The sequence below is a fragment of the Anolis sagrei genome, chromosome 2 (genome assembly GCF_037176765.1).
Source record: "Anolis sagrei isolate rAnoSag1 chromosome 2, rAnoSag1.mat, whole genome shotgun sequence".
Taxonomy (NCBI): domain Eukaryota; kingdom Metazoa; phylum Chordata; class Lepidosauria; order Squamata; family Dactyloidae; genus Anolis; species Anolis sagrei.
In genome coordinates this window covers 23,894,824-24,039,002 of record NC_090022.1, presented here as the reverse complement: position 1 = coordinate 24,039,002, position 144,179 = coordinate 23,894,824, and the positions used below count along the sequence as shown (strand labels likewise).

General features: G+C 41.7%; 3 protein-coding genes across 5 annotated transcripts; 2 read left to right on the top strand and 1 right to left on the bottom strand.

The window, feature by feature from the left end:
- Nucleotides 1-23,751: 23,751 nt before the first annotated feature.
- On the top strand, nt 23,752-34,155 carry NRM (nurim). The gene is made up of 4 exons (XM_060759380.2): nt 23,752-23,946; nt 27,122-27,324; nt 28,737-28,913; nt 31,128-34,155. Exons 1-4 carry the CDS (start codon nt 23,808-23,810, stop codon nt 31,446-31,448), a joined length of 840 nt encoding a protein of 279 aa, XP_060615363.2. The 5' UTR covers nt 23,752-23,807; the 3' UTR covers nt 31,449-34,155.
- A 2,702-nt stretch (nt 34,156-36,857) lies between these two features.
- Nucleotides 36,858-90,364, bottom strand: GNL1 (G protein nucleolar 1 (putative)). Its single transcript, XM_060759359.2, has 12 exons — nt 90,185-90,364; nt 70,865-71,033; nt 63,431-63,567; nt 61,022-61,173; nt 59,087-59,158; nt 53,078-53,276; nt 46,081-46,176; nt 44,690-44,887; nt 40,741-40,919; nt 39,430-39,592; nt 39,172-39,312; nt 36,858-37,290 (listed from the first exon to the last, which is right to left on the bottom strand). Exons 1-12 carry the CDS (start codon nt 90,258-90,260, stop codon nt 36,986-36,988), a joined length of 1,887 nt encoding a protein of 628 aa, XP_060615342.1. The 5' UTR covers nt 90,261-90,364; the 3' UTR covers nt 36,858-36,985.
- A 4,372-nt stretch (nt 90,365-94,736) lies between these two features.
- Nucleotides 94,737-143,564, top strand: ABCF1 (ATP binding cassette subfamily F member 1). 3 transcript variants are annotated; one of them, XM_060759350.2, is made up of 29 exons: nt 94,738-94,919; nt 101,006-101,052; nt 102,283-102,372; nt 102,744-102,876; nt 103,451-103,468; nt 104,305-104,342; nt 106,348-106,479; nt 110,124-110,186; nt 110,812-110,874; nt 112,623-112,709; nt 113,603-113,677; nt 115,528-115,647; nt 116,615-116,707; nt 118,229-118,351; nt 119,593-119,693; nt 120,394-120,479; nt 122,248-122,387; nt 123,225-123,373; nt 124,411-124,494; nt 126,339-126,463; nt 127,490-127,602; nt 129,543-129,714; nt 130,267-130,341; nt 134,745-134,815; nt 136,195-136,227; nt 137,649-137,817; nt 138,696-138,760; nt 141,005-141,077; nt 143,022-143,564. In XM_060759350.2, exons 1-29 carry the CDS (start codon nt 94,778-94,780, stop codon nt 143,186-143,188), a joined length of 2,847 nt encoding a protein of 948 aa, XP_060615333.2. In that variant the 5' UTR covers nt 94,738-94,777; the 3' UTR covers nt 143,189-143,564. The 3 variants fall into 3 exon arrangements, with proteins under 3 accessions (XP_060615336.2, XP_060615333.2, XP_060615335.2); XM_060759353.2 differs by lacking the exon at nt 110,124-110,186 and having other exon boundaries at nt 94,737-94,919; XM_060759352.2 differs by lacking the exon at nt 103,451-103,468.
- Nucleotides 143,565-144,179: the final 615 nt, after the last annotated feature.

The window sequence follows — 144,179 nt, the reverse complement described above, 5'->3', positions numbered from 1 at the left end:
TCATGAAGAGTTGAAAGCAACTGAACAAATAAACAAGAAGAAGAAGAAGAAAAGACAAGGCGAGGCTGATCAATGACAATGTCATATGTGCATTGTGGCACAAATTCAAAACAACCAACTGTATCTGTTTTTTATACCCTTCTGTGATAAAAAAAATATGGCACTACAATCTGTGGATGCTGAAGGTCCCTTACATAAAGTGATGAAGAACTCAAACAAGTGCCAAACAAATTCGGAGGATCTGTGAAATGATGGGAAGCTACAGTAAGGTACTCCTCAGCATAAGCTAGGTGTGTGGCAAAATCAAGTTTTGCATTTTGGATTTTTTTTTATTAGTACCATCACCTCTCCACATTTGAGGTTCTGGCTTCTGCAGATTTGGTTAAAATGTTCTCTACAAATCTCTAGGTTCTCCAGTGTGACTACATGATCAACTTCTTCTGGTCATGCTGGAAGACTAAGATATTTCTAGAGAGAACACCTCTCTAAGACTCTATAGGTCTTCCAATGCAATTCTGTGGTCAGCCTCCTTTGAAAGTCAGCCATAGAGTCATGTTGAAAGACCTAGAACTTCACAGAAAGTGTTATCTTGGGTTTCACTGTGCCCCTGACTGTATTCTCAGGTATTTGTATAGTTGAATCCATGGATGCAGAACCTGTGGATACCAAGAGCCAAACAAAGCAGCATCAGACCAAGCCTAAAACACTGGACTCCTGCTGTGACACAATTGCTGATAACCTCCTTTCTTCTTCCTGCTTCTGGCACACACCCCTGAGCCTGATACTCGATACTGCTTCTCATTCCCAAGCTCTGAGTGTGCTTGGAACTTGGCCTAGGAATTCAACATCCCGGCGACAACATGTTCTCCAGGTAGCAAAAAATAAAACAAAACAAGCTGCCGCCAGCAGGGCCTTGGCAATGGTCAGGCAAGGAGTGTCAGTGTGCACATGTCTGGGTGGAGAGCAGAAACTGTGGCAAAGGCAAATGAAGGAGAAGACAAGAGGGAGGAAACTATCTCTGTTGGAAGCCTGCCAGTCTCTACATAAACTCCCAATTTCTATTTCTCTCCACGCTATCTGTACCAGTGCTTCCACTTCTTGTTCTCTCTCCTCTAGAACACAAACTGAGTGTTGTTTGTTATTATAGCACTATATTTATATTGTAAAATCACACAACATTGACAGATTTTGTCTTTTGCTCCCATTGTATCATCTTATGCCCTTTCCCATACTGTAAACTGCAGATTCCACTGTAAACTGCACAGAAGACCCTTGTAAATGGCTAAAGTAACCACTGGGTGACGTTCGGAAAACAGTTGTCAAAATTTTTGGGACCCCAACATTGACCAAAGGGAATCCATTTGGGGTCAGGACCTAATAATATAGTTCTACCATGTCTCCTGGTTCATCAGTTGGAAGCCCCCCCCCCCCCAACAATATAGTAATATATAATACTAATATTGTGCTGTGCTAATAATATAATATATTGCACACATACACACATATATATAATATTGATGATAAATATTATATTATATTATAATATTTATATTACATTATATTATATTACAAATATTATATTGTAATATAATACTAATAATACAATATAATAATTGTATATTATATATTACATGTAATATTAGCGATAATATTGCATTATAGTGCAATATAGATAATTAAATACAGTTTTAGAAATAGTATTTTAGGCTACAGTTGCAACAGCATTTGGGAAATGCAGTCCAAAACATCTGGAGAGCCAAAGTCTTCCTCTCCATCTAGATGAGTTCCCATGTTTCAATTATAAGGGTCTGCAATGCATCCAAGTTCAGTTCCTTAGTAGCCATTGCTTCAACAAACCTAGGTTCACCTTTAAAGTGTAGCCAGGCTTGTAGCCGGGGGGGGGGGGGGGGGCTTGAGGGGCTTCATTGAGGGGCCTGAAATTCTCATGGTGGTTCGCGAAAAGGACTTACTGGTGCATTATTTAAACTGTTATGTTTATTCATATCATGATCTGATCACCATACTCAATATATCCCATATGCATGGGGGTATTGGGGCAACGATACAAAAGGTTTGCTAAGGTAGACCCTCTTTCACTCAGACTCACCCCCCCCCCCCCCCCCGAATCGAAATCCTGGCTACGGGCCTGAGCGTAGTCATGGATTGGGATTGAAAAGTATCAAAGAACTGCCCCCAAAATAGGAATTCTGCCCCCAAAGAAACTTTTCCACAGTCTCCCAATTTCTAGCATTATAGCACCGTAAAAATTCAGTTGAGTATTTAGAAATATAGTTTAGACATTGCAAGAAAAAGGATGGGCAAAGTGTTCTAAGAAATGTGCACACAGCTAACAGAGATGTCAAGGGTTGGTTGATTGTCAGTGTCTCTGGTGCTAGAAAACTGGGAACTGAAGGAAAACTTAATGGTGTGTGTGTGTGTGAATTTTGATATGGAGGAATAATGTCTTGATTCCTGCCCCACCCCATGTAGCTACACCTTGGCTCACTTTGAATGTGTTTTCTTCACAACCAGCTAATGAATCTCTACTTCACCTCCCACAATTCAATTTGTGTGACAACCTCATATTACACTAAACATAACAACATACCTAATAGGTTGGAGATTAATAATAGGGAAGTGACACATAATGTTTTCTATTTATGTGTTCATAGTTATTTTTCTGTGTTAATAGTTATATTTGCTTTGTAAAGTACTTTATTGAATTGGGGGAAAGGGCAGCAAGTTGTGCCTTCAAGTTGCTTGTTGATTCATGGTGATCCCGTGAATTCGATAGGGTTTTGTTACAGAAGGAAGGTGTAGCACTTGTATTCATTGATGACATCTTATTTAAGGGCAAAGAAGGGCTGATCCTGCCTAGGTTCCAAGATCCAACAGGATCTGGTGCCTTTAGGATATTTAAGCCTCTCATTAGGGGCATGTCTGTCAACATGACATTTAGGACACATGGTGGAGGGCCATCAGAGTGTGGTCAAAAGGCAAAAATTATTAAAAAGTAAGAAGAGGCTACAAACTACAGGAAAGGCCCTTTCCAATAGCTTCAGGCAAACTTGTATTTTCTTCCTCTTGAATAACTTTTGTCATCTTGACTACACCCTGAACATGTCCGGCCACAGGTCACCTGATTTTGAACTGCACAGTGTTGGAGGGTAGGCCAGTTGTGATGGCACCAGAGAAGGAATAGTTACCATAAAATCACAAAGAAACCACATAGACCAGGAAATGGAATCATGAAGTCCTTCAGATGTTGCTAAACTACAAATCCCACTGGTCCTTAAGAGCATTGCCAGTGGTGAAGGATTCCGACAGTTATATAGTCCAACATCTGGAGGGCTGCATCATAACATATGCAGTGGCAGCATTCATCATTTATGATGCCATATTTAGCTATAATATTTCTTTTTCGTGTCAGGAGTGACTTGAGAAACTGCAAGTTGCTTCTGGTGTGAGAGAATTGGCCGTCTGCAAGAACGTTGCACAGGGGAAGCCTGGATGTTTGATGTTTTACCATCCTTGTGAGAGGTTTCTCTCATGTCCCAACATGGGGAGCTGAAGCTGACAGAGGGAGCTCAACCTGCTTTCTCTGGATTTGAACCATTGACCTATTGTTCAGCAGTCTTGCTGGCACAAGGTTTTAACCCACTGAACCACCAGGCGCTCCATAACTATTATTAACCATCAGTGATGACACCACAGACATAGATATTTCTGAAAGTCAAATCTTTTGACCTCATTGCAAAAAAATGTATTAACTGATGCAGTATAATTGTTAAAATGTAAATGAATTCATTGCTATAATGGTTAAATTTGAATGTAACCACCTTGGAGGCCTTTCTGAGGCCCAAACCTGGGCTGAAATGGTTTTATGAATATATAATAGTATTCAGAATAAGTTATTTTCAGGTCTTCTGAGATTCTGGCAATTCTAGTCCAATAGATACTTTCCCAATTACTCCAAAAAGGAACTTTTCCAAATTTTGGTAATTTTCCCCCCAAGTTCAAATAATTCATATTACACAGAGCTCCCTAGCTTCTCCTCTATCCTTCTCTCCTTCCTACTCACCTTGCAAATGGAGGCACAGCACTAAAAGAAGGGCCACTGGAGTTATGTCGAGGAAGGGCCGTTTCCTTCGGCACACAGTGTTCATCCTGGAGCCTGATGTGGAGCAGCCTCCTTGCTCTCCTTCTTTAACTCTGCCTTGGGATGAAGGAATGATGTGGCTCCCTCCTCCATGCCGTGGGGTTTATATCACCTGGGCCCAGCCTTGCCCGGAGCACAAAAAGGCGGGAGCATCCCAAGGCAGGACTGGGATGCTGCATTCCTTGTTTGTTGTCACCACTGGCCAGCCGGCACACCCATCAGCCCTGCCATTAAGCTTGTGATGGAAATAAGATAGTTTAAGGTGGGTCTGGTGCTTTGGCTGAGAAACAGGGAAAGCAATGGCTTAAGGAATGGCTTCATGATGGGTTATTTATAGCAGGGGTAGGAAACTGTAACAAGGCAGAGGCTAATGTTTTTCCCTTGTGGGTCACACCACCATATTGCAGTACATCAGAAGTACAGTAGAGTCTCACTTATCCAACCTTCACTCACCCAATGTTCTGTATTATCCAATGCAGTCTGCCTCCCGCTCAGATCCACGGCTGTTTCAATACATTGCAATGTTTTGGTGCTACATTCATAAATACAGTAATTACTATATAGCGTTACCATGTATTGAACTGCTTTCTCTCTCGCTTTGTTGTAAACCATGATGTTTAGGTGCTTAATTTGTAAAATCCTAACACAATTTGATGTTTAGTAGGCTTTTCCTTAATCTCTCATTATCCAACATTTTCGCTTAGCCAACATTTTGCCAACTTGCCTGTGTTGGATAAGTGAGACTCTACTGTAACACAATGTCATTTTAAAATATTTTATCATTTTTAATTGAGAAGCTTCAAGTTGCTTCTGGTGTGAGAGAATTGGCCGTTTGCAAGGACGTTGCCCAAGGGACGCCCAGATGTTTGTGTTTTACCATCCTTCTCTCATGTCTCCGCATGGGGAGCTGGAGCTGGCAGAGGGAGCTCATCCATGCTCTCCCCAGATTCGAACCTCTGACCTGTTGGTCATCAGTCCTGCTGGCACAAGGATTTAACCCATTGCACCACTGGGGCCTCCTATTACATAGCATTGAGCCATGATAGATAAAGTGCTGTCATACTGCATTAATTCTATAGTGTAGGTACATCTTTTGTTAACTGAGGGATGGCTGTATATTCCTTTTGGCACTGAATGTTTGCCATACATGTTGGAAATTACCTTGAGTCCCTTTGGGGAGACAGAATGATCTACAAATAAATTATTATTATTATTATTATTATTATTATTATTCATTGTAAGTAGCACAGGGCATGGAGTTCACCACTTTTTGAAAGATTATGTTTCTCTATCCATAAAGCACCACAGCACAGCTGACTAAAGTCAAGCAATAAAATAATAGGTGAGTTCTGCAGTGTTTATATAGGCTCCCTAGATACCTAGGTGCCCAACCATTAAAACTGGTGCCGGCGTTACAAGATCAGCAAGGAATCACCTTGGCACAGAGTTGTGCGTTGTCTCATCCTTCTTTGTTAAGCAAGAATCCGTCCAGAGTTCCACCTGTAAGAACTTGGCAAACAAAGCAGGGAGCTAGTATCTATTTCATAACTTTAGCACAGCAGTGAAAGTGTTTAAATACATCATGAAAAATGTGGAGGTGGGGAGTCAGGATTGACTTCTGATTCTCAGGATGAGATTGAATTGATGGGGTGAGAGTTGTACGTTCATCCCACATAACATTGCAGAGAGAGGAAAACAGGGACATGTAAGGCAAAGCAACGTCACAATATGGAGAAGATTGCAAAATGTATTGAATGAGGAAGAACAGATAGACCAGCTAGAGAAGTGATTCCTGACCTGTGGTCCGTAGACCACCAGTGGTCCGCAAGAACTAAAATATGGTCCGTGGCCTAATAATTACTACACTGTTGTAACAAGAGCTACCAGTCTCGCAAACCCTCTTATAGTGCCAAGGCTTATTAAATATGGTTTTCTGTGGGCAAGCAGATGGCAACTACTGTATGGCATATGCTCTGTATCAGAAACTAGAGCTGATATGGTTTATCCAATACATCAGCACCTCAAATAACCAAAGCCAAATCTAAAGTTGACCAAAAACTGATTCATAACCCTTTTGGTACTAATGTTGGAGAGTGATCCCTGGTCAAAGTGGTTCCTGGTCAAGTGGTCCCTAGTCAAAAAAAGGTTGGGAACCACTGAGCTAGAGGCTTCAATAGTTTGCTTTTGCCCAAGCCAGTTGGGATGGGCAAAATTTTGCTCGCTTCTCTTCCTATAGCTGACTTCATTGACAGCAAACCACTTTGAATTCAATTTGCAGCACTGGAAGTAAGCTGAGGACAAATGGAGAAGGTGGATGAAAATGATGAAAACTCTGGGGCAATATAAACAGAGGTGAACAGTGGGATCAGAGATAATTGATCAGGACAATCTCTGTGAATTCAAGACAATTGAAGGGCATACTAAACGGACTCCTGGTTTCAATGCATTTCTTCTTTGGGGGAATGTTTTGTTTCGTGTCAGGAGCAACTTGAAAAACTGCAGGTTGCTTCTGGTGTGAGAGAATTAGCCGTCTGCAAGGATGTTGCCCAGGGGATGCCCGGATGTTTTGCTGTTTTATCAACTTTGTGGGAGGCTTCTCTCATGTCCCTGCATGGGGAGCTGGAGCTGACAGAGGGAGCTTATCCATGCTCTCCCTGGATTCGAACCTGTGACCTTTCAGTCTTCAGTCCTGCCAGCACAAGGGTTTAACCCACTGCGCCACTGGGGACTCCTTTGGGGAAAAATACTGAGATGAGTTTCCAAGAACCTAAAAGAATTGGGATGGGAATCTGAAATTGCTATAGTAAGTTGTGATGCAGATGTTTAGACTGTTGAGGTGTCAACCACCTCATTCCATACTATGGGGCAAAGAGACCTGCTTTGTCACCCAACAAGGTTTTGTCTCAATCGCATGGCACCCACACACATACTTTGTGGTTACCATGGGGAATGAGGAAGATATGCAACAGCACTGTACAACTTGTTACCCAACCAAAAAAAAATTGAACTGGAACTTTTGTGATCCTTCCCATTGCTATGCTGGCTTTGGCTGCTAGGATCTGAAGTCCAACATCTGAAGAACCAAAAGTTTCTTACCTCTAATATATAACATCCAGAGCATCCAGATGAGACACATGTCTAAGGGCAGTTCAACGCATCTTTGGAAGAGAACATGGAGAGAACAAGTAAAAGTCCATAAAGCAGACCAAAGTGAAGACCAGGAAAAGCTATTATTGGATTTCTAAAATATTTTGGGAAAGATGTGCCTCTTTTATTTATTTATTTTTTAAAAGATGATATTAAAAGCTTGACCTCCATTGTCCATCTACCATAAATACCCAGATATTTTGCTTGAGCAAGTTAACAATCAAGTATGATCTGGTATAGCTTAAGTTAAAAATACTACTTGAGAAATAGGTCAGCAATAACTTTGGAACAGAGAGCAATACTTTCCAAAGTATGGTGTGATCCTTCCAGTGAATGACCTTAACAGAAAAAAAGTTTACTCAGATGGTTCATGTGTGAGTAGAAGTATTTCAAATACTTCACAGCCTATTGTTGTTTCCTTTCATTTCAGCATAACTAAAATCAGATCAGCTGTGGCAGTTCTGTTGCTATTTATTTATTGTATCAAAAACAAACTGACGCTACTGTTTACAAACACAAACAACATTTGAAAATTTGGCATTATATCAAGTGTCCTTTGACCAATAGCTGGCCACTTGGAGTGCCTCTGGTATTGCTATAAGAAAGTCCTCCATTGTGCATGTGGCAGGGCTCAGCTTGCATTGTAATAGGTGGCCTGTAGTTTGCTCTTCTCCGCGCTCGTATGTCATGGATTCCACTTAGTGGCCCCATTTCTTAAGATTGGCTCTGCATCTGGTGGTGCCAGAGTGCAGTCTGTTTAGTGCCTTCCAAATCGCCCAGTCCTCTGTGTGACTAGGGGGGAATCTCTCATTTGGTATCAGCCATGGCTTGAGGTTCTGGGTTTTAGCCTCCCACTTTTGGACTCTCACTTGCTGAGGTGTTCCAGCGAGTGTCTCTGTAGATCTTTGAAAACTATTTCTTGATTTAAGGCGTTGGCATACTGGTTCTCTTGCTGTCTGGTGCCAATATTCCATGACTGGACAAAGCTCAAAAATGTTCTATTTTAGGCAACAACTTCCAGAATTTTTCAACAAATAGCCAAGAGCCATGCTGGTTGAGAAATTTGGGGACTGTCACCCAAAAAGATTACTGCAGACACAGATTACAGCCAGGAAATCAGGAGACGCTTACTTCTTGGGAAGAGAGCAATGTCCAGTCTCGATAAAATAGTGAAGAGTAGAGACATCAGACTGGCAAAAAAGATCTGCCTAGTCAAAGCCATGGTATTCCCTGTAGTAACCTACGGATGTGAGAGCTGGACCTTAGGGAAGGCCGAGCGAAGGAAGATAGATGCTTTTGAACTGTGGTGTTGGAGGAAAGTTCTGAGAGTGCCTTGGACCGCCAGAAAATCCAACCAGTCCATACTTCAAGAAATAAAGCCCGACTGCTCAGTGGAGGGAAGGATAGTAGAGGCCAAGATGAAGTACTTTGGCCACATCATGAGAAGAAAGGAAAGCTTAGAGAAGACAATGATGCTGGGGAAAATGGAAGGAAAAAGGAAGAGGGGCCGACCAAGGGCAAGATGGATGGATGGTATCCTTGAAGTGACTGGATTGACCTTGAAGAAGCTGGGGGTGGTGATGACCAACAGGGAGCTCTGGCGTGGACTGGTCCATGAAGTCACGAAGAGTTGGAAACGACTGAACGAATGAACAACAACAACACTCAAATGTGACACAACTCTGCTCTCACAGCAAGTGGGGTACACATATGGAAATTCCCGAGACTCTGCCATTTGGCCATTGGATTGGAACAAAATTTGTTCCTTATAATGGAGGGATTAACTGCAGAAATCCATCCTTGCCTTGCCATCCTATGTCTTCTTCCCCATTTTGGTTCAAAGTTTGCCCACATACAGACACACTGGCCTGCTAATAGAGGTTTCTTTTTTTAAAAAATGCTGCTGGATAAACTAGACATACTTTTATAATCAACTGATTAATTAGTAAAATATAAATTAGACAAGTTCCGAGTATCTATTGTACGGTCACTCTAATAGAATAATTGAATCATAGAGTTTGAAGAGACCTCATGGGCCATCCAGTCCAATCCCCTGCCAAGAAGCAGGAATATTGCATTCAAAGCACCCCTGACAGATGGCCATCCAGCCTCTATTTAAAAGCCTCCAAAGAAGGAGCCTCCACTACACTCCAGGGCAGACAGTTCCACTGCTGAACAGCTCTCACAGTCAGGAAGTTCTTCCTAATGTTCAGGTGGAATCTCCTTTCCTGTAGTTTGAAGCCATTGTTCCATGTCCTCGTCTCCAGGGCAGCAGAAAACAAGCTTGCATAATAATAATATTGTAGAGAGATACTTGTAAGATGAATCTGCAAACATACTTATTATTTCTGGTGGCTATATATAAAATATTCATTTTTTTTCTGGATGTCTGGAAATTTCCCTGGCTTTAGGAGGTGACCTCATTGAAGCAGATTCTTTATGCCTCTTAATCTTCGGAGTTCATTTACTGACAAACCTGCACACCTCTCCAGAAGAGGCTCTGGAACTTGTGACTAAGGATCTGGCTTCCTGATTCTTCCATCTTAAGTTACTTCCTTTTAACTCATGAATCCTAATTAAGGATTATTTTTAATTGGCCTACTATTGGGCAATCTGCTCCGAGTCCCTCACGTTTAAAAACATTACAAACCCAACAGAATAAGGTGGTAATTAGGGTTAACAATAGGATCAGGGTGACTAATTAATAGTTGGTTAGGTTTCCATTGCTTTGATCCTCAGCTATGGTCAGGATGGAGATCACAGCTTTGTGAAATGAGGCACTGATGTTTGCCTCCTGCCATGAACAACACTCAAGCTTGGAAACATCCCCATTGACATGGCCCAAAGACCTCTTGGCAATAAGGAAAAAAGGAAAGCTAACCTCAGAATACAATTAGATTTCTGACAAGAATAAACCCAACACACGTTGCTGCCTGGAGTAAAGGAGTTCATTTTCCAAGCCAGAACACAAAGCCAGACGGGTTTTTTGGGTTCTCCCCCTTCCTGGTAGTAAACATGTAGCAATAACAAGTGCAATTAAACAAAATGAATTAAACAAATTAAATCAAACAATTACAGTTGCCTCCCTTTAATGATATTTAAAATCTGCTGCCAAGGGCCATTTTCTCAGTCCCCTTAAAGGTAGGGCTGGCCATGTTCATCTCTATTAATTCGTATGAAACAGGATCACTGTGCAGTGGCTTCAGTGCCCGGTAGGTCATCATAAACCCAAGCTCAAAAAAGAGATTTTGTCTACACAATTACGAATCAGCCCTTGATTGTAAGAACTCTCCAACTATCCAAGATAAGGAAGGAAGGGAAGGAGGAAAGAAAGAGAGAAGGGAGGGAAGGAGGAAGAGAAGGGTGGAAGGAAGGTGAATGACTCTCCTTCTTTGGAGGCCCTTAGATAGAGCAGTGGTTCTCAACCTGTGGGTCCCCAGATGTTTTGGCCTTTAATTCCCATAAATATTAACAGCTGGTAAACTGGCTGGGATTTCTGGGAGTTGTAGGCCAAAACATCCGAGGATCCACAGGTTGAGAACCACCGAGACAGAGGCTGGATGGCTTTTTTGGGGAGTCTTCAGTTGTATGTTGTATGCATGGCAAGGAATTGGATTAGATCAGATGTGGCAAACTTTCTAACTTGGGGGCCACATGGTGGGCTGGAGTGGGGTGGGTGGGCCAGGAGGGAAGGGGTTCTCCCCAAGTCCCCTCCCTGCCATTTCCTCCTCTTCCTCTTCTCTTTCAGAGGCAGAAAGTGAAAGGAAGACTGGAAACCTTTGCATCCCAAAAGGGTTAGCCTTAGTCAGGATGAGATGGTGGACGGGAGAGAAAAGGTATATCAATTTAGACCCCATGTTGTGTATTCCTGATATAGAATCTTAGAATCCTAGTGCTGGAAGAGACCACCAAGGGCCATCCAGTCCAACCCCCTGCTACCCAAGAAGGCACAATCAAAGCACTCCTAATAGACAGCCTCTGCAGAAAAGCCTCGAGAGAAGGAGGCTCCACCACAGCCTATGCCACTCTCCAACAGCTCTTACTCTCAGGAAGTTCTTCCTAATCTTTTCAGTTGAATCTCTTTCCCCGCCATTTGAAACAATTGCTGCCTTGTGTTCCCTCTCTACCTTCTCTTCCCTCAGCTAAAGATCCCCCAGGAGAAAAGGGGGAAGGAAAAAGAGAAGGGAGGGAGGGAGGGAGGAAGAGAAGGATGGGGGGGAGGAATGAGAGAAGGAAGGAGAGACAAAAGGGAAGGAAGGCAGGAAGGAGAAAGAGAGAGGGGAAAGGAGGGAGGAAAAAGGGAAGGAAGGATGACACGGTTGAAGGAGGGAGGAAAAGAGAAAGGGAGAGATAAGGAAGGAAGGGAAGGAGGAAGGAAAGAGAGAAGGGAGGGAGGAAGAGAAGGATGGAATGAAGGGTGGAAGGGAATGGGGGAGGGAGGAAAGAGAGAGGAAGTGAAGACAAAAGGGAAGAAAGAAGGGAAATAAGGAAGGAAGGAGAAAGGGGGGAAGGGGGGAGGAAAGCCAGAAGGAAGGAAGGAAGAATGAAAGGGCGGAGGGAGGGAAGGAAGAGAGGGAGGGAAGGAGGAAGGAAGGAGAAAAGGAAGCAAGGATAGGATGATGGAAGAGAGGAAGGCCTGAGAAAAGAGCCCAAGGGGTTACATCTGGCCCTTGGGCCAAGGTTTACCCATATCTGGACTAGATGGTCTTTACAGTCCCTTTCAGATCTATTACTCTATGCCAGGGGTCCACAAACTTTTTAAACAGAGGGCCAGGTCACAGTTCCTCAAACTGTTGGAGGGCCGGGTTATAATTTGAAAAAAACATGAATGAATTCCTATGCACACTACACATATCTTATTTGTAGTGCAAAAATCACTTAAAAACAATACAACAATTAAAATGAAGAACAATTTAACAAATATAAACTTATTAGTATCTCAGTGGGAAGTATGGGCCTGCTTTTTGCTCATGAGATAGGATTGTTGTCATTGTTGTGTACTTTCAAGTCATTTCAGACTTAGGTTGCGAGGGCCGGGTAAATGACCTTGGAGGGCCGCATCCGGCCCCCAGGCCTTAGTTTGAGGACCCCCGCTCTATGCTATTACGGGACTAAGCTTGGCCAAATCACAGTAATCTCTCTGTCTAGCCTATTTGACAAGTTAGGTTTCAGACAAAATTATTTTCTTGAAAAAAGTTGATGGGGCTCAAATGTAAGATAAAATAATGTTGTGACATATTCCTGAAAGTGGAGCACACCTAAAGGAACACTTACCTTGCCTAAAACACTTAGCACTGAAGCAGTAAGACAGTGTGCCAAATTGTACATCTAAAAAACTTAGCACATATACTTGGGTGTAGATTGCAGTGACATCACTGAGGACCCTTCCACACAGCCCTATATCCCAGAATATCAAGGCAGAAAATCCCATCCAGTTCAAAGCAGATATTGTGGGAATTTCTACCTTGATATTCTGGGATATAGGCTGTGTGGAAAGGCCCTGAGACTTACAGTTATCCAATTGTCTTTGGAGTTTGCTGGGAAGGCTGTCTGTATTCTACACCTCAAATGTATTGTTTCATTGTCTTCATGTAGAAGACAGCAAGAAAGCAGAAAGATTAGTCTTGCATATTTTTAAAGCAAATCATTTCAGATAAGGCAAGCTTGAGTGAATTTCCACAGTGCCTCAAGGTACTCCCAAAATGTCACAAAAATAGTGTTCTAAAGTAGTTGATGCTCTCAGTTTTCACAGTTGACCAAATGCCGCAAACTGGGCAAACTTTCAAAATTCTCCAGAATTCTTTGCTGGGGTCAGTTAGTTTTGTTTTTTGTTTTGTTTTTTTAAGGAGGGAAGAAGAGACAAATGGCCCTTCTACACTGACATATAATCCAGATTATTCAAGGAAGATAATCCACATTATCTGTTTTGAACTGGATCATCTGAGTCCAGGCTGCCATATAATCCAGTTCAAAGCAGATAATCTAGATTTTATACAGCTACTAGTTTGGGGACCCGGCGATGCCCGGGTTATTTAAGAAAAGTATTGTGTGCCAAGGTTGGTCTTTATCAGTTTTTATGTGGCTCGCAGTGGTCTCAGGAAATTAGTGAAGGTATTGCGAGTCCCATCATCTGTGGTCCATCCTCCAAACAGCACCAGGATGTAGAGTGGGTCATGGGAGCTCTGTGTACAAAGTTTGGTCTTGATCAGTCATTGGAGGATGGTCGCAGTGGTTTCAGAAAGTGAGTGAAGGTACTGCAAGTCCCATCATTCATAGTCCATCCTCCCCATACCTCACCAGGATGTAGAGTGGGTAATGGGGGTTATGGGTGCCAAGTTTGGTCCAGGTCCGTAATTCGTGCACGTCACAGTGGCCTGTGAAAGTGGCAGCCAATCAGAAAGCTGCCATATACATACACACTGAAGGGTCCCAAAATAGTCCAAAAATTAGGCCAGATATGTGACCATAAGTCTGCAATTAAACACCATTCCAGGATGAAGATTGCATACTGAATGATTCATAGGTGGTTGTGTAGTATCAGTCACACCTTACACTGCAGTACTTACTGGAATCAAGGACCATGGCCAGTTTCCATTTTTGGAAACATAAAGGGCCACTGCACCTCAGACATACCATATCTCATGTCTTTGGGTAGTGCTGAGTTGAAATGAGACTAGAAAAGGCCTCGAAATCCGGTGCCTTTTCACACAATCCTACATACCAGAATATCAAGGCAGAAAATCCCACAATGTCTGAGTGTGGATTCAGATAAACCAGTTCAAAGCAGATATTGTGGGGTTTTCTACCTTAATATTCCGGGATATAGGGCTGTGTGGAAGGGCCCCAAGCCTTATGAGGAATGACTTAGTGAATTAGGTGTGCTTAACATGGAAAAGAGAAGAATGGCATCACAATCATCTTTAAATATCTGAAGGAACGTCATTTAGAAGAGGAAGCAAGTTTGCTCCTGCTGCTTCAGAGATTAGAACATGAATCAGCTGATTCAAATTAGAAGATATTCCATCTAAACATCAGGCAGAACTTACTACTCTAAGAATTGTTCATTGGTGGAATGGACTGCCTCAAAAGGTAGTGGACTCTCCTCCTTTGGAACTCCTCAAACAATGGTTGTATTTTTTTTAGGATGGTTTTAGTTGTGCATTTCTGCATGGCAAGGGTTTGGTCTAGGTCAGTGGTTCTCAACCTGGGGTCCCCAGATGTTTTTGGCCTACAACTCCCAGAAATCCCAGCCAGTTTAACAGCTGTTAGGATTTCTGGGAGTTGAAGGCCAAAAACATCTGGGGACCCCAGGTTGAGAACCACTGGTCTAGGTGGTCATAATGAAGTGGGTAACTAGGACCACGGATAAAAGGAACCGTGCTCGGCAAGCACAAGCTAAACCAAATGGGCCAGGTTAGAGGCACACTCATCAGGCTAAAGACAAACCACAGAGGTTTATTCAATTCGGCCAAAAGGGATTCAAGCACAAGCAGATGCTTCAAAGTGTGCAAGCATAAAACATACAAAGAAAGCAAGATGTCTTATACAGTTACATAGCTATTCAAACTCCTGTTCCCTTGATTGGCTGAGAGAGGGCCCAGTCTGGACTCAGATTGGCTGAGAGCACCGCTGACATTGCTGCCTCCAGACAGGGATTCCTTTTCACGGGGAAATGACAGCTCAGGATTGGCGGTCTGAAGAACCAATCAGCTGGTGGAACGCTCCCCCCCCCCCGGGAGGGAGTCATTATTTGTAAATACAATATTAAAGAAATTATGATGAGCTTTTGATTAGCTCAATGTTTGACAAAGATAGAAGCTTCTGCAGACAAGGGTGCAAAGCTCCTAAAACAAAAGTCCCATCATCCATAGGCAATTGAGGGTTGGGCTGTCAATAAGGAGGTTTCACAAATGTACATACTCTGAGCTCCTGATTCTGTAGTCAGCAATCTCTCAGCCTCAAGTGCACCATTTAACTAGACAAATAACTATGGGCTTATCAGGGTTGACACAGGAAACTACCTATGCATACATGAACAATGGATTTTTGATGATTGCCTGGTTGGGAAACAGTCAGAGGGATTTGCCCAACCTTCTTGTTTTAGTATCAAATGAAGTTATTTAAAAAGCCAGCTGGGGACAAATTGTGGAAGTTATTTGGTGGTTGAAGGGGAGGGACTTTTTTGTACTGATCTTTTTGATATAGCCAAGCATGTGATCCCTTTGTAGAAAATTATGTCCTGGGAATGTGGAATTCCCTCCAGCATAGAGTTTATTATGGTTTTCCATGAAAGAAAAAGAAAAATCCCACAGAATTCACAGTAGGCCAATGCTTTAAAAAAACATTACTCTTTACAACCTATCACATTCAGAGAGGTTAGATGTATATGCTAATTTAGTGTGAGGTTAATATGCTTTAACTAGCTCAATTAGTCAAGGAAACATTTTCAGCATATTTAAATACAATATTCATGAGACAGATTTGTTTGTTGAATAAGGAATGACATCCCTCATCCCAAAGGAATGTGAACTGTCAAACACTATATTGGGAATACTGGGAAAGGGGAACTTATGACTCCAACTCCTTCCATCTTGCTTACTCCAGTTGAAGGCCTTTAAGTGCTTTCTAGCATGAGTAAGCACTATTATTTTGATCAGTGGTTCTCAACCTGTGGGTCCCCAGATGTTTCGGTCTTCAACTCCTAGAAATCCCAACAGCTGGTAAACTGCCTGGGATTTCTGTGAGCTGTAAGCCAAAACACTGGTTTAGACACTGACTTTTCAAGATTCCTTCAATCCACATTAAATGGTCAGTTTAGTTTTCCCTTAGTTTTCCCTTGATTTTGGTAGATATTCTTTGGCTATTTGTTTATTTATTATTTATTTATTTACAGCTTTTATATTCCGCCCTTCTCACCCCGCAGGGGACTCAGGGCGGATTACAGTGTACACATATATGGCAAACATTAAATGCCAATTTTAACATACAACATATATAGACATACACAGAGGCTATTTAAGTTTTTCTGGCCACCAGAGGAGCTGTCGCTTTAATCGTCCATCTGCGACGCTGATTAAGCACTTCCACATTCCCGCATGCTTCCTCACTGGAATGCTTTGCTGGAGTCTTCTTTATGGCCTCATAAATCAGTTAATTTAGCCTCCCCACACTTTAAGTTGGTACCTTATTTTCCTACTTGACAGATGCAACTGTCTTTCGGGTTGCAAAGGCCGACAACAGGCTACACACAATTGGTTGGAAACCCACTCCAACCCGGGCTGGCTTTGAACTCATTACCTTTTTGGTCAGAGTGATCTTAATGCAGCTGACACTTAATGCAACCAGCTGCGCCACAATCCCAGTGCTTGGATTGCTATAACTATGTCTAGTACTAACATATACTTGGTCTGTCCAAAAAGTAATGAGAATTACTTTTTTGTGTAGCACAGAAGGAAAGTGAAACTACTGTTTCCCTAGAGAAAAGTCAGGATTGGTGAAGAGTTCCCAAGGGAATGTAGATTAGATCTCAGAATGCAGGGCATGAACAGTAGACAGACTAGGTCTTCCTAGCACCTCCAAGATAAGGCCTTGAAATCCAGGTGCTTTCGACATGATTTCATGGGAGCCTTCACTGGCTTAAATCAGAGGTTTTGGTTCCAAGCACTTCAAAGGAGACAACATTGCTAAAGGGAAAACAGTTTCCTGTTCATGCTACCAAGTTTCCAGGTCCATGGTTCTTGGAATGCCAAGATTGTTGTTTCATGTTCCTGCCTTTGCATATGTACCTTTGAAGAGTTTTGCCTAGAAGACTTTGCTGTGTTCTTGTTCCTTGAATTACCTTGGGTTATTGCTATGTTTTTGCATTTCTAGCTTCTGAGACATTACCTTGGCATTCTTGAAAGACTTTTATTGAACTCTGGCTTATTTTGTATATTGCAAGTTATAGTATGTTTGCTACTTTTGGATATAACCTTCTGTCATCCCCCCCCCCCCCCCACCACCACTTTATTATTGGATTATTGGCCTCTGGTGTGGTGCTGGGTGTATAGGTGCCTCAGGGCTAGGGTGCAACTGGAGGAGACAGACAGTTTGATTTTCCTTAGTTGAGTTCACACTTCTGTAGCAGTCAGAACATTGGCAAAGTGTGTAATAATAGTGTTTGTATCTTGGGTGAAAATGCAGAGGTGTCTGAAGCAGCGTCCTTCAACTTGAACAACTGAGAACACTGTGGCTTGTGAAAAAACTATTCTGAATGCTTTGCCACTCACCCTACCGCCCTGATTTAGTTCTGTGTGATTTGGTTCACGAGCCTCCCATAAGGATGGTAAAACATAAAACATTTGGGCGTCCTTGCAGACAGCCAATTTTTTCACCCCAGAAGCAACTTGCAGTTTCTCAAGTCGCTCCTGACACACACACACAAAAGCAGGGCTTGGATGCGGGTTTATGGTGGTGAGTGTCTTCAGACAAAGGGCCTTCAATGTGATATTCAAAGTATCACTGTATTGTATTGTCGAAGGCTTTCATGGCCAGAATCACTGGGTAGTTGTAGGTTTTTCCGGGCTATATGGCCGTGTTCTAGAGGCATTTTCTCCTGACATTTCACCTGCATCTATGGCAAGCATCCTCACTGTATTGTCATTTGCCCTTTTACTCTAGGGACTAATCCACACAATTCTCAGGAATAAAAAGTTCCCATCTTCACTGCCATTATAATGCAGATTGAACAGGATTACTGTATTACTGTATGCAGGATTACTGCATTACTGTATGCAGTGCAGATTCATATAATTCAGTCCAATGCAGTTCAATCTGTATTATATGAGTCTACACCAGGCATGGACAAACTTTGGACTTCAACTCCCACAATTCCTAACAGCCTGGTCTACACTAACCATATAATGTAGTTCAAATGCAGTCTAGATGGTGCCCTCGAGGCTGTTGTTCCATGTCCTCATTCTTGTCATTGTGTTCATGTTAACAGAAGCCAGTTTGTCCATTTCAATCCCTAAATTAGAAAGGAGGCCTTTTTTCTGATTACTGTACTTGTAAGTTGACCTGATTGAATGAATGAATCCCAAATACTGGTAAATACATTTGGGTGCTGTCATGGCATTTGGTTAGGATGGGCACTTTATAAATAGTTTAAAAGAAGATATAAAATCACTCACAGACCTCCATGAGCAATGCAGACCACAACGTGGCCAACCAGGGAGTGGACACTCTATTGGGATCAGAAGCGTTTACAGAGCAAGTGGATGAAGCGTGGGAAAAGTGATTCACATGAATGTGGCACAAACAAAGGCAGCGACTATTCCAGGCTGACCTGCAGGGAATTTTTCCCTGACCACAAAGTGTCAAGTAGTGATACTTCAAAAGTTGTTAGAACTAATTCAGCCATGCATCAGAAGAGCTTTAATTGGACGTATGGGTCATGCAACATCCTGTCCCTGATGCAAAAGAACTGCAGTCTTAAACTGTAAAACAACATCTTTCTTCCAACAGAGAGAGAGAGTAAAGGTAAAGGTTTCCCCTTTACATTAAGTCTAGTCATGTCTGACTCTGGGGGGTGGTGCTCATCTTACCTGTCCAAATGTATCTCTCCCTATGAACCACCTAGGAGCTTAAAATCGTATGGGGAGGCCCTTTGCAGATGCGATTGGCAGGAATGAGACAGGGCCTTCTCATCGGTGGCTCCTCTGCTATGGAACGCCCTCCCTAGGTATATCAGATTGGCCCCCTCCCTCCTAACATTTCGAAAAAGAGTTAAAACCTGGCTTTTTGATCAAGAATTTGCAAATGCAGTGTAACAGGCTAATTTAGATTGAGGGAATGATTGGATGAAGTGACTGGAAAATTATTTTAGTAATGAGACGCTTAGGACTTGTGTTTTTATGGTTTCTAATGTTTTTATATGGCTTATATTAAATGTTTATGTTTTTAATTATATGTTATATTGTTGGGGGCATTGATTGCTGACTAAACCATCTTGAGTCACCTTTGGGCTGACAAAGGCGGGCTATAAATATGGTAAATAAATAAATAATACATCTCCATTTCTAAGCTGAAGAGCCGACGTTGTCCGTAGGTATCTTCAAGGTCATGTGGCTGGCATGACTGCATGGAGTGCCATTACCATCCTGGAAAAGCGGTACCTATTGATCTACTCACATTTGCATGTTTTCAAACTGATAGGCTTGCAGAAGCTGGACCTAACAGCAGGAGCTCACCCCACTCCCTGGATTTCAACCACCGACCTTTCCGTCAGCAAGTTCAGCAGCTCAGAGGTTTAACCCGCTACGCCACCAGGGGCTCCATACACACACACATACAAATACATACACACATGCGTATTAAATATACTTTAAATGCTGGGACTTGCTGTCTAATGACGCCATTTAGATTGGCCAAAACATAAATAAACTCTAATGTAAAAAGCAGGATATGGACACTTTGAAAATGTGCGTTTTATTTGAAATTCTAAATATTTAATTATTTAGAGACAGAATTGTTTTGTAACAATTGCAAATGGTTCATATCTACCTAAAGGCCCTTCCAGACAGACCCTATATGCTAGGTTTTCTTCTTTAAACTGGATTATATGAGTCCGCACTGCCAGATAATCTGGGATAAACAGAAAACCTGGAATCAGATCCTGGGATATAGGGCCTGTCTGGAAGGACCCTAAGAGTATCAAAGAGGCAAATAAATTGACTTCCATTTGATGTCAGTTTATTATATACACAAAATTTGAAACCACGTCATTTGAACTTGTCTGGAACAAAATTTGAATAATAGGCATAGAAATAAATGTTTGCACCTGCTCAGGTTAAACTGACATTTAGATCTTGAAATTAAGTTGGATTTAAATTGTTGTTTTATTTTGAATGTTGTTCTCCTTTCCCCCCCTAACTGCATTCAATTTGTTTATTCCTAAAACTTGAAACTTGAAGAAAAAAAGAGTACACCTGTATTAAGCAAGATATTAATTCTAGGCTATATGGTGAGTGCATTCTTAATTTTCAGACATGATGAATCACATACCTCACTAATCCTCAAGGCTTGCCCTTTTGCTTCTTCAATTGATCATAATGACACTCTTTTGCAACATAAACCAAATGCGCCTGCTTCATTCTGTAAACTTATGTGATGATATCTGATCCATAATTGGTTGCAAAACAATGCCAAAAGAGTCATCATCAAAGTGTTCAAATTTGGTCATACTGAATTTCCGTGCCAAGTTTGGTCCGGATCCATCATTGTGTGAATCCACAGATCTCTCTGGATGTAGGTGAACTACAACTCCCAAACTCAAGGTTAATGCCCACCAAACCCTTCCAGTATTTTCTGTTGGTCAAGAGAATTCTGTGTGCCAAGTTTGGTTCAATACCATCGTTGGTGGAGCTCAAAATGTTCTTTCATTGTAGGTGAACTATAAATCCCAGCAACTACAGCTCCCAAATGACAAAATCAATCCCCCGCAACCCCACCAAATTTGGGTGTATCGGGTACTTGTACCAAATTAGGTCCAGTGAATGAAAATACATCCTGCATATCGAATATTTGCATTATGAGTCATAACTGTAGCAAAATTACAGTTATGAAGTAGCAACGAAAATAATGTTATGGTTGGGGAGGGGGGTCACCACAACATGAGGAACTGTACTAAGGGGTCGCGGCATTAGGAAGGCTGAGAAACACTGGTTTAGAGGGCATGCTTATCAAGTTTGCAGATGACACCAAATTAGGAGGAATATAGACTCATAGAGTTGGAAAAGATCTCGTGGGACATCCAGTTCAACCCCCTGCCAAGAAGCAGGAAAATCGCGTTCAAAGCACCCCCGACAGATAGCCATCCAGCCTCTGCTTAAAAGCCTCCAAAGACAAAGCCTTCACCACACTCCGGGGCAGAGAGTTCCACTGCTGAACAGCTCTCACAGTCAGGAAGTTCTTCCTAATGTTCATAGAATCATAGAATCAAAGAGTTGGAAGAGACCTCATGGGCCATCCAGTCCAACCCCCTGCCAAGAAGCAGGAATACAGTTATGAAGTAGGAATCTCCTTTCTTCTTTCAGATGGAATCTCCTTTCTTGTAGTTTGAAGCCATTTTTCTGCATTCTATATGACAGTGTAGAAGTGTTATGGCTGATAGGATAGATAATACCAAGAGCGACCCTTTGTGTGAGGCAGAAAAGTACAGGTTTTTTTTCCAGCTGAGACCCTGGTGTGGAATCTTCTCCAAAAGCAGCCAGAGCGAGGATAAAGGCGTTGACTTTCCCTTTTATACATCTTCAAATGCTCGCAAACAAAGGAACATGCTTCCACATATGTTAATTTCACCACTGTGTCACTTTTGCATCATAGAAATATCAAATTATATCTTCCTGCATGCAAGCGGCAAGTCTCTATATTTTTTCTAAAGCAGTTTACAGCAATAGAGATAACTAGGATTGAGCTTATTCATCAAGAGGCCTACTTTTGATCTGTCAGGAGGGAGGGAGATTCCTTACTTTTTACCTCTATCTGTTCATACCAGGTCATTCTTATCTCCCCCCAGCTGGAATGTTTACTCCTCTCTTGCCTGTGCCTTGGACACAGATCCTTCAGCATCCCTTTCGTCCTGTCAGCTTGGCTTCCTAATACAGAGAGAACCTGGGTTTTCTACATTTCAGTGCTTGTAATGTACATACAATCTATATAAATAAAAATGTAATGTTCATTTGTGGGATTAACATAACTCAAAAACCACTGGATGAATTGACACCAAATTTGGCCACAAGACACCTGTCAGACCAACGAGTGAGCATCACTCATAAAAACATTGAAAAACACAGCAGAAGTTACTTAAAAAGGCAAAAAGAAACAAAAAATACATTACAACGCGTGCACAAAACCACACACACATATATATACACAAACACACATATACACAAATATGTACATTTGTGGGATTAACATAACTCAAAAACCACTGGATGAATTGACACCAAATTTGGACACAAGACACCTGTCAAGCCAACGAGTGACCATCAGAAGAAACTTAAAAAGAAAAAGAAAAAACAAAACACATCACAATGTATGCACAAAACCACATCTATATAAATAAAAATATAATGTTCGTTTGTGGGATTAACATAACTCAAAAACTACTGGATGAATTGACACCAAATTTGGACACAATACACCTATCAGGCCAACAAGTGACCATCGCTCATAGAAATACTGGAAAACACAGTTGAAGGGACTTAAAAAGCCAAAATTTAAAAATGCATTTCAACACATGCACAAAACCACATATACACAAATATCTATACGCACATATATATATACACACACACCACATATATACAGACTGGGCCACAGCAACACATGGCAGGGGATGGCTAGTACACACAATATCTATACACACAAACACACATATACACAAATATGTTCATTTGTGGAATTAACGTAACTCAAAAACCACTGGATGAATTGACACCAAATTTGGACACAAGACACCTGTCAGGCCAACAAGTGACCATCACTCATAAAAACACAACAGAAGAGACTTAAAAAGCCCAAACACAAAAAAATACATTACAACGCATGCACAAAACCATAATACACACAAACACATATATACACACATATATACACACACAAAACACATATACACAGACTGGGCCACACAACGTGTGGCAGGGGATGGCTAGAATATGTATAAATATCTATATATCCAATATCTCCAACTCAGAAGGGTTCTGGGTATATAGGCTAGTAAAATAATATAATATGATAATATAATAAACTTTATTTCTACCCCGCCACCATCTCCCCGATGGGGACTCGGAGGGGCTTTGATGGGGCCAAGCTGGGACAACATAATACAGCAATAAAATCAAAACATATACAGCAAACAACAACAACATTATCAAAATAACATTAAAAGAGAAAAAAAATCATAAGATAAAACATTCCAATAAACACAATCACAGTAAGGATGTCAATGGGCGGGCCACATATTCAGGATAAAAACAGTTAACAAACTACAGGGTTAGTCAAAATGCATAGGCCAATAAGCCATTCAATTGAATGGCTTATTGGCCTATGCATTTTGACTAACCCTGTATAATGAGATAAAATAGGAGCAGAGCATTTATATGGAACTCATAAAACACACAGAGTTGTAAGGCTAAACAACAAACTCCCTGGAGAATGCCTTGATATGACGTCAGAGAGATGTGCACTAAATGGCTCCTGACGTCAGAGTGGACTGAGTGGGGATTCCTAAAGGAGGGGCCCGCTGCCTTCACCCCGCGTGACGTCACTCCCACTGGAGGCAGGCAGGCGGGGAAAGCCCCCTCTGGAGGCTTCAACCAGGAAGGAATGCCCTCTCGCGGGGGTGGATCTGTGTGACGTCAGGGGAGAGAGGGTGGGGATCCCGGGGAAGCCCCTCCCCCGGCGGGGCGGGGCCTGCAGGCGGCGGGAGAAACGCCTCACCCCTCCCCACTCCCCTACCATGGCCGCGCTTTCCCTCCTGCTGATGGTCCCGGCCTTGGGCGGCTTCCTCTTCGCCTTCGGGACCGGCGTGGAGCTGATCCGCTTCGTTTCCCTTCGGGGGCTTCTCCTGCCTGAAGCCACTTCTCCAGCTAGAACCGGTGCGAGTCCGTGGGAGTGGGAAAAAGGGAGGGGGAGGGAGGGGGCATTAGGAATTGTGGGAGTTGAAGTCCAAAACACCTGGAGGGCCCAAGTTGGCCCATACCTCCTTAGAAGTGGATTCAGAGCCACTTGCAGCCTAGAATCATAGAATCCTAGAGTTGGAAGAGACCTCATGGGCCATCCAGTCCAACCCCCTGGCAAGAAGCAGGAATATTGCATTCAAAGCACCCCCGACAGATGGCCATCCAGCCTCTGTTTAAAAGCGTCCAACGACAAAGCCTCCACCACACTCCGGGGCAGAGAGTTCCACTGCTGAACAGCTCTCACAGCCAGGAAGTTCTTCCTAATGTTCAGATGGAATCTCCTTTCCTGTAGTTTGAAGCCATTCAAATCACCCCTGACAGATGGCCATCCAGCCTCTGATTAAAAGCCTCCAAAGAAGGAGCCTCCACCACACTCCAGGGCAGAGAGTTCCACTGCTGAACGACTCTCACAGTTAGGAAGTTCTTCCTCATGTTCAGATGGAATCTCCTTTCTTGTAGTTTGAAGCTATTGTTCCGCGTCCTAGTCTCCAGGGAAGCAGAAAACAAGCTTGCTCCCCCCTCCCTATGACTTCCCTTCACATATTTATACACAGCCCTCATGTCTCCTCTCAGCGTTCTCTTCTGCAGGCTAAACATGCCCAGCTCTTTAAGCCACTCCTCATAGGGTTTGTTTTCCAGACTCTTGATCATTTTAGTCGCCCTCTTTCTGTGGAGACATTCCAGCTTGTCAATATCTCTCTTCAGTTGTGGTGCCCAGAATTGGACACAATTTATTATTATTATTATTATTATTATTATTATTATTATTATTCCAGGTGTGGTCTGACCAAGGCAGAATAGAGGGGGGGGGGGGCATGACTTCCCTGGATTAAGACACTAGACTCCTATTGATGCAGGTTATATTATTTTACAACCATAACCTCCCCATCACAATTGCATGCAAAGGATGGATCACATCCAAATTGTAATTTTCCTGTTGTGCAACACTGTGTACATGTTGCCCACAATGTTTCGTATTGGTTTCGCTTCTCTGTTGATTCTCATTCAAACAGAAATAATTATTAAGACTCATAAGCATCAACACTGTCAAATTAAATGCAGTTTGGTGCCACTTTAACTGCCCTGGCTAGGAGCCCCAGTGGCGCAGTGGGTTAAACCCCTGTGCTGGCAGGACTGAAGACCAACAGGTCGCAGGTTCGAATCCGGGGAGAGGCGGATGAGCTCCCTCTATCAGCTCCAGCTCCTCATGCGGGGACATGAGAGAAGCCTCCCACAAGGATGATAAAAACATCAAATCATCCGGGCATCTCCTGGGTAACATCCTTGCAGACAGACAATTCTCTCATACCAGAAGCGACTTGCAGTTTCTCAAGTCGCTCCTGTCACAATTAAAAAAAAACCTGCCCTGGCTGAACGCTCAATAGGATTTCTAGTTTGGTGAGAGACGGACCAGCTCTCTTTAGCTTTGAAGGCTCAAGGCCTTGTCAAACTACAGCTCCCATTGTTCCATAGGATGGAAGCATGGCAGTTAAAATATCGCTACCCTAAACCAAAGGGATCTTGTCCTTTCCTTAGGCGATCCCTCATAGCTCGAGGATGATGGTCTTCCAGATGTGGTGTCTTGGCGGTGGGTCTGTAGGTGTCTGTGAAGCCCTATTCTTAACCTGCATGTTCTCCTGCAATGAGGATATCGGTTTCCAGATGGAAGGAGGTCCCGGTCTGGGTTGGCTTGACACACCTTCCTCTTGGCACGTTTCTCCCTTTCGCCCTCCATTCATGCCTCTTCAGATTCTGCAGCACTGCTGGTCACAGCTGACCTCCACCTAGAGCGCACAAGGTCCAGAACTTCCCAGTTCTCAATGTGTATGCCACAGTTTTTGAGGATGGCTTTAAGCCCATCTTTAAATCTCTTTTCCTGTCCACCAACATTACGATTCCTGTTCTTGAGTTGGGAGTATAGTAACTGCTTTGGGAGATGGTAATCAGGCATTCAAACAACGTGGCTGGTCCAGTGGATTTGATGGCGGAGAAGCATTGCTTCAATGTTGGTGGTCTTTGCTTCTTCCAGCATGCTGATATTTGTCCGCTTGTCTTCCCAAGAGATTTGTAGGATTTTACGAAGGCAGCGCTGATGGAATCATGCCAGGAGTTGGGTGTGACATCTGTAGACAGTCCACGTCTCGCAGACGTATAGCGGGGTTGGGAGGACTATAGCTCCCTACGGATGTCCCGGTTCTCAAACACTCCCTGCTTCCTTCGGAAGAATGCTGCACTTGCATAGGTAGCATAGTACCTTTGAGACTAAATGAAAGAAGCAGCTTTATAGCCACCAGATCTCTTTGCATGCTGATCATGATCTAGGAACATCTTAATAGCTTTGGACCCTGTGCAACTGAAATACTGGCATAAGTTGTGAGTGTTGTTGAAAGTTTCTCTGCTACAGCTGACAAAGGGAGCTCTCCCTGGATTCGAACCTCCGACCAGTCAATCTTCAGTGCTGCTGGGACAAGGGTTTAACCCATTGTGCCATCGGGACCTCCCCCATGCCTGCTATCAAGCAACTTCTTTGGATGCAGTGCAAAATGTTAATAAATGAGTAAATTAACTGTATTAGGATGTGTCTGCATTATAGAATTAATGTAGTTTGATACCATTTTAACTGCCATGGCTCAATGCTATGGAGTCATGGGAGTTGTAGTTTGGTAAGTTACCACCACTCTTTGACAGAGAGGGCTAAAGACCTGTAAAACTTCCATAATTCCATAGCATTGAGCCATGGCAGGTATGGTGTTGTTAAGCTACATTAACTCTACAGCGTAGACCAGTCAGGAGCAAACTTGGGCCCTCTGGGTGTTTTGGACTTCAATTCCAACAATTCCCAACAGCTTGACTGTTGAAAGTGTGGGAGTTGAAGTCCAAAACACTGGAGGGCCCAAATTTGCCCATGCAAGGTCTAGATGCACCCTAGAAGGTGCTGCCACGTTTCTTTTTTCTGTTTTCACCTTTCCTTCCTTACTAAAGAGATAAAAGACAGTGACAGATGAGAATTCACTCTGCCATCCTTTTCCGAAATTCCTGGCTGCTCAGCAGGCTATGCTTGGCCTCCGCATGATTGTGCTTCTCCTTGCAGATGCTGCCAGTCGACCTCCATGGGGAGCTGCCCTGAGGGACCCCAAGGTCCTGCACCCCCTGACCGTTGACGTGGGCTTGATAGCCCTTTTCATCCTGCAGCACAGCCTTATGGCCACTGACCGTGTGAAACGCTGGACCAACAGCTGCTTTGGAGTCCTACAGAGATCATTCTATGTCTTTTGCACAGCTCTGGCTCTCCAGGTACATTTGGGGTGGCAAAAAAGCGGCTAGTGGGTTTTCCTTGTCAAAAAGATATACGTACACATGAGTTGCAGAAAAACCTCACCGGAAAGTGTGATTTTTGATTTGGCAAATTGCACCTTAACTAGGAGCGGGTCCCGGGTAGATTGCCAAGGCAAACTCTGCAGCTCCAGCTTCAGTCTTTTGCTTCTGGCTCCAATGCTGTCCTCATGAGTTTAATTAGTCAAAACTAAGATGCTGTTGGAGGAGTGGAGAGAGGGTTCCAAAATCTATATAAATAAAAATGTAATGTTCGTTTGTGGGATTAACATAACTCAAAAACCATTGGACAAATTGACACCAAATTTGGACTCAAGACACCTATCAGGCCAACGAGTGACCATCACTCATTAAAAACTCTCGAAAACACAGCAAAAGAGACTCAACAAGCCAAAAAACAAAAATATATATTACAAAACATGTGCAAAACCACATACTGTATATACTCAAGTATAAGTCTAGTTTTTCAACCCATTTATTTAGCCCTCTCGTTTATACTCGAGTCAAGGTTATTTATTATTTTACTCTGTTGTTGTTGTTGTTGTTGTTACATTTATTATTTTACTTTATTATTATTATTATTACACTTATTAATTTACTCTGATATTATTACATTTATTATTTTACTTTATTATTGTTGTTATTATTATTGCATTTATTATTTTACTCTTGTTATTATTACATTTCCATTATTTTACTTTATTATTATTATTACATTTATTATTTTACTCTATTATTATCAGAAGGATACCTAAGCACATTTACACTGAGGAAAGTTAGAGTAATGGTTTACTCAGAGTTGGACAGTCTTATCTTAAATTACAGTTTTATGCAAATATTCAAAAACATTTAACCTACGGATCCCTCAATTAATATAATTTTATTGCTATCTCTCTTTATTTTGAAATTTACCAGTAGCTGCTGCATTTCCCATCCTCGGCTTATATTCGGATCAGTACGTTTTCCCAGTTTTTTGTAGTAAAATTAGGTTCTCGGCTTATATTCGGGTCGAGTATATATAGTTGAGTATATACGGTATATACACACACAAAATATATATACACAGACTGGGCCACAGCAATGTGTGGCAGGGGATGGCTAGTGAACAATAATGAAACAAAGTGATTTAGCCAATGTTTCCAAACTCAACATGTCCAAGAGGTCGGCTTATACTCGAGTATATACGGGTAATTCATGATGTATGAATTGATGTACATTGCCTGTTCAGATGTCCTGTTTGTTTGTTGTTTGTTGTTTGTTTGTGTTGTGTATAATTGATCTGTGTTTGGAAGGAAGTGTAGAATAAAATAAAAAGCAATTACATAAGAAGAAGAGTTCCTAATGCACGTACGGTATATCTTTCTCCCATGTAGTTGCTGATGAGGTACTGGCAGCCAGTCCAGAATGGTCCTGAGCTCTGGAGAACAAGCACCGAGCCTTGGGTCACTTGGGTTCCTCTTATCTGCTTTATCCTACACTTCATTGCCTGGTTGGTCATCTTTAGCATCATCCTCATCTTCGACTATGCAGAACTGATGGGAGTCAAACAGGTAGCTTGTAGTTTTCGTTCTATTATCAAAATTAGTGCCGTAGTTCTTCCTGGCTAAATTATCCAAGCAATGAGATATGCATGTTTGCAAGTGGTCTGGCTCATTCTCCATAAGATGATCGTCCAAATGGTCAAAAAAAGGTTGTAGAACCACTGCTATAGAGGAAATGTTTGTGTGATGTAACTGTATAAGTCCCAGCTCTTTTTGTTGGGCTGCCCCACCTAACAGTCACTTTTCTGTTATTTAAAAAAAAGACAGAGCTTTTATTGTTGTTCATTCGTTCAGTCGTCTCCGACTCTTCATGACCTCATGGACCAGCCCACGCCAGAGCTCCCTGTCGGCCATCACCACCCCCAGCTCCTTCAAGGTCAGTCCAGTCGCTTCAAGGATGCCATCCATCCATCTTGCCCTTGGTCGGCCCCTCTTCCTTTTGCCTTCCACTTTCCCCAGCATCATTGTCTTCTCTAGGCTTTGCTGTCTCCTCATGATGTGGCCAAAGTCCTTCAACTTTGTCTCTAGTATCCTTCCCTCCAATGAGCAGTCGGGCTTTATTTCCTGGAAGATGGACTGGTTGGATCTTCTCGCAGTCCAAGGCACTCTCAGCACTTTCCTCCAACACCACAGCTCAAAAGCATCGATCTTCCTTCGCTCAGCCTTCCCTAAGGTCCAGCTCTCACATCCGTAGGTGACTACAGGGAATACCATGGCTTTGACTAGGCGGATCTTTGTTGCCAGTCTGATGTCTCTACTCTTCACTATTTTATCGAGACTGGACATTGCTCTCCTCCCAAGAAGTAAGCGTCTCCTGATTTCCTGGCCACAGTCTGCATCTGCAGTAATCTTTGCGCCTAGAAATACAAAGTCTGTCACGGCCTCCACATTTTCTCCCTCTATTTTCCAGTTGTCAATCATTCTTGTTGCCATAATCTTGGTTTTTTTTATGTTTAGCTGCAACCCAGCTTTTGCGCTTTCTTCTTTCACCTTGATTAGAAGGCTCCTCAGCTCCTCCTCGCTTTTGTTAGTTTGGATCAATAAGTTTGCCTGCCCCTTTTTGCCTGGGGAAAGGGAGCCATCTTTAGTTTGGGGTTATTACCACCAGGGAATTTTGGAAGCAAGATGTGTCTGTAGTTGGTCTCAGTGAGATCCAGGCTTGGACAAGCCATTTCAAACCAATAACTAACTAGCTAAGTAATCTGGGAACTCATCGGGCTATGCTGGCCTTCCTCCCGTCAGTGACAGTCTGTGGAGTTTCCAGCGCCTTCAGCGAGGTGCCAGGCTTCAATAGGAGGGACCTGCTCTCTCTACCTCCGGCCTGACCACCTTGGGCATTGGGCACCCCAGAGGCCCCTCTACCAGAGAAAGTGAGCAAGGGAAACTTTCATCTGTCCTTCGTCTCCAGACCAACAGCTCCAAGAGCAACCAGTTACCTTCAAACTTTGGACTTTGTTGTGGGGAAATCAAGATAATGCCTGGGTGGAGACAGGCCCAAGACCATTAATAAATCATTATCGTTTCTTGAAAGCAATACTGTGGACGTTGATTCTGTGGGGTTCCTTGCTCAAACAGGAAGGCAATCCAGCATCCCCCAAAGTCTGTAGTGGCTCCCTGTCTCTGGAATACCCTCCCAAAAGAGATTAGGCTAGCCTGATCCATCCTAAAAATACGGATTTTTAAGCAGGCTTTTGGCCTCAAGTAAGCTGAAATGGGCCCATATGAGATTGACAATTTGGCACTTTAGTTGTGATTTGAAGGCAGGTAGTTTTAATGACAGATGGTCTGCATTTTAAACTGAGTTTTTATTTTATTTTATGTGTTGATAGTGGTTGATTTTATGACTTTCATGTGATATCGTTTTTTTACTCATGTACCGTTTATGTTATATACTAGACTTGCAGTGCCTTGTAAGCCGCCCCGAGTCCCTTTTGGGAGATGATGATAGGATATAAATAACGTTTATTATTATTTGAAACACAATAAGATGAGTCCACAGCAAACAAGATCACTCTGCTGGCTGTTGTATTGGATCACATGTCGGACACTTCCCAAGTGTCTAGGACTGTGTGATGTACCGGCAAATAATGCGTGTGGATCCCAGTAAGGTGACCTTTTGCAAATGGTAATTTTGTCAGAGCCGATTGTGTTTAAGTGCAGGCCAAGGTCTTTAAGCACTGCACCCAGTGTGCCGATCACCACTGATCTCCTGTCATTCCACAGGTTTATTACCACTGTTTGGGCATGGGTGATCCTTTGGCGGTGAAGTCCTCCCGGGCTGTCCGCCTTTACGCCCACCTTCGTCACCCTGTCTACCTGGAGTTCCTCCTCATCCTCTGGGCTGTTCCTTGTCTCTCTCTCGACCGACTTCTACTGGCCTTGCTCTTCACCCTTTACTTGACCTGCGCCCACAGCCTTGACAAGCAAGACTACCTTTATCTCCGAGCTCAGCTAGACAAGAAGTTCCAGATCTTCTCCCGTGAAGAGGCGGCCCATGGCACCTTGCTGGCACAAAATGGCCCTTCGGTCCATAAAGACAACTAAATGGGGTGGGTCTGTGGGGAGACAACCCTAGTGTTGGCCTCCCGGAGCTTGTTGCTCTTTGACCTCGCATGCAAAGCACTGAATAATGCACTGTGTCTTACCTTCTTTCCCCTTGTGTGCACTCAGGATTTCATGGCCTAAGAAAACAACCAAACAGTTGTGGTTTCCCAGGTGCCCTTTTATGACTCACTCAGAATATGTACGTATGCAAAGTTTGAGCATTTGTATCCACACTGAAGCATAGGAGGTAGATGCCCACACCATGGCAGGGGGCACTTTAGAAATGGCTATTAAAATCTTGGAAGGAGCCATTGGAAAACTATGGAGGATATATTGGGACCAGAGAATTTTACCTTCCCAAGGAAGGATAAAGAGAGCTTTTGAGGACAGATAGGATAGCTTCTTTTTTTTTGCTGGGTGGCTCTTTTGCATTGGAAAGTTGCTAAACAAACAAAAGTCTTCTCCGTTCCTAGCAAAGTGCTGATTGTTTACAGCACAGCAACTTTTGCAGCATGAGAAAGCAAGGCAAAAAAAGAAGAACTAAGTTTGGATCTTCCCCAATCTTGAGAACTGAAGTGTTCCATTTCAGCCTGAGAGAGCTCATTTTAATTCATAGATAACATGGCTTTTTTAAAATGCTGAAGCACTCTTTTATATTCTAATAAACGTTTACTACGTTTTTACTGCAGGGATTATGCCAAAATGATTTTTAAAGCATGGGATTTTAACTGATAACAATCAACCATTCCTTTAAATATAGATATATATGTATAGAGAGAAAAAGCACGCAGGGTTAGATAATTGGATTTGAAGGGTGTTTTTGTATTTTCCCTGTAAATATATTTCTTCTAATATGGTTCCTCAAATGCATGGTGCTTGGCAAATATAGAGTTAATCACTCAGTCTGAGTTTTCCGGGGTGTATGGCCATATTCCAGAAGCATTCTCTCCTGATGTTTTGCCCACAACTATGGCAAGTATCTTCAGAGGTTGAAAGGTCTGTTGGAAACTAGGCAAGTGGGGTTTATATATCTGTGAAATATCCAGGGTGGGAAAAAGAACTCTTGTCTGTTTGAAGCGGGTGTGAATGTTGCAATTGGTCACCTTGATTAGCATTGAATGGCCTTGCAGTTACAAAGTCTGGCTGCTTCCTGCCTGGAAGTAATCTGGCTGCAGCCCATTGGACTAGTTTGAGTTTTCAAACTGTGTTCAAAGGCAACCCCACATAGAGTGCGTTGCAGTAATCTATTTCGGATGTAACAAGAGCATGGACCACCGTAGCCAGATCAGACTTTCCAACAGACCTCTGAGGATGTTTGCCATAGATGCAGGTGAAACATCAGGAGAGAATACTTCTAGAGTAGTGGTTCGCAACCTGTGGGTCCCTAGGTGTTTTGGCCTACAATTCCCAGAAATCCCAGGCAGTTTACCAGCTGTTGGGGTTTCTGGAAGTTGAAGGCCAAAACATCTGGGGACCCACAGGTTGAGAACCACTGTTCTAGAGCATGGCCAGACAGCCCGAAAAACCTACAACAACCCAACATCTTTAAAGTTCAATGTAAGACTCAGAATGGATGTACTGTCAGCCCCACACATTCACTGGGGTTAGGGTTAGGCACAGGACTCCCTGTGTAAGTGTAAAACCGCAAATATGGAAATTGCTATGTTTTTAACTTGGGGAAACACCTCTCTAGCAATTTATCACAATTCTATTATTACTTCTGCTGAAAGTTGACCATAGAATTGCATTGGAGCACCTAAGGATTCCTAGACAAGTGTTCTCATAGAATCATAGAACTGAATTATAGAATCACAGAGCTGGAAGAGACCCTTCTAGGGCCACCCAGTCCAACCCCCTTCTCTTGATATCTCTAGGTCTTCCAGTGTGACTGGAGGACATTGACCATACAGTGTTCCCTCGCTACTTTGCGGTTCCCTTTTTGCTGTTTCGCAAGTTTTTGCCTCCTGGCAACGATGGAGTGTGGAAGGGGGTTTCACCTTCCCCCTCAGGAGAGAGGCAACCAATCATAAAGCTGGAAGAGACCACAAAGGCCACCCAGTCCAACCCCCTTCTTTTGATATCTCTAGGTCTTCCAGTGTGACTGGAGGACGTTGACCATACAAAGGAGATACAAAGCAGTATGTAAATCACGGCCTTATAGCCTCTTCCTTATAGCTAGCAAAAAAAAAAAAAAAAAGGTGTGCAGTGCCTTTAAACCTCTCCTTGCTTCTGCCTCACCCTTGGAATGCAATATATAGATATATATATAGGTATAGATATAGAGCACCCCAACTTCACAGATTTTCACTTTTGCAGGTGGTCCTGGAACGTAACACCCGCAATAAGTGAGGGAACACTGTAGTCTCACTGGATGACCTAAATTCTTAGAACATTTATAATCATACCCATAAATGATCAAAGCTGCAAAAGTCAAAACTGCAAATATAGAGGAATGACAGGGACTTGGACTCACCAGCCACCACTGCTCTGTTCAGAATTCCTTTCAGGATCTAGACCTGGAAAACCCTTCTATGTTAGAATCATGGTTGCAGCTGGACTGTGCCTAGCTATGGAAGACAATGTCAGCCTTAATTTATGACCCAATGCCTTCAACATCCACTAGTGTGTGTTCTCTTTCAATCTGGCATGCTTTTATTACAGCTTTAAAACATGTAACCCAATGCCAATAAACTTTTTTTTTTAAAAATGTTGTGGGTTGAGTCCTGTGTTATGAAATGATTGTCTATAAACCTCTGCTACTTTTCAGTTTGCTCTATTCTGCATTCAAATTTGAGTATACGTTAGCAATGAAAGATACCAAATTGTTAACTTTTGGAATCTCCAGTCACCATGATAGGAGCAGTAATCTCAGTGAAGAAGCGCAAGTTCTCTTCCCCTGTTTTCAAACATTCATTGGGGTTTATGTTCTTGAAACAATGGTAATAAGCAATCAAGACTCAAAGCTGACCCCAATTCAGTGTTTCTCAACCTGGGGATCAGGACCCCTGGGGGGTCATGGGGGGAGTCAGAGGGGTCACCAAAGACGATCAGTATTTTCTGTTGGTCATGGGGGTTCTGTGTGGGAAGTCTGACCCAATTCTATCATTGGTGGGGTTCAAGGGGCTCTTTAATTGTAGGTGAACTATAAATCCCAGCAACTACAACTCCCAAATGTCAAGGTCTATTTTCCCCAAACTCTACCAGTGTTTAAATTTGAGCGTATTGAGTATTTGTGCCAAGTTTGGTCCAGATCTATCATTGTTTGAGTCCACAGTGCTCTCTGGATGTAGGTGAACTACAATTCCAAAACTCAAGGTCAATGCCCACCAAACCCTTCCAGTATTTTTTGTTGGTCATGGGAGTTCTGTGTGCCAAGTTTGGTTGAATTCCATCATTGGTGGAGCTCAAAATGTTCTTTGATTGTAGGTGAACTATAAATCCCAACTACAGCTCCCAAATAACAAAATCAATCCCCCCCAATCCCCCCCAATTTGGGTGTATCGGTTACTTGTACCCCACCAGTATTCAAACTTGGGCGTATTTATTTGTGTCAAATTTGGTCCAGTATATGAAAATACATCCTGCATATCAGATATTTCCATTACGATTCATAACAGTAGCAAAATTAGTTATGAAGTAGCAACGAAAATAATTTTATGGTTGGAGGTCACAACACGAGGAACTGTATTAAGAGGTCACGGCATTAGGAAGGTTGAGAAACACTGCTCTAGGCAACATTCAAAGGTCAGGTTGCAGCACAGTTTCCCCCAAGATGTGTAAAAAATGGAATTGTTCTGTACTTCTGATGTGGTTCTTAAGAGTTTGTAGATCCCATGCCATCTATTCTTCAGGACCCATCCCTCAAAAGGCCCCCACAGTCAATAGTATCAGCTTTGTTATGAAGTCTTGTTACTTGTGCACAAAGATGGGGATAGGCAGAATAGGTTTCTGCACTCCTCTTCCAAATATATTCTCAAGACAAAGGGGGACCTCGTCAGGTTTTGGAAGCAGGATATCACAAATATATTTCTTAACACCTTAAGGCTATGGCAAGCCTGCAAGCTTGCAGTAGCACAGCAGCTAAAACTGCAGCTGCAGCAAAACAAGCTGCTGACCAGAGGGTTAGCAGTTTGAAGCCGCAAATTGGGGTGAGCTCCTGACTGTCAGCCCTAGCTTCTGCCTACCTAGCTGTTCGAAAGCATGTAATGCAAGTAGATCAATAGATACCGCCTCGGCAGGAAGGTAAAATGGGTTGGTGCTCATCTCCATTTCTAAGCCAAAGAGCCACCTTTGTCTGTAGACAAAAGTCATGTGGTCATGTGGCCAGCGTGACTGCATGGAGCATCATTACCTATCCGCCAAAGCGGTACCTATTGATCTACTCAAATTTGTATGTTTTCAAACTGCTAGGTTGGCAGAAGCTGGTCCTAACAGCGATCACCCTGCTGTTTGGATTTAAATCACCGACGTTTTGGTCAGCAAGTTCAGCAGCTCAGCGGTTTAACCTGCTGTGCCACCGCAGGCTCCAAATATTTACTGAAAATAAATAGGCATTTGCAAGGCTTGCCAAATAGGCTAATTTCCCTTTCTATTGAGTATAGTTGAAGCATTTTCTACTGTAAACACTGCACATTGTTGCTGACAGAGTTCTGTGAGTAGCATTCAGGAACGCTTTCTTGTTGCCAAATTTTTTATGACCCCAATATTGAGCTAAGGGTTTGGGGTTGGGACCCATAGTTTAAGAATCCGTGCATTAGAGGAAGTATCGCAGTGGGATAACATAACATGAATTCCTTTTTGACAAAATGATGCCATAACCTTTTGAAAAATGTGAATCTCTATAACCATTTGAGAAATGGGATTCATAACCTTTTTGAATAAAAGACTGGTCACTGGAAAGGCATGACCTTGTTAGAAGTCACAACCTTTAGAAAAATGAACCCTTTATTGTTGCCAATTTTTTCATGACCCCAACATTGCGCTAAGGGTTTGGTGTATGGCTACATTCCAGAAGCATTCTCTCCTGGTGTTTGCCCACATCTATGGCAAGCATCCTCAGAGGTTGAGAGGTAAATAATAAGTGGTAATCCCCTCAACCTGCCATAGATGTGAAATGTCAGGAGTGCATGATTCTGGAACATAGCAATACAGCCCGGAAAACTCACAGCAACCCAGCGACTCCAGCCATGAGAGCCTTCAACACACAGAATAGTTATACTCCAAAAAAATCTGGAGGGCATTGGGTTGCCCCATCTAGTATTCAGGATACATTTCAGATGCTAGGGCCAAAGTTAAGAGAGTGGCTCAAAACTTCATATTCTTTTCAAGGATTTTCCAGAATCGCCTGTGAAGTCACTGTTAAAACTTAACATGCAGATACCCATGCCTCTTCACAGCCATGGAGACTGGTCAGGAAATAAACATCACCTTTATTGATATACATTGGCTCTGGGTTTTGGGCATTCACGCAGGGTGGTCGGTTGGGACGGGGTAGGAGCAGAGGGCCACCCACTCAGTCTAGCCAGCAAGGGAAGCTGCTAACATTCATCTTCCCCAAGCAAAGCAAACAAGTTCCGGCCAGCCAACTGCTTCCCTTTCCTGGAAGGAAAAGGTTGGCTGGGACCACTCTTGGGTGCAGAAAGCATCTCCTCTTCTTCCTCGGCTTCTTCGTCAGCATCTCGGTCTTTCTCCTCATCCTCCTCTTCTCCGGAGCTGGAAATTTCATCTTCCTCCTCCTCTCCTTCGGCCTCTTCTTCCTCACCAGAGCTGCGCCGACCATTATGGCCATGAGCTTCCTGCAAGGCGGCAATCTCGGTGGTCTCAATGTGATGCTCCCACATGGCTGCAGGGAATAAAAAGGGGGCTGTCAATATCACATTCCCCACCTAGTCTAAAACAGTACTATTCAAAGTGATCATCAAAAGTATGTCAGTTTATGTAGTCGATTTCCAAAATGTGTTTTAATGCTGTAAGCATGTGGATGTAATAATGTTCAGCAAGGATACTGTTAAGGAACCACTGAGTTATGTATGAATCCTAGAAAGGTATATGTGTGTGTTAATTCCTGCTTCCTGCATGTGACTTATAATGCCTTGTATGGAATGTGAGTAGGCGTGTTCTACTGAGTGTGAAGAAGAAGCCGAGAAACCATTACTGAGTTGTCTTTTGCCGCGGGCAGACGCTACCATGCAACTCTGTTATGTATATAGTCTGTAAATAAAGCTAATTAGTTTATTGCTTTATGGCTGTGTGTCGGAGCAGTTTTATCGCCTCGTGAACCAATAATCAACAAAGTACAATGCCAAAAAGGGGATGTCTTGGAAAGGTTGCTTTTTTGGATCAGAAATCCCAGTGGCCATTCCAGCTGGACAATTCTGGGACAGGCTGAGGAATATAGGCCCTCCTGCATGTTTTCATCAAAGGGAGCAAGACATGTAAAAGTATCTCTCTTACTCATCTCACTAGGAGAGGAAAATCATACAGAAGGTGATAGTCCTTTAAATCTTAAGTACCGTATATACTTGAGTGTAAGCCGACCCGGATATAAGCCGAAGCACATAAGTTTACCACAAAAAAACTGGGCAAACTTACTGACTTTGAGTATAAGCCAAGGGTGGAAAATGCAGCAGCTACTGGTAAATTTCAAAATAAAAATAGATTCTAATAGAATTACATTAATTGAGGCATCAGTAGGTTAAACGTTTTTGAATATTTACATAAAACTGTAAATGAAGATAAGACTATCCAACTCTGATTAAACCATTATTCTAACCTTCTTCAATGGAAATGTGCTTATGTATCCTTCTAATAATAATAAAGAGAGTAAAATAAGAAATGTAATAAAATAACAATAATAGAGTAAAATAATATATAATAATAGAGTAAAATTATTATTATTATTATTATTATTATTATTATTATTATTATTACTTTATTTATACCCCACAAAATCTCCCGAAGGACTCGATGCGGCTTACAAAGGCCAGGCCGCTGACAACAACAACATACAATACACAATAAAACTCATAAGCAAATAATAAACATCAAGCAAAACAATAAAACAGTAAAACGATGACACCGTAAAATAATAAACGTAAAAACGATAGTAATAAAGTAAAATAATAAACATAATAATAATAAATAGAGTAAAATAATAAATGTAACAGTAATAATAATAATGTCCAGATCTGCACACATTATTCGCAAATACATCACACAATCCAAGACAGTTGGATAGTGTGCGACATGCGATCCAATACAAAAGCCAGCATAGTGATCTTGTTTGCTGTATGTTAATCTTGTTGTGTATCAAATAATAAATGTAATAATAACAATAATAGAGTAAAATGATAAATATAATAATAGAGGGAAATAATGTAAATGTAATAATAATAATAATAATAATAATAATAATAAATAGAGTAAAATAATAAATGTAATAAAACCATAATAATAACAGAGTAAAATAATAAATAACCTTGACTCAAGTATAAGCCTTAAAAAAGAGCTGAAAAGGTCAGCTTATACTCGAGTATATACGATAATACGCATTTTAAAAGTGGGAACCAGTTGTCAATATTTGCCCCCAAAGATATCCAAGTGAAGAGAATAAAAAGACTGCTAACGAATCCATGTTTCCAGCACCCAACCTGATGTCCCACATGAGTTATGCTTTCTCCCTGCACAACCCCAGTCTGTTCCTCTTCCCACGTTGGATGCCTACCTTTGTGTGCAGTGTAGCCTGGAGGCCGCATGCAGACGCAGAGACGACCATCCACCGCTAGGCGGAGAAGGCTGTTGGCAGCTCGGTAGACATCGTTGCGGGCTCCCCTGGCCGTCTTGTAGCCTCGTTTCTCGGCCCAGGCTAAAAGGAGAGCAAAAAAGGTGTAAAGAGCAATACTGAACACAGTCTGCAGCCCAGACTGAACTTCTTGCTGCGTTGCAGTGCATCACCCATCTCCAGCACCGGCAGCTCTTTTACCTTCGCAAACATCCCAGGCACACCACGGGGGCTCAGGTTTGCCATGCTCAGCATCCGGATGCCGCAGCTTGAGCAAGGCCTGGATTGGAATTCGGCTGGCCAGGTAACCCACAGATGTGTAGGGCTCCTGGATCTGTGAGATTGGGTAGATACCAGACAGGATCTAAAAAGAACATAAGAGAAAAGACATGTCAATTACTGGAGCTGCATTCTTCATCCATCATCTGATGGATGGCAAACTAAGAAACCTGTTGCTGGGAGCTGTAGTACTATATCATCTAGAGTAGTGGTTCTCAACCTGTGTGTCGCCATGTGTTTTGGCCTACAACTCCCAGGAATCCCAACCAGTTTACCAGCTGTTAGGATTTCTGGGAGTTGAAGGTCAAGACTTCTGGAGACCCACAGGTTGACAACCACTGATTTAGAGATCTGGGTGACTCCCATCCCTAAAATAATTAAAGGATAGGAATCCTGAGGCCAAATGCTGTTGGGCCACAATTTCCATCCTAATGCTAGCTGAAGCTCCTGGGAATTGCAGCCCAGTGGGACATTGAGAGGACGATATAATTCCCACCCTGCTCTACATGAACACTGTCTACTTTATACCCAGTAATGGTAAAGGTTTTCCCTTGGCATTAAGTCTAGTCATGTCCAACTCTGGGGGGTGGTGCTCATCTCCATTTCTAAGCCGAAGAGCCAGCATTGTCCATAGACACTTCCAAAGTCATGTGGCCAGCATTACTGCATGGAGCGCCATTATCCTCCCGTAGAAGTGGTACCTATTGATCTACTCACACTTGCATGTTTTTGAACTGCTAGGTTGGTAGAAGTTGGGGCTAAATAGTGAGAGCTCACCCCACTCCCTGGATTCGAACCACCAACCCTTTGGTCAGCTAGTTCAGCAGATCAGCGGTTTAATCTGCTGCACAACCAGAGGACCCTATTATTCCCAGAGAGAGTCCAATATTTATTTCCACTACTGAGGAGAAACTCCCGCCTTGGGCATTTATAATATTGGGAAGAGTGGGCGGGGCGTCCGCCAAAATGTTTCTAATACAAGATTCTAGAAGGTTCCGAACAGCTGCGCATGCACAGAAAGTAAACCCATTATGTGCGAATTTCACAGACTCCACGAAGAAGAAACCTCACTTGCCTTGTTTCCAACAGACCCCTCAACCTCTGAGGATGCCTGCCATAGATGTGGGTGAAACGTTAGGAGATAATGGAACATGGTCATACAACCCGGAAAACTCACAGCAACCCAGTGATTCTGGCCACTAAACCTTCGACAATACTGTTACAGAAGTTTACCTGCTGCTTTCTGTCAACCAAGGAGGGAAAGATGAGTCCAGGGCAGTCACACAGTTTGACTGTGGGCGTCAGGAAGTAGGTCTGGAAGTACTTAGTATGGCCTGGAGTGCGGGAGACGCTCACCACTTTGTGGCCCACAAGCCCATTTATGAGCGAGGACTTGCCTACGTTGGGGAAACCTGGAAGGAGGAATCAACAGGATGGAGTCAACATTCAGAAAAGATCAATCACAGCCACCCTCTGGATGTAATATTTACCTTGCTTAAATGCTACTATCTATCAAAGCCACTTTTCTGCATCTAAGCAAGACGGAAAAGCCTACGATTACATGATTCGATGATTAATTATGCTACCACTTTCATAGACAGGGTACCTCATGGAGTTAAACAGGTAATGCAGGTTAGTCTCCACATGTAAGGAGCTTTGAAGGACAAAGAGGGAAAGGAAAATATTTATTTATGACATTTATATGCTACCCTTCTCATCCCAAAGCGGACTCAGAGTGGCTTACAAGTTATATGTACTTACAATATATTATATTATTAGCATAGCACAATATTAGTATTATATATTACTATTTTGTACTATACCACTATACTGTAATATTATTAGTAATATTACATGTAATGTGAAATATAAAATTATTATACTGCATTATTATTAGTATTATATTGTATTATATTATAATATTAACAATAATTTATGCACATACAATATATTATATTATTAGCACAGCACAATATTAGTATTATATTTTAATATATTGTACAATACCACTATACTGTAACATTCTTACATGTAATATGAAATATAAAATTACTATATTCTATTATTATTAGTATCATATTGTATTACATTATAATATTAACAATAATGTATGTGTATACAATATATTATATTTTTAGCACAGCACAATATTAGTATATTTTACTATATTGTACAATACCACTATACTGTAATATTATTAGTAATATTACATGTAATATGAAATATAAAATTATTATATTCTATTATTATTAGTATTATATTGTATTACATTATAATATTAACAATAATTTATGTGTATACAATATATTATATTTTAGTACAGCACAATATTAGTATTAGATTTTACTATATTGTACTATACCACTATACTGTAATATTTTAGTAATATTACATGTATTATGAAATATATAATTATTATATTGTATTATTAGTAGTATTATATTGTATTTCATGATAATATTATCAATATTATACGTGTATACAATATATTATAATATCAGTATTAGTATTATATATTGCTACATTACATGTAATATAAGTATATTAGTATTATATATTGCTATACTGTAATATAGGATTATATATTGCTATATAAATATGGTCAAATCCCAGGATCTCTAAAAAATGTGTAAGAAATGTTTAACTCTAGAATGCACACAGCCATGGTGATGAATGCTGGGAGATCCAGTTCAATACATGACTTCCAGTTCTGATTTAAAAGTTTGGTTCTATTCCCAAAGTTGTTTCACATAAGGCTTAATTTCCAGACCTTGACCATCTTCACTGCCCTTCTCTAAACATGTTCCAGCTTGACAATCCTTCTGAAACTGTGATGCTCAGAATTACATAATATTGCAAATAGTAGTTGAACAAAGCAGGATAGAGTGTCACTACTACTTCCCTTGTTCTGGACGCATATCTTGCAACTCTTTTGTTAATGAAACCTAGCACTCCTTTGGCTTTTTTGACCACCAAATCACATTGGTGACTCATGTTTCGCTTGGTTCCTGGGGCTCTTCAGACATGTTGAACTCTAAATTGCAGCATAATACAGTAGTAATAATAAATCTTTATTTATATCCCGCTTTTCTCCCTAATGGGACCCAAAGCGGCTAGAAACAAAACAATTACAACATAATGGGAGTTGTAGCAACTACATATCGGGATGTACTGCTTGGGAAAAGCCGACTGTTGTTGTTTTCCCTCTCTCATTTTCCTAAATAGCTAACAGCTTGCACTAAGTACACCTAAGCTCATCAAAATCCATAGTCTTTAAAAGCCAGACACAGGCTTAACCTCCAAGGTTCTTCTGAAAACGAGGAGGAAAGCAAATATTTTAAAAAAAAATGCAACATGAGTGGCCCACAAGCAGGTCTATGTAATGTTTTTAATATTAAGATGCTGCTGGAATGGAAACAAAAATACTTCAATTTTCTCCAGTCGAAGCAAGAAAGTTGAAAGAAAAACTGCTCCTTAAAAAAAAGATTACAGGATGTATGTGATGTGATGTGATGTGAGTGTTGTGGATCTGAAAATATTATAATAATTCCACTGTTCATGTCATTTATTTCCTCCTCTTTCCTACTGCTCTGAACTGGAACCACTAATTTCATTTTGTCAGCTGATACAGAAGATATCTGAACAGAGCTATTGTTCTTTTTTAAAAACTTCGTCATAGGAGTCGGAGATATTCTACTGCTTCAAAATATCATCTGGCTTGGGCTGGATCTACACTGCCATATAAAGCAGTTTAGCGGCATAGAACTGGATTATAAGGCAATGTAGACTCATATAATCCAGCTCAACAACATTCAGATAATGCATTATTTGGCTGTGTAGATCCAGCCTTGGATGGGAGGCTGATTATATATTTTTAAACATGGAGGGAATCAACAATTGCTTTTACCTTCATCCAAAAAGTTCAAAGGACAGCCCAAAATGAAATTAAAAACCATCCCAGTTTCTACCAAATCTAATCAGATTATGTGCAAACTCCTCCCACATTTTGGCTTCAGACTATTCACAGTAATAATAATAACAACAACAACAACAACAACATTTCTATTCTGCCCTCTCTCCCCAAGGGGACTCAGGGCAGTTTACACATAAGGCAGACATTCAATGCCTAAGTGAGTACAAAACATCAAAAACATATCAAAATACACAATAGAGCACAATAATAACAGTGAGATTACCAAGAAGCATTGAGATAAAAATATAACAGGCTCCAGGCCCCACCCTAATCATCAAATAGGCCATGCTTGCATTTTACCCACTCATGCCAACCCAACCCTCTCTTAGTGGTTGAGGCCCACTTTGGAATCTTAGCCATTGGAAGCTGAGCTGCCTAATGTAATGAGTATCGGGTTGGTTTAATTTAAATATGTGTGATTGTCATATAGTACTATGTTTACATGGTTATAATGTTTTCGTATGTTTTTACGAACGGCACTATAAAAGGGCTTCGTGAGATCAGCTACTTTCGTTGCCGCATGGTTTTGAAGCAACGGTGTCGTAATGGTGAGGCCGCAGACCATATTTTCATTCTTATGGACCACTGATGTCCATGGACCACAGATTGGGAACTACTGATTTCAGATGTACAGATTTCATATTTCTCAACATAGGTCATTTTGTTTTTTCAGAAGAAGGAGCTCTGAAAAATTCAAAAGCATGACTATTGTTTTTATCATTCATCTGGTCCAACAAAGAAAGTTCCATTATGGATTTCAGCAAACACTGACTTATATCTGATGGTTTGTTTGAAAAAACGTCCACATCTGGTGGGCCAACTGAATTCTGCACCCAGTTCATTGGCTTGTGCAGCTTCTTGGTATGCAACTATTTCACAGTTTTCTTCCAAGAACATTCTGCCTATTTTGCTTCTGGATCAACGTGAAAAAGCATACTTCTTGAAGTAACCATGATTTAGATCAGGCATGGGCAAAGTTCGGCCCTCCAGATGCTTTGGACTTCAACTCCCACAATACCTAACAGCCTCAGGCCCCTTCCTTTCCCCCCTCAGTTGCTTAAGCGGCTGAGGGGGAAAAGGAAGGGGCCTGAGGCTGTTAGGAATTGTGGGAGTTGAAGTCCAAATCACCTGGAGGGCCAAACTTTGCCCATGCCTGATTTAGATGCATCTCCCCCAGCTTTGTTTGTCAGCTCATGGCACAATCCTCACCTACGCAGCCTATCGTCAAGATCCCATCCTTGTAGATTTCCTGGCAGAACCCTCCGGCTTCCATAGCCACATCTGTCTGGTGCTCTACTAGTACCGCCGCGCTTTCGTCATCTTCTTCAGAGTCTTCGGAGTCCTCAAGTGGCAGGCGTGCACTAGTTGCATCCCGCTCAATTTTCTCCTTCCAGCTGCTCAGGTCCACTGGAGGAAAAAAGAGAGCGATGATACATACAAACGAAGACCTGGGAACAATGAAAATAACCTACAACAGTCAGGCTTTAGATTTAGATTTCGAAATGGAAGGCTATGGATGCTTGTTATGTGGTGCCATTGAGTCAGGCTACATTCATGGCGGAATCCGCCCTGAGTCCCCCTGGGGAGACAGGGCAGAATATCAGGAAGTCTGATCTGGCAACAGTGGTCCACACTCTTGTTACATCCTGAATAGATTACTGCAATGCACTCTGCGTGGGGCTGCCTTTGAAGACTGTTCGGAAACTTCAACTAGTCCAACAGGCTGCAGCAAAATTACTAACTGGAGCAACACACAGGGAGCATACCACCCCTTTGTTGTGTCAGCTCCACTGGCTGCCGATTTACTTCCGAACTCAATTCAAAGAGCTGGTTTTGACCTGTAAAGCTCTATACAGTTCTGGCCCAGCTTACCTGTCCGAACGCATCTCCCTCTGCGTCCTGCCTCGCAGTTTAAGATCATATAGGAGGCCCTGCTCTCCCTCCCACAAGCGTCTGGCAGGGACGAGAGACAGGCTTTTGGACAGCAGGCATAAATAGTGCTTTGGATATGGAATTTGACTGGAATGGTGATACAGTGGTTAATACTGTTTTTATTGTTTTAATTAATGTTCTATTTATTGTTTTAATTGTTGTTATATTGCTTTGTTATATTTAATGGCATCAAATTGTACCAAATGTAGGCTGTCCTGAGTCCCCCTTTGGGGGTTGAGAAGGACGGGGTAGAAATACTGGAAATAAATAAATGAATAAATAAATAAGGTATTATTATTATTATTGGTAGGTTTGGTTCCAGAAACGCCCTGCCATCAAATCTGTGAATAGTCCAATTATTTACAATGGCATTGTAAAATTGCATCACCTATATAAAATGGCAAAATCAAGGTTTGCTTTGGGGAATGTTGGGGAGAGGGAAGATTTTCTAGCCATGGGTAGTGGAATCTGTCAGCACAGAATCTATAGATACAGAAGGTTGATTGCAACACCAAAGCTTGGAATAGTTAGATTGTTTGTTTATATTTCCATAACTCTCTAATGGCCATGCTGGCTGGGAAATTTGGGGGGGGGCTTATGGTCCAAAAAAAGTAAGGTCTCCCAAGGTCTGAACATTTGACACAGAGAAGGAAAAACAGGCGTCTCACCTTTGCCAGCTGTGATGCTTTCGCAGGCACTCAGAAGTTGATCAGGCCCCATCGCTGTGCTCCATCCTTTGCGACGCTTCCGGCGCTTCTTAAACACTGAGAGCAAAGAAAATCCTCTTAAAACAGTCAGAGGAGCCTTCTTTGCTGCTCTGGGGCCACAGAGTGAGGAGGGTCCGCCAGAAAGACACAGCTCCATTGTGTCTGCTGCAACATCACTCAGGAGCCCCTCAGTATATACAATATAGTAATATATAGAAATAATAGCACTGTAATGTAATAGTGCTAATATATTATATGTTATATTAATAATGTTGTAATATAATATATTGTATATTGTAAATACTACACCAGAGCAACCTGGTGGCACAGTGGGTTAAACCGCTGAGCTGCTGAAGTTGTTGACCAAAAGGTCGGTGGTTCAAATCCGAGGAGCTGGGTGAGCTCCTACTGTTAGCCCCAGCTTCTGTCAACCTATCGATTCGAAAACATGCAAATGTGAGTAAATCAGTAGGTACTGCTTCTATGGGAAGGTAATGGTGTTCCATGCAGTCATGCTGGCCACATGACCTTGGAGGTGTCTACGGACAACGCTGGCTCTTCGGCTTAGAAATGGAGATGAGCACCACCTCCCAGAGTCGGACATGACTAAACTTAATGTCAGGGAAAACCTTTACCTTTACCTATGTACTACAACTTATGATATAGTACAATATATTATATAATACTAATAGTTTAATATGCTGGTAGTGTATTATATATATTGTGGTATGATAATATAGTACAATATAATAATATATAATATGATAATTATATTATATATTACATATAATATTACTGATACTATTGTGGGATAATGTGTTATTATTTTTAATGTAGTTGTGGATTTGTTTTGGGGATTAGGGGGTTGGGGTTTTTTTTTGTCTTTGTTCAGCTTTTCATGGCATTGAATGTTTGCAGATATCTGTTGTAAACCACCTTGAGTCCCCTTGGGGAGATAAGGCGGGATATAATGTTGTTGTTGTTGTTGCTGTTGTTGTTATTATTATTATTATTATTATTATTATTATTATTATTATTGGTGGTGGTGGTGACTCTCAGCCTGTGAAACTCACTGCTACAGGAGATGGGATGGTCCCCTCCCATCTTCCTTCCCTTCTGTATTTGAACAAGCACTTGGTGTCAAAAGTCTTTGGGAGGGGGTGTGTGTGGCATTTGTATTGTCATGTTTTTAAATGATTTCATATTCTTTTGAAGTACTTTTAAAAGTTAGTTTTTTTATATAAAGAAAAGGCTTCCCTCACCAATCCTTGTTTCCACAAGCAGCATTTTTCAAAATCCAATGATCACAGGGATAGAAAGTGAGGTAACAGGGACACAGTCAGCAAAACGAACACCACAGGTGTGTTAACCCTTCCTTATGTGATATACGAGGGTTTAAATGAAAAGTAATGCCTCCACCTTCATTACTTGGGTTTGGATGGGAATATTTTAATAAATCAAACGCAGAAATAATCCTTAGAATGTGCTCTTTAACTACCACTATTCACTTTTTCACATAATCACCAGACAATTGGATACATTTCTGCCAACAATGAACAAGTTTTCTGAAGCTGTCATGGAAGAAGTCGACACTGTTTCCACAACCAACATCTCACAGTTCTCTCAATGTCTTCATCAGAAGCATAATGATGTCCCCGCATATCTTCTTTCATTATCAGGAACAAAAATGTCAATTATGTTTGGAATTTCTCTCTGAGTGATACGACAATTGTCCTGAATCAATCTGTCAACCTTTTGCTTATGAAACTTGGTGGTTGCTGTCACAGGACGTCCAACTCGTTGTTTGTCATGCAAGTCAGATGTTCCCACCTCAACATCTTTAAACTCACTCACCCAGCAATGCACAGTATGGTTGGTCAGCAACGCACAGATGGTTGGTCAATGCGACTTGTGTCACCTCAACATCTTTAAACTTACTTGCCCAACGATGCACAGTGCTCACATTAACACAATCACCATAAACAGCTTGCATTCTCTGATGAATCTCCTTTGGGGTGACACCTTCTGCTGCCAAAAATTCAATGACTGCATGTTGCTTAAGTCACATTGACCGACCGTCTGCACAGGCTTCCATACTTCGCACTTTAACAACACAACTGTTCAATGCTAAGACTTCCTGCTAAAATTGAACTGTAGAGGAGAGTCTACTGAACAAGCCAGTACCTGCTGCATACCAGTACTGCCATCTGTTGAGGAGTTATGAATGTGGAGGCATTACTTTTCATTCAAACCTCGTATATATTTGGCTGGAGTTACACCTGTTCTGACTTACATACTCATTCAACTTAAGAACAAACCTAAAGAATCTATCTTGTTCGTAACTTGGGGACTGTATTAGGATTGTTTTTATATTTTATTTCAACAAATTGATAAGTTTCTAGATTGCAATCCTTGTTAATCACATGCCTTCATTTCTGACTAATGGTGACCTTAAGGTGAACTTATCACAGGGTTTTTATGGCAAGATTTGCTGAAGGGGTTCTCTTGCCTTCCTCTTGAGATTTGGACAGTGTGACCCAGTGGGTTTCCATGCTTGAGTGTGGATTTGATTCCTGCCCTGCTGCCCGAGTCACAGTTCAACACTCAAAGCACTAGACTACACTAGTTCTTTATGTTGAGTCACCTTGGCTCTGTGTGTATGTGTATTATATGTATCTGTATGTATATATACATATACATATATATATATGAAGAAATGGACTGAGAAGCCAGGGTGGTGGAACAAACCATCTAAGCTCTAAAAAAAGAGAAGGACTGGGCATAGGAAAAGAGTGGCCGCAGGCAGCAAATATGAGGTGTCACGCAAGGAGAGGAAATGTTACTTCATTTGTTATTAATGTGTGTTTGGTTTTAGGAAAAGCTCTTATGGGACTTTCTGCATCATGTACCAAAATAACTTGGCTGGCTTTAGATACTATGAAATTTGACCTAGATGGAAGTGAGGCGGCTGCCATGTGCTGCTCTGCCTCAGGCGGCAAAATGCCTTGGCTAGGCTCTGGAGCAGATGGTGACGGAATTATTTAATTTAACAGAAGATAGTTTACCATGTATTAAAAAAATAAGGCACAAAATTACACATAATAAAACGACTGTGTCATTTTTAAGGGCTAGACATAGGATTCACAGAAATACTTCAATATATTTTAAAATGTAAGTTATTCAAAAATTTGGGACATGCTGATACACACTCTCTTTCCTATGGACACTGAGCTTACTCATGGAGATGCCTGCAAGATTAGGGTTGCCAGAGTGAAAAGTGAAGAGGGTCCCTGTACCTTTAATGGTTGTGTAGCAGAGGGCATTTCAGTAGGGGTTGCTTAACAGACAACTATTAAGGGCACAGGAGCCTTCCCTGGTTTTCATTCTAGCTGCTTTATGTGGGATAGCATTGGGAGACAGCAGCAAAGACAGGAAAAGTTCCCCTTCTAAACTACAATGTTCAGAAATTCCCATGCCAGGCAAGGGGTTCTGGGGGGTTATTATCCAAAAAGGTTATGTTTCTAAGCTCAGGACAAGAATGGGCCCTTGGAATGACCTGGGGTTTGATTCCAGGACTCTACATGGATACCAAAATCCATGGATACTTAAGTCTCATTAAATGCAATGGAACTGTAAAATGGTGTTGTACATCAGCCACCAGAGGCTGATGGTTTAACTGATGATTTAGAGAGGACTGTGAGCTTTCCTGTGGCACAAAGTGATAGGCCCTCAAGTCTGGGAAATTAAGGTCTGGGAAATGATGGTTCTCTCTGTGCCAAAACTAGCTTGGAAAATATAAGACTTCAAGGCCAGTCAAGAGAGCCAGAAGTAGCAACACAGATAATGAACTGAGTTAAGAGCTAAGAAGAGTTCCCAGGAGAACCCACCTGTAGCTACGGAGATCAACAAAAGTATTTGTTTACAAATGAGAGCTGAAAATAGATTGCATCATTCAGAGAGATTATGTGGGAAACTTGTGGAGAAAATTCATGGAAGATGTAATGCTTTCATGGGCGTCTACTAAACAACAAATTGTTTGCTTTAAGAGCAGTTCAAGCAATGTTGTGTTAGGGTGAAAAGCTAAGCCTGAGTTGGCTGGTTCTTGATCCAAGTCAAGCCTTGGTTTTGGATTTAATATATCCTGAAAGTATTCTATGTCCTTGCTCATGTATTCAAGTTTTTACTAGTTATTCAATTCTGTCTCCCATTTATCATGTACAGAATGCATTTTTCATCAAATGTTTGACCTGTCTTGGGCCAACATAAGCCAGAAATCATTTCCAGTGAACTTCCTGTTTTTTTAAAAAAAAGGTATTGTTGTAGTTCAGCCAGCTGATGAGGGGAAGGAGTTTGGGGGTGCAGGGCCTGATGGTTCTGTGGGTGTCCAGTCTGAGAAGATGTTGGAGAAGGATGGTTCTCCAGTTGGGAGAACGGAGGTGGTTTTAGACCAAGATGTTGTTTTTATGTGTGAAAATGAAACTGCGGTTTGGAAGCTGACAGGCAGGGAAGGGAAGATAACATGAGCTCATCCAAAGAAGCGGGCTACTCCTGCGTGGGAAGAAATTCAGGTGCAAGCAAAGCCATGGGAAGGAGAGGCAGTAGAAGGCCTCTCAAGGTCAACAGTATGCCTTCATGTATTGCAGCCCTTAAATTAGGGAGAGAGCTGTTAGGATTTTTAGATCAAGCAACGTCGCTACCAGAGTAGGAAACTCCTGTCTTATTAGTGGTTATGCTCTAAGTTCAAGGCCCAAGGTTCCTAGTCAAGTTTTGCTTCCTGTGTTGAGGATTTACCTATGGATTCAAGCTCTTGTTTTGTTCCTTTTTTTCTAGATTAATGATCAAGTTTCAACCCTTGTTTTGGGGATTTATCTTCTGCCTATTGGGACTTGCTTTCTATATATACATTTGGATTTTTACTCTATTATATGCTTAAGGTGCCTTTGGCCCTTTCTTCTATGTGTTTTATCAATAAACTGTTTATTACCACGTCTGGTTTCCTGGTGAGTGCTTTGAGCAAGGTGCTACAGGGATTTCCTAAGCTTATAACTGCTGAGAGGAGGACATGTGGCAAATTGTTTGGAGGAATAAAAATTGACCCGGGGAGGGGGCTCTGGATGCCAAAAAACATACTGGGGCTATGGTGCTTTGTCCACCCCTGCGGTAAGATTATCAACAATTTTAACAATTTATCAACCATTTATTGCGGTCCATAGACCCATCAGTAAAACCAACAATTATTATAAATTCTCCCTGCAGTAAGATTATGACTTAGGATACTACAAGTTGTTTTGGACCTGTGACCCATCTGCCCTTATCCTCTTCCCTCATAACGTCAGCCATCCCCTCCATTTTACTGAGATAGAGAAGATGTCTACCAGTCATGCCTGAATTCCTATCAAGGTAGCATGTATTGTTGGTTGAATATTACTGCAAAAGCCTACAACCACACCTGAGTCAAAAGGCAAGCTGGGGATACAGTTTGTACACAAGAAGTCTAATATATTGTCTTTATGACCAGGTTGAGTTCTCACCCCAGTGCTTGTTTAAAGGCTCAACATTTAGAGATTACTATCCTGTTAATTTGGGATAACCACTTTTAACTTTAAAAGGAAAACATTCAAAGTCCCTCTGTTGATTTATTGCAAACAGCTCTGACAAATGATTTAGTATTGTTTGCAGAGCTGAGCCAAGTTCATACTGACCATATTGCCCTTCAAATAGTCTGAAAGAGTCATTAAATGAATTTAGGATTCTATCTTCTTGCAACTCTAGTGGTTATATTGAATTAATAGGATGGTAATAATAATAATTTTTGAATGCTGAATCTGTAAACAAGCTCTTGGACAGCAAAGGACCCGGAAGTGGGAATACGTTTATTCCTTCTCAAAAAGGAGACTTGAAATCTGGTCTAGCCAGTCCTATTGCTTCTTTGCATATTGATTTATTTATTCTTAAAAAGGAGAATTAACCCCTTGTCTTGCCAGTTGTTCATCCAAAGTATGGGAAGGGACTTGTTTCCGGTGGTTTACTGATAGGCAAGCACTTTTAAGACAGCCTCCATATTCAGGCTTGGAAAGAAGACGTAATACAAAAGAGTGTTTGAAATAGCAACCTTAGTTGTTTGTTAAGTATATAATTGCTTACTATATTGTATGTGTGCAATTTTACATAACTTCTTTGTTGTGGGAGTGGCTGCAGACCCCTGCTGTAATGAATGGATTCTTAAACTGTGGGTCCCAACCCCAAACCCTTAGTTCAATGTTGGAATCATAAAAAGTTTGGTAACAATTAAGGGTTCCTTAATGCTACTCACTTACAGAACTCTGTTAGTAACAACATGCAGTGTTTACAGTGGACTCTGTAGAAAATGCTTCAGCTATACTCCATAGAAACGGAAATTAGCCTATTCGGCAAGCCTTGCAAACACCAATTTATTTTCAGTAAATATCTGGAGCCCCACTAACACAGCAGGTTAAACCGCTGAGCTATTGAACTTGCTGACCAAAAGGCTGGTGGCTCAAATCCGGGGAGCGGAGTGAGCTCCTGCTGTTAGCCCCAGCTTCTGCCAACCTAGCGGTTTGAAAACATGCATATGTGAGTAAACCAATTGGTACCGCTTTGGGGGGAAGGTAATGGCACTCCATGCAGTCATGTCGGCCACATGACCTTGGAGGCGTCTATGGGCAATGCCAACTCTTCAACTTAGAAATGGAGATGAGCACCACCACCCCAGAGTTGGACACAAGTAGACTTAATGTCAGGGAAAACCTTTACCTTTACTTATTTTATTTTTATACCTATTTTATATAGGTATGGGATCATGTAAACATGTACTGGGCAGAAAGGGATCATAAGTGGAAAAAGTTTAAGAAGCATTGCTCTAATGCACAACCATAGCTGCATTGGAAGACAGCACCCACTGGTGGCCCACGAGGGATTATGAGGCTTCAAAAAGTACCTGCGCTGGGATCTTGATCAACTTGCGGGTAAGAGGTGAAGCAAACCACGTGGACCTCTGGGAACCGACTCTTGAAGTAATGCTTCCAGGCCACCACCAAAGCTGGGGGTGCCAGGTCAATCTTGTTCAACACAAGGATGAGGTTTCTCTTCATCTGCTTGGTCACAAAGTCATAGAGAGCTGGCGAAAAGTTGATGACCTGGACAGAAAAGGCAATAAATGAGAGAAGACAGTCACATCATATGAGCGAGATCTAGAGTAAGAACAGGAACACCTTTATCAATGACTTGGATGACAGAAAAGGCGGCACTCTTTATCAAATTTGCAGATGATACCAAATTGGGAGGACAGATAACACCCCAGAGGAAAGAATCAGAATTTGAAAGGACCTCAATAGATTAGGGGGCTGGCCCAAACTAACCTAATGAATTTCAACAGGGAGCATACACACTGGCATAAAAATGAAATGCACAAATATAAGATGAGTGATACCTGGCTTGAAAAAAATCCATATGAAAGGGATCTTTAGAACATCATTAAGCTGAATATGCAAGAAATACCAAGAAATAGCTTCCTGGTTTTATTTATTGTATCAGAAGCGAACTGAGGGTACAGTTGTAATGTATTTAAAAGACACAAAGTTTTAAAAACTTGGCATTATACTAAATGTCCTTTGACCAGTAGTTGGCCATTTGGAATGCTTCTGGTGTTGCTATAAGAAAGTCCTCCATTGTGCATGTGGCAGGGCTCAGGTTGCATTGCAGTAGGTGGTCTGTGGTTTGCTCTTCTCCACACTCGCATGTTGTGGACTCCACTTTGTGGCCCCATTTCTTAAGCTTGGCTCTGGTTCTTGTGGTGCCAAAGCGCAGTCTGTTCAATGCCTTCCAAATCACCCAGTCTTATGTGTACCCAGGAGAGAGTTTCTCATTTGGTATCAGCCATGGGTTGGGGTTCCGGGTTTCAGCCTGCCACTTTTGGACTCTCACTTGCTGAGGTGTTCCTGCAAGTATCTCTGTGGAGCTTAGAAAGCTATTTCTTGATTTAAGGCATTGGAATGCTGGCTAATTTCTGAACAGGGATGAGCTGGAGATGTCACTGCCTTGGTCCTTTCACTACTGGTTGCTACTTCCCTGCGGATGTCAGGTGGTGCAATACAGGTTAAACAGTATAATTTCTCCAGTGGTGTAGGGCACAGACACCCTGTGATAATGCAGCATGTCTCATTAAAAGCCACATCCACTGTTTTAGCGTGGTGCAATGTGTTCCACACTAGGCATGCGCACTCAGCAGCAGAGTAGCAAAGCACAAGGGCAGATGTCTTCACTGTGTCTGGTTGTGATCCCCAGGTTGTGCTAGCCAACTTTCATACGATATTGTTTGTAGCACCCACTTTTTGCTTGATATTCAAGCAGTGCTTCTTGTAGGTCAGGGCTTCCTGAGATCTACAGAGATACTCGCAGGAATATCTCAGCAAGCGAGAGTCCAAAAGTGGCAGGTAAAAACCTGGGACCTCAATCAGTGGCTGACATCAGATGAGAAATTCCCACCTGGGCACACAGAAGGCTAGATGACTTTGAAGGCTGGATGACTGAATAGACTGAGTTCTGGCACCACAAGATGCAGAGCCAACCTTAAGAAATGGGGCCACAAAGTTGGGTCCACAACATGCAAGTATGGAGAAGATAAAACCACAGACCACCTACTACAATGCAACCTCGGCCCTGCCACATGCAAAACGGAGGACCTCTTTATAGCGACACCAGAGGCACTCCAAGTAGCCAGCTTCTAGTCAAAATAAATTTAGTATAATGCCAAGTTTTTAACTTTGTTGTTTCTCTATACATTATAACTGCATTCTCAATTGGCTTCTGACATGGTAAATAAATAGCTGAATATGTGTCAACAATGTCATGTGGCAGCTAGAAAAGCCAATGTGATTCTAGGCTGAATCAATAGAAGTACAGTGTCTAGATTGAGGGATGGCCCTTATGGTCTCTCCCAACTCTTTGATTCTATATGGTGAGCCTTACTTCAGAGCAGGGTGATCAATCAGACGAGCCACACATTTGGTTGTCTCTGGCCATTTTCACTTCACCAAAAAGGTACTTTTACAGATTCTCTCTTGCACATCTGCTAGTGGACATCATAACATTAATTCTAATATCCCAAAGTTGGCTTTGGCTATGTGAGAAATCTGGCTGCAACTCCCCTGATGTCCATTGTCAACGTGCAGACACCAACTTCTCCTCCAATCAGACAGACTGGGGTGTACCTCCCCCGGTATTGCAGCCTCCCCCAACCATGTTGCAAAAATCCATAATCCCTCACTGCTGACCATGTTGGTTATTATTCGTGGTTAGCACTCAAGCAACATAAGATGTGACACAAGTTGCCCATTGAAATATGGATGCCTCCTGGGAGACTTAACAGTTTGCAGTGCCTATATAATACAAAATAGAATTCATTAAGTGCTTTGCCTTTCTTTAGTTCAAATATATGCAAGCCATGTCTTGAGGATGTAACTGGAGGAGTCCCAGTGGTGCAATGGGTTAAACCCTTGTGCTGGCAGGACTGCTGACCAAAAGGTCGGTGGTTCAAATGAGGGGAATGGGGAGCTCCGTCGGTCAGCTCCAGCTTCTCATGCGGGGACATGAGAGAGGCCTCCCACAGGATAGTAAAACATCCGGGCATCCCCTGGGCAACGTCCTAGCAGACGGCCAATTCTCTCACACCAGAAGCAACTTGCAGTTGCTCCTGACACGGAAAAAACAACAACAACTGGATTACAACTCTCGTAATCCCTGACTGATGGAATAAAGTTGCACTCTTAACGTTTGAAAGGCCATAGGTTGTCTATTTCTGTTTTAGTTAGAAACTACAATAATGTATCGTAATGTGACTTCCAGGTGATGGCAATGGCTGGCCAAAGCTGCTCCCAGAAGCTCCATGAGAAGGAGCCATGAAAGCAAGTCCCAGCCAGTGGATTTCTCCCTAGATCTAGTAAAAGGGGGCAACCCCCCTCCCAAAAAACCTAACTACCATGTGTTGTGACCACAGAAACTAAACAGGCAAATGCAAAAGAAGCAGAGAAGTTTCTGTAAGGACAATGAGCCCCACACCAGGTTTTCTTTGCTAATTTTTTATTCCGACATTTACAGATTATAATTAAAGAGATCATCGATTTTGTGCTGATATTGCCTGCCTTTTGAACTATTAAGAGAAATAGTAAGGACTACTTTAAGAATATACTGCTTATGTAAGAAGTTTAGCAACATGGTGTAGTGAATGAATGAAGGATTTAGGAACATTAACCCTTCGAATTTATAAATGCATTTATATCTTATTAATTTGAAAAGGCACTTTGAAAAATATGCTAAATTAAGTAAGTATATATGAGATAAGCTGGATATAAGTCAGATATATGTTAGAAAAGATTAATGTTACTTATATATAAATCTAGTTGATATCTATGTTGGAACAGTAGATAACGAGAAAGGGTTTTATTTAGGTTAGAAAAATCAGGGAGAGCTGCCTATATCCAAAAAAGAAAAAAAATCTTATTTTAAATGTCTTATGACAGATGGCCTGCAAAAATGGATTTAGCCTTTAAATATGTTAGTTGATAAAATTAATCCAGTAATAGTCTGATTTGATAAAATTACTAATCCTTTACTGAATTTTTGTAGAAAAAAATAGATTTTTATACATTTGGATTTGTATTATTAGTAAGTTCATTTTACAGAGAGGAGGACAGCAGCAATAAAATGAGAGGCATAAACCGATTATATGTTTAAAAGGACTCAAAATAATATGGGATGTCACCTTTTTCTTACTGCATTTTTGTGTCTTCTTCTATTTTCTCTCCCCTCCCCTTTTTATCTTCTTTCTGTGTTTTTTTCTTGTATTTCTTTTTCTCTGTATACTTATTAATGTATATCAAAATAAAAATATTTCTTAAAAGCGTAATGTTTTGTTCTGTCACCAGGTGTCACTATAATGCTGTTTTCTATCTCTAGGTCAGTGTTTCTCAGCCTGTGGTCCGTGGACCGCCAGTGGTCCCCAAGAACTAAAATATGGTCTGTGGTCTCACCATTTCTACACCAGTGCAAAGAGAGTGACTGGTCTCATGTATAGTGACAAGGCAACAGGGATGTTGAGAGGGGAGAGACTATTTATTTATTTATTTATTTATTTACAACATTTCTACCCTGCCTTTCTCACCCTGGAGGGGACTCAACTTGGCTTTACATAAAGGCAACAATTCAATGCCCTAAAACACAATGTAAACTTAAATAAATATTAAAATAGAATTTAAAAGTACATCAAGACAATTAAAACATTTTAAAATAAACACTTAATCCATGAGCGTAATCTGGGCCATCCCCATGAAAGGTGTAACAAGCCTCCTGACTGCTGCTTCTCCTCCTCCTCCCTCCCCATGAGCAGAGCCATTCCATGAGGGCACCTTGGTGTCTTCATTTTTAGGCCTGTTCCTAGGGTTATTTGGGGTGCTGATTCAGAAAATTGCATTGGATAGACCACATTAGCTCTATATTATTAAATATGGTTTTCTGTGGGCAAGCAGATGGAGACTACTGTATCAGAAACTGGAGCAGATGTGGTCTATCCAATGCAATTCTATTTATTTACTTGTTGTGGCCCAGTCTGTGTATATGTGTTTTGTGTATGTATATATTTGTGTATATATATGTGTTCACCGCTCTGAGTCGCCTGAGGGCTGAGAAAAGCGGTATAGAAATAAAGTAAGTAAATAAATAAATTTTGTGCATGCGTTGTAATGTATATATATATATTTGGATTTTAAGTCTCTTCTGCTGTGTTTTTCAGTGTTTTATGAGTGATGGTCACTTGTTGGCCTGACAGGTGTATTGTGTCCAAATTTGGTGTTGATTCACCCAGTGGTTTTTGAGTTATGTTAATTCCACAAATGAACATTACATTTTTATTTATATAGATTTATTTATTTACTTACAACATTTATATGCCGCCCTTCTCACCCCGAAGGGGACTCAGAGCAGCTTACAAAATATATACATACAATATATTAAAATATTAGCATAGTACAATATCAGTATTATATATTACTATACTGTACTACACCATTATATTGTAATATTATTAGTAACATTACATGTAATATAAAATATATTATTATAATATTGTATTATTATATTGATTTTCCCAATCAGCACCCCAAATAAACAAACCGAATCTAAAGTTGACCAAAAAACTGATCCTTTTGGTACTAATTTTGGAGAGTAGTCCTTTCCTTGTCTAAGTGGCCCCCGATCAAAGTAGTCCCTGGTCACATGGTTCCTGGTCAAAAAAAGTTTGAGAACCACTGTTCTAGGTGAATAAAGACCGTGGGAGGATGAATGGAACTTTAAAACTCAGGCAGAACATATGACACACAAAGCAACAACTACAGACAAGAACAGCAACTGAGTAGAAAAATTTTAAAAATACATTTCAAATTGTCAGAAGAAAAATAGCCGTCAGTGTTCTAAAACAGCAACTACTGGATTATAAATTATTCCACATGAATTGTTCTAGGAATTCATATAAAACTCTTACCCCAGGGACATAGCTTTGAAAAGATACTTTTTTTGGATTACAATCCCCAAACTATACAGCCAGAATAAGTTCTGGGGCTTTTGGAAGACATAGTCCAAACAAGTACCATCCTCAAGCCATGCACAAGATGGGTATGAAGAGAGATTTCTTTGGCTTTAGTTACTGCTGAATAATGTGCTCTTATACACTCCACTCAAGAGCTGTGTATAAATGGACCACCTTCTGTGAAATAACTAGACAGTATCATAGAATGTGTTTTCTGCTTGAATTCTTGAAGGAAGTACATACAGGCCTCCTGCTTAGTGAGTCAAAGCACATGAAAGGGTTTCTTCAACTGAGCCAACAGTCTGCGTGAACAGAGGCCAGCAAGAACTGGCAGTCAAATCATCAACAGCATGCAAAGGGAGCCCTTACCGGGTGCCGGATGTCTGTAATGAGCAACACGATGTCCGACATCTCCAATACTCGCCACAGCTGCCTCCAGGTCTGTATGAAAAAAACAGAAGATTAGAGAAGATCTCTGTGCCATTTGTCCTGTCCCATTGTGCCCCTCAGTCAGTAAATTCATTAATCAGCGATGGCTCGGGGATTCAGAAAGCCATGGTTCACAATGAGAGGAGGAAATAAGGGCTCTGAGGCCCAAAACCAAAATTATGGTATACCCCACCAATGACACCTTGTGTCAATCACCAAATTTGTAATGTTGCAGACAATGAGACACTGAAAAACACTGCACACCTAGAACTCTTGAGTTTGCTATGTTTGCATTTCCTTGCTCACTTTGCCTGCTCCTTTTCTTTACATGCCAAAAGTGTATTTCTGAAGTTTTGAGTAACTAAAAAACTAGATAATAAAGAGGGGGAAAGCTTGGGGTTTTTTGCTGTTTGGAGACTAGAACATGGAGCAATGGATTCAAATTGCAGGAAGAGAGATTTCACCTAAACACTAGGAAGAATTTCCTGATGGTAAGAGCTGTTTGGCAGTGGATTATGCTGCATGGGAATGTGGTGAAGTCTCCTTAATTTTAGAATCATACAGTTGGAAGAGACCTTGTGGGCCATCCAGTCCAACCCCCTGCCAAGAAGCAGGAAAATCGCCTTCAAAGCACCCCCAAACAGATGGCCATCCAGCCTCTGTTTAAAAGCCTCCAAAGAAGGAGCTTTCACCACACTCCGGGGCAGAGTTCTCTGGAGGTTTATAAGCAGAGGCTAGATGACCATCTGTTGGAGTGCTTTGATTGTTGGAGTGCATGGCAGAAGATGGCCTGGAAATTCCAATTGGTCCAACGGGCGGCAGCCAGATTATTAACTGGGGCGAATTACAGAGACTGGTCAACCCTCCTGTTTAAGGAGCTCCACTGGCTGCCGCTTATTTTCCGGGCCCAATTCAAGGTGCAAAGCCCTGAACGGTTTGGGACCCACCTACCTGCGCGACCACATCTCCATCTACGAACCCACGCAATCTCTTCGATCTTCCAGAGAGGCTCTTCTCTCGCTTCCGCCCGCATCTCAAGTGCAACTTGCGGGGACGAGAGAGAGGGCCTTCTCTGTGGTGGCCCCCTGGCTCTGGAACTCACTCCCCAGAGATATTAGGCAAGCCCCCATGCTAGCAATCTTCAGGAGGAACCTGAAAACCTGGCTATTCCAATGTGCCTTCAGTGATTGAATGTAAGAAACTCCCTGACCAAACTTCCTTAGAAGCACTTTATTTATGATTCGTGCAATTGAATCCTTCCTCATTCTCGCATCCTCATCCCGATGATTTGCATCGCCCTATCTCCCAGAGTTTTAAAAATTTTATCCTTGAATGTGGCCCTGCCCAGTGAAATCCTCTGTTTTTAATTGCATGTTTTATATTGACTGTGCCGTTTATTATATTTCTTTGCATTTTATGTATTTTATTTTCTGGAATTGTTATGTTTTTGTATTACAATGTATGTACTGCACTGATGGGCGTGGCCTCATGTAAGCCGCACCGAGTCCCCTTGGGGGAGATGGAGCAGGGTATAAATAAAGTTTTATTATTAATAATAATAGGGTTAGACTAGATGGCCCTTGGAGTATCTTTCAACTTAATAATTCTAAGAAACTGAACCATCCACTCTGTTTTAGCTTGGGTCTCTTCAGCCTTTTAACGTTTTCTACACCTTTTACAAAGTTTGAGATCAGAACTGATATGCCCACAATATCAATTGCAAAGACATCAAGACTTTATTTTGGAAACAAACATGCAAAGTCGCATTTTGTATCTATCAGAGTTCTTATGAAAGTGGGTTAAAAAGTACATTGATAAAAAGAATACCACACCACCTGAAACCCAAGCTTTCCCTTCAAACCTTTAAGGGCTCACCTCCAGATTGTGCTCAAAGTAACTTAGCTGGCTTGGCTGGAATGTAGTGTAGATATTCTCTAGATAATCCCGGAAGCATTTCTCCTCTCGAGCCAAAAGCTGCTCCTTGGTCATCTGGTAACTCCAGGGTGGACGTTTTGGAAAATCCAATACTGAGAGGAAGAAAAAGTAAAAACTGGTTGGGATATATAGACAAAAACTTCACTACAATCTCGTTTGTGCTCTACGCTAGTGTAATAGTGCCTTACGTTGCTCCTTGCTAAATGTTTCTCACTTCACCTCCTTTGAACTTTCATTGCACTGTAAAGCAATAACAAGGTTGAAGGTACCCAAGGGAGTCCTGTGACATGTAAAGAATTGTATTTCAGCACACTGAACCTCCTTTTGATGCCTATCTGGTCCTCTACAATAACCACTCTGAGGTCAGTGGCAAGGTGTTCTGGGGAACTGAGATGTCCCCACACCACACTGCTGACAGATGATTTCACACAAACCTTCCTTACTTCTGCACAACCCTCTCATGCCTGCCTTCCTCGACACACATACTACAGAAGGATATAATTCTGCTCTCCACATAAATCCTTCATATGTGTTTATGTATACATCATATGGCCGCATGGACAATTTGTATAGAGAATGATGCATATAAAAGTGGTTAAACAGGATATCGTCCTTAGCTCCATCAGAAAAATTAACATATAGCATAACATTAACAAGAGGGGACATGAAGGAAGATACACATTCACTATAGTTAGGGGCACACGGATTCCCATGAAGGTGAAAAAACAGCAAATTTCAGGAACACTTTAAGAAAACTGTGACAACACCTGCCTAGGAATCCCTAGGTCTTCCAGCACAACTTTATGATTATCTTCTGTCAGAATTTGGCCACAAAATTGTGCTGAAAGGCATATGAGATTCCCAGACAATTATTATCTCTAGGAATCTCTAGAGCCCTCCAGCATGGCTCTATAACCAACTTTTGCAAGAAGTTTGCAAGAAGTTGATTGTTGAGCCTTGCTGGAGGAGCGGTGGTTCCCAACCTTTGGGCCTCCAAATGTTTTGGAATTCAGCTCTCACAAATCCTAACAGCTGGTGAGATAGCTAGGATTTCTGGGAGTTGAAGTCTAAAACACCTGGAGGCCCAAAGGTTGGAAATCACTGAAGCCCTTAATCAAATCTGGAAATAATTAAATCCACTAAAGCCAAACCCGCAAATGTGGAGAGTTGACTGTATGTTTGAGACTACTGGGAAGCCATTTATAACTTAGTGAGATCTGCTTTGATTTATTTTACGGTTGTTTTTATACGCTGTTGTTTTTAAATTGTTAATTTGTTTACATTGTTTTTAAATGTGTTTTTTAGTGATAAACTCTGTTGTGTTGGGCTTGATCTCACTTATAAGCCACTCCGAGTCCCTTTGGGGAGATGGTGGCAGAATATAAAAATAAAGTTATTATTATTATTACTACTACTACTACTCCTACTACTATTACTAGCTGTACCTGCCACACATTGCTGTGGGCAACCTTCCCTCCCTCTTTCTCTCCTTCTTTCCCTTCTTCCTTCGCTCCTTCTTTCCCTTTTTCTTTTCCTTCCGCTTTCTCTCCTTCCTTTCTTCTCTGCCTCTTTCCTTCCTTCCTTTGCTCTTTCCTTCTTTCTTTCACTCCTTCTTTCTCTCTTTCTCTTTCTTTCCCCCCTCCCTCCCTCTCTCTTCCTTACCTTTTTTCCTGTATCTTGATTTCGCTTTTAGTCATTTAGATGTTTTGGGCTTTTAAGTCCTTTCTGCTGTTTTTGGGTTTTTTTTATGAGTGATGGTCACTCATTGGCCTGTTAGGGATATAGTGTCTAAATTTCATGTCAGTTTGTCCAGTAGTTTTTGAGTTATGTTAATCCCACAAACGGACATTACATTTTTATTTATATAGATTATTAATATTATTAATCAAGGTGACAGAGAACTTAAAGTTATTTTGGATCAAGACATTTTGGATAAATTAGTATCAATAGCTATGATCAACAATATATCTACAACACATATTTATTTGGAAGACAATTTATATGTATGGTAATTGACAGTCTATGTCTATATGTATATCTTTATGCTTATGTATTTCTATTTTATGTGTAGCACCCTGGAGTGCTTTTGTGAGCCGCCCCAAGTCCCTCCGGGGAGATGGTGGCAGGGTATAAAGAAAAAATTATTATTATTATTATTATTATTATTATTATTATTATTTGAATTGTTTCTATATAACAATATAGAAAGAATGAATTAATGTACTTGTTAAATTTTAATTTTTTTAAAAAACCTTTTCAATCCCCTCCTCCTCACAAATCATGTTTTCCAGAAAACTCCTCTGAATCATCCATTCACTGAGCTACTTTTCCTGGATGCCCACTGTTCACCTGAGCCGGTCTTGTAAATATCTTCTATGTCCACTTCTGTCTCAGCTTCTGGCACAGGCTCCAAGATCTTTTCCCTGGCAATCTTTTTCCTCCGCTCTATTTCTTCTTTGCTCTCCCGATCAAAGTGTAGCCGGTATCTGACAGATGGGGAACAAGGGAGATTAGGAAGGGATTAGAAAGTGGAAGCATATTTGGCTGGCACATGCAGCCCAACCTCCCATCTCAACTCTAGAACTAGCCACTTTGGGTCTCAATCAAGAGAGAAAAGTAGGTCCTAAATGGGCAATACTAGACACATTTAGCTTAATTTCAGGAACATAGTGGGATGGTGACTTACTGGGAAGGAGAATCACAAGATCATGGTGCGATGGAGAACTAATATCATTCAGATATGTGGGGAAGAAACATCGATCATTGCTACCAGATGGACAAGTTATTGGATAATGGAGGGATGATCAAACACAACTGGAAAGTTAAAGTTCCTCCGTGACAATGCAGCAGTATCTACTCAGAAACAAGAAACAACATCAACTGATCACCCTGATTAGCATTTGATGGTAGTACCTGGGGCAATCCTTTGTTGAGAGTTGATTAGATGTGCCTGACTGTTTCCCCTCTGTTGTTTTGCTGTTGTAATTTTAGAGTTTTTTAATACTGGTAGCCAGATTTTGTTCATTTTCATGGTTCCCTCCTTTCTGTTGAAATTGTCCACATGCTTGTGGATTTCAATGGCTTCTCTGTGTAGTCTGACATGGTGGTTGTTGGTGTGTTCCAGCATTTCTGTGTTCTCAAATAATATGCTGTGTCCAGGTTGGTTCATCAGGTGCTCTGCTATGGCTGATTTCTCTGGTTGAAGTAGTCTGCAGTGCCTTTCATGTTCCTTGATTCTTGTTTGGGCGCTGCGTTTGGTGGTCCCTATGTAGACTTGTCCACAGCTGCATGGTATACGGTAGACTCCTGCAGAGGTGAGAGGATCCCTCTTGTCCTTTGCTGAACGTAACATTTGTTGGATTTTCTTGGTGGGTCTGTAGATAGTTTGTATGTTGTATTTCCTCATCAGCTTCCCTATGCGGTCAGTGGTTCCCTTGATGTATGGCAGGAACACTTTTCCTCTAGGTGGATCTTCATCTTTACTCTCGTGGCTTGTTCTTGGTCTTGCAGCTCTTCTGATGTCTGAGGTGGAGTCTCCATTGGCCTGTAGAGCCCAGTTGAGATGGTTCAATTCATCTTGGAGGAGGTGGGGTTCGCAGATTCTTTTTGCACGGTCTACCAAGGCTTTAATGGTGCTTCTTTTTTGAGGGGAAACAATCAGGCACATCTCAACAAAAGACTGCCCCAGGCACTGCCAGGCCATCAAATGCTAATCAAGGTGATCAGTTGAAACATCCACACCTAGCTCCAACAGGCAAGAGTTCTCTCCCCCCCCCCCCCCCCCCGGTCATTCCACAGATATATAAACCCACTTTCCTAGTTCCAATAGACCTCACTACCTCTAAGTATGCTTGCCATAGATGCAGGTGAAACGTCAGGAGAAAATGCCTCTAGTACATGGCCATATAGCCCGAAAAAACCTACAACAACCCAGTGATTCCGGCCATGAAAGCCTTCGGCAATACAAAGATAACAATGATAATAATTAGTGGGTTGGCCAGATTGAGATTCCAACTCTCATCTCCAGAGCTGGCTCTCGGCTGCAAACTAGGATCCCAGATTTGGATAGAAATTACAGCTATTGCTAGTTGGTTTACCTGCTTGGATGAGTGGGAGAACCAAATGGGTTGAATGTACAAATATGCAGCTCACTCCTGGTAAATCAGGACTAGCCACAAATCTTGACTTATTGTGTGCACTCATCCACCTGGCTAACCACTATATGTTTCTCTGCAACTATTTATTTATTCATGGCTTTTGACTAATCCCTCTCATGGCTTGAAGGCAATGTACAAAAGGTGAAAGATTTAGAACATTAAGTACACAAATAAAAGCAGAATAAACATTGCTCTTTAAAAATAGTTTTTAAACCACAGACATCCAAAAATATAAAGGATACAAAAATACATTGACATGGCAAATATTAAACATTTAAAGGTGCAATTAAATTATGGAATAGAATGCAGGTTGGAAAAATCTTATTATTTCTGTCCTTTTCCCCCAAGGGACACTTTACTACCCATCATACAGCATGACTAAATTCCTCAACTACTCAACATATTTCTAGATGCACCATCTTTTTCTATCCTTCATGGAATGGGAAGAAGTGGCTTATAGTAAAAACACAGGGTGCAACTATTCTATAGGATAAATATAGACTGACCCCACCTTAAAAGCATGGCTCAATGCTATGGAATCATGGGATTTGTAGTTTTAAAAGGACTTTAACCTTCTCTACCAAAGAGTGCTGTGGTTTACAAAACTACAAATCCCATAGTATTGACCCATTGCAGTTAAAGTGGTGTCAAACTGTATTAATTTTACAGTGTAGATGCATCCTTGGATAACTCAAATTCTGACAATGAGACGATTACCTGAATATTTTGTTGATCCCTATCCTGAGTGGGAGGAAAATAACATGGAATGCAACATTTCATGACATGACATGACAAAACCAATGGCTAAAAGGAGTGTGTGAACCACAGGCGAGATCAAACAGTTTTTAGCCTTCCTAATAGAACCTGCCTTGATGTTATCTCCTATGATCCTTGCAACCTGGAAAACAGAACGAAGTCTCTCTAGCAAGAGTCAGTGAACACGTAAAACTCTACCAAGACATCTTAGCAATGTGACAGGTCTGGATGTTGTTTTCCACAGGAACTCTGAGCTGAAGTTGTCTAACTAGTTTCAGTGTGGCACAAGAAATACTCAGACATGCCCAATTCCCATAGGATGCTTTCTCATGTGGTCAAAGGAAGGAATAGCAGATGGATTTGATTCCAGTTTCCTATATCCTTTGCTAAGTGTTGTCAATAAGAACAGGCCTCTCTTAGTCTGGAGAGTAAAATCCAGGTTAATTAGGCAGCTGTGCTCTTTCTATCTCTATAAGGGGAAGAGAATCTAGCGTTTAGAATAAAGGCAGTCCCCAAGTTAAGAAGAAGAGTGTTTCTGTAAGTTTGTTCTTAAGCTGAATTTGTTTATAAGTCAGAACAGGTACATCTTTAAGTGTAACTCCAGCCAAAAAATATATTTCTTAGTTTTGGATGGCATAGGGAAGGGTTTACACCCCTTTGGTGTTTGTTTTTTCTGCTTTTCACCACACTTTATGTTCCTGGGAGAATTGGATTTTGGAAAATTTGCCCTTTTGTGGAAACACAGATTGGTAATAAAGCTTCAGTAGAGACATGTTTCCCCCATGATTACTCTTCCAGGAGTGAGTATCCTTTCCAAGGAATAGGTTTCTCTCACTTCCTGTTGTCTCATCAAACCAAAGCTAAAGTTGACCAAAAACTAATTCGTAACCCTTTTGGTAGTAATGTTGGAGAGTGGTCGCTGATCAAGTGGTCGCTGGTCAAAAAAAGGCCGGGAAGCACTGATATTAATAGAGGGAGGAGAAAAAGAAGGAAAACAACAACCTTGTAGTCACATGAACAAACTCCGATGCCATTAGACACAGCTACCAGCGGGTTGAATAGCCTTCTTTAATGTTCTAGCAAGCTTTACCTATAAGATTAGCTCCCTAGAAGGAGAATGATAGCTATGGTGCAGCTATCTGCTGCCCAGGTTGGAGTGAGCTTCTGGCCATTAGTCTAGCTTGCTGTCGACCTTTGCAGCCCAAAAGACAGTTGCATCTGTCAAGTAGGAAATTTAGGTATCGCTTTATGCAGGGAGGCTAATAATTTACGATGCCATAAAGCCTTCCAGCACCAGTGCAGAAGAATGAGGAAGTGCTCCATCAAAGGACTCGGTGTCACAAATAGACAGTGAAGCAGCTCCCCCTGTGGCCGGAATCGAGCATATCCTGAAGCCGGAAAGCTGGAATGTTAAATTGCCTCTATGTCTGTCTATATATGTTGTATGTCTAATTGGCATTGAATGTTTGCTTTGCATATGTGCATTGTAATCCGCCTTGAGTCCCCTACAGGGTAAGAAGGGTGGAATATAAATACTGAAAATAAATAAAAATACATAAATAGTTCTTTGGGTTGTTGTAGGTTTTTTCGGGCTGTATGGCCATGGTCTAGAGGCATTCTCTCCTGACGTTTCACCTGCATCTATGGCAAGCATCCTCAGAGGTAGCTGAGGATACCTCTGAGAATGCTTGCCATAGATGCAGGTGAAACGTCCAGAGAGAATGCCTCTAGACCATGGCTATACAGCCCGAAAAAACCTACAACAACCCAGTGATTCCGGCCATGAAAGCCTTCGACAAAATAGTTCTTTCTTGATGGTGGACACAAACTCAGTGGGAAGGAACAAGAGACTCTGCCTTCCACATTTCCTGACTGTACCTCCTAATGTGATAATATTCAAAAGGTGGAATATACTTTTCCACATGGTCTTCACTTCAGGTTTTCTCCTGAAGAGTACACATCTTAAGCACACTAAGAACTTCTTCTAACATATATGTGCATATGAAATTACTGCTCTCTTTTTGTTACGGGTAATGTAGTTGAAAAAGTGAGAAACATATTGACAAAAATGGAACGGACAATTAGCTGCAGAGAATTCTAGGAAATAGAAAAACGAGTGACTCATTCTCCATCACTGTCTCACAAACGGAAGTTATCACATCTACGCTATTGAGGTTCAGCGCTTTCTGGCCACATAAATTGCATCTCACTCACAATGAGTAAGCACCAGCTTAGCATCCTTTCTCTTGTACCACCAACAGATAACGAATGATGGAGTGAATGAGTGAGTCACCAAATAGGACATACATGGAACGACAGATGATCATCAATGTTATTAAAGTAATCTGCACATTTCCAAGGTGAAGAGCCTCCAAAGAATAGGTTAAGCATCTTGGATACTACCATTAAAGTCTGGAGTAAAACTCAAACTGGATTCATCACCTCATTGACATGAGAACCACCTACATGCAGTTCCACTTCCTCCGAAAGAGGAAACTCCGAACCTGGGGATGCTCCTCAATCTATCAATGCCCGGTAGCTAAGAATGTTTTTTTCCCCCCCTAGCTCCCTTTGACTTCTAACTCATCTGGAGAAGGAGATCCTGTCGAGAGCAGTTGCAACTACTGGTACTGTCAAGACTGAATTAAGATAATGTGCTCTGTCTAAGGCTTTTCTTGAAACCAGCCCAGAAGATGAAGCTGGTTCAGAATGTGGTCTCCTGGTCTCCATTGTAACCGCTGCTTATCAGCATGCAGGACTTTTGCTGGAGAATTGGCAATGACCGGGCTTTAGCACAGCAGGTTAACCGCCAGTTGCAGTAAATGTTGCCAACTAAAGATTGAAGTTCAAAGCACAGTTGGGGTGAGCTCCTGGCCTTTATCCCAGATTCTGCCAACCTAGCAGTTTCAATAACAGCAATGTGAGTAAATAAATGAATACCACTTTAAGCGGGGAAGTATTTAAGGCATCCATAAAGAAATGCCAGAAAAATGCTGGCGATTTGATCAAGTAGGAACAAAAGCTCTTCGGCAGGGAACATGGAGCCACAGCACACTCACACACACGGCTGGAACTGGGCACAGCCTCCAAGATGCTGAAGATGGGAACGCCTATATATACCTCTATCTATGTACAGTTGTCTGTCTTGTCAGTGTACAACGGCACTGAATGTTTGCCGTATATGTGTTCTGTGATCTGATCTGAGTCTCCTTCGGGGTGAGAAGGGTGGAATATAAATACTGTAAAAAATAAATAATTATGTACTGATCCATTTATTTTAAGCTTAATGTTTTATATGGGGTTTAATGGTATTGAATAATTGCTATATGTGAGCCACCTTGAGTCCCCTTTGGGTAGAGAAAGGCGGGGTATAAATAGGGTAAATAAATAAATAAACAGTTGAGAATTAGGATACTTGAGGACATGCCTTCTCCCGTCTCATCCTGCCAGATCACTAAATGCCAAGAAATCAAAAAATAGTTTTCTAAGATCTGAAGAGACACTTGCTGGAACACCTCAGCAAGTCCAAAAGTGGCAGGCTCAAACCCGGAGCCTCAATCAATGGCTGATACCCAATGAGAGACTCCCCCCTGGGCACACAGAAAACTGGGTGACTTGGAAGGCACTGAACAGACTGCGCTCTGGCACCACGAGATGCAGAGCCAACCATCAGAAATGGGGCTACAAAGTGAAATCCACAACATGCGAGTGTGGAGAAGAGCAAACTACAGACCACCTGCTGCAATGCAACCTGAGCCCTGGAGGACCTTCTTGCGGCAACACCAGAAGCACTCCAAGTGGCCAGATACTGGTCAAAGGACATCTAATCAACTACCAAGCTTGCAAACTCTGTGTCTTTTGTATGTTTGTTTGTGTGTTCTGTCAAAAATGTAATACAACTGTTCGGTTGCCTGACACGATAAATAAATACTAAATGCCAGATCTCCTAGTTGTTCCCCATGGATCTGAGATATTCACCAAGTGCATGCCCAAAGTCCCATGCTCTGCCTTGAGATTGGTTTCAGTCTTTTGAGTAATAAGTCACTGATTTATGAGAGATTTATCTCTCTTGTAATTTTTTTTGTACTTGCTGGTTTAAATGAACCCTACTCCTAAATCTCCAGTTCAGAATGGTTTATACATCCGATCTATATAAATAAAAATGTAATGTTCGTTTGTGGGATTAACATAACTCAAAAACTACTGGACAAATTGTCACCAAATTTGGACACAATACACCTATCAGGCCAATGCGTGATCATCACTCATAAAAACACTGAAAAACACAGCAGAAGAGACTTTAAAAGCAAAAAAATAAACATTACAATGCATGTGCAAAACTACCATACACATATATACGCAAACACACATATACACACACAAAACACGTATACACAGACTGGGCCACAGCAATGCGTCGCAGGGGACGGAGAGTAAATTAATAAACAATTAATCAGTTTGACAAACTTTGAAAGATCAAGAGACAGGAAACTTAGAAAATGCAGGAAGATTTTTGAATCTGATACCAAAAAAAGCACAGAAAGGGAATGGAAAATCTGAATGTTCTACTGAAACTGGGGAAGAAAGTAACATCTAGCACTCCCACTAAAGATATAACCTCAAGGAATGAGACTAGGCTTCTTGATGAATCCGACCTGGGATCCATCCTAATAAGGATATCCAGCCTGATCTCAGGTCAGGGTGGATGCTGAGCAACCCTGAACCTCAACAACCAGCATTCTTCACCAGTGACAATTCTGGGCATGAATACAGTAAATTACAGTGCAACACCATCTGGAAGTCTGTCCAATTTTCCACCTCTGCTTTTGGTACTCTCTTCAACCAAATGCAGATAAATGCCCTGCATTACCTGTTGGGATCATAGCCCTGTTCTCCTGGCTTGCGGATCTGAGGCTGTTGGTTGATCCTACGGACCTGTAGGGAGAATGACTCGCTGTCGGATGTGTCTGTGTGCTCTTCATGCCTGTCATGGCTACCACTCCGGCTGTTTGAACTCGACCGCACACCATCTTGGAAGCCTGGAGGGAAGCAAAGGGAAAAAACAAAAAGACAGATTGACTTCACGAAGTAGAGAATGGTCATGGTTATGTGTGTCCATTCCCACAACCCTTCCTTAGTTAAAATTTGACCTTCAAACTGAAAAAAGTTATCCACTCCTATAATAAACCATTATATTTCTCCCTCACATGTTTCCCTCAACACATGACCAAAAAGAAAACCTTGGAATTTTTCAGTCAACCAGGCTTTTTGTGTGTACGTTGTCTGAATTGGGAACTATATTTAATACTGAGATTTCATTAAGCAAGTCAGCTTCAGGAACTGTGTTTTGGAAGTGTTTTGATTGATTCCAACCACAGTTGGTGCTAAACAGATTGTTGTTCTATGTGATGTAAGAAGTCAAAACAACTTCAGAAAGGATTGGGAACCATTGTTACATGTTATAAAAAAGAAAACCATACACAATTATGGATCGGGGATTTTGAATCATTTAAAATTGTAGATTATATAGATGTAGAAAGTTAGATAGAGGGTCTTAGATTAGTAATCTACGAATATGCACACAGTATTTTCTGTTGGTCATGGGGGTTCTGTATGGGAAATTTGGCCCAATGCTCTCATGGGGGGGGGGGGGTCCAGAATGCTCTTTAATTGTAGGTGAACTATAAATCCCAGCAACTACAACTCCCAAATCTCAAGGTCTATTTTCCCGCAAACTCCACCAGTGTTCACACTTAGACATATTGAGAATTCGTGCCAAGTTTGGTCCAGATCCATCATTGTTTGATTCCACAGTGCTCTCTGGATGTAGGTGAACTACAACTCCAATGCCCACCAAACCCTTCCAGTACTTTCTGTTGGTTGTGGGAGTTTTATGTGCCAATTTGGTCCAATTCCATTGTTGGTGGAGTTCAGAATGCTCTTTGATTGTGGGTGAACTACAAATCCCAGCAACTACAACTCCCAAATGACAAAATCCCAACCCTATTCAAATTTGGGCACATCAGGTATTTGTGCCAATTTTGGTCCAGTGAATGAAAATACATCCTGCATATCAGATATTTACATTACGATTCATAACAGTAACAAAATTAGAGTTATGAAGTAGCAACGAAAATAATTTTATGGTTGGGGGTCACCACAACATGAGGAATTGTTTCAAGGGGTCGCAGCATTAGGAAAGTTGAAAACCACTGCCTTTTAAGAGATATGGACATACACATTCATTGTAACAATGAAATGTATAGGAACACAACATATCCCATGAAAGACTTATGTTCCCCATAAGTATTAGCTTTAAAATCGAAAACTCTTAAATTCCAGTTCAAGTTTCAGAGAGAGCAGGATCAAACGGAGGGTACGGTCACATGAAAGAAAGGGGAAATTGCTTCCAGCCATGACTGTGTGAAACTAGCAGGCCTTCGTGGTTTTAAGTAAAGAAGAACCCTGGCAACCGGAAAGATTTGGACTCTACCCGCATTTCTGGCTGGGGTGTGCAGCGTGACAGCTTAAAGCAGGGAGGGATGAGAAAGCAAGAATCCAGGGCTTGTGGGTGTGCGTTTAAGGAGACAAAGCGACTCCAGAATTCATTCCTGTGTAGGGAGAGGGGCCTTTCACAGGGGGGGAAAGATGGCATAAGGAGTCAGCGAGAAGAGGATGGCTTCAACGGCTTTGGGGATTTATACAGTAGGCTCTGGAAAAAGCCCGCAGTTTGACCTTGGAAGGAGCCAGGAAAAGGGATCTTCTTTCTGCAGGAAAAGAAATTGCAACAAGCACACTATGGCAGGGCTTTCCAAACATTGCATGTTGGTGACATGCTTTTGAGACATTTCGAGACACAATAATTGAGTTTTACTAGCAAACCGGAGATTTACCTAACCCCTTGTAAAAGATACGGACCACATACATAAATGGTAATAACGAAATGTATGGCGACACAACGTATCTCACAAAAACCTTTCATTTATGCTTTTTAAAATACATGCTGGACCACTTTAACAACCACCATGTCAGACTACACAGAGAAACCATTGAAATCCACAAGCATGTGGACAATTTCAACAGAAAGGAGGAAACCATGAAAATGAACAAAATCTGGCTTCCAGTATTTAAAAAAACTCTAAAATCAGGACAATAAATAAAGAACAACACTAAAAAAAAAAAAACCAGGCGAATTCCAGATAGGAAACAATCAGGGCTAGCTAATGCCTCCCAACAAAGCATTCCCCCTAGACAAGAAGCAGCCAGGCTTTGACGCTGCAAGGCTGTTTAATGCTAATCAAGGTGGCCAATTGCAACATTAACACTTGCCTCCAACAGACAAGAGTTCTTTCTCCCACCCTGGACATTCCATATATCTTCTATATTCTATCTATTTTGTTGTTGTTCATTCGTTCAGTCGTTTCTGGCTCTTTGTGACCTCATGGACCATCCCACGCCAGAGCTCCCTGTTGGCCGTCACAACCCCCAGCTCCTTCAGAGTCAAGCCAGTCACTTCAAGGATGCCATCCAACCACCTTGCCCATGGTCGGCCCCTCTTCCTTTTTCCTTCCATTTTCCCCAGCATCATTGTCTTTCCTAAGCTTTCCTTTCTTCTCATGATGTGGCCAAAGTACTTCATCTTTGCCTCTACTATCCTTCCCTCCAATGAGCAGTTGGGCTTTATTTCCTGGAGGATGGACTGGTTGGATCTTCTTGCGGTCCAAGGCACTCTCAGAACTTTCCTCCAACACCACAGTTCAAAAGCATCGATCTTCCTTCGCTCAGCCTTCCGTAAGGTCCAGCTCTCACATCCGTAGGTGACTACGGGTAATACCATTGCTTTAACTATGCAGATCTTCGTTGCCAGTGTGATGTCTCTACTCTTCACAATTTTATCGAGATTGGACATTGCTCTCCTCCCAAGAAGTAAGTGTCTTCTGATTTCCTTGCTGCAGTCTGCGTCTGCCCGTAATCTTTGTGCCTAGAAACACAAAGTTTATCACTGTCTCCACGTTTTCTCCCTCTATTTCCCAGTTGTCAATCATTCTTCTTGCCAGAATCTTGGTTTTTTGATGTTTAACTGCAACCCAGTTTTTGCACTTTCTTCTTTCACCTTGATTAGAAGGCTCCTCAGCTCCTCCTCGCTTTCGGCCATCAAAGTGGTATCATCTGCATATCTAAGGTTGTTAATGTTTCTTCCAGCAATTTTCACCCCAGCCTTGCATTAATCAAGCCCTGCACATTGCATGATGTGTTCTGCATACAAGTTGAATAGGTTGGGTGAGAGTATACAACCCTGCCATACGCCTTTCCCAATCTTGAACCAGTCTGTTGCTACTTGGTCCTTATACAGATTCCTCAGGAGACAGACAAGGTGATTTGGTATGCCCATACCACCAAGAACTTGCCACAATTCTATCTATACACATAATAAAAGTGAAAATTGTGTATGTGGCACATACACTTACACAGACAGCCTCCCACCTCCACAAAGAGCTATAACCCACAATGCTGAAGAGCCACCAAAAGCCCTCCCTCCAAGGACATTTCAGATTACAGCGGGAATCATGTCTCCCAAACCCTGCCAACGTCCTACGAAAACACCATACTGTCCACCACCCAAGATATGCTTTCATTTGAGGGCAATTTCATCCTGTTTTTCCTCCGGAATGGACATCCCACGGTTCCTTTCTCTACTTCCATTGATGTGGAATTTGCATGACCCCACCCACTGCCTTTCCCTTAACCCTTTACTACTCTTTCTTACGGCATACTGCAAACCTGCAACCAAAATAGTGTATATAAACCTCACTTGCCCAATTTCATACGGACCTCACAACCTCTGAGGATGCCTGCCATGGAAGTGGGCAAAATGTCAGGAGAGAATGCTTCTGGAGCTTGGCCATACAACCCGGAAAACTCACAGCAACCCATATTATGTATTTATTTATTTATCATTTTTACCCCGCCCATATCAGCCCAAAGTCGACTCAGGGCGGCGAACAGACAACAGACAAGATTTATTGTGTATTTCACACAGACCCAGAGGTTTTTTGTTATGTACACACAACACACCTACACACTGCAGCAGACATTTTACCATATTGCAACACACAGTATGTTCTATGGGACTTTGACATAGTAAAGTGAAAAAAGGGGCTCAACAGTAGGAGTACTGCACTGAAGGGCTGGATGAGCTTGCTATCAGCTTTTCCCAGCCCATATCTGCCTCACCAGGCTGGGGGAGAGGTCAGTGGAAAGTACCGCAAATACACGCACACATAGATAGAAAGCTATACAGGGCTCACAACAGAGAGTCCAACAGAGAATTGGAGGTTATCATTTTGGATAACCCTGCAAAAGCATCTATACTACATCTGAAAAAAGTTTTACATCCGTGGAGGAAAAAAACACAACCCAGTTAGCCCTAAAAATGCTGCCACATTTTTTTTCTTCCTCCAACTTCTCTCCTTTTTATGTTGCAAGAGATAACACACCTACTTCTTTGAACAGATAGAGAAATAAGTCCCTTTCACCATGTATTGGGTGAGTCTTTTTAAAGGAGCTGTTTTATTGGATTACCTGAATTCACATGTCTGGGAAATCTGGGAAACATGATGAGTCTGTTATATATTGTATTGTTTGTATACTGTTGAATTGCGGCATCAAATTGTGCCAAATTATGAAAGCCGCTCTGAGTTCCTTTCGGGGTGAGAAGAGCGTGATGTAAACATAGTAATAATAGTAATAGGTGTCTTCGGTGGTGAAGCGGGTTAAACCGCTGAGCTGCTGAACTTGCTGACTGAAAGGTTGGTGGTTCAAATCCGGGAAGAGGGCAAGCTCCCGCTGCTAGCCCCAGCTTCTGCCAACCTAGCAGTTCAAAAACATGCAAATGTGAGTAGATCAATAGGTCCCGATCCAGCAGGAAAGATGCTCCATGCAGTCATGCTGGCCACATGACCTTGGAGGCGTTTACGGACAACACCAGCCCTTCGGCTTAGAAATGGAGATTAACACCAACCTCCAGAGTCCCAGAGTCAGACACGACTGGACTTAATGTGAAAGGGAAACCTTTACCTTTAATTCTATCTATCTATCCACATTCTCCAATGCAACATGGTGTAGTGGCTTGGATATAGAACGAAGGAGTTTGGGAAACATGGGTTTGAATCCCTTCCCAGCCAGAGACCTCGAGCTGGTCACACTCTCTCAGCCGAAGAGAAAGGCAATAACAAACCTCCTCTGAATAAATCTTGCCAAAAAAGCACCCTAGTAGGTTAATTTTAGAGGCAACAGAAGTCAAAACAACTTGAAGGCACACAACAGCAACAAATTCAACAAACAACAAATCCAAGAATACTACTGTCTCAATATGTTCATGCTATATTCGGATCCATATGTTTGCGTAGAGCTGCACAGTGGCACATAGTCCCCTTGTGACAACTATACTTTGTCCATATGTTCCCTTGTTTCCAATAATCTTTTTTTTTTTCAGTGTCAGGAGCGACTTGAGAAACTACAAGTCGCTTCTGGTGTGAAAGAATGGGCTATCTGCAAGGATGTTGCCCAGGGGATGCCTAGATGTTTTATCATCCTGTGGTAGGCTTCTCTCATGTCCCCGTAGCTGGAGCTGACAGGCAGGAGCTCACCCACTCCCCGGATTCGAATGGCTGACCTTTTGGTCCACAGTCCTGCCAGCACAAGGGTTTAACCCAGGGGTCCCCAAACTAAAGCCCGAGAGCCGGATATGGCCCTCCAAGGTCATTTACCCGGCCCTTGCTCAGGCTCAACCCAAGTCTGAAATTACTTAAAAGCATACAACAACAATAACAACAACAATCCTATCTCATCAGCCAAAAGCAGGCCCACACTTCCCATTGAAATGCTAATAAGTTTATATTTGTTAAAATTGTTCTTCATTTTAATTATTGTATTGTTTTAAGTGTTTTTGCACTATAAATAAGATATGTGCAGTGCGCATAGGAATTCATGTTTTTTTCCAAATTATAATCCGGCCTTCCAACATATCTGCTTTGAACGGGAATATATGGCAGTGTGGATTCAGATAACCCAGTTCAATGCAGATATTGTGGGATTTTCTGCCTTGATATTCTGGGATATACGGCTGTGTGAAAAGGCCCTCAGTTGCATGTACTTTTGTTCCAGTTCATCTTTTACAAACATCTGGAACAAATTGTTTTAATTTTTACCTTTTGTACACTTTAACTGTATTTTTCAAATGTTGTTAGCCACTTTGTGTTCCAATTTGGGATTGCACAGATAAGGTTACTACCGTGCAGTTGTTTTGTATTATGTTTTTTAATTTCCTTCAAATTCAAAACACATTTCATAACAACATTACAAATACACATTCCAAACACAGCACCATGCATTCAACAATATCGATGCCAAAGTTAATTCAAGTTTCCAAAGAGGAAATCTGTGATAGTTGCCACATGTTTAGCATTGTTTTCAGAATAAAGCCACATAAGATGTATAATAATATGCAATGAACAGTCATAACACAGGTCCAGTAACAAGAGCCGGCCTTTCAGTTCTCATTCCCATGAACTGTGATTGCAGCTGAACAAATGCGATTTATAAGCTTAGCAATATGATGATAGATATCAAAATCTGGGAACGATATCTGGGACTAGTAACCAGCAGCGGATGGGGATAAGTGCATGAACCAGGACCAAGCCAAAACAGACAAGCCCAGATATAATCCTTAACAGTTGGGAAATTTCCCCACCAGGCATTTGAAGCATTGCTCAATTCTAAACATATGGAGTTAAAACTAAGGGTGTGTCTATTATTTATTATTATTTATTTACTGCATTTCTAAATCGCTTTTCTCCTCCTGAGGGACTCAAAGCAGTTTTCCACATAATAATGGCAAAATTCAATGCTGTACATATATGTGTAAACCAAGATATATAAGCAAACAACTATAAATTAAAAAACCTAACCATATGTACATAGAATGACATTTGTACATAAAAATAAAATTAAAACATTGACAATACAATAACATAACAATAGCATTTATATTAAAACTCACCCATTAAACATGCCAACTAATTCAATTTGCACTATTTTAAATGGTTTTTAATCTAATTTTAATGTTTTACTTATTACTAGCTGTCCCTACCACGCATTGCTGTGGCCCAGTCTGTGCATATGTGTTTTGTGTTTGCATATATATATATATATATATATATATGTGTGTGTGTGTGTGTGTATATGTGTGTTTGTATGTGTACATGCATATTGTGTATATGTGTGTGTGCTTCTCTATATGTATATCTGTGTGTATATGTGTGTGTGTATGTGTATATGTATATATGTATGTATGCATACATGTGTGAATGTGTATATGTATATTTGTGTGTTCATGTGTATATGTGTGTATATATGTGTATATTTGCATGTGTTTGTGCATATATATATGAATGTGTGTATATGTATATGAGTGTATGTGTATATGTATATATGGTATATTTTGGGGGTTTTTAAGTCTGCTCCGCTGGGGTTCTGTGTGTGTGTGTGTGTTTTTTTTTTTAGGGGTGATGGACACTCATTGGACTGTTAGGTGTATTGTGTCCAAATTTCGTGTCAATTTGTCCAGTGGTTTTTGAGTTATGTTAATCCCACAAATGAACATTACATTTTTATTTATATAGATGCAACTGTTGTTTTATCTGTTGTATATGGGGGGCATCAAATTGTTGCCGGCTGTAAGCCACCCTAAGTCCCCCTTCAGGGGTAGAGAAGGGTGGGATACAAATATTTGAAATAAATAAATATAATTAAACAACACAATTTAAAAACAGTTATTTAATTGGGTTCTTGTAGGGTTTTTGGGCTGTATGGCCATGTTCTAGAAGCATTCTCTTCTGATGTTTCGCCTGCACCTGTGGCAAGCATCCTCAGAGGTTGTGAGGTTATTAAATTCATGCCATCCAAAATCAAATCCGTACTCGTTCCATTGGTCTGTTCACAAATCCGCATTCCCTTATTGAACTAAAAACATTGCTATCTGAAAGCTTGGCCACATAACCATGTTTTTATTTTCTTCCTGAAGGTCAGGAGGGAGGGGGCTGCTCTAATTTCACTAGAAAGGGAGTTCCATAGCCGAGGGGCCACCACTGAAAAGGCCCTGTGTCTCTTCCCCACCAGTTGAGCTTGCGAGGGAGGTGGAATCGAGAGCAGGGCTTCCCAAGATTCGAATCTCTGAGGTGGGTCATAGAGGAAAATACGTTTGGACAGGTAAGCTGGGCCGGGACCGTTTAGGGATTTATAAGCTAAATCCAGCACTTTGAATTGTGCCCAGTAGCAGACTGACAGCCAGTAGAGCTGTATGAGAGTTGTATGCTCCCTGTACACTGCCCCAGTTAGAAATCTGGCTGCTGCCTGTTGGACCGCTTGAAGCTACCGAACAGTCTTCAAAGGCAATCCCACGTAGAGCGCATTGCAGTAGTCTATCCTTGATGTAATATTGTAGAATTAATGCAGTTTTACAATACTGCCATAGCTCAATTCTATGGAATCCTGGGATTTGTAGTTTGGTGAGGCATCAGCACCCTTTGGCAGAGAAAGACCTTGTAAACTGAGCCATTGTCATTAAAGTGGTGTCAAACTGTATTAATTCTGCAGAGTAGATGCAACCCTCAGTTGTAAATTTCAGAATATCAGATGGAGGGGAAGCTGAGTTGTCAAATCTGCTTTTGCAATATGGACATTTACCTTTTGCAGAAGACATGTGGCTAAGCAGGAATAAAATCCACAAGAGGAAAGGAAGACAGCCAAGAAAAAATAAATAAAATCTACCTAAAAATCTAGTAGGAACATATTTAGAGGCTTTTAAAAACAGCAGCCTGGTAAAAGACAGGTTAAAAGGCACAGCAGGGAAGAAAACAAACCCGCTTTTGTAGGATAAGCCCCTGTTTTAATAAAGAAAGTTTTGCCTGCGGGCACCAAGCCATCAATGAGAGAGGCCCAGACAAGCTCCACTTAGCAGAAGGGGCACGAATTGGCCAGAAGCAGAGGGAGGCTTCTGAATTTCATTAAGGATCCCTAGCCATTCTGACCCCATGCACTCTTCACTTAACCACCTTTCCCACTATCAGGCGACACAACAGATCCAAACTCCAGCATTTCAGAGCACGCAAAAGACTCGCCAGTGAAACAGTCAGACTTATATAACCAGCTACTTCATCACCCTAGTGAATGAATCCACTTTAAATCTAGTGTCTGCCTCCTGCAGAATTTTGGGGTGTGTAGTTTAGTGAGGCTGTTAAATGCTCCTCCCTAAACTACAAAACCCAGAATTCTGCAGGACGCAGCTACAGGAATTAAAGTGGATTCATTCTCTAGTGTGATGAGGTCTCTAGGTTGAGGTTTTGCAAAGCAATGATGAAGAAGGTGGTGATGACTATAATAACAATAATAGTAATCATCATCATCATCTTTATTTATACCCTGCCACCATTTCCCCAAAGGGGACTCGGGGCGGCTAACATGAGGCCAATACAGCAAAATAAAATACAAAATGCAGGCAACAAAATTTCATCAGAATAAAATACATAAAATACATAAAGAAGCAAAATAAAATACACAAAGTAACCTACAAAGATGAAATCTAATGGATGATATTGCATTCCTTTACTGGGTTGCTGTGGGTATTTTGGGCTGTATTCTCAGAAGCATTCTCTCCTGACATTTCGCCCACATCTATGGCAGGCAACCTCAGAGGTTGTGAGGTCTTCGAAAATACTTTATTCCTTCGCTCTTTCGAAAATATGTCATATTTTGGGGGCAGGGGTGCATCTACACTACAGAATTAACACAGCTGGACATCATATCATAGAATCACTGAGTTGGAAGAGACCTTGTTGGCCATCTAGTCCAACCTCCTGCCAAGAAGCAGGAAAATCACATTCAAATCACCCCCGACAGATGGCCATCCAGTCTCTGCTTAAAAGCCTCCAAAGAAGGAGCCTCCACTGCACTTTGCGGCAGAGAGTTCCACTGCTGAACAGCTCTCACAGTCAGGAAGTTCTTCCTCATGTTCAGGTGGAATCTCATGTCCTGTAATTTGAAGCCACTGTTCCGTGTCCTAGTCTCTAGGGCAGCAGAAAACAAGCCAGGGCAGAGAGTTCCACTGCTGAACAGCTCTCATAGTTAAGAAGTTTGAACTGCCATGGCTCAATGCCAGGCATGTAGCCGGGGGGGGGGGGGGGCTTGAGGGGCTTCAGCCCCCCCCCCCCCAAATTCTCAGGGTAGCCCGCAAGAAGGTCTTACTGGTACATTATTTAAACTGTTATGTTTATTCATATCATGATCTGATCACCATGCTCAATCTATACCATATGCATGGGGGTATTGGGATAACGATACAAAAGGTTTGCTAGGGTAGATCCTTAGCCCCCCCCCCCCCTCGAATCAAACTCAGCACCCCCCCCCCCCCCGAATCAAAATCCTGGCTACGGGTCTGCTCAATGCAATGAAGTCCTGAGAGTTTGATTTGCAAGGTGTTTAGCCTCCTCCACCAAAGAGCGCTGGGTCCTCTCCAAACTACAGCTCCCAGGATCCCATCGCATCAAGCCATAGCAGTTAAAAGTGGAGTCAAACTGCATTTGTTTGACAATGTAGAATGTAGGGACCTCACGCACGCTTCTGTTTTCAATCGAGTGACACTCTCTTATGGGAATGCTACAAAACACTTTTACTTAAGCCAGCTGCCTGTTTAATTCTCCGCAGTGTTATTTCAGGACCATTAGCACACAATTCAAATCCCCCCCACAAAGCTTTTCGCCTTCCATCCTAACGCCTGCCTGCCATCGAAGCTCAGCACTTTTCTTTCAAAGTGTTTCCAGATCGGTTCTCACAGTAGCAGTCTGAGCACAAATCTTCTCTCTCTCTCTTTCAATCTCCCCTTTTCACGGAGATGCCCCCCTTTTTGCCACAACTCTGCTTCCTAATGAACTCTTCCAGCTTACTCAACACACCTCCTCTCTGCCAAAGATGCCACTGTCAACAAAACCTTCCAGAGAACAGGAAAACCTCTTAGTACTCTGAACCACAGTGGCTATTTTTAAATATCACTGCATCAAAAATGAGAGTCCTGAGCTGGGATGAATGGCTTTAGTGTAGATGCGGCTACGATGTCCTATGACTCAACAACACTACGACAGACTTACTGTTGTTTTTAATGTGATAGGTTACAATCTTACTAATGATTCAAAAGCCTCGTACCACTGACTGTTTCTAATGGGATCTGATCCAGAAAGGAGAGAAGAAGGGACATGCACAAGTAAACAAAACAGAGTACATATGCAGGATGTGGAACTGCATTGACCAGGCTAGCCCTATTATTAGCCAAATGAGACTGTTATACAAGAACAGTAAATGGTTAGGTTTTTTTCCCCCCACGACTGTCTGGAAATTGCAAATTGCTTGTGAGATTTTCCACTACATACATCAAAATAATTTGATGTGCACCTTAACTATGGCAGCCACCTTGACCTTAGGTGCATCTCCACTGTAGAATTAATGCACTTCGACATCACTTGAAGTGCCATGGCTCAATGCTATGGAATCAGGGGAGTTGTAGTCTTACAAGGTCTTTCTTTTTTTCTGCCAAAGAGTGCTGGTGCCTCACCACATCACAGCAACCAGGATTCAATAGTATTGAGTCATTGAATTTCAAGTTGTATCAAACTGCATTAATTTTACAGAGTAGATTCGCCTCAAGTGGCTTAAATTTTGTTGGCACCCCATGGTAATGGTTGCACTTTTTTCCTATGACTTTGGTTTTACTGATGGGTCTATGGACCATAATAAAATATTCTTGTTGTTGTTGTATCTATGATATTGGTAATGGAAAACAAACAAAATGTATTAGTTCTGAACAGACTTTTTATCCAGTGCCCAACTTCCTTTTTGGTCTCTTTATCCCTGGGCCTTTTCCGCTATTTTACTGCCACAGTTATGCTGCTATAGTTACAGTCAATCTGTATTTAGGATTGCAGGATGTGGTTCGCAAAATCATATAGTTGGAAGAGACCCCAAGGGCCAACCACACAATGGTTGCACTTTTTTTCTATGACATTGGTTTTACCAATGGGTCCATGGACTGTAGGGTTGGGAGGACAATCATTTTATAAAGCTATTGTCCTCCAAACTCTACTATACGCCTACGAGACGTGGACTATCTACAGACGTCACATGTGATTCCATCAGTGTTGCCTCTGAAAAATCCTGCAAATCTCTTGGGAAGACAAGCGGGCAAACGTCAGCATGCTGGAAGAAGCAAAGACCACCAGCATTGAAGCGATCCTCCACCAACAACTCCGCTGGACCAGCCACGTTGTCCGAATGGCCAATCACCGTATCCCAAAGCAGTTGTTGGATGCCCAACTCCATGTTGTTTGGATGCCCGACCACCATCTCCCAAAGTAGTTGCTCTACTCCGAACTCAAGAACAGAAAACAGAATGTTGGAGGACAGGAAAAGAGATTTAAAGATGGGCTCAAAGCCAACCTTAAAAACTCTGGCATAGACACAGAGAACTGGGAAGCCTGGCCCTTGAGCGCTTCAGTTGGCAGTCAGCTGTGACCAGCAGTGCTGCAGAATTTGAAGAGGCAAGAATGGAGGGCGAAAGAGAGAAACGTGCAAGAGGAAGGAGCATCAAGCCAACCCTGACTTGGACGGCCTTCCACTTGGAAAACAATGCCCTCACTGCGGGAGAACATGCAGGTCAAGAATAGGACTCTACAGTCGCCTACGTACCCACCACCAGTACACCGATCTTGGAAGACAATCCTACTCAGACAACCAAGGATCGCCTAAATAAGTAAGTAAGTAAGTAAGTACTATGGACCATAATAAAATATTGTTTTTGTTGTATCTATGATATTGGTAATGGCAAACAAACAAAATATATCAGTTCTGAACAGCCTTTTTATCTAGTACCCAACTTCCTTTTTGGTCTCTGTATCCCTGGTCCTTTTCCTGTGTTTTGCTGGCACAATTATGCTGCTGTAGTAACAGTCAATCTGTGTTTAGAATTGCAGGATGTGATTCATAAAATCATAGAGTTGGAAGAGACCCCAAGGGCCATCCAGTATAACCCTATTTGCCATGCAGGTGCACACAATCAAAGCACCCCTGACAGATGAACATCCGGCCTCTGATTAAAAACCTTCAGAGAAGGAGACTCCACCACACTGAGGAAGCAGAAGATTCCACTGCAGAACAGTTCTCACTGTCAGGAAGTTCTTCCTAATTTTGGAATCTCTCTTCCTGCCAATGACTGTAAATTCACATTCAGTCTGCAGACTAGCAAACTGATGCAAGTCACCCAGAAGGTGATTGGCAGCCTTCTTATATCAACAGTCCTGAGAAAGGAGAAGATTTATGATCTATCATACACAGCAGCTGGACTCAGTTAAGTGTGATGGGCTCCATATTGCTCTCTGCAACCAACATAAAACACCTTGACACATCAAGGTGGCTGTCGTATTTAAGGCTCATTAATACCTTAGGACAGTGGTTCTCAACCTGGGGTCCCCAGATGTTTTTGGCCTTCAACTTCCAGAAATCCTAACAGCTGGTAAACTGGTTGGGATTTCTGGGAATTGTAGGCCAAAAACATCTGGGGACCCCAGGTTGAGAACCACTGCCTTAGAACCATCACTTTATCCTGGCACCTTCAGGGGAAAATAAGTGATTTACCTTCTTCCAAGCTGTCAACAAATGCAGGCAGTCCTCAAGTTACAAACATCTGACTTGCAAATGACTCATAGTTAAGAATGGGATGAGACAACAGGAAGTGAGATAAATTTATCCCTCAGAAGGAAAATTCACTCCTGAAAGAGTTATCATGGGGAAAAGGTATGTTTACTGAAGCTTTCTCACCAATCCATTTTTTTTTCAAAATCCAATTATCACAGGGACAGAAAATGAGGTGAAATCTTCTGATCAGACAGCAAAACAAACACCATAGGGTGTTAACCCTTCCCTATGCTATCCAAAGCTCATATATAGATAGGCTGGAATTACACTTAAAAATGTACTTGTTCCGACATAAGAACATACCTACAGAACCTATCTTGTTCATAACTTGGGGACAGCCTATACAATATACAGTATTATACATAATATCATAACAAATGCCTTGCAAAACTACAACTGCCATGATCCCATGGCACTGAGTCGTGGAACTTAAAGTTAATTCTACAGGGCAAATGCACCCAAATGCAGGCCTCCAGATATCAGGCTGCAATTCCTGCCAACCTGGTAGATAACAAGGGATGAAGAAGATTGCAATCCAGCAACAATCTTATTGGCAAGAGTAATTATTTTTGACAATCTTAATAAGCTGAGATCTTGACGACACGACGTCCATACCATTCCAGAGTGATTTTACAAAATCCATACAATATTGTTTGTGATTATTGTGAATTTGATTCATGTTCAACTCGGCATAAGAACACACGACGTCGATACCATTTCAGAGTGATTGTACAAAAACCCATACAATATCATTTGTGATTACTGTGAATTTGAACAGTATAATAAGTTTCAAGTCATATTATTCGCTGTACTTATTTATTTTCTATGTTGTTCATTCGTTCAGTCGTCTCCGACTCTTCGTGACCTCATGGACCAGCCTACGCCAGATCTCCCTGTCGGCCGTTACCACCCCCAGCTCCCTCAAGGTCAGTCCAGTCACTTCAAGGATGCCATCCATCCATCTTGCCCTTGGTCGGCCCCTCTTCCTTTTGCCTTCCACTTTCCCCAGCATTATTTTCTATATAAGTGGGCTATTTTGTTGATCTTGACAACTTTCCCATCACCCCAATTTTCTTTTATGAATTACATTTTTAGGTTCTTGTGGGTTTTTTCGGGCTATAGAGCCATGTTCTAGAGGCATGCCTCTAGAACATGGCTCTATAGCCCGAAAAAACCCACAAGAACCTAGTGATTCCAGCCATGAAAGCCTTCGACAATTACATTTTTATTTTATCTATCCTTCTAAAAACTCAAAACCACAACCCCCCTGTGGTTAACACACATCTATTCTCACATTAACTCTATGAAAGAAAGCAAATGGTTTAAAGTTGTCCACTGAGCTGTATCTACACTATAGAATGAATGCAGTTTGGCACCCCTTGGTTACCATGGCTCATTGCAATGGAATAATGGGAGTTGTAGTTTTACAAGGTCTTTAGCCTTCTCTGCTAAAACATGCTGGGGCCTCACCAAACTACAAATCCCATGCTTCTACAGCATCAAGCCATGGCAGTTTGAGTGCTGTCAAACTGCATGACTTCTACAGTGCAACGTGCATACCTTCTCTTCCATAAATTCCTCCTGTGGAAGCAAGCTCACTTGACAATCTAGCCATAATTTTGAGTGTGTGTGTGTGTGTGTGTGTGTGTGTGTGTGTGTATATATATATATATATATATATATATTTGATATGTCTGCACACTTCTGGGGAGATGTACAATTCAGGATTAAAAACAGTGAGAACAAATGGTTACACATTTTTCTTATTTCTTTCTCCCTAACAGTGGCAGACATGGATGAGCCGTTCCAGATATATTGGAGAAGATGACATTCTATTAAAACAGGTGGGAGAGAAAGAGAGGATGATATAACTGCACTGCAGATGTTTGCTGTACAAAGAAACCCAGCAGACACTTCAATGCTTTGCAATGAGAGAATAATCCTTTGCCTTACAAATGTCATTATCCAACCATTTCAGGCCAGAAACGTCAGATGTATTCTGATTAAAGCTAAAAGGGAGGAACTCAAATGAAGGGCTATTGCTTTCTTTAAAAAGTTCAGGGTCAACTTTCTTTTAGACATAGAAGCAAAAGCTGGAGGATATATTATTTCAGGGAGTTGGGACAAGAGCGCTGTAACTTTGCATAAATGTCTGCGGAACATCTCTTTCTAAAAGGCTGGATCACCTTTCCTTGGAAAGTTAGAAGAGAAATGAATTTAGATTTACCTTTCCAAATGATGTCAGGAAAATATTGAAAAAATAAGTTAGAATAAAGAAGTTATTTAAGAGAAGTTAGCTTTTTAAAAAAGTTGTTATGAGCAAACTAGAGGGCAAACTTATTATGTTTTTAAGGGTTTTAAATTCTTTTGACTTTTTATTTTTATTCATTTATTTATTTATATCCCGCTTTATCTCTCCATACAGACTGAAAGCGGCTCACAATAATAAACATTACAACTGAAAATATACAAATATACAATAATAAAACAGTATATCATTATATATTAAATATTATCCATAGTATTATATTTAATAAATTAGTATTATATTATAATATTATATATTATTATATTGTATTATTATTGGTAATATATTGTGTTATATTATAATAGTATTTCAATATTATATGTATATATACATTATTATTAGCATAGCACAATATTAGTATTATATATTATTATATTATACTATACCACTATATTGCAGCATTAATAATATATGTAATATTTGTATTGACTTTCATTCTGTTCTAATATTTGTATATCATGGATTTTAAATTGTGTTGTCTGTTAATGCTGTGAGCTTTGGGCCTACAATAATAATAATAATAATAATAATAATAAGTGGGATATAACAACAACAACAACACTTTTCCTATGTGTCTTGAAAGTGGGAAGTCCATTTTAACTTTTTGTTTATTTATTTTTAATTTTAGGATCATTGCTTTTTAGCTGGGGAAAATTAGTTTTAATGGGTATATTGGTGGTATAAGTGATGAATTGGAATGAAGTAGAGTGGCGGTTGTTTCAAGATGGCGGATATGGCCCCGGAAGCGGTGCCTTATTGCAGTCGGGACCATATATAAACCCAATTTTCCTAATTCCAACAGACCTCACAACCCCTGAGGATGCTTGCCGTAGATGCAGACGAAACGTCAGGAGAGAATGCCTCTAGAACATGGCCCTATAGCCCGAAAAAACCTACAACAACCTAATTGGAAAATTACTGGCTTTACAAATTATATAATTTTATAACATACAATTATATAAATTATATATATATATTATAATTATATAAATTATACAAATATATATTATATATTATAATAAAAATAAAAGTATATATTAGGTGGGGGAAGTTAGTTTTAATGGTATAAATGTCTTTGGAAAATGAGCTAATAGGAAGTTACTGGTGTTTTATGCTTTTAATGCCTTTTACAGGTTTTTATAATGTGTGTTAAATGTTTTTAATTTTGTTTTAATTTTGTTTATGTTCATTGTGGCATCGAATCGTGCCAGTGTAAGTCGCCTTGAGTCACCTTCGGGTGAGAAAGGCAGTAAATAAATAAATAAATAAATAATATTGGGTTGTTGTAGGTTCTTTCAGGCGATATGGCCATGGTCTAGAGGCATTCTCTCCTGACGTTTCGCCTGCATCTATGGCAAGCATCCTCACTACCTCTGAGGATGCTTGCCATAGATGCAGGCGAAACATCAGGAGAGAATGCCTCTAGAACATGGCCATATCGCCCGAAAAAACCTACAACAACCCAGTGATTCCGGCCATGAAAGCCTTCGACAAAACAATAATAATAATAATCTTTTTTTATACCCCGCCACCATCTCCCCAATGGGGACTCGGAGCGACTTACATGGGGCCAAGCACGGACAACATATTACAGCAATAAAATCAATAAAATCAAAACATAAACAACAAATAACAACAACAACATCAAAATTACATTTTTAAAAAAGCAGTCATAAAAGAACATTCTAATAGACACAATCATAGTGACGATAACAATGGGCGGGCTGCATATACAGGATAAAAACAATTAAAAGACTGAAATGAGATAAAATAGGAGCAGAACTAGGTTCTTGTGGGTTTTTTCGGGCTATAGGGCCATGGTGTGAATGTTTCAACTGACCACCTTCATTAGCATTTGAAGGCCTGGTTGAGCCTGGGAAAATCTTTTGTTGAGAGGTGTTAAGATGTGCCTGGTTGTTTCCTCTCTGCTGTTTTGCTGTTGTAATTTTAGAGTCCAGGAACTCATAAAATACATAGAGTTGTGAGGCTAAACTTCCCATTTGGGGGGTGCGATGAATTGGAAAATTACTGGCTTTACAAATTACATAATGATAATTTCGACTGCTGGACAATATACAGATTATTCTTTTAAAAGTTTTAGGAAAAGGACTACTCTGTGAGAGCCATTCAGCAGTGGAACTCTCTGCCCCGGAGTGTGGTGGAGTCTCCTTCTTTGGAAGCTTTTAAGCAGAGGCTGGATGGCCCTCTGTCAGGGGTGATTTGAATGCAACATTCCTGCTTCTTGGCAGGGGGTTGGACTGGATGGCCCATGAGGTTTCTTCCAACTCTTTGATTCTATGATTCTATAATCAATTCCATATAGATTATGAAATGCCCAGGTGCATCTACACAGCAGAGTTAATGCAGTTTGACACCACATTGATTGACTTGGCTCAATGCTATGGAATCCTGGGAATTGTATTCTGTTTTGGAAGAGACCTTGCAAAACTACAACTCCCATGATCCAATCCCATTGAGTCATGGCACTTAAAGTGGTGTCAAACTGCATTAATTCTACAATGTGGACACACCCCCTGACTCACCATCCCACCCACTGGGTCCAAAAGAAGGAATGGGGGAAGAAGAGGGAAAAGGCAGGAATTTTCCATCTGCTTTACTAAAAGCAAATGCTGTATCCATTGCAGCCAATTTTTCAAGATCCCAATGCTGATTATTTTGTGATGCAGACAAGGTAGAGGTCATATACTCTACCAGCAGACCTACTGTTTTCAAGGAGAAGGAGTGGCCTATACCACCCACATATTTAGGGGGGTGTTGATCACGACTTCCAGATGTTGCCACGATAACGTTAACTATCAACCTGCCTGTCAATCATCCAAAACGTAATAATAAAAATTGGAAGACGTTTCAAGGGGAGGAAAAAGGTATAGATCCTAATACTGCACCAAGTAGCCCAAGACTGAGGAATGGGCTGTTCCAAATTCCCCCCAAATTGGAAAATGGACTGTTCCAACTCCCTCAACGGGAGAATGGGATGTCCCAACATCTCCCAAGGAAAGGGGAGGGGTCCACTTCCTGGGGTCCCGCCGGCCCCGCCCCCTTTCCCTGCCGCTTCTCTCTCACCTTGCCGCTTTCGCTCCCGTTTGTCCTGCAGTTGTTTCTTCTTCTGCTTGGCGCTGAACGGCCTCTTGCGGGGCATGTCCTCTCCGGGACACCGTACCCTCCTCCTTCTCCTCCAGCAGCAATACAGACTCGCAGCCCCGAAGCAAGAGAAGAGAAGGAGGAGCTTAAAGGGAAATTACTCCTCGGCGGGGAGATGAGGGACCAATCAGGGAGAAGAGAGGGCGTGGCCACGAGGGAAGGGGCGTGGAGCCTGGAAATGAAGAATGAGGGCCTTCGTGACGTAAAGGTGGGGAAGGGCGAAAAAGTTGAAGGAGAGGGGTGGCTGGGAGAGACCATTCAGGTCTAACGGAAAGGGGGCGGGGACGAAAGAGGGGAATGTGATGCTCTTGAAAAGGGGGCGTGGTCTCTACGGAGGTGCTCGAGAGAGCTCCACTGCGCACGCGCGTTCCCGCTCTACCTCTGCAATAGGAATGGGAACTTGACTGATACTGAGTCTGCGCTCAGTATCCACGGATTCATCATCCGCAGATTGAATCAAAATATTTTTTAAATGTATTTTTTTTTAAAAAACTGTATCAATTTTTAAAAAAAACCTGCATTAAGATCACTACTGACGGAAAGGTCATGAGTTCGAAGCCAGCCCAGGTTGGAGTGAGCTTCCGACCAATTTGTGTAGCTTGCTGTCGACCTTTGCGACCCGAAAGACAGATGCATCTGTCAAGTAGGAAATTTAGGTACCGCATATGCAGGGAGACTAATTTAACTAATTTATGATGCCATAAAAATCTCCAGCAAGCATTTATTATTTATTATTATTTATTTAAAGGTACAGCGTATGTCGGGAAGCCTAATTTAACTAATTTACGACGCCATAAAAATCTCCAGCAAGCATTTATTATTTATTATTATTTATTTAAAGGTACCGCGTATGTGGGGAGGCTAAATCTAACTAATTTACGACGCCATAAAAAATATCCAGCAAACATTTATTATTTATTATTATTGATTTACGACATTTATATGCCACCCTCTTCACCCCAAAGGGAACTCAGAGCGGCTTACAAGGTGTATATTACATACAATATGTTATATTATTAGCATAGTACAATATCAGCATTAAACATTGCTATATTACACCATACCACTATATCGTAATATTATTAGTAATGTTACATGTAATATAAATATATAATTACTAGCCGTCTCCTGCCACACGTTGCTATGGCCCACATGGGGGTTCTGTGTGGGAGGTTTGGCTCAATTCTATTGTTGGTGGGGTTCGGAATGTTCTGTGATTGTAAGTGAACTATAAATCCCAGCAACTACAACTCCCAAATGTCAAGGTCTGTTTTCCCCAAACTCCACCAGTGTTCATATTTGGGCATATTGAGTCTTCGTGTAGAGCAGGGGTCCTCAAACTAAGGCCCGGGGGCCGGATACGGCCCTCCAAGGTCATTTACCCGGCCCTTGCTCAGGGTTAACCTACGTCTGAAACGACTTAAAAGCACATAACAACAACAACCCTATCTCATCAGCCAAAAGAAGGCCCACGCTTCCCATTGAAATACTAATAAGTTTATATTTTTAAAATTGTTCTTTATTTTAATTATTGTATTGTTTTTAAGGGTTTTTTGCACTAAAAATTAGATATGTGCAAAGTGCATAGGAATCCATTCATGGTTTTTTTTTTCAAATTATAATCTAGCTCTCCAACAGTTTGAGGGACTGTGACCTGGCCCTCTGTTTAAAAAGTCTGAGGATCCCTGGTGTGGAGTTTGGTCCTGATCCATCATTGTTTGAGTCCACAGCCATTCTTTGGATGTAGGTGAACTACAACTCCAAAACCAAAAGACACTGCCCACCAAACCCTTCCAGTATTTTCTGTTGGTCATGGGGGAACTGTGTGCCAAGTGTGGTTCAATTCCATCGTTGGTGGGGTTCAGAATGCTCTTTGATTGTAGGTGAACTATCAATCCCAGCAACTACAACTCCCAAATGACAAAATCTTTTTTTTTTTGAGTGAAAGGTTGTTGGGTTGTTGCATTGGGTTGTTACATTGGGTTGTTAGGTGTCTTGTGTCCAAATTTGGTGTCAATTCGTCCAGTGGTTTTTGAGTTCTGTTCATTCCACAAACGAACATCACTTTTTTATTTATATAGATATCATATTGTTGTTATTATTATATTGCATTACATTATATTATAAATATTATATGTATATACAATATTTGTGTTTTGTTTGTTTGTTTGTTAAAAATGCAATACAACTGTTTGGCTTGCTCCTGACACGATAAATAAATATTATATTATATTATTAGAATAGCACAGGAGACAAGGTGGAACTGTCCCCTGGCCCCCTCTCTCTTCACTCTGGCCCACAGCGACAGTTGATGCTGGGGAGAGGGTCTCAAGCTGATGGCATATCGAGGAGACAAGATGGAACTGTCCCTTGGCCTCCCCTCTCTTTACTCTGGCCCATGCAAAAGAATGGGGAAGTATTCCATCAATGTCGCAAATGGACGGTGAAGCGACAGCTCCTCTGGTGGCCAGAATACCCTCATCAAAAGCTGGAACATTAAATAGCCTCTGTGTGTCTGTCTATATATGTTGTGTGTCTATGGCATTGAATGTTTGCCATGTATATGTACATTGTAATTCGCCCTGAGTTCCCTGTGGGGTGAGAAGGGTGGAAGATAAATACTGTAATTAAATAAATAAATGCATAAATAAATAAATAAAATCTGTCTACACTGTGGAATTAATGCGATCTGAGCTCACTTTAACTGCCATGGCTTCATGCTATTATGTATTTATGACATTTATTTATTTATTTACTGTATTTGTATACCACCTTTCTCAGCCCGTAGGCAACTCAAGGCAGTTAACATTAAAATTCAATGCTTACAATGTCATAAATACAATTAAAACATAACATATAATAAAAGCTAAACAAATCAATAAAATATAAATTCATAGTGTCTCCTTGTTAAAAATGTTGTCCGGACTCATTGTCGTCGTTTTCCTATGTTAGTTACTCTGCATTTGCAAATGCTTGTTCAAAAGCCACGTCTTTACTTTTTTCCGGAATGTTAAAAGGAAGGTGGCCGATCTAATATCTATAGGGAGGGCATTCCACAACTGAGGGGCCACCACCGAGAAGGCCCTGTCTCTCATCTCCGCCAAACGTACTTGCGATGAAAGTGGTAATGAGAGCAGGGCCTCCCTAGATGACCTTAAGGTCGTAGGTGGTTCATAATGGGAGTTCCGTTCGGACATGTAAGTTGGGCCAGAACCGTTTAGGGCTTTATAGGCTAAAGCCAGCACTTTGAATTGTGCCTGGTAGCAAACTGGAAGCCAGTGGGGCTGGTGCAACAGAGGAGTTGTACGCTCCCTGGGAGCTGGTCCTGTTAGCAATCTGGCTGCTGTCTGTTGGACCATTTGAAGCTTCCCAGCAGTCTTCAAAGGCAACCCCACGCATTGCAGTAGTCTATATGAGATGTAACTCTGCTCTCTCTCACACTGAAGGGGACTCAGAGCGACTTACAAACTATATGTACATACAATATATTACATTATTAGCATAGCATAATATTAGCATTATGTATTACTATATTGTACTATTTTGTTGTTTATTTGTTCAGTTGCTTTCTCTGCCAAGGAGTGCTGGTTGCTTACTGCCATTGTTACCCACTCTGAGTCCCCCTGTGAGGGTGAGAAGAGCGGGGTAGAAGTCGCCCAGTCTTCTGTGTGCCCAGGAGGGAGTCTCTCATTTGGTATCAGCCATTGGTTGAGGTGCTGGGCTTGAGCCTGCCACTTTTGGACTCTTGCTTGCTGAGGTGTTCCAGCGAGTGTCTCTGTAGATCTAAGAAATCTATTTCTTGATTTAAGTCGTTGGCGTGCTGGCTGATACCCAAACGGGATGAGCTGGAGATGTCTCTGCCTTGGTCCTTTCACTATTGGCTGCTACTTCCCGGCGGATGTCAGGTGGTGAAATATTGGCTAAGCAGTGTAATTTCTCCAGTGGTGTAGAGCGCAGACATCCCATGATAATGCGGCATGTCTCATTAAGAGCCACATCCACTGTTTTAGCGTGGTGAGATGTGTTCCACACTGGGCATGTATACTCAGCAGCAGAGTAGCACATCGCAAGGGCAGATGTCTTCACTGTATCTGGTTGTGATCCCCAGGTTGTGCCAGTCAGTTTTCGTATGATATTGTTTCTAGCACCCACTTTTTGCTTGATGTTCAGGCAGTGCTTCTTGTAGGTCAGAGCACGGTCCAGGGTAACTCCCAGGTATTTGGGTGCTGCCTATGCCTGGTCAAACAGCATTCATTTCACAGTGCAAATGCATCCCTTCCTATGCGCACTGCACTGGCCCTTTAAATCAGCGTGGAAGAGACTCCTAGAATTTTGTCTACGTCATTGCACCTCTCTACCACTTCCGGAAAAAGTAAAGGTAGGCGCTATGATCTCTATGATCCTCGCAACTTTGGAGGAGCGCAGGACTTCCGGTTGCGCCCCTCGGATGTCTATGCTAGACTGAGTGACTAACTCGGCGTCACCTTCCGCGCAGGCGCAGTGCTTACACAGTGCATGTGTGGAGCCAGGATTCCAGGGGAGAAGGAAGCGAGAAGCCCAGCGATGCCGAAAGGAGGGAAGGCGCACAAGGCCCAGGAGGAATGGATCGGGGACGAGGAGGAGAAGAAGAAGAGCGGGCCTGTGGAGGGGGCCGGGGGTGAGGCCTTGAAAGGGACCTTGGGCCAGTCACACTCTCTCAGCCTCAGGGGAGGCCTTGACCAGCAGGCCTGGGCAAGCTTGGGCCCTCCAGGTGTTTTGGACTCCAACTCCCACCATTCCTAACAGCCTCAGGCCCCTTCCTTTTGCCCCTCAGCCGCTTAGCGGCTGAGGGGCAAAAGGAAAGGGCCTGAGGCTGTTAGGAATGGTGGGAGTTGGAGTCCAAAACACCTGGAGGGCCCAAGCTTGCCCAGGCCTGGTCTAGAGGGCAAAAATAATTCAAATAAGCAGTTTTGCAATGCAGATGTTTACATAGGATATCCTGAAACCGGTTTGAGGCCTGGATGGGGAATGACACAAAGCTCAAGAGCATTGATGCACAGGAAGACCTTTTTTTGATGTGCTTTTGTGGGAGTATATTTATTTATTTACACTAGAGTCTCGCTCATTCAACATAAACAGGCCGGCAGTTTATGTTGGATAAGCAAAATTGTTGGGTAATACGGAGGGATTAAGGAAAAGGACAATGACAACGAGAGCTTTGGAATGGATTATGATAAGCTGAATGGACTCATTAATTACAGATCTCGGCGAAATGATGGCCACCAGGCTGGCTTTTTTTCTATTCAATTTTATTGTATTAACCTAATGTTTTGATTATTTATAATGACTGTTGTTGTGTATTTTACTGTGTTGTAGGCCTCAAATATGTGCCAGCTGGAAGCCACCCTGAGTTCCTCCCTAAGGGGTTGAGAAGGGCGGGGTAAAAATAAATAAATAAATAAAAGCTTACATTATGATTTTTACAAATTAAGCACCAAAATGTCATGTTCTCCAACAAATCGACAGAAAAAGCAGTTCAATACACGGTAACGTTATGTAGTAACTACTGTATTTACGAATTTAGCACCAAAACATTGCAATGTATTGAAACAGCTGTGGATCCGAGCAGGAGGCAGACTGCGCTGGATAATACAGAACGTTGGATGAGCGAAGGTTGGATAAGCGAGACTCTACTGTATTTATATCCCGCTTTATCTCCCCTGAAGGGGACACAAAGTGGCTTAACATAAAAGCATCAGCATAGCCATGCAACATATACAAATACATGAACATTAAAACAGAATTAAATGTAAATAGTATTAAAAATTCCCAGTTAAAATCAGTACAATAAATTCAAAGTAAAAGTTTGTTGTTTGGTGGCAACAGTTTAAAGTTAGCTTTAAATGTTCTGCATAGACGGGGTCTCAGAGAAAACAGGTAGGGCATAGAACTAGGAGTGGAGCCAGTCGGACAACAGAACAAACACACACTCAATACCTTTTGAGTTACTAATTATTTTCATTTTCCTGACAGGGCCCATGGGACTTTTTATAGCTATTGGAGAGGCAGAACTTTCACAGCTGAAACTTTCCCCTAATTTTGCTTTTCCATTTCAGTAAAAGTTTAGGTAAGTGGTTCTGAACCCGTGGGTCCCCAGATGTTTTGGCCTTCAACTCCGCCCTGAGTCACCCTCGGGTTGAGAAAGGCGGTATATAAATATTGTAAATAAATAAACTTCCAGAAATCCTAACAGCTGGTAAACTGGCTTGGGATTTCTGGGAGTTGTAGGCCAAAACACTTGGGGACCCACAGGTTGAGAACCAATGTGTTAGGTGATTTCTCTGTGTTAGATTGTTCTTAAAGAGCTCAGGAGCAAAACAAAAAACCAGAAGTGCAACAAAAACTTAGCAACTAAAAGAGGACAATTTGAGTAGAATTCAGGTAGAAGTCATTTGGGATAAAAGTGACCACAGAAGCTGGATTGAAGTAGGGTGTGGGTGAGATGAGACAACTGCGAAAACAAAGCAGGTTACTTACTGCTAGAAGAAGAGAGGATAGTGAGTTTGGAAGGAGGAGACCTGTGGGCTTAGTCACACAGGAAACAGGATGCTTCATAATGAAGATCAGGCGTCCTAAAACTATGGCCCTCCAGCAGTTTGGGCCTCCAACTCCCAGAATTCCTGACCTTTGAACAAGCTTACTAGGGCTTATGAGAGTTTGCAGTCTACAATTTGAGGATTCCTGATTAAGAGACTAAAGCTTTTTTGTAGTGTTGATACCTTTAATTTTGCTGTTCAAGTATCTGACATCCATACACAGTCTTTGGGGCAGCGCCTGGGTTTCTAAACTGTAGAATTAATGCCATTTGATCCCACTTTAACTGGTATGCCTCAGTGCAGTGGAATGACAAGAGCTGTAGTTTTACAAAGTCTTTAGCTTTCTCTGCCTCACCAAACTACAGCTCCCATAGCACTGAGCCATGGTAGTTAAAATTAGTATCGAGGTGTATTATGAGTCCCCCTTCGGGGGGAAAAGGACAGGGTATAAATATAGGAAATAAATAAATATTAGTCCTATAATGTGTAGATGCACCTTAAGTGCTCAGTGTAGTCCATTGCTCATCCCTGGAGCTTATTGCTATGTGGTATACAAAAGATAAAACAGACCAGATATTTTACATAGTACACAAATTAAAATATAATCAAACTTATAATAGAATTAATAGTTATTAAGAACAAATAATTAAAAAAGAACAATAGATATCAGTGACACAGCAGATGGAAAGCCCTTTCCCTCCAAGTCAGGGGTCCTCAAACTAAGGCCCGAGGGCCGGATACAGCCCTCCAAGGTCATTTACCCGGCCCTCGCTCAGGGTCAGGCTAAGTCTGAAACGACTTGAAAGCACATAACAACAGCAACAACAATCCTATCTCATCAGCCAAAAGTAGGCCCACACTTCCCATTGAAATACTAATAAGTTTATATTTGTTAAAATTGTTCTTCATTTTAATTATTGTATTGTTTCTAAGTGTTTTTTGCACTACAAATAAGATATGTGCAGTGTGCATACGAATTCATTCATGCTTTTTTTCAGATTATAATCCGGCCCTCCACAGTTTGAGGGACTGTGACCTGGCTCTCTGTTTAAAAAGTTTGAGGACTCCTGCTCTAAGTAGACATCCCTCAAGGGCTTAATTAAACAAAAATGACATTTGTCTGCCCACAAAATGTTAGGAACAACAACAACAACAATTTTATTTATAGACCATCCTATCTCCACGAGGGAACTCAGGGTGGTTTACATACAATAAGGCAAACATTTAATGCCCACGAAATGCAAATACATTAATGTAATAAAACATAATACAAAATAATACCACCATTGAGTTAATCACATAAAATAATGAAGCATCAAACATAAAATAATGAGGCATCATAATGAGGCATCAGAGACAAAAAAAACAGCTAATTACTAGAAGCAGAAGAAGGTGTCTAACCTCCCAGGCTGGATCTACACTGCCATATAATCCAGTTTCTGAATCCAGATTATCTGCTTTGAACTGGATTATCTGAGCCTAAAGTGCTATATTCAGTTCAAAGCAGATAATCTGGATTCAGAAACTGGATTATATGGCTGTATAGACGGGGCCTCAGAGTAGGGTGTCCAGAATTGCCAACAAGAGGGCTTTCACCCATGTACTTGTGCAGGTGGTAGGCCAGAGAAAAGATCAATTTCAGAAGATCTCAAGATGCGGACAGACCCCTATAGGGAATCATGGCCTTTCAGATAACCTAGATCCAACCTATCCAGTTATCCATCCACTTTTGCTGAAGTTAGAGGCACAGGACACCTGTAAAAAGTGAAAAGTTGCAAATAAAAGAATTGCTTTTTTTAAAAAAATTCAAAGGAACATCTATTTAGGAATTTCTAGATCTTCCAGCATGACTCTATGGTCAACCTCTACTAGAAGCTGAGCATAAAATCACATTGGAGGACCTATAGTTTCCTGGAGAGGTGTTTTCCCAGCTGTATGGCCATGTTCCAGAAGCATTCTCTCCTGACATTTCGCCTGTAGCTATGGCAGACATCCTTAGAGGTTGTGAAGTCACAACCTCTGATAATGCCTGCCATAGATGCAAGCGAAATGTCAGGAGAGATCATGGCTATATAGCCGAAAAACCTATTTATTTATTTATTTATTTCAGATATTTGTACCCCGCCCTTCTCACGGGACGGGACGCAGGGCGGCTTCCAGCTGGCAACAATTAGATGCCTCCAATGTACACATAATACATAATAAAATCCAATAATTGCATACATTTAAACAATAATTACATACATTTAAACCTACAACACCCCCCCTCCCAAATCCCTAGGTTTTACAGTATGACTATAGAATGTTGATCATAGCATCACACTGGAGGTCCTAAATATTTCTAGAGATAATATTTTTAATCAGATCCCCGAACAATCAAATCCAAAATGTTGAAGCATAAAATATGGAGGGACAATTGTATAGGGCTTTGTAAGTCACAGATAATTCTTTCAATTGTGCCTGGAACAAACAAACTGCCTGTGGAGCTCTTGTAACAAAGGAGTTGTATGCTTCCTGTCGTCATTCCCAGTTAACTAGTAAATCACTTTCCCCTCTCAAAGCATACTGCAATGTCTGAAAGTCCTTACTCTGCCATATTTCCAAATAGAATGCATCAGCATCTTCTGCTAATTCTAACAAATCATTTCTCAAAAGTTAGCAAGACTGTGTTGCCATTCACTAAAACTACCCATGGGTGACCTGAAATGAAAATGAAAACACAATTTGTTTTCCAGTTTGGGAAAATATATTATTGTCTCATCTTTGACCATTATAAATGTCAATATTTTATAACCTAATTCCAAGAGTGGAGATACAGTCAAGGTAATATTGAATAATATATTTTGGTTTTGATTTTTAATTAGTTCTGTCAGCTCATGGTTAGGAGTGGATTGTTAAAAGTGATGTCAGTGGACATCTTGCCATCACAACATTACTATGAAATAAATTAGTTTGGAGAAAGGACTTCATAGTATGAGTATGACTGGTCTAGAATTGCACAGTCAACAACATGTCTAAATATAGTTTTGAATCTGAGTTGTCTTAGGCCCCTTCCACACAGCTGAATAAAATCCCACATTTTCTGCTTTGAACTGGAATATATGGCAGTGTGGACTCAGATAGCCTAGTTCTAAGCAGATATTGTGGGATTTTCTGCCTTGATATTCTGGGTTATATGGCTGTGTGGAAGAGGTCTTGGTCTGGCTATTATGTCATGCTGTCCATTTATAAAGTTGTGGTTTAAGCTTCTCTTTTAGGAAATGTTTGGACTGTTTACATGAGTCAACAATTTCATGCAGGGGCAAAAAAAAGCCAATGGGATTTTGGCCTGAATAAATAGGAGTCTAGTATTTTGATCCAAGGAAGTCATTCTACCCCTCTATTCTGTCTTGGTCAGACTACACCTGGAATACTGTGTCCAATTCTGGGCACTGCAATTGAAGGGAGATGTTGACGCAAAGCTGGAATGTGCCCTGTACGTTTCGGGTCCAACCTGTCTTGCGAGACCGCATCTCATTCTACGAACTGGCGCGGGCTCTGAGATCAACAGGGGATCCCACCACTGTCTCAAGCGCAGGCCTTCTCTGTGGTGGCCCCCCAGCTCTGGAATACCCTCCCAAAAGAGATTAGATTAGCCCCCACCCATCAGTCCTTCCATTCCAACCTGAAAACATGGATGTTCAGAAAGACGTTTGACCATGAGTAGGCTGAATGGGCCCATATGAAGCTGACATTTGTCACCTTGTGAACTGATAGCAGTTAGTTTTATCTACTGTTCTTTTAAAATTGTATTATTTTGATTTTATGCTACATGTGTTGACATGGGTTTTTGTTATAAATTTGTTTTATACTTTTGTGACTTGTATTATACTTTTGTACTTTTTTTACCTGTTGTATGTTATATGTGCGCCCTGGAGTTCCTTGTAAGCCATCCCGAGTCCTTTCGAGGAGATGGTGGCAGAATATAAATAAAGTGTATTATTATTTTTATTTCAAAAATAGTCTCACACTGTCCTTAAGTGTGAGACAAGCTGTGCTGTTGGTCACTAGAATGTATGAGTTTTTGCTAGCAATAAGGAGATTTGAATATTTTCGTTGAATATTAATGACTTTATGATTTGTCTTTGGGAGGGAAAAAAAATCTCAGTGCCTTTTTTCTTTCATTCAGATAAAGTGGTAAAGAAGGGGAAGAAGGATAAAAAGACCAAAAAGTCGGTAAGGTTCAATCTTGTGTTTTATGTGGCTTTATTACAGTTCTTAGGGTTATGGGTGACTTGAGTATCAAGAGAACGGGGATTTCTTTAATTCTGACTGTTCATTATCATTAGAGCATTTCAAGCTTGCACTGGTGTTTCAGTTTTGCCATCTTGCTACTTGCCCATTGCAGGGAACTGTCCGGAATTAATGGTTAACAACATTTTAGCACTTTTCCAGAGCTCCAGGATGCCTTGCTTTGCTTCTCTTGATCTTGAGAGACTTTGAAAGAAGTTTGAAGCACAGAGGGCAAGCCTTTATGTCAAAATGCTTCCCATCCAGTAGTATAGTTTATTGTGTTTTACTCATGTTGTGATCCGCCCCGAGTCCTTTTGGAGAAATGGGGCGGGATAGAAATAAAGATTATTTGATATCTGTATCTGATGGTTTGTTTATTATTATTATTATTATTATTATTATTATTATTTCATACACAAGAAGATTATTACACAGCAAACAAGATCACAATGCTGGCTGTTGTATTGGATCACACGTCAGACACTTCCCAAGTGTCTAGGAATATGTGATGTATCGGCAAATAATGTGTGAAGATCCGAGTAAGGTGGCCTTTTTCAGCTGGCAGATGATAATCTTATCAGCGCTGATTGTATTTAAGTGCAGGCCAAGGTCTTTAGGCACTGCACCCAGTGTGCTGATCACCACTGGGCCCACCTTGACTGGCTTGTGCCAGAGTCTTTGCAGTTCGAGCTTTAAATCCTCATATTGTGTAAGCTATTATTGTTATTATTATTATTATTATTATTATTATTATTATAGTTGGCACTGTGCTCTCAGTATGTAGGTTTGAATAATACTTTTTAATAAAGCTGTGATTGAGCCAATATTTAATTTGGGGGGTTTCACACTTGCCTTCATGTAACCTTGTTTCAGTGAAGGCCAGGAAGGAGTTTCTGAGGCCCCATCTACACTGCCATATAAAATCCAGATTATCTGCTTTGAACCGGATTATATTAGTCTACACTGCTATATAATCCAGTTCAAAGCAGATAATCTGGATTTTTATGGCAGTGTAGATGGGGTCTGAGATTCAATTGTGGTTGTTGCATTTCCATCAGAGAGGGGAGAGGACCAGAGCCTTTTGCAATTCTACCAGCCTTCTTGTAGTAGTTGCAGGCAATCCTTCTCGGTCACCTTTCGGCTATGTTCACAAACTTCCTCTTGTCTCCCAAGTTCTTTGAGGAGTTGGCTGTGGAAGAGAAGCACACCAGTGAGGACCAGGCAGCTGAGAAAGAAAAGGAGAAGCAGCCACAACAACAGCAGGTGAGTCATTTCTCTGCTGGTGCTGCTCATGGAGGAATGTGTGCCTTGTCACCAGGGTGCATTCTTATTGACTACACTGGCTCTGATGAAGTATCATGGCCTATATTTGGCTGAGCTTGACCCCATCTCTATTTATTTATTGTGTCAGAAGCTAACTGAGGATACAGTTGTGATGTATTTAAAAACACAAAGTTTTAAAAACTTGGGATTATACTAAATGTCTTTTGACTTTTAGATATTTGTGTCTCTGGTGTTGCTGTAAGAAGGTCCTTCATTGTGCATGAGACAGGGCTCAGACTGCATTGTAATAGGTGGTCTGTAGTTTGCTCTTCTCCACACTCCTCTGACATCCCTCTTTCCTTGCACACCAGCAACAGCAAAAGAAGAGGCGAGACAAGAAAAAAGACCGGAAGAAAAAGGATTCAGAAGAAGATGAAGAGGAGAACCAGCTGATTGAGAGGCTGAAGAAGCTGTCAGCCCAAGCCAGTGATGAGGAAGATGAAGGTTAGTGATGGAGATTTGTATAAGGGGGAGCAATATTATAGAATCACAGAATTGGAAGAGACCACCAGGGTCAACCCATCCAACCCCCTGCCATTGTTCCCTTCTTCAACCTTGCTGTGTTTCTTCAATATTTTAGGAATCCCGTGGCCCACATACATCATGTGACCTCCTAAGCTGTTTCTTTCTGGCCCCTCTACCCCCTATTCTGTAGGCAAAAATTGAGAGAAGGGTGTGACTTTCTTCCAAGACAAAGCACAAGACCCCTCCCCAGGTTTTCATCCAATTGTGATGACGGGTTTGTAACCACTTCCTTTCCGAGGGACTGCTGTGCCCTGTGGTAATTCTGGCAAAAAATGGAAAATTGCTGCTTATGTTGTCTAGCCCTAGTTTACTCCATTTAGGCAGAAAGGCAGAAAAAAATGAAATGCAGAGATTCCCACAAATCACAAAAATACTTTAACATATGTAGATGTGTTTCTGTTTTTGAGTAGATTGGCAACTTCCCCCACCCTATTGCCAGAAATTGGCACCATATTTGTGACAATTGGCTATAATTATTTATTTTCTTTTCAAGCTCTTCAGGGACCAACAGGTAATGATGACTCAAGGACTAGTACTGGTCCATGTACCCTCAGTAGGAGTAGCACTGGTTTAGGGGACACGTGTTTGTGCATACACCCTCCCTGCCCCATCTCTGTGCACTTGAGCACTTTTAGATGTTTGTGTTCAATGCTCAGGCATTAAAGTAGTACTTCTTTGAATGTATTTAGAGAGTTCTGTGTAGTCTTCCCATTGATTGTAAAAAAAAAATCTAAAGAGCTGCTGGTAAGTCTGCAGGGACAGTTAAGATCATGTCTGTCTGTGTGCACATATCAGTGGCCCACTCAGTGTGATCATAACCGAATCCTCCAAGGAACCCAAACCATTGAACATAGCCTCCTCCTGCATTTTTATTCTCTCAACAACACTGCAAGATAGAATAGGTGGAGCAGCGGTTCTCAACCTGGGGGTCGTTTGGCCATTTCGGAGGGGTCACGAGGCTGCCTCCTTTGGCCCCGCCTCGAAGTCTTTGGCCCCACCCCCCAAGGCTTTGCGCGAGGCCAGGCCTAGCGTGAAGGAGCCCTCACCTGCCTCGCGCTCTTGCTGGCCACTCTCGAAAATAATTTTATGGTTCGGGGTCACCACAACATGAGGAACCATATTTAGGGGTCAGGGTGTTAGAAAGGTTGAGAACCACTGAGGTAGAGAGAATGTGTGTATGGTCTGAAGTCTGTATTCTCAATTCTCTTCTGACACAATAAATAAATAGCCCAATATGTCTGCAGATAAATACATGAAGAAGGAAATGCCATTTTCACTTTTAAGCTTTCATTTTGCCCAGTATCACTCCTAATATAGCTGATCATGATTTATTTGTGTTGCTCACAGTGCCTGTCGCCGTTAGCAAAGCCGGCAAGAAAAAGAAGGTGAGTTGGTTCTTGGCTGTTTTGAATGTGGGAAAGGGTGGGCAAAAGAGTACTGTGGGATATCCTACACAGAGAGAAAGAAGTACATGCAATTACTTAGGCCCCAGAGATGTTAAAAATCTCTGGATTGGTAAAATGTAGCCACTCTTTTGCATTCATTCATTTTGCAGTGAATAGGGGAGGAGATTATTTATTAAATGATGGGTTCCTTCCCAAATATTTTAGAACTGCAAACCGCAAATATTTATTTATTTATTATATTTTTGCCCTTTCTCACCCCGAAGGGGACTCAGAGCAGCTTCCAAATTGGCAAAATTCAATGCCATACAAACATAAACATATAAATACATATAATTAAATCCTCTCTTTTAAGAAACTTTTGAAAACGCACTTATGCACTTCAACATATGGAGAGGAGAAGGACTAAGATACTACTCCACCGGAATGCTGGTGAGCCCATTTGCACTATATGACAGCTATGGTGCATTTTAACAAACACCTGTATTATCCATCTTAAATGCAATTCATTTCTAATTGCTTTTAATGATATATGTTTAATGTGTACTCACATCCTAGTTTATTGTCTAACTAGTCCCCATTTCAATTTTTATTTTTTATTGTTATAAGTTTACTGTTATTATTGTGCATTATTTTATATTATTCCTGATGTTGTTTGTACTTTTTAAGGCACTAAATGTTTGTGTATCTCTGTGTGTAAACCACCCCGATTCCCTTTGGGAGAGAGGGTGGTTTAGCAATATATTATCATTATCATTATTATTATTATCCCACATGTTTGCTCTGCCTCAAAGTTCTGTCATTGGAGTATACGTCCCCCCTCATGGGAAAGCTTGATTCCACAGCTCCCGCTAAAATGAGCCCTCCTCCGTAAATTACCTGCTTCACTCTTCTATCTCGCCTGTTTTTAATTAGTTTTAATCAGTTTGTCCTTTTAATTACTACATGTAGCCCGCCCATTATTATTGTGCCTGTGCATATTTTTATTTTTTATATTGTTATGTATTCATATGTTCTGTGTAACTATGATGTTATTGTTTATTGTTCGCGTTTTCGGTTTGTGTTTTTGGTTTTCTTTATTGTAATTGTTATTTGGGTTTGGCCTCATGTAAGCTGCTCCGAGTCCCCATTGGGGAGATAGTAGCGGGGTAATAAATAAAGTTTATTATTATTAGTATTATTCAGTGTGCATGTACATTAAAATAAGTTAAAATTAAAATTAAAGCATATCAATACATTAAAATTAACTATTAAAACCACACAAGATCCTAAATAGAATTTTCTGAATAGAAATACTATAAATGACCTCACAACCTCTGAGGATGCCTGCCATAGATGCAGGCGAAATGTCAGGAGAGAATACTTCAGAAACATGGCCATACAGTTCGGAAAACGCACAACAGTCCAGACATTTTAAATATTTCAGTCCTTTTTTGCATGCCTCAGTTTTATAAATAATTTATCTCTTCAGTACAGTGATCTAAGTTCAAATCCCCACTTGGCAATATAAATGCACAAGGTGATTTAGGGCAAGTCACACTCGCAGCTTTAGAGAAAGGCAAAGCCCCCTCTGATCAAACCTTGCCAAGAAAACCCTGTTATAGTGCTGCTATATGTTGGAAATAAGCTGAAGTCGCACAACAACAACAACAACAACAACACCCCATAATCCTTATAGTTGATTTGATGTGCTTTTATAAGATTTCTAAGTTGAGGCAAGATTTCCTTCCTTTTAGGTCTAGCAGCCACTGAAATACTTATATCTTCCACTTCCCTGGTTATTGGTAGCAGACTCATTAATATGAGAGATTCTCTAACTCAAAGGTTCATTTAGTCTTAACTTTATTTTTTACAAAATATTAATAAACAATGAGAAAGTAGAAGAATCATTAATGATTTTCTTGATGACGATAGCTGTCTTTAGATGTTATAAGGAGGAGCAAATGTTATATGTCATATAAATAATGTTCTTGTTGCTGTTGTTTAGGGAGGAAATGTGTTTGCTGCATTGAGCCAAGAACAGGAACAGAGTGAGGAGGAGGAGGAGGAAGAAGAGGAGGAGGAGGAAGAAGAAGAGCCTCCCAAACCCATTAAACCTGACAAGAATAAGATCAACAAGGTTAGTTGCTATCTGCAATCTGGAGAGCAGAAGCAGTGAAAGTGATATTTGTGGAGAACTGGGTTTAACACTTCATTTATTTGTATTCTGCTCTATCTCCTCGATGGGACTTAGAGCAGATTATACCATATACAGATAGGCAAACATTCAATGCCTTTAATCCAGTGGAATAATAATGGCATACAAATACACAGAACAAAAATAAAGGCTTCCCCTTTCATCTCCGGCTTTTTCTGGAGGCGGTGCTCAACTCTGGCCATGGGGAGGTGCTCTTGTTCCATTTCCAAGCTGAGGAGCCTGTTGTCCGTAGATACCTCCTGGACTTGTTGCCAGCATGGCTGTGGGCACCTTTATTACCTTCCCACTAAACCAGTATCTATTGATCTACTCACATTAGCATATTTTCGAACTGCTAGGTTGATAGGAGATAGGGCTAACAGCAGGAGCTCACCCTGACCCGCAGCTTAGAACTGCCAACCTTTAGGTCAGCAGGTTCAACAGTTTGACCTGTTGCATAATCCCAGGATTATGGAGGATCCTACCATGTCCAGTGATGAGATTACAAAAGAAGATATGGAAATTTAACACTGGAATGTTCAACATAGTGTGAAGTTCTGTTTTTTAAAAGTGGTTTTTCCAGTACATTTGTTTGTAGGCAGAAAGTTTTTAAATGCCTGAAATAAAGGTTGGTTAAAATTTCTGAATAATGGCGTTGCATGATTATATTGGTATCTAACTGATAACATTAAGGTCTAGTTACTGTATAGTTAATAGCCCCCCCCCCCCCCACTGGCGCAGCAGGTTAAACTACTGAGCTGCTGAACTTGCTGACCAAAAGGTTGGTGGTTTGAATCTGAGGAGCGGGGTGAGCTCTCTCTGTTAGACCCAGCTTCTGCCAACCTATCAGTTCGAAAACATGCAAATGTGAGTAGATCAATAGGGGAAGGTAATGGCACTCCATGCAATCATGCTGGCCACATGACCTTAGAGGTGTCTGCGGACAACACTGGCTCTTCGGCTTAGACATGGAGATGAGCACCGCCCCCCAGAGTCGGACATGACTAGACTTAATGTCAGGGGAAACCTTTACCTATAGTTACTTCTTTCTCCTCCCAAAAGCAAAAAAAAGTGTGTTGTGCATTTACAGTACAGCGTTGTGTTGGTATGGTTCCATTTTAACGGCCATTAATCCATCAGTTCCACACAAGAGCTGGAATATAGTAACATCTGCAAGGCTGCAGGTAGTTCTGTTTAGTCTGGAAAGTGGGGTTTTAATTCACAATATACAAGTCTTGTGGATATGTCAGACTTTTAAAAGTTCTTTAACTTTTCCCCAACTTCAGAGCCACAAGGGCTGTTGGGTTGCCATTCCCATTTTCCACAGTCTGCATGGCGGATAATCAAAAGGGATGGGAGGTGACATTTAATAACTTCTGGGGACCCAAACTGGGAGAAAACTAAAGAGCACGGGCCACTATGTACAAAAATTATAGTTGGGACTCTGTATCCACAGCCCTTTGAAGACAACCATAAGGCTGATGTGGTCTTCCATGAGTTTCACTTCAATTATGCCATTTGACACCACTTCAGTCATCGTGGCTTAATGGTAGGGAATCTTGCGATTTGTAGTTGGTGAGGCATAAGCACTCTTTGGCAGAGAAAGCTAAAGACTTTGAAGAATTACAACTACCATTATTCCATAGCATTGAGCCATGGCAGTTAAAAGTGATGTCAAACTGCATTCATTCTACGGTGTAGATACATCCCTAGGGAAAGAAACTAGGCTGGCAACTGAGAAGCTTACTTCAACACTGCTAGTGGGGTTGCATCATTCATAATGTCTGTGCTGACAAGGAAATTTGGGGACCCCTTCTTATCTGCTGATAAACAGTGGGAAACAATCTCAGGAGGAAGATTTAAGGGGTTGGGTGCTGCTCCGTATACTGTCTTGTCATCTGAGTTGGTTGCCTGACTCAATAATAATAATAATAATAATAATCTTTATTTATAACCCGCCACCATCTCCCCAATGGGGACTCGGAGCGGCTTACATGGGGCCAAGCCCGGACAACATGTTACAGCAAAATAAAACCAAAACATAAACAACAAGCAACATAATCAAAATTACATAGAAAAAAAGTCATCTCCCAAAGGACAGTGGATGAGTACCCAGTGCGGTGTAGCCAATTGACACAGGGTTAGAGGATGAAAAATGAAGACTTTATTCACAGTCTGCATAGAAAGAGGTGCTGGGCAATCATTCTCAAAGCAAGCACACACACCCATCCATTTCCAAGTCTCTTTAAAGCATTCTAACGAACAGTGTGTTACTACCTCTCTACCATCTGTCCTAGCATTCGTTTACTGCTCACTTTTTGCTCACCAAGAGATTCTTTGCTCATTTCTAAATTTCTACAGCTAGACACTATGTCTAAAATGATCAAGCACTTTCCAAAGAACTGTGGCAACATTCCCAGGACAAAACAATAGAAGCACTCAACAAAGCATAGCTTCAAGCCGTTACAAGGTCCATGCGGCTGAGTCAGACAATTGCAGTATAAGGCACAGCAGGCTTAGATTTCTTATTTGACTGAAAATTGACCAAAGGCAGGCAGGAATAATTTCTAGTGGTGGAGCTGTTTCCGATTGTAGAAATTGGATTTCCTTGATTCAGAAGACTGGAGTTTTCTAATAGGCGAATGACTGTTGTTGGTCTGATTTGGGTGATTTTGCCATTCCTGGGCACTTATGGCAAACTTTTTTTTTGGCACTAGGTCTTTTCAACACTGCAAAATATTTCAGGTCCTTAAATGGGAAGATTCTAGTGGGTCCACGGTAGTGCAGCAGGTTAAACCGCTAAGCTGCAGAACTTGCTGACCAGAAGCTCAGCAGTTCAAATCCATGAGATGGAGTGAGCTCCCGCTGTTAGCCCCAACTGCTGCCAACCTAACATTATCATTATTATCATTATTATTATTATTTCCTGCATTTATAACCCGGGGAACTTAGGGCAGCATCACATCAAGCACGATTGGTGCTTTCACATAAACTTGTTTTATTTATTTATTTATTTGCAGTATTTGTATACCACTTTTCTCACCCCTAGGAGGACACAAAGCAATTTAAACATAGATAATGGCAAAAATTCAATGCCTTACAACTACAATAGTAAAACCACACCAAAACCAAACATTCAACAAATAGTGAATGGGTATTGTAGTAACTGTTTATTAATTGTGTAATGTGTTAGGTTGTTAACTGTTTTTATACTGTAGCACTGAATTTTTGCTGTTCGTATTTGTTGTGAACCGCTGTGAGTCGCCTTCGGGCTGAGAACAGCGGTATATAAGTAAGGTAAATAAATAAATAAATAAATAAAACAGTTAATTAAAAAGCAATTAATTAAACACGCCAATTAACAGTTTGAAAATATTAAAAAAACATGTACATAGATCAATAGGTATCACTTCGGTAGGAAGGTAATGGTACTCCATACAGTCGTGGCAGCCACAGGTTTTTGTCCATCAGGCATTTTTGAAGGTGCTTTGGGATCTCTTCTCTCCCCCCCCCCCTTTTTTTTTATAGAAACATAGAAAAACAAGGAATTGTGATCCTTGTACTAAACCAAAGCCTTAATTTTTTAGGCAGCATCCAATGAAGAAGAAGAGAGGAAGCCTGACAAAAAAGGGTCCAAAGTCAAACAGAAGGTCAGTCTGATCCTGTGTTGGATGAGAACATTTCAAGCAAGGCAGCAGATTAGGAAAGGGATCCGTGAATCATATAGACTTAACTGTTCTCATCGTTTGGGCAGAACCCACTGATACATACTGGATCAAGAGATAGTAACAACAGCAGCAGCATACATAAATTAAAACTCACTGCCAAAAACTGACAGTAAGAGTGCCTTGGAAAAAAGAGCTAAAAAACTTGGCTTATACTCGAGTATATACGGTATATATGGTATTTTAAATTGTATGCTGATGCTTTTATCTTAAGCCGCTTTGAGTAATAACAACAGCCATCTCTACTGGAAGTTGATTATAGGATTTAGCTCACAGATGTCTAGAAAAGAATTCTCTATAGGAATTTCAGGACTGAGATAAAGCAGGGTAAAATACAATAAATAAATAAATGAGCAAGACACTGATCTTTCCGTAAATAAATAAATGAGCATGACGCTAATATCTGCTCCTACCTTTCCTTACAAACTTCAAGAAAAAAAGGATATTCCACAATAGATTTTTTTCATTGCTGAATCATTCTTAATAGACAGTCTCAATACTTACTTTTTTATGATGGAAAAGGATCAAGTATAGATTCTTTGCTTTTCAGGAAGAAGATGAGGAAGAGGCAAGAAAAAGCAAGAAAAACGAGAAGAACAAAGGGAAACAGCAGGTTTGGTGTTCGAATTTTATTATTATTAATAGACGAGCTTGGGGACCCGACAATGCCTGGGTTATTTGAAAAGTGCTTTTGTTGGCTGGGTCCAGTGCTCTCTTAATAAGTCCAAGTCCAAGATCAGTCACATCCAAACTCTGTTGTATGCACAGTTAGCCATGTTGGTCTGTGTGCCAAGTTTGGTCCAGATCCGTTGTTGGCTGTGTTCAGTGCTTTCTGGATGCAAGTGAACTACAACTCCTACGCCGATGGGTCAGTCCCCCCAAACCCTTCCATTATGGTCTGTTGGTCATGTGGGTCTGTGTGCCAAGTTTGGTACAGATCTGTCATTCGTGGGGTTCAGAATACTCTCTGGCTGCTGGGTGAACTACAACTACCACAGGGGTGGGTCAGTTCCCCATACCTGCCATTACGTTCTGCTGGTCATGGAGGGGTCTGTGTGCCAAGTTTGATCCAGGTTGATCATTGGTGGGGTTCAGAATGCTCTCTGGATGCAGGGTGAAGTACAACTTCCACACGGGTGGGTCAGTTTTCCCAAAATCCTTCCCCTATGTTATGTTGGTCATTGGGGGTCTGCATGCCATGTTTGGTCCAGGTCCGTCATCCATGGGGGTCGTAGAGGTCTCAGAAAGTGGGTGAAGGTACTGCAAGACCCATAATCCAAGGTCCATTCTCATCCCAAAGTGTTATGGGAGAGGCAGTGAGTGGGATCATGGAGAGAGAGAAAGGAACACTGGGATGTTTGTGGTAGAGGAAACACATGAAATCTAGGATGAAATTGTCACTGTATGAAAGCCTTCACTTGGGTGGTGGACAGTATGGTGCCTGTGGAGGATATTGGTAGTGGTCTTGGACGTGTTCATGGCGCTCACTATAACCTGCAATGTCATTGGAGGGGGAGGGCCATTGGTGGCTCCTGAGTGAGCTATAGCTGTTTGTGGAGACAGGAGCTTGTCTGTGTAAGTTGACATTAGCCACATACACACATATATTTTCACTTTTATTATGTCTATAGATATATCAAGGTTTTAATCTCAGTTTTATTTTCATTTTGTAATTAAGCGCGCCACCCTGCAACAGTAATAACAATTTTCCTGGCAGCTAAAATAATCCTGTCTGTTCAGATAGGCAGTTTATATTATATTCCCCTTTTAAATATGAAGATCGAGACATAGATTGTGCTTTCTGTTCCAAACAAACAGGAATATGCATCTCTGGATCTTTTGGAATCTTTCTTTCAAAATCCACATTTATCTTGCTCTGGAATAACTATGCACGTCAAATTAAAATACATGCATCTTCAGAGCAAAAGGAATCTAGGGTTTAGAAAGGAACGAGGCAATTGGCAGAAGCAATTGTATTATGGCAACTCTTAGGGAAACCCTATCACAGGGTATTCTTGGCATGTCTTGTTCAGAGGAGTTTCGCTTGAGTGTTCCTCTGAGGCTTGAGAGAGTGTGGCTTACCCAAAGCCACCTAGTAAGTTTTCATGCCTAAGCAGAGATTTGAACTCTGTTCTCCAGAGTCATAGTCCAGAGCTCAAACCACAACCTCACGCTGGCTAATAGTTATGTTTGATAATATCAGCCATCAAATCTTCATATTTTGCTGGCCTCCTTTCTGCTGCACTCAAGAATCAGCAGAGAACGAAAAGAGCACCTCCAATCAGTTTATTCCCGCTTCTCTTTTTGGCTCTGTGTCTCTCTCTGTAAATTTTCTTTATCTGTTCTTTCATTTTTTTTCAGAAAGGAGGCTCTGCATTTGCCATCTTGACTCAAAGCGACGAGGAGGAAGCCAGTGAAGAAATGAAGAAGTCCAAGGACAAATCTAAGGTATAGGAGAGGAAAAATCCACAATCCGACAACATATCAGAAAGTGTCATATGGATAGACAAGGGAGGTCCTGATTTGGGGTTATATGGATGGTTGAAATGGCGCAGGTGAAATACAGAGCTCAAAAGTGACAAGTCCCACAAATAAAGTAAGTGCCGTATATACTTGTGTATAAATTGACCTTATGGCTACCAGTATTAAAAAATCTGGCTACCAGTATTAAAAAACTCTAAAATTACAACAGCACAACAACAGAGAGTAAACAATCAGGCACATCAAATCACTCTCAATGAAAGATTCCCCCCAGGCACTTCCAAGCCATTATATGCTAATCAAGGTGGTCAGTTGAAACATTCACACCTAGCTCCAGTAGACAAGAGTACTTTGCCCCACCCTGGTCATTCCACAGATATATAAACCCATTTTCCTACTTCCAACAGTCCTCACTACCTCTGAGGATGCTTGCCATAGATGCAGGCGAAACATCAGGAGAAAATGCCTCTAGAACATGGCCATATAGCCCGGAAAAACCTACAACAACCCAGTGATTCCGGCCATGAAAGCCTTCGACAATACATTCAGCTTTGTTGTCTTGTCAGACATATATGACAAGCAAATTGGTGATTTAATGGAGGAGACTTCTCCATATGTCTTCTGCAAGTCTGACTATCAAGGAAGGAAAGCATTCCCTCACTTCTCTTACTCCTCTTTGCCAACATGCTTGATATGATGAATTTCTGTCCTGGACAGGTATCCAACCTTTCCTCTTATGTCCAGGATGGAAGCCCTTGATTCTGTGTCCTTAGCAAGCTATTGGTTTTGTAGGGTTATTTGCATAGCTAAAGTGGTCAATCTTAAAGTTGGGATTTGACAACTTTCTGTTTGTTCTCTAGACTGCAACCAAACTAGTCGCTCAGCCTGATGAATCTGCAAAAAAGCCAAAGGGGAAAAAGAACCAGCCAGCCAAGGTAAAGAAGTCTAAACTTGTTTCTTCTGGGTGTTAGTACCAACTTCTAAGCCCAAGGTTGGAAAGTGCAATGTCTGATTTAAGAAGGGACAAGGTATCTGGCCAGAGGAGAGATGAGGTTTCATTCTATGCTATCTGTTGCTGTCAAAGTAAAATAACCACTGCCTAATTCATACCCTGATTTTATAAATATGTCTTGATTTGTCTTGATATGTACTGATTCAAATATAAGGATCTTCTAATTTACAGCATCATCAAATTGTATGCACAATGCATTGGGCAAGTGGGCTTATTAACAAAAGATCCTCCTCATAAACGTATAGCAGACTAACTTATTAGCAACAGCGTGACCCATGTACCAGTAGCCAAAAGTGATAAAAAGAACAAAAACACTCCGACCAATGTTATCTCTTCTTTAGGAGGCTTTTCTTTATAGCAAAATAATATGATTGCACTATTTACAAGAACAAGGTTTCCATAACACAAATAAAGTTATTTATATTTCCTTCTTTGCTTCCACGCTGGGCTTCTTTCTCATGCAGATAAACAGCTTCGCTCTCACAGAGCCTCTGCTCACACTAACCTTACACAGGAGCTTCACACAGTAGCCTTTTACACACAGCAGCCTTCACACTAGAGCTTTACACACAAGGCCTTCAACCTGGGGCTTCTTTCACCTAAGCCTTCTCACACCAGGCCTCTCACACACTGAGGCCTCTCTCACTGAGGTTTATCTCACACTGAGGCTTCTCTCAGACTGAAGCCACTTCATACTGAGGGCAACTAACACTGAGGCGTACTAAGCTACAGGCACACCTACTTATATAGAACTGCAGCTTTTGCTGAGTCATTGCATTCATTTAACCCTTTCAGTGCTTGTAATTAAAAGTACCTAGTTAACTTTTAATATTTCTGACATAATGTATATAATTGTTATTGGCTAAACCCAGTTGTTAGTCCCACAGAGTGTACTCTTACTGAAATCAATGGAATTTACAGAAGGGTTGATGCAATGCTTTTGACAAGAAATAAAACAAATAAATCAAGTTCCCATTCATATTGGTTCTAAATAGCCCCTCTTCATTTTTGTATACATATATATTCTGTAATATTTTAACCATCCTTGCTGCTTTTTGAGCTTTCATTAATTAAGTTTTCACACTCCTTCTCTAGTCAGTATGCTATTCTTTTTCCATTTAGGGACTCCCAGAATTTAAAAGGCATACAAATAAAAATAGAAATATTCTAAACATTAAAAACCACTAGGATTTTCATTTATCTCTCCTTTCCAGGCTTTGTGTACGCATTAGTTCATATGGGTTTGTAGTCTTGGGAGGCAGCACTATCTTTAAAAGAACATACTGAAAATAGTGGGAAGAAGTATTCAGAACCAGCTAAGTCATGGAATGTATCAGGTAAAGGTTATAGCCTGAGTGAAGAATATGGCCTCCCAGATGTTGCTAGACTGTGACTACTAACAGTCCTAAGTAATGTAGCCAATGGTGAAGGATGATGAGAGAAGCAGTGCAAAAACAGCTGTGAACGTTGGTCTTCGGGTTTCACCAGGCATGGGCAAACTTTGGCCCTCTGGGTGTTTTGAACTTCAACTCCTACAATTCCTAACGGCCAGTAGGCTGTTAGGAATTGTGGGAGTTGAAGTCCAAAACACCCAGAGGGCCAAAGTTTGCCCATGCTGAGGTTACACTATTCTTCCTTCTCACAGTTTGACAAGATTGAGATGGATTGCAGAATCCTTCTCCCAGAAGTTTCCCATAGTTTCTGAAGAGCTTTCAGCAGTGTAAAACCTGGAGCATCCTATGTGCTTACCTGTGTGTTCCTTGCATTCCACAGAACATGTTTGCTGCTCTGGAGAATGAGGAGATGGATGACGAAGAGGAGGACGAGGAAGACGATGACGAAGATGTGGCATCCACAAAAGGCAAAGGGAAGTCCAAACAGAGCAGTCTGCCGGTAAGGAGCCCTTGTCCTGATGATTCTTGGATATTCACATTTGCCAAAAAGATATGACATCATTTTTCTTTTTCAAAAAGGTAATGAATGCAATTTTTCCAAAAGAGACATGTTCTCCGAGTACTCAGTGGGTGCCTGTCTTTGTTTTGGAAAGAGCCCAAATAGTTTAGCTTTGTATATATTTCAAGGGCTGAATAAAAATAAATGTAAGATTAAAAGGGAAACACATAATCAGCCAAAACATACTGGGTTTGGGCCTGGGCACTGTCATTCGGAAGACTGATACAACTCCCTCAGGCAACAGAGACTGTGGGATGGGAACAGGCAGAGCTTTATGGGTCATGTGGCCTGTCTTTGCAATCCTGAGGTAGACTGCTGTACTTGGTTATAGCTGGAGCATTGTCTCACTTGGCCAGGATTGTTGGCCAGTCCAGTGGATTTCTCTTTGTTGAAGAAGAGGACATATTTTTATTTTGGTGTTTGACATGCGGGCCTTGAGTGTCAAATGCAGGGCCCACAGTACTAATCTAGCCTAGGAGGCATTCAATGACAAGGCAACATAGTTATATTTATACAGTCTTCCCATTATATTATTATTATTATTATTATTATTATTATTATTATTGAAGGCAACCATAAGGATGATGTGGCCCTTGGTGAAAATGGGTTTGACACCCCTGCCCTTTAGCCCAGAAACTCTTACTTCTGCTGTGTGGTGTTGAAGCTTATAGATTTCCCTTGTTTTTTTCTTGATGGTGATCATATTGTTGACTCCTTTTGGATTTGACACCCCTGCCCTAGGTAATAAAATGCCTTAGGCTGGTCCTAGGTCAGAGGAATTGTTATGGAGGTATGTGATGCGGAATGGGTGTGGAGGAATTTCTTGAAACTCTGTAGGAAAAAAAAATGGATGTTCCTGCCTTGTTATTATTTACTAACACAGACTGACTTTGTGTGAATCTCGTAGCCATCAGAAGATGAAGAAGAGGAGGGAGAGAAGAAGGAAGATGACCCCTATGCCAACCTCAGCAAAAAGGAAAAGAAGAAACTCAAGAAGCAGGTTAGATCTGTGCTGTGAATTTGGTGAACCCCCTTAGCCTAGAAACTCTTATTTATGCTGTGTGGTGTTAAAGCGTATAGATTTCCCTTGGGTTTTTTTTCTTGATGGTGATCATATTGTTGACTCCTTTTGTGTTTCCAGATTCCTTATATTTTCCTCCTCTCTTTTGAGATATTGCCTTTAGGCTCTACCCTCATTCCTTCCGGGGAGAGAGGGCAGTCTAGAAATAAAGTATTATTATCATTATTGAGGACCTTGGTTGATAGAAGGTAGAATCAATCCCATGGTGCTCTGAATTAGGATATAGCTAGGCTGCAATTGGAATCCACCTACAACAGGATTGGGAAACTGTTGATCTTCTGAACATCTTAGATTTCAGTTCCTAGAAGACCATCATGGCTAATAGGAAGGGATTGTGCAAGCCGAAGTCCAATTTACTCACAAAGCCAAAGTTTTCCCACCTTTGACCTACAGTTAGTGTCATGCAAACTTTCAGTCATAGAATTGTAGTTGAAATGGGCCACAAGGTCATCTAGTCCATTATTTTATTTGTGCAGATATCCACTGATAAAATCATCCAATACTTCCCCTCATATATTTATACATGGCCCTCATCATGTCAGCTCTCAGCCTTCTCTTCTGCAGACTAAACATGTGCAGCTCTTTAAGCCACTCCTCATAGGGCTTGTTCTCCACACCCTTGATCATTTTAGTCGCTCTTCTCTGGACACTTTCAATCTTAGAGTCAACATTTCCTTTCAATTGCGGTGACCAAAATTGGACACTATATTCCAGGTGTGGTCTGACCAAGGCAGAATAGAGGGGTAGCATGACTTCCCTGGATATAAACACTAGAGTCCTATTTATGCAGGCCAAAATCCCATTGGCTTTTTTTGTCGGTGGTACAATGGGTTAAACCACTGAACTGCTGAACTTGCTGATCAAAAGGTTGCAAGTTCGAATCTGGGGAGTGGCGTGAGCGCCCGCTGTTAGGCCCAAATATGAGTAAATCAATAGTTACCGCTTTGGCAGGAAGGTAACGGCGCTCTATGCAGTCATGCCGACCACATGACCTTGGAGGTGTCTACGGACAACGCCGGCTCTTCGACTTAGAAATGGAGATGAGCACCAATCCCCAGAGTTGGACACGACTGGACTTAATGTCAGGGAAAAACCTTTACCTACCTTATGACATTGTTGGCTCATGTTTAACTTGTTGTCCAAGAGGACTCCAAGATCTTTTTCACACGTACTGCTATTGAGCCAGAAATCCCTAATTCTGTATCTTTGCTTTTCATTTTTTCTGCCTAAGTGGAGTGTCTTGCAAATGTCCTTGCTGAACTTTTGGCCCATCTCTCTAATCTGTTAAGATCATTTTGTATTCTGCTCTTGTCTTCTGGTGTATTAAATAAAGAAAAGCAGGTGGGTGACAGCAGACAAAGGATAGCAGGAAAAAGAAAATGAGCTTTCTTTCTTGAATTAGCTGGTGTTTCAGGGTCAGGCTTCTGTTTGCTTCCACAGCAAGAGTTTGAGCGGCAGGTGGCCTCCTTGAAAGCAGCCAGTGCAGCAGAGAACGACTTTTCGGTGTCGCAGGCTGAACTCTCCTCGCGGCAGGCCATGCTGGAAAATGCCTCTGATATTAAGGTACCATTGTCTCCTTCCTCCTTGCCTTCCATTTTGTTCTTTTAAATTGACATTGTCTGGACTAATTTGAGTCTTTTCTTCTGTCCTATTTATTTATTTATTTACGTTATTTCTACCCCGCCCATATCAGCCCAAAGGTGACTCAGGGCGGCGAATAAGCCGGCAAATTCAATGCCATATATAAAATACATACATTAACAAAAGTAAAAACATCTCAAAACTTTTAAAAGCATAAAAAGCAATAAAAAGTTTTAAAACTATGGTTAGCATTTCATTCTCACTTTGGGTGTAAAACTAAGGAGAAAAGAGGAACAACCGTGGGGATGAGTCATTGCTCAGAGTAAGCAGTTCACATGTACAAGGTCTTAGGTCTACTTCGGCAATCTTAAGCAGAGGAGTTATGAGAGACTATCTGCGAGCTTCAAAACTAGCCCCTTTGATCATAAGATACAATCCGCCTAGATTTTCTATTTGGATTGGAATCAGTTCTCCAGGGATTCAGGCAAGAGATGTTTCATATTCACCCTCAAGATGGTAGGGAATTCATGAAAACAGTGAAAGTGGTATCAAAATGGCAAGGATGAAGTAGCAGAATTAGCAGGTGGTGCAGTCACTTAAAAACAGGAGAAAGCAGTTAGGAAATTGATATCAAGTGATCGTAAATCAGCTGATTTTAACTCTTTTTCTCGACCTTCAAAGACTCTGACCTTAAAGGCATGAGGTAAATTACTTCAGACAGACTCCAAAAAATCTGCTTCTGAAAAGAGTGAAAGGAGTGGTCCATTTGCTTTATTTACACAGTTTATACAACAAAACCTTAATTTCTCACCGGAGTACAAGGAGCATAAACTTCCCTGGTATGTAAGCACTACTGGCTGTCAGTCTGCTACAGAGCACAATTCAAAGTGCTGGCTTCGGCCTATAAAGCCCTAAACAGTTCCGGCCCAGTTTACCCAGCTGAATGTATCTCTTTATATGAACCAACTCAGAGATAGATAGATAGATAGATAGATAGATAGATAGATAGATGTCTGATCTCGGTCACATCATGGTAATAGAACAACATACTTTCGTCTTCTCTATGTAGCTTGCATTCCTTCAGTATTACTCTTCTGTATTGCATTAACATACGAACTACTGTAACTTCTCTTCACATGCAGATTTAAATTAAATACTGTTTTCACTCAAAACATCAAAAACACTGACAAAAAAACTCTAATATTCTATATCTTCCATTGCAGCTGGAGAAGTTCAGCATCTCGGCTCACGGCAAAGAGCTGTTTGTCAACGCAGATTTATATATTGTGGCTGGACGACGATATGGTCTAGTGGGGCCAAATGGGTAAGATCTAATGACAGGGACGTGAAGGTCCACTTCTTTGTTGACTCACCCAAAATGTTATTTGTACCAGCATGGGTTGTTTCAGAGTGATATGGAGCATGTTGATATTTTTACTGTGTGTGATCCATGATATCGTATTTCCAATTTCTGTGTATGGATGTAAAAAGTTGCCAAATGAAAAAGGAATAGGGAAGGGAGATTTAATTCATTTGAAATATGATGGTAGAATAAAGTTTTACTGATACCACTGACTGCCAGAAATACAGATGAATGGATCCCAGAGCAAATAAAGTCAGAACTATTTCTAGAAACCAAAAAGGCAAAACTGAGGGTATCATACTTTGGACATATCATGAGATGACACAGTTACATTCATTATAAAGATCATAATATTCAGCAAAGCAGAATGCAGTAGGAAAAGAGGGAAACGTCACTGCAGTTGGATTATTTCAATAAAGGAAGCCAAGACAGTTACCGATTGAGGTCTCTCATCTAGTGGGTTGCCATATGTCAAGCTGGCTTGAAAGTAAAAAACACCACATTTTCCTACAAAATACTTCTGCTCCTAGAATTCCTGACCATTGGACAATCTGGCTAGAGGTTCTGGTAGCTGGATTCCCAAACACCTGGAGGGCCACATCTGTCCAGGCCTGTTGTATGTGCACCACCTCTGAAAAACTCCCCTCCTGTTTCTTTTCAGGAAAGGCAAGACCACTTTGTTGAAACACATTGCCAACCGGGCCTTGAGCATCCCTCCCAATATTGATGTATTGCTTTGTGAACAAGGTAAAGTAGAAATTTTATTTTTATTGTTATTGTTGTTGTTGTTGTTGTTGTTATGCCACTATTTTCTTAACAGAGACTCAAAGCAACAAATTGTGCTAAAACAATGCAATATCTATATAAATAAAAATGTAATGTTAGTTTGTGGGGTTAACAGAACTCAAAAACCACTGGGGGAATTGACACCAAATTTGGACACAAGACACCTAACAACCCAATGTATGTCCTTCACTCATAAAAACACTGAAAAACACAGCGGAAGGGACTTTAAAAGCCCCCAAAAGCTAAATGATGAAAAGCTAGATGACAATATACAAAAAAGGGAAGAAAGAGGGAGGGGAAGGGGAGAGAAAAAATAAAGAAAGACAGAAAAAAAGACAGAAAGAAAAGCAAGAGGGAGAGAAAGAAAGAAGGAAAGGGAGAAGGAAGGAAGGAAAGAGGTGGAGAAGGAAGAAAGGAGAGAAAGGGGGCGGGAAAGAAAAAGTGGGAAGGAAGGAAAGTTAGAAAAGGAAGGAAGGAGAGAAGGAAAGAAAAAAGGGAAAAAAGGAAGGAAAGAGGGAGCGAAGGAAAGGGAGAAGATGTAGAGAAAGAGGGAGGGAAGGAAAGAAGAAAAGAGAGAAGAAAAGAGACAGCAGAAGAGAGAAAAGGGGGGAAGGAAAGAGATAGAGAAGGAAGGAAGGAAGGAAGGAAGGAGAGAAGGAAAGAAAAAAGGGAAAGAAGGAAGGAAGGGGGAAGATGTAAAGAAAGAGGGAGGGAAGGAAAGAAGGAAAGAGGGAAGGAAGAAAAGAGACAGCAGAAGAGAAAGAAAAGGGGGAAAGGAAGCAAGGAAAGAGTGAGTGAAGGAAGGCGGGAAAGAAGGAGAGAAAGAGGGAAGGTTGGCCACAGCAACACGTGGCGGGTACAGCTAGTAAAATATAAAACTAGAAGACTATAAATTAAACCAAGCATTATTTAAAAATAAACAGATAAGATTATTCAAGGCGACCTTACAACATAGTCTGCTATTCAATGCCGTAACCATATACAGTATAAAATATAAAACATTTAAACCATTAATAAAAAGCCATACATTAAAAGCCATTAAAACATATAAAACCAATGCCTTCACTGTTCATCTTGTCCAAAAACATCATCTGGGCTGTTCCAATTCAGTTCCATATATATGTATATATATGTGTGTGTGATTGTCTATAGCACTGTGTTCCCAAAGGCTTGTTCAAAAAGCCAGGTTTTTACTTTTCTACAGAAGATCAGGAGAGAAGGGGCTGATCTGATATCCCTTGGGAGGGAGTTTCACAGCTGAGGGGCCACCACTGAGAAGGCCCTGTCCCTCGTCCCTGCCAAAGGCACCTGCAAAGAAGGCAGGACCGAGAGCAGGGCCTCCCCAGCTAGTCTTAAGCTCCTAGAAGGTTCATAAGGGGAGATACATTCAGAGAAGTAAGCTGGACCAGAACCATTTAGGAATATATGGCAGTGCATACTCAGATAACCCAGTTTAAAGCAGGTATTGTGGAATTTCCTGCCTTGATATTTTGGCTTATATGCCTGTGTGGAAGGGCTCTAAGGTGCACCTGCTGTCATAGGAACAAGATTATAATTCACTGTGTTTTCTGTGAAGCAGTACCTTTGGACTCTCAGTTCCAGGACTGAAGATTGAAAAAAAAAATCACTATGAAACTGTCTTTAAAGTTCTTCATCACAAAATACCATAAGACCCTGCTGTTTGATTCCAAGACTTGCCTCTAAGTGTGGTTTGTCTTCATCCTCACAGAGGTTATTGCGGACGAGACCCCTGCTGTGCAAGCCGTCCTTAAGGCCGACACCAAGCGGCTGAAGCTACTGGCCGAGGAGAAGCGACTGCAGACCCTGCTGGAGAAAGGGGACGACGGTGCTGCAGAACGGCTGGAGAAGGTGCGTGGTTCTGCTAATCTGTGCTTGTGCCAGAACAGAGCTTTCCAAGTACAAGAATAGACACAGAATAGAATATTGTTTATATGGTTATGTGTTTTATACTTTAATGCTATGTTGTTTATTTTATTGTAATTTGTATCTTATTTTATTGTAATTTGTTGTTTGGGCTTTGTCTCAAATAAGCCGCCCCGAGTCCCGTTGGGGGAGATGGTGGCGGGGTATAAATAAAGATTATTATTATTATTATTATTGTTATTATTGAATAGCTCTTTTTCATCTTATTCTTGCTTCTGTTGCAAAAGTGAAGGTGCCTTTCAGACTTCAAAATATCAGTCTTATCTTGTCATTTGTTCAAATCTGACTCTTGTCTAGACTGCCCTGCCACGGAAATTAAATGAAGCATGGCACTTTTCTGATGTTTAATCCTTTCAGTTGTCTCGCTGGAATAGTTAACTATTGTTGAGGGCACGGGTACATTAATGTTGAAAGTCTTACATGTTTAGGAAATGTCAAGGAAAGAATTGGGAAAGATAAAAAGGGCATAGAAGGGTGGAGTGCACAATTTGCAAAATTGCTTGGAGGCGTGGTGCACAAGTTCTGGTCAATTAGTAAGACATTTTAGAGCTGATTTCTGTCTCTATCAGACAAAAGTTGCTGCAGGGTATTCAACAGTCAGGAGTACTGTTTTTGTTTAGCCATTGTTGTTGTTATTGTTCTTCTACGAATCCCCTTGTCTTATTATCACATTTATCCTGTGTATATTTTCATCTGGAATAGTGGACCCTTGCTTTTGTTTAGAGTCTTTTACTGTAGACATTATCTCTGCTTTGTCACCAGGTCTATGAAGAATTGCGGGCCACAGGAGCAGCAGCAGCAGAGGCCAAAGCACGGAGGATCCTGGCTGGTTTGGGCTTCAATCCTGAGATGCAGAACCGACAGACCAAGAAATTTTCTGGAGGCTGGCGCATGAGAGTGTCCCTGGCCAGGTAGCTTTATGAGATTACAGATAGAGAACTGTAGTGTTCAGAATGGTATGTGGTGGAAAGTTATTCATAGGAAGTTGCCTTGTGGGAGTTGGGGGTCCAAAATGTATGTATTTATTTATTTACTTACAGTATTTATATTCCACCCTTCTCACCCTGCAGGGGACTCAGGGCAGATTACAATGTACACATACCTGGCAAACATTCAATGCCATAGACACACAACACATATAGACAGACAGTCAGAAGCTATTTAACTTCCAATTTTCTGGCCACCAGCCAAGCTGTCGCTTCACCGTCCATCTGCGACACTGATGAAGTACTTTCCGCATTCCCCGCATGCTTTTGCTGGAGATTTTCTATGGCCTCATAAATTTCTTAAATTAGCCTCCCCACACATAGGTGGTACCTAAATTTCCTACTTGACAGATGCAACTGTCTTTTGGGTTGCAAAGGTCAACAACAAGCTACACAAATTGGCCAGAAGCTCACTCTGACCCAGGCTGCTTCGAAGTCATGACCTTTCAGTCAGTAGTGATCTTAATGCAGCTTACACCCAGCCAGCTGTGCCACAGTCCCGGTGCACCTGGAGAAACAAAGTTTTCCCATGCCTGATTTAAATGAAGGAATGCCCAGATGTTTCTAATAAACCGATAACACAGCCCAACCAAAGTTTTCTTGTTTTAAGGCCTGTTCCTAGGTTTATTTGGGGCGCTGATTTAGAGAATTGCATTGGATAGACCACATCAGCTCTAGTCTCTTAGACATGGTTATGATGATTTGTTATCGGTGAGAATAGTGGATGTCATTTGTCTCATATCACAAAAACTAAAGTTGATAGGGGAAAATGGGTGCCATTTTTGGAATCAGCAGGTCAAATATACCCCGTAACAGGGCCTAACATTTGAGACACCAAAAATGTGTGTTGGCTAGTGTAATCCTTGACTGCCTGTTAATTTATTTCCTTGCACATGTATCCAAAGTAACAGGGATGATGCGGCATTCCAAAGGGTCCTTGACTAATTGCTGTTCCTTTTCAGAGCACTGTTTATGGAACCTACGTTACTGATGCTGGATGAGCCCACCAACCATCTGGATCTCAATGCCGTCATCTGGCTTAACAAGTAAGCATCTGACAAGGAATCTTTGGGCAAGAATGGACTCTTTAAAACACGGATGGGAATCTGTCAGCCCTTCCCATTGACTGTGCTAAGAGTTACAATCCAACAGTGTTTATTAATCCACAAGTTTTCCACCTGTGATATTTATGGTTATAGGCCCCTACTTTATGTCAAGAGGGAATGAATAGATCCAGGCTGCCAAAATCCTAGAAGCAGTGAGAGAGAGAAAGGCTAAGTGGGGGAAAAGATGAGATTTTTTTTTCTTTCTTAGTAAAGGACAAAGAAGATGCAGTGGATCACCCCGCTTTGTTCTTTGCGATTGGCTATTCTGCCAAGCATTGATGGGAGCTGCAGTCCAAAAACACCTATTTGGAGGAGGACTGCACTTCGCCCCTCTCTCTACGTTACACCATTCCTATTTTGCCGTGTGTGTCTAAACAGCTTTGCAAATAAATTTTCTACTCATCATAGGCTTGGCATTCACATATCTAAATTCTGGTCATTCGTGGTATTTATTTATCGTATCAGGAGCAAACCAAACAGTTGTATTATATTAAACACACACACACACACACACGAAGTTTGAAAACTTGGCATTATACTAAATATCCTTTGACCAGTAGCTGGCTACTTGTAGTGCCTCTGGTGTCCATTGTGCATGTGGCGGGGCTCAGACTGCATTGTAATAGGTGGTCTGTGGTTTGCTCTTCTCCACACTCGCATGTCGTGGATTCCACTTTGTAGCCCCATTTCTTAAGATTGGCTCTGCATCTCGTGGTGCCAGAGCGCAGTCTGTTCAGCGCCTTCCAAGTCACCCAGTTTTCTGAGTGCCCAGGGGGGAGTCTCTCATTTGGTATCAGCCATTGATTGAGGTTCTGGGTTTGAGCCTGCCACTTTTGGACTCTCGCTTGCTGAGATTTCCAGCGAGTGTCTCTGTAGATCTTAGGAAACTATCTCTTGATTTAAGTCGTTGGCGTGTATCCAAACAGGGGATGGGCCAGAGATGTCACTGCCTTGGTCCTTTCACTATTGGTTACTACTTCCCGGCAGATGTCAGGTGGTACAGTACCGGCTAAACAGTGTAATTTCTCCAGTGGTGTAGGGCACAGACTCCCTGTGATAATGCAGCATGTCTCATTAAGAGCTACAGCCATAGTACATTGGCAATTAAAGATGGGAATTGGGCATAAATCATTCTCATGGTTTTGAAATAAAACTCAGTTGAAACCCATGATGATTTAGGGCAGGGATGTCAAACCCATTTTTATCAAGGGCCTCATTAACCTTACGGTTGTTTTTAAAGAACCATTGAATCCATGGATCCATTGAATCCAAAGTTAAAAGACCTTTTAAGTCTAACATATATCCACAAGCCTTGTATCTCAATTCAAACTGCTTACCTGACAACAGAACAAACTGCAGCCTTCCAGGTGATCCTGTATCCCATCTCCCATCAGCTCTACTCATGAAGTCTAATTATGGGGAATACAGGAGTCATTGTTCAGCAGGGGGGGGGGGGGCACATAACATGAATCTGACATGGTGAGTCAGATTCAGCCCGCGGGCCTTGAATCTAACACACATGGTTTTAGAAGCTTGCCTCCAAATTCTTGATTATGTCTAGACCAGTGGTTCTCAGCCTATGGATCCCCAGATGTTTTGGCCTTCAACTCCCAGAAATCCTAATAGCTGGTAAACTGGTTGGGATTTCTGGCAGCTGTAGGCAAAAGCACCTGAGGACCCACAGGTTGAGAACCACGGGTCTAGAGAGATTAAGTAAATGTGAGATTAGCAGGATGGCAGGGAACAGTGTTGAATCTCCATTTTCTTCCTTTGCTTCATTACAGTTACCTCCAGACATGGAAGAAGACCCTCCTGATTGTTTCCCACGACCAGGGCTTCTTGGACGACGTCTGCACAGATATCATCCATCTGGACATGCAGAAGCTCTTTTACTACCGAGGAAATTACAGTGAGTTTTCCTCAATGCAGGCCAAAGGAAACATTGCATAGGACTAATATAGTTGTGAAGGTTTTTGGGGATAGGGTGTGACGTCATGAAGATGTAGCAGCTAGAAGGCTTGTACACTATGCGATTTTCAAATTGAAACACCTTTTTGCAAAATTTAGTCATTTCTCTGTTTTACCTCACAAACACTGGATTTTGATTTTGCAATTTTACTGATAATTAGTAAGTAAAGGTTGTTTTGATACTGTTGGCATTGAATTGTTGCCTGTGTTAGCTGCCCTGAGTCCCCCCTCGGGGGTGAGAAGGGTGGGGTAGAAATGGTCTAAATAAATAAATAAATAAATAAAGGTTTCCCCTTGACATTAAGCCTAATTGTGTCCAACTCTGGAGTTTGGTGCTCATCTCCATTTCTTAGCCAAAGAGCCGGTGTTATCCGTAGACACCTCCAAGGTCATGTGGCTGGCATGACAACATGGAGTGTCATTACCGCTGGACTAGTACCTATTGGATCTACATACATATGAATGTTTTCAAGCTGCTAGGTTGGCAGAACCTGGGGCTAACAGCAGGAGCTCACCCAACTCCTCGAATTCAAACAGGCAACCTTTTAGTCAGCAAGTTCATAAGCTCCGCGGTTTAATCCTCTGCACCGCAGGGTATATTTGTATAAATGCCAAAGTGAAATAACTGTCAATTTTAAATGTGTTGACAGTTCCAGGATTGGGTGAGAAATTATTGGGTGAGAAAATATTGCCATGTTCTGACTAAATACCTTGAAGGCATCAGATCCTATTGGGTCTTGGAATCTAAGCAGGTTTGAACTTGGTCAGTACTTGGATAGGACACCACCAGAGCATACCAGGTGATATAGACTAGATTCAGTGGAAGGCGTGGACAAGCTGCCACTGAGTAGTTTTTGCATAGGAAAATCCTGTGAAATTAATGGGGTCACAATAAATGCCAGGCATAACCAAGTACAAGTTGAGAGCAGGTTTTGTATGAAGATTTGTCCTTTTTCTCTATCTTCAGTGACTTTCAAGAAGATGTATCAGCAGAAACAGAAGGAACTGCTCAAGCAGTATGAGAAGCAGGAGAAGAAGCTGAAAGACCTCAAGGCTGGAGGAAAGTCCACAAAGCAGGCGGTAAGTTTCCACTTTATGTTCTGTTTACAATCTACCACTACAGAAGGGGGAAAACTGTTGTGTGGTTGTATCACTTGATGGTTTATGGGTCACTTGTTGGTTTAAGTCATTGGTTCCCAACCACTTTGACCAGGACCACTCTCCAACATGAGTTCCAAAAGGGCTACAAATCATTTTTTGTCAACTTTAGATTCGTGTTGTTTATTTGGGGTGCTGATTCAGAAAATTGCATTGGATAGACCACATCAGCTCTACTTTCTGATACAGAACATATGCCATTCAGTAGTTGCCATCTGCTTGCTCACGGAAAATCATATTTAATAATCTAGAGCTGATGTGGTGTAGTAGTAATCTTTCGTGGGTAGTCAGCCTCTCCCCTCTCAATATCCCTGTTGCCTCGGCACTATAAGAGGATTTTGCAAGACCAGTCGCTCTTGTTGCCGTGTGGTTTCAAGGCAACATTGTAGTAATGGTGAGGCCATTGACCATATTTTAATTCTTGTAGAGCACTGGTGGTCCACGGACCACAGGTTGGGAACTACTGGTTTAAGTAAATGGTTTTTTTTTTTTATTGTTTTCCTAGATTTAGGGAAATAAAGTAATTTACCTTTTCCAAACCGGTTCAGCAAAAAGCCAAGTTCAATTATGTTCATAGAATCATAGAATCATAGAATCAAAGAGTTGGAAGAGACCTCATGGGCCATCCAGTCCAACCCCCTGCCAAGAAGCAGGAATATTGCATTCAAATCACCCCTGACAAATGGCCATCCAGCCTCTGCTTAAAAGCTTCCAAAGAAGGAGCCTCCACCACACTCCGGGGCAAAGAGTTCCACTGCTGAACGGCTCTCACAGTCAGGAAGTTCTTCCTAATGTTCAGATGGAATCTCCTCTCTTGTAGTTTGAAGCCATTGTTCCGTGTCCTAGTCTCCAAGGAAGCAGAAAACAAGCCTGCTCCCTCCTCCCTGTGACTTCCTCTCACATATTTATACATGGCTATAATGTCTCCTCTCAGCCTTCTCTTCTTCAGGCTAAACATGCCCAGTTCCCTAAGCCGCTCCTCGTAGGGCTTGTTCTCCAGACCCTTGATCATTTTAGTCGCCCTCCTCTGGACACATTTCAGCTTGTCAATATCTCTCTTGAATTGTGGTGCCCAGAATTGGACACAGTATTCCAGATGTGGTCTAACCAAAGCAGAATAGAGGGGTAGCATTACTTCCTTAGATCTAGACACTATGCTCCTATTGATGCAGGCCAAAATCCCATTGGCTTTTGTTAACACGCTTATGGTTCTTTGGCTGCATCTTGACTGTTAAATTTATGCAGTTTGACACCACTGTAATTGCCATGCTTCAATGCTCTGTGAATCCCAGGATCTGTTGTTTGTATCCTTCTAGTGGGGACAATTTACTTTTGATGGATAAGGAGCTTTCTGTACTGAAAGAAACACTGAGATTTTAGATAACTTCTCCTTAAAGGCCTAGTTGGTCCGAATGGTGGTCTCATTGTGACACCAAGTAAGAAGACTGTGTTTTCTTAAATAATTGCTACAGGTTCTTCATTGTTTTAATCAAACTCTGCATTTTTTGTGTGCATATGTGTTTAAATTGTGTGCATGAGTTTAAACCAGACATGGGCAAACTTTGACTCTTCTGTTGTTTTGGACTTCAACTCTCACAATTCCTAACAGTTAGGAATTGTGGGAGTTGAAGTCCAAAACACTTGGAGAGCCGAAGTTTGTCCATCCCTGGTTTAATGTGTTCAAAACCAGTTAAAACCTCTAATTTAAATTGGCCAAAGAGTTAAAGTGCTTTGAGTAAGTTTAAATTATTTCTTCCTGTTTTCAACTGATCTTCTGTATTCTGGCCTGAGATTCTGTGATGCCGGACAGGATATAAATATTTTGATAAAATTAAATTGTGTTTTCTTCTGGTCGTCTCCAGGAAAAGCAGACCAAGGAAGCCCTGACTCGCAAACAGCAGAAATGTCGCAAGAAGAACCCAGACGAAGAGGCCAACGAGGCTCCCGAGCTCCTGAAACGGCCAAAGGAATATACTGTGAAGTTCACTTTTCCAAACCCACCACCCCTCAGCCCCCCCATTCTGGGCTTGCATGGTACGGATCAATGGTTGCATAGAGAACATGTGGCTGTTGCTTTGGGGCATTCTCTGGTGAATGGAAGAATTTGTAAAGAGCTGTGCTCGTCTTAGAATAGTTCTAATTTGTTTTGATAATGATGGCAGGGCTGCGATAGTGTGCAGGCAGTTCCCAGATTATGGACAAAATAGGTTCTGTGCATGTGTTCTTAAGTTGAATTTCTATGTAAGTCATAACAGGTATATTTTTAAAGTGTAACTCTAGACATTTTTATCACTTTTGGATAGCATAGGAGAGGGTTGACACCTCTGTAATGTTTTGTTTTGTGGTTTTTTGTTTTTTTGCTGATTTCACCTCACTTTCTGTTGCTCATTCCTCTGAGGATGCTTGCCATAGATGCAGGCAAAATGTCAGGAGAGAATGCCTCTAGAACATGGCCATATAGCCCCAAAAAACATACAACAACCCAATAGGAATCTTCTTTGCCTGTATTTAGTAACTGTAGGGAGAAATGTGACCTTCATAATTCTTGGTATTCTTTTCTTTCTCCCTTTTTCCTTCCCTCTGCAGGTGTAGACTTCACTTATCAGGGGCAGAAACCTCTTTTCAAAAATTTGGACTTTGGGATTGACATGGAGTCTCGAAGTAAGTGATTTTGAATAATAATGGGAGGATTCTTATTAGAATGGACGTGTATGTCTGCCTCCTGGATGTGTGTATCATTTTCGTCTCTGTTATCCTTATGGGTGATTCCATATTGGGGCTCTGGTTTTTTGATATTCAATCTGCAATGACTTTGTAATTTCTGTTAGGAGTCCTTTGTTTTGCCTGAGACCTTGTTGTAGTTCAGCCAGTTTAGCCCTTGATTGTGGCTGATACTAATGTTAAGGTGGACATGCATCATGGGAACGCTAAGCCTGTGAGTCCACATGAGATTTTAAGTCCTGAAAATGATCAGTCTGTGTCTCCAGCAGTTAGTGAAGGTCACATTCCAGAGAGTTGCCGACATGGTGCAGAGGAGGCAGTCTCTAGGGCAGTGGTTCTCAACCTTTCTAATGCCGTGACCCCTAAATAAAATTCCTCATGCTGTGGTGACCCCCAACCATATTTTCGTTGCTACTTCATAACTTTAATTTTGCTACTGTTATGAATTGTAATGTAAATATCTGATATTCTGGATGTATTTTCATTGGTAGAAATAGAACATAATTAAAGCATAGTGATTAATCACAAAATCAATATGTTTGTGGGAGTATGGACAAGGGATGGTGGGGATCTGCAGTACCTTCAATTGGTTTACCTCTGACATCCACAGTCCACTGTGATTCCCACAAATTACAGACCTGGACCAAACTTGGCACACAGAACCTCAATAACCAACAAAAATTATGGAGGGGATTGGTAGGAATTGACAGTGATTTATGGAAGATGTACATCCGGAGAGCACTGTGAACCCAAATGACTATGGATCTGGACCAAACTTGGCACAAATATTCAGTATGCCCAAAATTGAACACTGGTGGAGTTTGGGAAAAATAGATCAAGACATTTGGGAGTTGCAATTACTGGGATGTATAGATCCCCTGCCATCGAAGAGCATTCTGAACTCAAACAGAAATGGAATTAAACCAAACTTGGCGTACAGAAACCCCATGCCTAACAGAAAATACCAAAGAGGTTTGGGGAAAATAAACCTTAGCTTTTGGGAGTTCTGGGGATATATAGTTTCCCTGCCATTAAAGAGCATTCTGAATTCAAACAGAAATGGAATTAAACCAAACTTGGCATACAGAAACCCCATGCCTAACAGAAAATACCAAAGAGGTTTGGGGAAAATAGACCTTGGCTTTTGGGAGTTCTGGGGATATATAGTTTCCCTGCCATTAAAGCGCATTCTGAACTCAAACAGAAAGGGAATTAAACCAAACTTGGCATACAGAAACCCCATGCCTAACAGAAAATACCAAAGAGGTTTGGGGAAAATAGACCTTGGCTTTTGGGAGTTCTGGGGATATATAGTTTCCCTGCCATTAAAGCGCATTCTGAACTCAAACAGAAAGGGAATTAAACCAAACTTGGCGTACAGAAACCCCATGCCTAACAGAAAATACCAAAGAGGTTTGGGGAAAATAGACCTTGGCTTTTGGGAGTTCTGGGGATATATAGTTTCCCTGCCATCAAAGAGCATTCTGAACTCAAACAGAAATGGAATTAAACCAAACTTGGCATACAGAAATCCCATGCCTAACAGAAAATACCAAAGAGGTTTGGGGAAAATAGACCTTGGCTTTTGGGAGTTCTGGGGATATATAGTTTCCCTGACATCAAAGAGCATTCTGAACTCAAACAGAAATGGAATTAAACCAAACTTGGCATACAGAAATCCCATGCCTAACAGAAAATACCAAAGAGGTTTGGGGAAAATAGACCTTGGCTTTTGGGAGTTCTGGGGATATATAGTTTCCCTGCCATTAAAGAGCATTCTGAATTCAAACAGAAATGGAATTAAACCAAACTTGGCATACAGAAACCCCATGCCTAACAGAAAATACCAAAGAGGTTTGGGGAAAATAGACCTTGGCTTTTGGGAGTTCTGGGGATATATAGTTTCCCTGCCATTAAAGCGCATTCTGAACTCAAACAGAAAGGGAATTAAACCAAACTTGGCATACAGAAACCCCATGCCTAACAGAAAATACCAAAGAGGTTTGGGGAAAATAGACCTTGGCTTTTGGGAGTTCTGGGGATATATAGTTTCCCTGCCATTAAAGCGCATTCTGAACTCAAACAGAAAGGGAATTAAACCAAACTTGGCGTACAGAAACCCCATGCCTAACAGAAAATACCAAAGAGGTTTGGGGAAAATAGACCTTGGCTTTTGGGAGTTCTGGGGATATATAGTTTCCCTGCCATCAAAGAGCATTCTGAACTCAAACAGAAATGGAATTAAACCAAACTTGGCATACAGAAATCCCATGCCTAACAGAAAATACCAAAGAGGTTTGGGGAAAATAGACCTTGGCTTTTGGGAGTTCTGGGGATATATAGTTTCCCTGACATCAAAGAGCATTCTGAACTCAAACAGAAATGGAATTAAACCAAACTTGGCATACAGAAATCCCATGCCTAACAGAAAATACCAAAGAGGTTTGGGGAAAATAGACCTTGGCTTTTGGGAGTTCTGGGGATATATAGTTTCCCTGCCATCAAAGAGCATTCTGAACTCAAACAGAAATGGAATTAAACCAAACTTGGCATACAGAAACCCCATGCCTAACAGAAAATACCAAAGAGGTTTGGGGAAAATAGACCTTGGCTTTTGGGAGTTCTGGGGATATATAGTTTCCCTGACATCAAAGAGCATTCTGAACTCAAACAGAAATGGAATTAAACCAAACCTGGCATTCAGCCTCAACAACAACACCAAAAACGAGCTGGGAGAGACCCCTTGGGCCATCTAGTCCAACTCCCTTCTGCCTTCATGCATGAAAAGCACAATCAAAGCACCCACGACAGATGGCCACCCATAGATAGTAATAACAAAAACAACAGATTTGGAAGGGACCTCTAAAGGCCATATAGTCCAACCTCCTTCATTCTACTTTCATGGAGGGAAAGCACAATCAAAGCACCCACGACAGATGGCCATCCAGCCTTAATAATACAACAACAACAACAACAACAACAATAATAAGGAGAGTTTTCACCTCTTGGCCCAGGAAGTCAGGCAGACAGGAAGGCAGGCAGGCAGCTGAGCTGAGGTCCTCCTTCACTGCGCTCCGTTGGAGCCCAGCTGGGCCCAGGAAGGACAGAAGCAGGGTGAGGAAGGAGCCTGCTTCTGGCAAAGCTGCTTCAGCCCACATGGCTGCCTCCGGCCTCACAGCCAGCCATGCTCCCAGGCAGGGCTTGTGCCCTGCAGGGAACGTTTTGGCCTACTGGTCCCTCTTCCGAGCCCGGCGGGAAGCGCGGGGAGGCCAAGCCCTGCTCCCAGGCAGGCCCTGGGCCCTGCCGGGAGTATTTTGGCCGGCCCCGCCTCCCCCGAGCCCTGCAGGAAACGTGAGCCATCCACCCTGTGGGGAGCCATTTTGATGAGGGGGCGGGGCCAACGGAGACTGCCTCGCGACCCCTTCAAAATGGCCAGGCGACCCCCCGAGGGGTCGCGACCCCCAGGTTGAGAACCGCTGCTCTAGGGAATAGAGTTCAGAGACTGAAATCCCAGGTGCAGAGAATACTGAGTTGGAAGATTTTTATTTTATTTATTTATTTATTTATTGTCGTGTCAGGAGTGACTTGAGAAACTGCAAGTCACTTCTGGTGTGAGAGAATTGGCCGTCTGCAAGGACGTTATCCATGGGACGCCTGGGTGTTTTGATGTGTTACCATCCTTGTGGGAGGCTTCTCTCATGTCCCCGCATGAGGAGCTGGAGCAGATAGAGGGAGCTCATCTGCGCTCTTCCCGGATTCGAACCTGCAACCTGTCGGTCTTCAGTCCTGCCAGCACAGGGGTTTAACCCACTGCTCCACCGGGGGCTCATTGGAAGATAATGAGCTGGTTGATAAGAGACTTAGTTTTCATAAACTTCGGGCTGCTCAGCAGAATCTCCAAAGGTCACAGCGCCTGTTACAGAAGAAGCCCGTAGCGGTAACTCATGTGAGAAGGCGTGACTTCATGTGAGAGGTGGGGAGTATTTCCCAGCTAGCCTGGTCAATGTCGATAATTGAGACAACAGCTCTCGCCAAGTCCTAGTAGTTTCATGCCTTTGTCCATGTTTCATGAAACCAAGTTTTAAGGATTATTCCTGGGTTTTTGCATTGGATTTTATGCTGCCTTGTGCTTCCTGTTTCTTGTATTCCTGCGCCTGATGTTCTGATGCTTTGGGATTCTTCATTACCCCTGTACCTTGAACCTTCTGGACTTTGATAGAAATCAAGTCAGGCTACCTGAATTCTCCAATTAGAAAAATGGAGAGGGAAGATAATCATCTGGCATCATTTTCTCAGTGGCAGAATGTCATTATTGATATAGCTGCTCTCCCTTCTCCCCGCAGTCTGTATCGTGGGTCCCAATGGTGTGGGGAAGAGTACACTGCTGTTGCTACTAACGGGGAAACTCACACCAGTAAGTATGTTGAGTCTGACTTCCCATTTTCACCACTGTTGACCATTTTATTCTGTCCCTAAGACATTTTTAAGGTTGGATATCTCTCCCAATATGACCTGGAATATTACATATCCAGCATTCTTCAGCTGTACTCCCAAATCAAGCCTCCCTAATGTTATGTTATTCATATATCAGTATTTTTCAGTTAAACAAAAAAAAAACGCTCTTGTTTATTATTATTATTTTAAAAGAAAATCTGGCACCTGAGCTTGAGAAAATGTGGCAAGAATGTGTAGGGGTTCCTGCATTGGAGAAAATAATTAGAGCATTCCAACATTTATTTTATTTATGTATATTTATTATTTGTTTATTTCCTTTCCCCCATAATGGGACACCTTACAAAACAATGTTATGAAACATATATTTTGCAATGTAAAACAACTGCAATCCTATTGTATCGTATATTTTAAAATAAATGATAAATGTTCAAAAATTAAAAGCTAAGAAAACTACGTCAGATGAAATACCATTCCTGCTATACATTAGAAGGCTGATTAAATAAAAATGTATTCACCTGTTGGCAAAAGGAAAGACGGAAGGGCACCAGGAGGGGTTTGCTGTAGAAGGGCTAACCCTGCAGTATTCCCCTTGGACCTTAATGAGAGAGAAAATATTTCATTTTTCTGATTCATTTCCTAACTCTGGTGGGATGTGTTTTGGCCCTGGATTCTCCCAGGGCTTGGATCAAGTTGTAAAAACACTTATAATAACACAGAGAATTGTGAATCTATTCTAACACTTTTTCTCTCTTTTCTCATCTTTTTTTAGGTATAATTTTTATTAATATCAGAGTTCATTCACCATACCAGCCAAACAGCAGCACATGACACACTACAAACCATACACACAAACCTTATATCTCATACCAGATATCACCATTTCCCCACACCCGTGTAACCTTCACCATAAAGCACCATGAAGCCTTTAAGCCCATTTATCTATCCTTATTCATATCCTAATCATAAATTCCTAATGGGGCCCCTCTATGTCACTGATTCTCCACTCAGATATGCAGTGACCATCTTCCACTTTTGCAAAAAGTCCTCATTGCTTTTGATTCTCCTAAACCTAATAGGCACAACCTTGGGTTTTTTTAAAAAAAAATCTTATTATTTAGCATTTTATTTGTCTCCTTAATTACCTTATCCCAAAATGCCTGTATGGTTTCGCAGGTCCACCACATATGGAAGGGTGTCCCTTTCTGCTTCTTACACCTCCAGCAAATTCTTTGTTGTGATTTCTCTATTTTTGCCAATGTTGCTGGTGTGATATAGCATCTATAAAACATTTTATATAGATTCTTTCTAATAGATTCTCTCTTTTCTCATCTTTTTTAGACGAGAGGGGAAATGAGGAAAAATCACAGACTAGTAAGTATTATTGGCCTTCTGTTGGGGTTGTTTTGGGAAAGGAGGCCAAATTTGAGGGAGCAAGAGCTCATCTCCAGGATTGTAAAGAAGAGTCAGAATGGAAGGGTTTAGATCAGATATGGGCAAACTTCAGCCCTCCAGGTGTTTTGGCCTTCAACTTCCACAATCCTAACAGCCTACTGGCTTTTAGGAATTATGGGAGTTAGAATTCAAAACACCTGGAAGGCCAAAATTTGCCCAGGCCTGATTTAGACCCTGTTGGTGGTTGACATCTTCCAACACCATGGCATGACATGTCGCTGAGGGTGGCAAACTAATTCGATAGAGAAAATTTTGGGAGTCACACATTGGAAGGCTCTCTTGGCCAGGAGATGTGCTTCATGGGACAAATAAGTTGTAGGGCTGGGCAACCACGGAAAAATTTGTTTCTAAACTCGATTCGTTTTTAGGGGGTTTTTGCGTTTCGATTTTTAAAAGAATTCCGAAATTTTCCTTTAAGAAATTTCGTTATTTACGAAATTTCGTAAATTACGAATAAATTACAGATCGATTTCGAAACAATTACTAATCGATTCGTTAATGGCGGGCGCGATCGCGCAATACGCTAAAAAAACCTCCAAATGGGACAGGAAGCTTCCCTCTCCCTCTGTTGTTGACTATTGGTGTGATAATTTATTTATTTTTCACTGAGAAAACAAACAGCAACCCTAAAACTTGCACCACACATGCGGAAATAATAACGAAACGATTTCGAATCAATTACGAATCGATTTTGAAACAATTACGAAACGAATTGAAAAAATTCGTTTCGTTTTTTAGTTGCTCCTGAATGGTTCAATATCGCTTCGTTATCCAAAAAAAAAAAAACGAATTAATAACGAATTACGAAATTAACGAACGAAATCGCCCAGCCCTAATAAGTTGGTATCCACTCGTTTTAGCTAGTTTTCTATTCACTAGCATAGTTTTGTTGGATACCATGTTACTAGTACAGACTTTGCAGTGGGAAGGAGAAATTTGTGGTCACCTCTTGTGCAGCAGTCACTTTGTTCCTCATATATCAAGTCACAAATTTGAGATGGGATTTCTTTAAATATTATATTGCACTATAGACCAGGCATGGGCAAACTTTGGCCCTCCAGGTGTTTTGGACTCCAACTCCCACAATTCCAGACAGTCAGTAGGCTGTTAGGAATTGTGGGAGTTGGAGTCCAAAACACCTGGAGGGCCTAAGTTTGCCCATGCCTGCTATAGACCATTCTCATGCAACTTGTAAGGAACTGTAGTGTCCCATCAAGATTCTGGCTTTGGTTTGGAAGGCACAATTGCGAAGGTCGCTCTTGAACCTCTCAGTGTCTCATGTGTTTAGATTGCGGCTCACAGGAGGTAAAATTTCTTCCTCTTTTCTTTCCACTCCATAGAAAATTGGCTTTTTCAATCAGCAATATGCCGATCAGCTGAACATGCAGGAGACCGCGACGGAGTATCTGCAGCGCAATTTCAACCTGCCCTACCAGGATGCTCGCAAATGCTTGGGGCGCTTTGGCTTGGAGAGTCATGCTCACACCATCCAGATCTGCAAACTCTCTGGTACTCAAACTAGGGAGTGAGGAAGAGGTGGAAGAGGTTGTCTGTCGGGGAACGGAAGAGGGGAGGGCCTGTGGGGAGGTTAGGCTTACGTAAAGGCTCAAAACATTTTGGTGTCCAAGGTGGACAAAATGGCATCCCATGCCCAAATCCCTAATTCTATCTGTGGAGACTGAATGTATTGCCGAATGTAATGTCAGGCCACATAGAGAAGCCATTGAAATCCACAAGCATGTGGACAATTTCAACAGAAAGGAGGAAACCATGAAAATGAACCAAATCTGGCTACCAGTATTTTTAAAAACTCTAAAATCATAACGGTAAATAAAGAACAACACCCAGAAACAGGGGAACTCCAGACAAGAAACAATCAGGAACAGCTAACCACATATCAACAAAGGATTCCCCCAGGCAATAAGAAGTCACATCTTGGCCATTAAATGCTAATCAAGGTGACTGACTGTGAGAGCCGTTCAGCAGTGGAACTCTCTGCCCCGGAGTGTGGTGGAGGCTCCTTCTTTGGAAGCTTTTAAACAGAGGCTGGATGGCCATCTGTCAGGGGTGATTTAAATGCAATATTCCTGCTTCTTGGCAGGGGGTTGGACTGGATGGCCCATGAGGTCTCTTCCAACTCTTTGATTCTATGATTCTAAGGTGGCCAATTAAAACATTCACTCCTTGCCCCAACAGACAAGAGTTATTTCTCCCACCCTGGACATTCCACAGATATATAAACTCCATTTTCCTAGTTTCCAACAGACTTCACAACCTCTGAAGGTGCCTGCCAAAGATGCAGGCGAAACATCAGGAGAGAATGCTTCTGGAAAGGATGAAATATCACCTAGTTCTTTAATTATTTGTTTGTTTCCTTTCTTCCATAGGGGGACAGAAAGCCCGTGTGGTATTTGCTGAACTAGCTTGCAGAGAACCGGACGTGCTCATTTTGGTGAGTCTCAATATCTGGTTATTAGAGGTGGGAATCCTGGCCTTCCAGATGTTCCTAATATTCTGTTTCCAGCAATCCTAACCAACACAGCAACCAATGAGGAGCACATGGAGTCCCATTCCCAGGAACATCTGGAAGACCACACTTTGGCATCCTTGGTGTGCTGTTGAATCAGTTCCCTATCAGTTTAGGTCATGAGACACTTTCACTGTATTCCACACCAGGAGACCTGTTCTATGGTCTTGAATCAATCAACTCCAACCACTGGATGAGCTCTTGAAGCTTCCTCCCTTTTGCTTCCATCCATAATGAAGCAATTAAGTGTGGCATAGGGCTGTCCAGAAGAATATCACATCTGTCCTGCTCACACTCTTCACCAGTAATGCAGAGGAATCATAGAAAGGACTGCTCCTCTGCCTCTCCTTCCCCGGCTTTTGGCCATTTACCTTTTCAAAGAACATGGAGCCAAAAGGATTAATTATTCTTGAGGCAGCTTCTATCTTGATGTTTCATTTTCTCCCTTTTGCTGGCCATTTACTGCTACCCCATCTTATAGTGCTGTCATCAGTCTAAATCAGTGTTTCTCAACCTTCGTAATTCATGCTGCACCCCCTTAATACAGTTCCTCATGTTGTGCTGACCCCCAGCCATAACAGTATTTTCATTGCTACTTCATAACTGGTATTTTGCTACTGTTGTGAATTGTAATGTAAATATCTGATTTGCTGGATGTATTTCATTCACTGGACCACATTTGGCACAAATACCCGATCCGCCCAGATTTGAATACAGGTGGGGTTGATTTTGTCATTTGGGAACTGTAGTTACTGGGATTTATAGTTCACCTACAATCAAAGAGTATTCTGAACTCCACCAACGATGGAATTGAACCAAACTTGGCACACAGAACTCCCATGACCAATAGAAAATACTGGAAGGGTTTGGTGGACATTGACCTTTAGTTTTGGAGTTGTAGTTCACCTACATCCAGAGAGCACTGTGGAGTCAAACAATGATGGATCTATTTATTTATTTATTTATTTACAGCTTTTTTTATTCCGCCCTTCTCACCCCGCAGGGGACTCAGGGCGGATTACAGTGTACACATATATGGCAAACATTCAATGCCAATTTTTGACATACAGACATAGACAGAGGCTATTTAACTTTTTCTGGCCACCAGGGGAGCTGTCGCTTTCATAGTCCATCTGCGAAGCTGATGAAGCACTTCCGCATTCCCCGCATGCTTCCCCGCTGGAATGCTTTGCTGGAGTCTTCTTTATGGCCTCATAAATCAGCTAATTTAGCCTCCCCACACTTTAAGGTTGTACCTTATTTTTCCTACTTGACAGATGCAACTGTCTTTCGGGTTGCAAAGGTCAACAACAGGCTACACACAATTGGTTGGAAACCCACTCCAACCCGGGCTGGCTTCAAACTCATGACCTTTTGGTCAGAGTGATCTTAATGCAGCTGACACTCAGCCAGCTGCGCCACAATCCCGGTGCTAGACCAAACTTGATCAGATCTAGACCAAACTTGATCAGAATACTCAATATGCCCAAATGTGAACACTGGTGGTGTATAGGGATAATAGACCCTGACATTTGAGAGTTGTAGTTGCTGGGATTTATAGTTCACCTACAATCAAAGAGCATTCTGAACTCCAGCAACAATAGAATTGGGCCAAACTTCCCACACAGAACCCCCATGCCTTGAAGGGATTCACTAGCATGAGTCTCTATCCAGCCTCGCATACTCTTCCTCGCTCGGGCATGTGCACTACACTGCCATGCACTGAGCACAACTGATCTCCCCTCCCCACTTGGAGTCTCAGAAGCAGCTCTCCCCTTGCCTGAGAGGCTGGCCAATTACAGCAAAGGAGGGCTTTGGTGGGAGGATTCATTTCCAAAAAGGAAAAGAAGAACAGGTGGAGAGATCCTCAGCCTTCTCTGCCAAAGGGGTTCCTAAGACCATCAGAAATATATGTCTTTGGGGACTCCTCTGAAAACCTCTCATGACCTCCAGGTTGAGAAATGGTGGTCTAAATCCACATCAATTTCTTGAGTCTTAGTGATCAAATGAAGGGGTCATTGCCTACTGTTGTCCAGTTTGTTATGACAGGATCCATGTGCCACCTCCATACTGTGTCCTTGTAACAGAACAGAATGATGGTGGGCAGGGGGATAAGTTATTTTCTCCTTGGAGTAAATGTTGCCCTCTTTTGGACTCCCTTGTCCCCAGGATGAACCTACAAATAACCTGGATATTGAGTCAATTGATGCCCTGGGAGATGCCATCAATGAATACAAAGGGGGTGAGTACAGGCTAGTCGTAGTGGTGAGGGGGAAGTGGGTGGGCCTTTTGATCCTTTTGCATGTATTGCTTGCCTGGTTCAGCAAGGCTTTTGCCGCTCCCTGACCAAGTTCCTCTGTGGTAATATTACCAGTGCCAAATCCCATCAGCTGTTTATTCTTCCTGCCTTACATCCTTAAAAAGTAATCGTAAAGGTTTACCATCTCTAGTACAGAAAAAAGCAACCTTCCTCAATCCGGATCTCCCTCCCCAACAATTTCCATTGCCCAATCTCCCAGTGTTTCAAAATTTTAAATTTTTATACTTAAATTTGCCCTTGCCCCATACAATTTTTTGTGTGTTTACTATCTGATTTTATACTGCTGTCTCGCTTATTATTTAGGTTTTACATTTTATGTTTTTTAGTTCTATTATGCCTTGTGTTATATTGTGTTATGCTTTTGTGTAATATTGTATTTACTGTATTGATGGGCGTGACCTCATGTAAGCCGCCCCGAGTCCCCCTGGGGGAGATGGAGAAGGGTATAAATAAAGTTGTTGTTGTTATTATTATTATTATTATTATTATTATTAGTTATTATAACCTAGCACACCCTGGAACTGCAGCTCCCATTATCCCTATCAATTAGTTAAGCCTTACCAATTCCAGAAATTCTAAATTGGAAATGTTTTCATGGTTGGAATCACTGGGTTGCTGTGATTTTTCCAGGCTGTAAGGCCATGTTCCAGAAGCATTCTCTCCTGATGTTTCGCCCACATCTACAGCAGGCATCCTTAGAGGTTGATGGGTCTATTGAAAAATAGGCAAGGAGACAAGAGTTCTTTGTCCCACCCTGGACATTCCACAGATATATAAACCCATTTTCCTAGTTCCACCAGAACTCACTACCTCTGAGGATGTTTGGCATAGATGCAGGCGAAACATCAGGAGAGAATGCCTCTAGAACATGGTCATATAGCCCGAAAAAACCTACAACAGCCCAGACTTGCAGTTTCTCAAATTGCTTCTGACATGAGGAAAAAACAACTGTACAGTCTTCTTAGGCGATCCCTCGTTGTCTGAGTAGGATTGTCCTTCCAAGTTCGGTGTACTGTCGGTGGGTATGTAGGTGACTGTGGAGCCCTATTCTTGACCTGCATGTTCTCCCACAGTGAAGGCATCAGTTTCCAGATGGAAGGCAGTCCCAGTCGGAGTTGGCTTGACACGCCTTCCTCTTGGCATGTTTCTCCCTTTCGTGCCTCTTCAAATTCTACAGCACTGCTGGTCACAGCTGACCTCCACCTAGAGTGCTCAAGGGCCAGGGCTTCCCAGTTCTCAGTGTCTATGCCAGAGTTTTTAAGGTTGGCTTTGAGCCCGTCTTTAAATCTCTTTTCCTGTCCTCCAACATTCCATTTTCCATTCTTGAGTTTGGAGTAGAGCAACTTCTTTGGAAGATGGTGGTCGGGCATCCAAACAATGTGGCTGATCTAGCAGAGTTGATGACAGAGGAGCATTGCTTCAGTGCTGGTGGTCTTTGCTTCTTCTAGTATGCTGACATTTGTCCGCTTGTCTTCCCAAGAGATTTGCAGGATTTTCTGGAGGCAGCGCTGATGGAATTGTTCCAGGAGTTGCAAGTGACGTCTGTAGACAGTCCACGTCTCACAGGCATATAGCAGGGTTGGGAGGACAATAGCTTTTTAAACAAGCACCTTGGTATCCCTATGGATGTCCCGGTCCTCAGACACTCTCTGCTTTATTGGGAAAAATGCTGCAATTGCAGAGCTCAGGCGGTGTTGTATTTCAGTGTCAGACAGTAGTTCTGGGATGGTGTCATTGAATGGCCAGATGGAGCCTAGTTCTGCATGGAGAACAATTACTCTCTACTGTCATATACAGACTTGAGCTTCCAGATGGGGAGCGAAGTGGGAGTGCCATGCTAACTGTTGGTCTTCTCTCATTTTCCAGCTGTGATTGTTGTCAGCCATGATGCCCGGCTTATCACAGAGACCAACTGCCACCTCTGGGTGGTGGAGGACCAGTCGGTCAACCAGATAGATGGGGACTTTGAAGACTACAAGCGTGAAGTGCTGGAGGCCTTGGGTGAAGTCCTCGTCAGCCGGCCCCGGGAGTGAACATCAAAGGAAGTCTTTCCAACCGCCTTCCATTTTTCCAGCACAAGTTCCACTCTCACTCTCTCTCTATGCGAAGGACTCTTTATTTATGACAGCTGGGGGTGGAGGGAGGAGGAGGAGGGATTGAGCAAGTGCCAGGAGCAAAACAATGCCTCTTCTGTTCTCCCTCTCTTCCTACGCATCCCATCCGGAAGAACCAGAATGAATTGAGGGAGCTGACGAACTGTGAGCATGTCTCCGAAGGGGTTGCTTTCCCCAAGGGCCTCTTTTCCAGGTCTCCCCTTCCTCTCCCAGTCCCCAGCATTCTTTTTGGGAATCGCTGGAGCAGAGTCATGTAACCGTATTAAATTAAAATGTGAAGGACATTTTCATGCAACATCTTGGCTCTCGAGTCTTGTTATTTCGGAGCAAAGTCCCGAAGAGGCCGTGGAGCCCATTGGGCTAAGCAAGAGTGTGGGTGCCAAGCAAGCAGGGTGATTCTTCAGCTCTAGAACATTGTGCAACAGTGTGATGTGGCGGCAAAAAAAGCCAGTGGGATTTTGGCCTGCATCAATAGGAGTCTAGTGTCTAGATCTAGGGAAGTAATACTACCCCTTTATTCTGCCTTAGTTAGACCATATCTGGAATACCGTGTCCAATTCTGGGCACCACAGTTGAAGGGAGATGTTGACAAGCTGGAATCTACCCAGAGGATTGCAAGTAAAATGATCCAGAGTCTGGAGAACAAGCCCTATGAGGAGTGGCTTAAAGAGCTGGGCATGTTTAGCCTGAAGAAGAGAAGCTGAGAGGAAACATGATGAGGGAGACATGATGAGGGAAGCCATAGGGAGGAGAGAGCAAGCTTGTTTTCTGCAGCCCTGGAGACTAGGATGCGGAACAATGGCTTCAAACAACAAGAAAGGAGATTCCACCTGGACATTAGGAAGAACTTCCTGATTGTGAGAGCTGTTCAGCAGTGGAACTCTCTGCCCCGGAGTGTGGTGGAGGCTCC

Excerpts from the sequence above, each read along its gene's own strand:
- NRM (XM_060759380.2), top strand. The coding sequence starts at position 23,808 with ATGGCCGCGCTTTCCCTCCTGCTGATGGTCCCGGCCTTGGGCGGCTTC. Across the intron at positions 27,325-28,736 it reads GCACAGCTCTGGCTCTCCAG|TTGCTGATGAGGTACTGGCA; the intron begins GTACATTTGGGG and ends TCTCCCATGTAG. Across the intron at positions 28,914-31,127 it reads AACTGATGGGAGTCAAACAG|GTTTATTACCACTGTTTGGG; the intron begins GTAGCTTGTAGT and ends GTCATTCCACAG.
- GNL1 (XM_060759359.2), bottom strand. The coding sequence starts at position 90,260 with ATGCCCCGCAAGAGGCCGTTCAGCGCCAAGCAGAAGAAGAAACAACTG. Across the intron at positions 59,159-61,021 it reads ACTTTGAGCACAATCTGGAG|ACCTGGAGGCAGCTGTGGCG; the intron begins GTGAGCCCTTAA and ends TTTTTCATACAG. Across the intron at positions 39,593-40,740 it reads TGGTTGACAGAAAGCAGCAG|ATCCTGTCTGGTATCTACCC; the intron begins GTAAACTTCTGT and ends TGTTCTTTTTAG.
- ABCF1 (XM_060759350.2), top strand. The coding sequence starts at position 94,778 with ATGTGTGGAGCCAGGATTCCAGGGGAGAAGGAAGCGAGAAGCCCAGCG. Across the intron at positions 119,694-120,393 it reads GGTCTAGTGGGGCCAAATGG|GAAAGGCAAGACCACTTTGT; the intron begins GTAAGATCTAAT and ends GTTTCTTTTCAG. Across the intron at positions 137,818-138,695 it reads CCAGATCTGCAAACTCTCTG|GGGGACAGAAAGCCCGTGTG; the intron begins GTACTCAAACTA and ends TTTCTTCCATAG.